Source organism: Erythrolamprus reginae, chromosome 1 (genome assembly GCF_031021105.1).
Source record: "Erythrolamprus reginae isolate rEryReg1 chromosome 1, rEryReg1.hap1, whole genome shotgun sequence".
In the NCBI taxonomy this organism is placed as follows: Eukaryota; Metazoa; Chordata; class Lepidosauria; order Squamata; family Dipsadidae; genus Erythrolamprus; species Erythrolamprus reginae.
The window spans coordinates 141,408,290-141,552,037 of NC_091950.1; the positions used below are offsets into that span (position 1 = coordinate 141,408,290).

General features: G+C 42.6%; 5 protein-coding genes across 9 annotated transcripts in view; 3 read left to right on the plus strand and 2 right to left on the minus strand.

Annotated features, from left to right (window-relative positions):
• Window positions 1-1,673, minus strand: part of NDUFV1 (NADH:ubiquinone oxidoreductase core subunit V1) — a 9,229-nt gene extending 7,556 nt beyond the window's left edge. The window contains exons 1-2 of the mRNA XM_070726562.1: window positions 1,438-1,673; window positions 689-771 (exon numbers count right to left, since the gene is read on the minus strand). Of these exons, the coding sequence (XP_070582663.1) occupies window positions 689-771; window positions 1,438-1,518 (164 nt within the window). The 5' untranslated portion in view covers window positions 1,519-1,673. The remainder of the gene's footprint in view (window positions 1-688; window positions 772-1,437) is intronic.
• A 3,826-nt stretch (window positions 1,674-5,499) lies between these two features.
• On the minus strand, window positions 5,500-20,073 carry GSTP1 (glutathione S-transferase pi 1). The gene is made up of 7 exons (XM_070726574.1): window positions 19,994-20,073; window positions 19,785-19,823; window positions 12,892-12,998; window positions 12,511-12,598; window positions 11,018-11,121; window positions 8,467-8,574; window positions 5,500-5,759 (listed from the first exon to the last, which is right to left on the minus strand). Coding segments are annotated over exons 1-7 (636 nt in total). The 5' UTR covers window positions 19,995-20,073; the 3' UTR covers window positions 5,500-5,570.
• A 10,037-nt stretch (window positions 20,074-30,110) lies between these two features.
• Window positions 30,111-65,833, plus strand: LOC139158748 (calcium-binding protein 2-like). Its single transcript, XM_070736079.1, has 6 exons — window positions 30,111-30,491; window positions 46,719-46,749; window positions 50,571-50,705; window positions 56,083-56,192; window positions 58,933-59,080; window positions 65,808-65,833. Exons 1-6 carry the CDS (start codon window positions 30,111-30,113, stop codon window positions 65,831-65,833), a joined length of 831 nt encoding a protein of 276 aa, XP_070592180.1.
• A 5,530-nt stretch (window positions 65,834-71,363) lies between these two features.
• Window positions 71,364-79,706, plus strand: CDK2AP2 (cyclin dependent kinase 2 associated protein 2). Of its 3 annotated transcripts, none has more exons than XM_070726587.1 (4): window positions 71,364-72,000; window positions 76,902-77,002; window positions 77,095-77,227; window positions 79,062-79,706. In XM_070726587.1, exons 1-4 carry the CDS (start codon window positions 71,898-71,900, stop codon window positions 79,127-79,129), a joined length of 405 nt encoding a protein of 134 aa, XP_070582688.1. In that variant the 5' UTR covers window positions 71,364-71,897; the 3' UTR covers window positions 79,130-79,706. The 3 variants fall into 3 exon arrangements, with proteins under 3 accessions (XP_070582688.1, XP_070582698.1, XP_070582707.1); XM_070726597.1 differs by having other exon boundaries at window positions 71,396-71,578; XM_070726606.1 differs by having other exon boundaries at window positions 71,426-71,479.
• Window positions 79,707-91,101: 11,395 nt separating this feature from the next.
• PITPNM1 (phosphatidylinositol transfer protein membrane associated 1) lies at window positions 91,102-138,459 on the plus strand. Of its 3 annotated transcripts, XR_011556756.1 has the most exons (25): window positions 91,330-91,403; window positions 95,232-95,324; window positions 95,493-95,707; window positions 95,801-95,922; window positions 96,719-96,940; window positions 104,619-104,930; window positions 105,643-105,738; window positions 109,396-109,506; window positions 109,625-109,686; window positions 110,385-110,626; window positions 111,271-111,460; window positions 112,138-112,245; window positions 113,586-113,767; window positions 116,668-116,867; window positions 116,958-117,128; window positions 120,749-120,901; window positions 122,661-122,809; window positions 127,546-127,656; window positions 128,587-128,703; window positions 130,000-130,148; window positions 130,703-130,852; window positions 133,993-134,176; window positions 135,077-135,205; window positions 137,275-137,985; window positions 138,104-138,459. XR_011556756.1 is itself a non-coding variant. In XM_070726628.1 (24 exons), the coding sequence occupies exons 2-24, from the start codon at window positions 95,247-95,249 to the stop codon at window positions 137,527-137,529; spliced, it is 3,708 nt and encodes a 1,235-aa protein (XP_070582729.1). In that variant the 5' UTR covers window positions 91,102-91,132; window positions 95,232-95,246; the 3' UTR covers window positions 137,530-138,459. The 3 variants fall into 3 exon arrangements, 2 of the variants coding, with proteins under 2 accessions (XP_070582729.1, XP_070582720.1); XM_070726628.1 differs by lacking the exon at window positions 91,330-91,403 and adding an exon at window positions 91,102-91,132 and having other exon boundaries at window positions 137,275-138,459; XM_070726619.1 differs by having other exon boundaries at window positions 137,275-138,459.
• The last annotated feature ends 5,289 nt before the right edge of the window (window positions 138,460-143,748 follow it).

Genomic DNA, 143,748 nt, shown 5'->3' on the forward strand with positions numbered 1-143,748 from the left:
TTCTTTTTAGCACTGGGGAGGCAAGTCAGCTCCTGCCCAGTTTTAAAAAGAAAAGTTGACAGCCAGCGATTGTTCCGCTGCCGCCAGCATGGCCTGGCTGGCAGCGGAAGATGTAACGGAGCCCACGGGGGATTCGCCTTCCTCCCACCCACAACCGAGACTGATCGTGGGCTCCTTCGCAACCTCGGAGAGCTTCCAGGGCATGAAAGCTCACGAAAACCAGGAAGCTCTCCGAGGTTGCGAAGGAGCCCACGATCAGTCGGCTGCGGGCGGGAGGAAAGCGAATGCCACGGGGCTGGGCTCGGCTCCCCCCTCGGCTCCCCCCCTTACCAGCCCCGCCGCGGAAGGCTCCATTCTGTTCCCTGCCGGCCCGATTGAGCGGCCGGCGGTCTCCATTCAGGGAACAGACGTCCACCCCCTCCTCGGAGTCCCCGGCACCCAGCGTCCCCATGCCGCCTCCACCTCCCGGTAATGCGCCCGACCTCTGCCTCTCTCTTTCTCTCTCATATACCACGCCGGCAACAGGGAGAGAAAGAGAGAGAGAACTAGCGTGGACTTATTTTTTATTTTTTAATATTTTATTTTTTTAATTAATATTTTTTGAAAAACCGCGTTGCAGCGTTTCGCGCTAATCGAGAACGCGCAAATCGAGGGATCACTGTATATATTCTACATATTTGTTGCTCACCTCCAATCATGACGTCCATAAAGATTAGTAAAAATGCGATCCTCATCTTTGAGAGGGCCAAACTGTGTTTTTTTGGGGGGTGCCTGTCAAACAAAAAGAAATAGCTTTAACTATAGTCCACAGAGAGGGGCAGCATACAAATCCAATAAATAAAAATAAATAAATAAATAAACTTTGAAAAAAACATACTACAAAAATAGGACAAAAGCAAAAAAAAACTAAAAGCAAAAGGAGCAGATAAATCTCTTTCCAAAAGCTAAACACAGAAACTGAGCCATCTGCATAACAAGCAATGAAAAAGCACTCTTCCCCCAAGACTATACAGTATATTCTAAAACTCGTGTTCGTGGTAAAAATAGAAATAACTAAAAAGCACATTGGAGGAACCAAGATCCAAAAAGCAGGATTTTGGAGATCTGCATCATCCATTCTCCCTACCCTTATTCCTCTAGTACAATCTTTTTTTTTAATCTGCAGCACAATTTTGAACATAACGTTAGTTCTGTGGCACACCGGGAAATTATGAAATGCATATATTATTTTAAAACGTGTAAGACAGGTTTCAAGAAGTTAAAACTATTTTAATAATATCTGTACTGTATTGCAATACGGATTACACAGAATATGCACAGCACAAAAAGAAAAAAAATGACGTAGCTGAGAACCACTGCTGCAGTTGTATAGGTCCCCATCCCTCCTCCCCTTTTCCTTATTGAAAAAGAAACAAAAGAAAGGCAAGCAGAAGTCACCGATTCCGGAGCAGCGGCGGCGGAAAAAAAGCGAGCCTGGGTGCAAATCGGACGGAGGCGCAAGGTCTGAGCCCCCAACATAGCGGAGAGCGAAGGGGGGGGGGGGATCCTCCTCCCCTGCTGCAGCTCCTAACCTCGTCACCTTCACCTGTCGGGCGCAATAATAATACGTCACGATGTTTCTCTCTTCGCTCTTCCCGAATGACCAGAGACGGGGGCAAACTTCCTTTGGCGTCTGGGATCATGGGAATTGTAGTTTTAGTTCCACCAAGGAAGCGCACGCGATCTCCAACCAGTGTTTAGTGCTGAAGAAATGACAGACTGCGGCGAAGGTTCGGGTTTTTTTAGAGCAAGAGGTTATGGATGTGGAATAAAGAAGTATATGTGCGTCGCATAGTGGTTGATAACATATATTTATAAGAGTACAGTATAAGTTTCCTGTCGGATTTGTTTGCAACATGTATGACAATAGTATTTAGGATCCTTTTTAAACAAAATAAATTATAGGAAATGCAAGGGACTACTCTAAAATCTATTTTTAATACAAGGAAATGAAATTTCACATCTGTTAACTATTAGTACCCTATGTATTTAAGGCAGAAGTTTGTAATTAAAAGTTTACAATAAATTAATATGTTTGTAGCAAAATCAACCATCTTTTACTAGGTACCGAATATCTTTTCGATCTAATTTTCGTTGTTGCAATCAACTGCACAACCATCTGCAGCCTTTTGGCTTTTCAAATGCAACTCATAGTGAAACTTGGATCATACCATTAACTCGCTTCTCTTGTCAGTTTAGGTCAAGGATTTTACACCTTTTAGTATTCCATTTGTGAAGATTGCTGTACACCTTTTGATAGCCTGTTTGTGAAATTGTTACACGGTTCTATAAAATAAATCATTGCAGTCATAAAACCCTGCAGAATATTTATTATCTACTGGATTTGTCACATATGAAGTTAGCTGGCCAGTAGTCAACCAGGTACTTTAGGAAAGTTCATAAGATGGGGAATTTACTATTTTATCCAATTTAAAAATAAATTTTTCTGTCATTTTAATAATGATGGGTTGTTTACTGCTTCAAATTATGTTTTTTTATTATATGTATTTTATGTAACTACTCATTGGGCTATGCAGTGGCTATAAATCCCACATGTATGTTGTTGGAGGTCTCCAGTTGTAATCAATATTTTTATAATTTATGGACTTACATTCCAGGTATTCCTATCTTCTAAAATTATATAATATTGCTTTTTTCACAAAAATATCCTCTACTGGCTTGCTTTATTTACTTCTTTTATTTATTTATTTATTTGTTTATTCATTCATTCATTCATTCAAATTTTTATGCCGCCCTTCTCCTTAGACTCAGGGCGGCTTACAACATGTTAGCAATAGCACTTTTTAACAAAGCCAGCATATTGCCCCCACAACCCGGGTCCTCATTTTACCCACCTCAGAAGGATGGAAGGCTGAGTCAACCTTGAGCCGGTGATGAGATTTGAACCGCTGACCTACAGATCTATAGTCAGCTTCAGTGGCCTGCAGTACAGAACTCTACCTGCTGTGCCACCCTGGCTCATCATTTTAGTTAGTTGGCAAGGATTTATCCTGCTCTTCAGCCAAGCATATTCTCAGAACGTAAGTATAATCATTTTTTTTAATGCTCATAGCTTTGCAGTCTGCAGGATCGTGACATGGCATGAAGAGAAAAACAATTTCATTTTAAAGCTAAATAATATATAATTCTAGAATCTGTTTTCTGTAATAGTTTCTCCTTAAATATGAAGCATTCTGATTATGCTTCTGTTTGTATCTGGTACATAAAGAACCACAGCTTCTGGATCCCTCCATTTCCATTAGCTCCGCTGGGGCTTCCATTTGCCAGTTTACCTCATTTTCAGAAAGCTGCTAATCTGTTCTGCCAGGAAGAGGATTACATCACTGATCTCTCTGATCCTGTTGATTCTTGGCCCAAGAAGGATGATCCCATTATATTGGAGTGTACTTTAGAATAGCAGTTGCATGGAAGTGCTCCAAAATCATCAATCATACATAGATTTTGGAACATAACTTTCCAATCCTCATTTATAGAAAGACCAATCCAGCCATTAGACAGTGAGGTACCTACCTCAGACAAAAGATGCAGGGAGGCGTTACAGCAGTATCTCCATTTTCCAACTCCACTTGACTCTCCTAACCCTAGCTTCTCTGTTCTATGAGCATTCGCCTCTTTCAGAGCTAGTACTGCTGCTTGCACATTGCTAACCTGGGTAGCAAGAAGCTAGAGGCTTGCGTTAACAATTTCTCAGGCAGTATGGCTGAACAAAAGACCAACCAAACACCTAATAAGCAAAAAGGACAATTATGATCAATGATTGTGGGGCATGACCATGAATTCTGGGAGTTGATGTCCACAAGTTGTAAAGTTGCATAGTTGCCTCATGTTAGAATGAATAGGGAAGCCTATCCCAATGGGGTGAGATGATTCTTCAGATATTCTGGTTTATTAAGAGAACTCTGGCTACAAGTCTGCCATGAGAAACGCTTTTTTTTTTCTCCTCAAAGATACCGTACATTTACAGAATATTTTAACCTATAAGGTACTGTATGTATCATAAACTTATATAATGAAAATACCTAAGAATCTCAAGCAGAATAGCAGTATGGCATATTTTAAATGTATAATAAATAGAAATAACTTGATCCAACACAGAACAAAGAAGTGACTGGGCACTGCACCAGTTGAAAATATGGAACACATGACAAGAATGTTTGGTGAAGCTAGGGTGGGTGGAAGAAAATAATTTGTATACTTATTTAATAGACAACTCTCTGAAAATAAATAACCTTAGAAATGGTTGCTGAAATTATCAAACTGACCCAAGAGGATATTTTCTTCATTTTGTAATAGAATTCAATATCAGATCCAGAGAAAAACAAAAATCCTGAAATGCAGTGTAGACCATAATCTTGGAAATGTAGTCATGCAGATTACTGCTAAGGAAAATATACACTGCTACCGTAGTAAGAGAGACCAGAATATATTTAAAAGGGCGGGGTGACATTTATAAGAACTGTTGACTTAGAAAAATTGCAACTGTTGGGAGTTTGATTCTATTGGGAAAAGAGCATGAGTGAATGGTACATTCTTATTCCTGTCAAGGCCACAACACAAATCAGTCTTTGCAGAGCTGCGTTTTATTCTTTTTTCAAAGTGCTTTTAGCCTTATTGCCTGCTACCCTAATAAACCAGAAACCTATTGCAAAAGCTTCTATCCTGGGTTGTAAAAGGCTTCCATGTCCATAGTTCATGGCATCAGACAAGAATATCTCCGGGACTGCCTTCTGCCGCATGAATCCCAGCGACCGATTAGGTCCCATAGCGTTGGCCTTCTCTGGGTTCCGTCGACGAAACAATGTCATTTGGCGGGGCCCAGGGGAAGAGCCTTCTCTGTGGCGGCCTCGACCCTCTGGAACCAACTCCCTCCGGAGATCAGAACTGCCCCCACCCTCCTTGCCTTTCACAAACTCCTAAAACCCCACCTCTGCCATCAGGCATGGGGAAATTGATTCTCCCGGGCTGTTTCATTTTATGTATGGTTTGTTTGGGATGCATGAGGACCCAGATTGTGGGGGCAATAGGCTGGCTCTGTTAAAAAGTTCTATTGCTAACATGTTGTAAGCCGCCCTGAGTCTAAGGGTCTAAGGAGAAGGGCGGCATAAAAATTGAATGAATGAATGAATAAATAAATAAATAAATAAATGACTGTTTTTTATAATAAGGGTTTTAAACTGTTTTTTTTTAACCATTAGATTTGTATTATGTATTGTTATTGTAAGCCGCTCCGAGTCTCCGGAGAGGGGCGGCATACAAATCTGATAGATAGATAGATAATTAGATAGATAATTAGATAGATAGATAGATAGATAGATAGATAGATAGATAGATAGATAGATAGATAGATAGATAGATAGATAGATAGAGAGGAGAGATGAGATGAGATGAGATGAGATAGATAATTTTCGTGATTTCCCTTCCCCAGCAGTGATACAGGCCTTTTAAACCATGGTAGCTTTATTAGACCTCAAAGATACAAAACTACAGACTTGCATCCTAGAAAAGTGTCTTCACTGCTTGCCATTCCCATTGATGGGACGTTTCTTACGGGCATCTGATTCCAGGAAAGTCTTGAGAAGTGGCCGGTCATTAAGGCGTTGAACGTAGCCAGCCAGCAAAGGCAAGGAAGACAGACAATTGGATGCCAGGACCAAATGAGCGTGTAGAATGTCAAGCAGATTGTAGTCTGCAAAGCCGATCTGGAGAAGATGGAGAGGAGTGGCACACAGCAATAGAAGAAATGAAAAACTTTGCGAAACATGTTCAATTTTGCATTTTTGTACACAGATATCCCACCCCACCCCCTAAATACATATCAAATCTTTCAAGGACTAAACTGTATCATATTTACTAAATATCTATCGTGCCTGAGCTGGCATTTTCTTCCACTTCCAGTTGATAGTATTTCTCAAAACTCAAGAAAGTAGTTTGTTGTTATTGATTTTAATTGAGGTTTCTCACATATCTGGATTTTGGTAGCGTGTTTTGTGCTTTCCTGCAACCTACAGAATTATGGAATACTGAGATGAAATCACATAAAGGGGTTTGGATCTCTAACTATCACAAGAACAAAAACTAAACAGAATGGAACTAAATCTCTGTGTTTAAAAATGAGCTGGATTTGGCTGGGGTCAAGGGAGAAAAAAAAATCTCCAATTGTAGGGAAGGGGACAGTCTGGCAGTCATTTGCACTGTGCTGATGATTCCAAGTGCAGCATATTTATGCATTTAATTTATTTGTATTTCACCCATACTCGGAGTTTGCTTCTTAAGGCAACTCAAAAAAAGAGCTGTTGTGTAGCATTCAGTGAACACAATGCGGGCAGCAAAATACAGTATGATCTTTTCGCTGCCTATATATCCCCATACTGTAAACTTGAATGTAAGGTCTTTTATACCCACTCTCAGGCTTAAGATGGGTTTTCCTTTGCTGCTTCATCTCCAGTAGTGTTTTGGTCTACCAAGGAAGGAATGGCCATTCCAGAGCAATCTGATCAAGTGCCATAACCCCGTTATTTAACCAGGAAGCCAAGGTTTCGATCAGATGATCCACTCTGCCCATGGGAAACTCCAAAATTGTCCTTTGAAAATCATCTGGACTCGCTAGGTTTTCCCAGAGGAAATAAAATGTGAAGGGGGTGGGGATATACAGTGAAACTTCATAGCAACCAGAGGATTATATGTCCATGACAAGGGGTGGAATCAATGCCCCATACTTCATATCACATATCTACCCCAGCATTGAGGACCTGTATACTGCATGACTCAAAAAGAGGGCTGTGAAAATATTTACAAACACCTCACATTCTGGACACAAACTGCTTCAACTCCTACTCTCAAAACGATGCTATAAAGCACTGCACACCAGAACAACTAGATACAAGAACAGGTTTTCCCCCGAACGCCATCACTCTGTTAAACAAATCATTCCATCAACACTGTCAAACTATTTACTTAGTCTGCACTACTATTAATCTTTTCACCATTCCCCTCACCCATCTCCTGCCACTAATGACTGTATGACTGTAACTTTGTTGTTTGTATCCTTACAATTTATATTGACTGGTTCCTAATATGATTTGATTACTTCTATGTACCGAGACTATCATTAAGTGTTATACCTTATGATTCTTGATGAAGTTAGATAAAATACAGGAAACGGTATAAGGGCAGACTAGATGGGCCATGAGGTCTTTTTCTGCCATCAATCTCCTATGTTTCCATGTTTCTAAGTTATCTTTTCTTTTATGTACACTGAGAGAATGTGCACCAAGACAAATTCTTTGTATGTCTAATCACACTTAGCCAATAAAATTCTATTCTAGTCTATTCATATTCACCTTTCATGCACGTTGCCCCCTCAGTAAATTGGCAAGATCCATGGTAGCCATGAACTTTTGGTCTGCTTGGACCACTCAATAAGGGAAGCCATGTCAGAAAATGACCCCAGCACCACAAGTCTAGGAAACACCTCCACCCTCCCAGGAATAAAAGGCTTTTATTAAATGCAACATCCCTGACAGGGATGTTGTTATATAAACAGGAGTGAATGATTCACCAGCAGCAAATATCTTCCCCAGGCCTATATAATTTATGTATGGTGTGTTATGTGCATGTTTTTTAAACTATGGGTTTTTAACTTCGTATTATTAGATTTGTATTGTACATTGTTTCTATCACTGCTGTGAGCCGCCCCGAGTCTACGGAGAGGGGCGGCATACAAATTAAATAAATAAATACCGGTAAATAAAATAAATCAGCCTGCTCAGGGTTGTTCAGTTTTCACTCACATGTACACAAATAAGCCCAGAAAACATGAGGGAAGGTAGAAACATATACATTGATGGATCAATGTTGCTTTATGGCACGGAAGAAAACACCAAACTTGATATGGCCTTTGCTGGTAAAGGCCTTGAAAAATAAACACCTGGGGGGGGGCTTTTTGACCTTATTTTTGTAACAATTATGTGGGACTGCTGGAAAGCACAGAACACGGCACAAAACTCCAATTGTCAGAAAAATCTTGATTCTTCTTTTTAAAAAGCCGCTTTCTTGAGTTTTATGAAATACTATCAACTGGAAGTAGAGCTGGGATTCTAAATGAATTACTCCATTGGTACAATATGGATGGGTTGAGTCTTTATCTAAAATCAAGATTAATACACACAAGACAAAGCAGAAACCTGCTGTTAGCACATTAGCAATACTTGATTGCTTTAGCTTTGATTTCATGGCTGGCATGAACCAGGCGGTTGTGGCTGCAATATAGTAAATTGCAGTGGTTTCATTAACTATGAACACACATTAACAATAATTTCACCCAAGAGTAATTGCCTCCATCACCGGAAGACCATTAATGGCCAGCCCAGATGTCTCTTCCACAGGAAGCTGTGATGGTTTGATTACCTGTTTGCCTACAATGAAGTCTTTCCCTCCATTATTCTGAGCCAAGAGTTTCTCAAAGGGGGCCAGCTCAGCTGGCAGGGCCTCAATGTAAGCAGCTTTGCCAGATTCCTGTGAAAGAAAAACAGTCAGCTCTTTCCTCGCCCAGGTCTGCCTTTCCCTCCTGGGGAGAAGAATTAGGGTGAAAGGAATGCACCAAGGCATTTCTACCAATAATGCAAAATGAAGGATTCAATTATCCTGAGCAGTTTGCTTGAGCCCTTGTTATTGGGGGAGAGTGGGGGCAATCCAAGCCCTTCAGTTTTAAAAAAATGGGTTTGATTGTTAGAGATTGCATGATCTCTTTACAACTATGAGCCCATTTATTATTTATTTATTTATTTATTATTTAGATTTGTATGCCGCCCCTCTCCGAAGACTCGATGATAGAAGGAGAAACAGATCTCAGCTGTTTCTCACATGACTTACTGGGTCTTTGTGTTCAACTAACTGTGATAATTTTATCCCTCTGTCCAAGACCATAGGTTGGAGGCTTTTTCTAATCTTCATTTCTTAATAAACCTAGTTTTTACTTCCAATATAATTGTAGCTGGCATTCTCTAAGTCCCTGGGTTGAGTCTGTACTCTTCCTAAAATGCAAATTTATTTTCCCTTTAAATGGACTACTCCACCATTTGGCACTCTTTCAACACCATTAATAATAATAATAATAATAATAATAATTTAAAAAAATAACAACAACAACAAAACAACAACGAATTGGAAGAGACCTTGGAGGTCTTCTAGTCCCAATAATAATAATAATAATAATAATAATAACAACAACAACAACAACAACAACAACAACAACGAGTTGGACGAGACCTTGGAGGTCTTCTAGTCCAGTGTTTTTCAACCAGTGTGCCGTGGCCAGGTGTGCCGCGAAGCTCAGAGAGAAAGAAAGCAAGAGAGAGAGAAAGCAAGAGAGAAAGAGAAAGAAAGCAAGAGAGAGAAAGAGAGAGAGAGAACAAGACAGAAAGAAAGCAAGAGAGAGAGAAAGCAAGAGAGAGAAAGCAAGAGAGAAAGAGAAAGAAAGCAAGAGAGAGAAAGAGAGAGAGAGAGAACAAGAGAGAAAGAAAGCAAGAGAGAGAGAGAAAGAAAGCAAGAGAGAGAAAACAAGAGAAAGAAAGAGAGAAAGAGAGAAAGAAAGCAAGAGAGAGAGAAAGAGGGAGGGAAAGAGAGAGAGAGACATGGAGGGAGGGAGGGAGAGAGACAGCAAAAAAGAGGAAGGAAGGAAGAGAAAGAAAGAGGGATGGAGAAGGAGAGAAAGAGGGAGGGAGAGAGAAAGAAATAGAGTGAAGGGGAGGAAGAGAGAGAGAGAGAATTTTTTTGTCCAAACTTTTTTTAGCCCCCCCCCCCCCCCCGCTCAATGTGCCCCAGGGTTTCATAAATGTAAAAAATGTGCCGTGGCTCAAAAAAGGTTGAAAATCACTGTTCTAGTCCAACCCCCTGCTTGGCCAGGAGTCACTACACTACTTCAGACAGATGGTTATCCAACATCTTTTTAAAAACTTCCAGTGTGGGAGCATTGTTATTTTAGATTCTAATTATTAGATTTGTCATTATGTATTGTTTTTATCACTGTTGTGAGCCGCCCCGAGTCTACAGAGAGGGGCGGCATGCAAATCTAATAAATAATAATAATAATAATTATTATTATTATTATTATTATTATTATTATTATTATTATTTATTAGATTTGCATTATTATTATTATTATTATTATTATTATTATTATTATTATTCACAACTTCTATATTCAAAGATCATCTGATAGGGGTTTAATCCAAAACTCTCTTGCTAATCCCTGGTTCTCATGTGCCACTTGCCCTCTTCCTGCCTTTTCTAGATGATGTGCTGCCCACTGTTATACCTGGTAAGCAACCTATTGCCACCATGGGTGCACTGCCCCAAGGTCTTTCCAAAAACTATGACAGGGGATAACCTGACTGCATCTCCAGCCCAGTTCCCATTCTCAGCAACGGTATTATCACACCTCATTATCACCATAACCACCCCAGCCACACCCTCCCTAAGACCACTCCTCCCACCCCCAGAGGACAACCACAATACTGATCTGTCCCTCAATAAAATTGAGTTGGACACCCCTAACCTAAAAGAGAATGCACTGCAGTCAAGCAAAGAACCTGTATGCTAGTGATGCTTTTTAATAGGAAACATCCCAGCCATTTCCTTCTGGCTAATGAGAACCGTGGAGCCAAAGTCGCTGACATTTTTACTGGAACCCTTTTGGTTAAAGCTTTACCATCTGCAGTGGGGTAAAAAGTTCAGCTGAACTAAATTAATCAGGCACACTGTTACATTTTTTTTAAAAGATTGAAACCTAAATGAGCTTTTCCCAGTAAAATCTACCTCTTCTTAGATACTGTTAAAAAAACCCATGATTTGATCAGCCTGTTCGTTCTCAGAGAAAGCAAGACATCATTAAATAGGGGACTGAGCTCTCCATTCAGCAACTAAAAATAAGACCCAGTTCTCCTTTAATCCATCTTACGTAGTTCTGATAGATTAAGCGGGCATATTTGTTTCGCAGATCCTCCACACCATCATTCACCATATCCAGCAGTGCTGCTTCCTTTGCATCTTCACCATAGAGTCCTAAGGGGAAAGAAAGAAAGTGGCCGGGTCTAAAGTTAGAGATGATCCTCATAACAACACTGATAACAACAACTGCATTTTTCTACCATCCCCAATATAACAAGTTTAGACCATTCTGCTGAATAAGCTACAGTGGGTTGATCTATAATGGATGGAGTTAAAAATAGTCAAAAACAAATTATACATTTGAGTAGCATTGTATGGGAATGTAGTCAGAGATTTCATACATCTAACATCTGGAAGACAATCTACCACTGCCAAACCTACATTTGATTGAAGTATTTGGCCCAAATCAGTTTTTAATTTATTATCGGTGTTTATGCACATCATAACCTGCATTGGTTGCCGATCAGTTTCTGGTCACAATTCAAAGTGTTGGTTATGACCTATAAAGCCCTTCATGGCATCGGACCAGAATATCTCCGGGACCGCCTTCTGCCGCACGAATCCCAGCGACCAGTTAGGTCCCACAGAGTTGGCCTTCTCCGGATCCTGTCCATTAAACAATGTCGTCTGGCGGATCCCAGGGGAAGAGCCTCCTCTGTGGCGGCCCCAGCCCTCTGGAACCAACTCCCCCCAGAGATTAGAATTGCCCCCACCCTCCTCGCCTTTCGTAAGCTCCTTAAAATCCACCTCTGTCGTCAGGCATGGGGGAACTGAGATATCCTTTCCCCCTAGGCCTATACAATTTATACATGGTATGTTTGTGTGTGTGCTTGTTTGGTTTTTAATAAGGGTTTTTTAGTTATTTTAAATATTAGATTTGTTATATGCTGTTTTTATTATTGTTGTTAGCTGCCCCGAGTCTATGGAGAGGGGCAGCATACAAATCTAATAAATAAATAAAATAATAAATAAATAACCATTATTCTTTGATTTTTTTTTTAATATATACATTTTAGCCACATCTGGTAGTTGCTTTTTTATTATATTTTTAAAAATCACTTATGGGCAATAAATAATCTCTTTTTTGGTTTGTTTATTTATGCTTTGAGTCAGTGTTCACTCTTAACAAGTGCCTGGACAAGTTTCTTTTTGCGCGTGTGTGTGCAAGATTTAAGAAATGTTTTGCCATTGCCTGCTTCCTTGGGCTGAGGAGGAAAGACTGGCCCAAGGACACCCAGCTGGCTTTTATCTAAGGCAGGATAAGCGCTCGTGGTCTCCAGGTTTCCATCTCAGTGCCTTAATAACTACACCAAACTGGCTCTATCTCTGTTAGCTATTAATTGAATTCCATTTTTTTTCTTGGTCTTTTTGTTAAGATCAAGCATGTAGAAATCCATTGTGATCATCTCAAAGAGGCATGTTACATACACATAACCATATACGTAGACACAAATGCTCTAGCCCAAAAGGCAACATGCCCACAGATTTGCCCATATATCCCACCGTGATTCCTAGCCAAGTGGCGCAGAATAGCATTTGATTGATGCAGTATAAAACTCCCATCCTGGAATCTCGGCACTTGGCCAAAGGCCTGGAAAAGAAAAGACAAGAGAGAGAAATGGTCAGTGGTGGAGCATTCCATTGTATTTCCCAGAAAGTAAAAACACTGCTGAATAATGCCCCCTCCCAAGACCCAGTTAGTATTGCAAATAGCGAAGATAATGAAATTTGTAAACTAACTGGAGAGCCACAGGCTGTGCATCCTAGGACAGAAATCTGGTTAATGAAATTGTAACACTGAGTTGCATGTAAGAGCTCATTTCGCAGAAGGATTTCGCTTCTGAACCCATAAAATGCATCTCAAAGGCAGATCAAGTTACTCACACATAATTTCTTCAGATCTCCCTTCTTCCAAATCTCCCCATTCACCACATCCTCAGTCCACTCCTGCCCCTGGTCAGCCAGCAGCATGCGTATAGCTTCTCCACGGCCTGAGACAAAAAAAATTCAAGCGTGGATAAACCAAGTGGCAACCTTTACCGAGCACACTGAACCATAATTGTTAAGTATGGGTCACTGACTATAATTATTTGGATTCACAAGATGCTAAGCTACCCACTCAACCCCCACATTTTGGTTTGGCGTGTTCTGTGATGAGAAACAGTATTTTCAAGAAAACCTAATTGCCGCTGCAATGGAGCAGAAGGAAAGCTGACATTTGCCAAAGAAATGGTAAGGAAGAAGTCTAAAATTAACCCAATTGATGCAGATAATGATCAGAGAGATTTGTCAGAAAATGAGGCAGTTGCTTGCTTGAGTCAAATATTGGAATTGGGAGGACGTTGTCTGTGAAGGCTAGCTTTCTGTGGCCTCTTGAATTCAACCTCAGTAGATTCAGAGGAAGGGCATACAGCAATGTTTTTACGCCACCAACAAGCTAACAGTAAACAGCAGTCCAATCAAGGAACCACCCTGGCCACTCCTACCAACACTAACAGGTCAATCCACTAGTATATAGAATAAACCCCCATACACTACTAGCATTGATGATATCACATAGTTTGGTAATGAAATGTCTGCAAGAAAACAACCAAACCAAGAGAGTACCAAGGACCCCACAGTTCAATTCTGAGGAACAAATAATTTCTTCTATTGGTAATGTTTATGTTACCATGTTTATGTTATGTTAGGTAAAATGTTGTGTTTTACACTTTTCCCGCTGAGTATTTCAAGTGGTGTATTATCCATTAACCAGGGTGCTTCTTCATCTAAAGAACTCCAGATATTTCTTTAAAATAATAGTGTTCCAACAGAAAAAAAAATGTAAGTAAAGTATGGATTGAGTGAAGTGCTCTCAAAAAATGTTGCTGTTGGGTTTTGAATAAGTACATTTTTATGTACTGTCATAAAATGAGACATTCCTTCTAAATCCAAGACTCCCTCCTGCTGGAGAAATGGTCAGAGTCAAGACATGACTACCCTCCAAGAGGAAAAGCAGGTGTAGATGGCTTGCAGCTCAGTCTTTTTACAGTTGCCCAAAGGAGCTTAATATGAGCTAAGCAAGCAAACAACCGCTGTGGCATAGAGGTTAGAATGCAGTACTGCAGACTACTTCCCCTGATTACAAGGTGCCAGCAGTTTGGCAGATCAAATCTCACAGGTTCAAGGTTGACTCAGCTTTCCATCCTTCCCAGATGGGTAGAATGAGGACCCAGATTGTTGGGGCAATGTGAGAGGGCTGTGAAGCATTGTAAAGCAGTATATAAGTCTAAGAGGTGTTGCTATTATTAAAAAACAACAGTAAGGGATTGATCTCACATTAACTACAAGGCTTTTACAGTGGTACCTCTACTTAAGAACTTTTCCAGATAAGAACCAGGTGTTCAAGATTTTATTGCCTCTTCTTAAGAACCATTTTCTACTTAAGAACCCAAGCCAGAAAAAATTTCCCAGGAAATTTAAGAGTGGCACAAAGGCCCGGCCAGTTTCCTGCCATTCCATCTTTAATCCCAACCACCTTGGGCTTTTCTGGGCTGCCAGAGGAACCTTTCGGTGACGCTTAAGGAGGTTTTGGCAGTCCAGAGCGAATGGAGTGTTTTCCTTTCTCTGGGTGCTTGGAGAGGGAATAAACCACTTCACAGTGGTGGCTCCCTCCTGCTGCCTCCCATACACCAGGCACGAGATTGCCTCGCAGAGCGTCTGGGCATGGAAAGGCAAAAGGGGGTGCTTAGCCCTGGCTGGATCAACTTGGCTTCAGCCAAACCAAGGAGTCACGACAATGAAAGAAATGCGCTAGTTACAAAGCAAGTGAGAGGAGAGGGGAGCCCCTTCAGCATGGGAAGGAAGAGGAAGCAGGTAGCAGCAGCAGCAGCCACCTTTTGGTCAAAGGTTACCCCTTCTCGCCCGCATGGGTTTCTCTCTCTGGTGCAGTGTATGGGAGGCAGCCTCACACCGGGTGTATGGGAGGCGCGTGCTCCTCCTCGCCACCTCAGAGTCCCTCTTTTTTTTTAAGCCTTAAAGTTTTGGATTTTTTTGATTCCCCTCACCTCACCTTCTTCCTTCATCAGTGACTGTCCTCCTCGTCTTCCTCCTCCTCCTCCTCCCACCCAAATTCCGAGCTTTTATTTCTTTCCAAATGGGTTTGAATGCATTATTTGCTTTTACATTGATTCCTATGGTTAAGTAGAGGTGCCACTGTAGTTCTGTAGTTCTGATGCCAGCCAACTCTCTGAGACTAAAACACACCATCTTCCAAACCATAGCTAAGGTGATCTCAGCAAAAGTGTGACACTTGGTTTATACTTAGATGGGAGCCCTCTGGGGAAAACCAGAGTTGGTATGGCAAAAATTATCTCTGAAGTGGCAGTGGCAAAGCACTTATCTATTGTTTTTTAAAAAAAAGAATATGTCCACGAAGTCACAGGAGCCAAGTTACTCATGGTGGTAGATAGATAGGAAGCCCTATCTACTGTGCAGTAAATAAATCTGTGAAAATTACTTGAATGAAATTTTGTGGTGTTGTATGCTCAAAACAATCTAGAGGCAGAAAATCTTTCAAATGATGGTGAACTATTCCTGATTCTTAGCCCAATAACTAATGAATAACAGTAGCCATTTCCCTTGGGCTTATTCTACCATCTTCTCCCCAATTGCTTTGCCTACACCAAACATAAATTATATCCCATGGGCCCTCTAGTGTGATTAGAAAGCTTACCTGTTTTTGTGTTGTTAATTTACTGTGTTTTTTAAAGCTAATTTTTGTTGATATATTTTGTATTGGCTTGCTCATGTACATTACACCCAGAGTTGACCAGACTGAGCAGGTGTACAAAAGCTCTTAATAAAAGTAAACAAGGAAGCAATAGGATATTTTATTTTAACAAATCAATGAATATCAAACTACTTATGTTTTCCTGACAAAAAGACACATCCACATAATAAGGCCAATCGGGCTTTTCAGCACATGCGCTGAAATACACCCTCCCCTCAAATAAGCCCCCCCCCAATTACTTTCCAGGGAAAGGGGGAAGACCCCCCATGCACCTCACACCCCCTTATCAGGGCACGTTGCTCTCTGCCCACACTTGCCCATTTGTTCCAAGCCCCCCATCCTTTCCTTGGGGGGAGAGAAGGCAACGGTCACAGCAGCAACTCACCTAGTGATTGAACTCACGCCCAGCAGCGTGGTGGGGCAAGGCGGTTGGAGGACCCCACTATAGAGCCTGCTGTGAGTCGACCACCAAGCCAGAGGTGCAGGGAGATGGATCCCGGGGGTTTGTGGCTGGAAAGGCCCTTCCATGTCTCGCTGGCGGATGGGGAGGGGCGGGGCTCTCCCCCCCCCCTCTGGAGCCTCAATCCTTGCCTCTCCTCCTCCTCCTCCTCTGCCCAAGGCAGAGCCCAGAGGAGGCAAGCCTGTGGGGTGTTTGCAACACCATGGCAGAGGGAGTTAGTAAAACTACCTGTGCGTGCCTACTTCTTGCTTGCGCTCTCTTTCTCTCCCGGTGGGAGCCGCTCTTTCTGCAGTGGGCGCTCTTTCGGCTGGACAGAGAGGGGGGGGGAAGAGGAGGAGAGAGAGAGAGAGCAGAAGCAACAAATTGCCCGGGTTTTTATTTTTTCCCCAGACTACTTTTGGAAATGCCACCACTGTGCCTGCTGCCATGGAAGCCACAGCTGTTGAGATGTCTGGTAGCCACAGAACATTCTTCCTGTATGGGTATGGAATGTTAATATAATAGATTATGTAGCAAATCCTATTTAGCTCAGCAGGGACCGGCGGCATACTCCTTAATAAAGAAATGCTTTGCAATTTTTTTTTAAAAAACACAAACATTTCTGCATTATTTTCTATTTATATTCAGTTTGATGAAAAAGACAGTTTTCCCCCCCATGGAAAAATGGTAAAAAATTTATGGGTGGGTGCTAATTTTTTTTCCCCCATTCTCCAGAATATTACAGAAAACTAAGGACAATCTAGAATTCTTGACAGACATTAAATAAAAAATGGATGAGGAAATAGAGAGAAAAGGTTTTTCATTGTTCCTTTATTATCTGAACAAGAAACAGTGCTGCTTAGAATGTATGCTTTAGACCAGTGTTTCCCAACCTTGGCAACTTGAAGATATTTGGACTTCAATTCCCAGAATTCCACAGCCAGCGAATGCTGGCTGGGGAATTCTGGGAGTTGAAGTCCAGATATCTTCAAGTTGCCAAGGTTGGGAAACACTGCTTTAGACTCAGAGTTTCATTTCCATCTCAGGACTTAATGAAGCTAAAAACTCCTTTTCCTAAACTAAAGATGTTCTTTGTTCTGAAGTGCATTATTGTTAATATTCGGGGTAGTACAAGAAAGATACAGTGTTTCATATAGTACTGCTATGGATAGATATTAGCAGGATTAAATAACTACATGTTACTGTTATATTTGAATAAGTAAATACTGTACAGTACATGAGTTTTGTCCAATTATAAAAGGGGCTCCAATATCTCCCTCATATACTTTTTTTTTTTTGCAGCAAATAGTTTTGACATTTTTTGTCCCATGTATTTATGGGGACTTCTCATGCTGCCATTAAAACTCAGTCTATTAGTGAAGGCATCAAACTATAAAGCCAGAGACTGTGAGTTCTAGTCTTACCTTCGTTTAGAAAACCTTTTTTTTAATATTTAAAAATATTTTATTTACTAAAAACCAAATTGAAATAAGGAACCCTCTCCCAATGGCAGAACGATTAGAAGATCAAGTACTAAACAGACAGGAAGAGATAGTGGATAAAAATTAAAAACTTGATGGAAAAGATGGCTATACAGACTTACCAAAAGATATTAGAAGCACAAGGGCAACTAGACCCAAATACAAATAGCCCAAACATAGCTTTACAAAGAAAGGTAAATTGGGGAACTGACCGTTTAGAAAACTTGTTGGGTGACTTAGGGCCAGTTATTCACTCTCAAGTCCACCCCCAAAGGACTGGAACAATCTGGAACTGAATACACTCAAAACCGTAGAAATAGTGGTAGACTTTAGGAGAAACCCGCCCATAATTCCACCTCTTACAATACTAGACAACACAGTATCAACAGTAGAGAAATTCAAATTTCTAAGTTCGACCTATTGCAAGACACCTAACATCAAAATCATCCTCAAAAAAGCACAACAAAGAATGTTCTTTCTACGCCAACTCTGGAAAATCAAACTGCCCAAGGAGCTGCTGACAAGACATACACAGACTTCAAAGGTTAATTAGAACCGCAGAAAAAACAATTACTGCCAACCTGCCTTCCATTGAGGACCTGTATACAAAAAGAGGCGGGGGAAATATTTCTGATCCCTCACATCCTGGACACAAACTGCTTCAACTCCTACCCTCAAAACGACACTATAGAGCACTGCACACCAGAACAACTAAACACAAGAACAGTTTTTCCCCGAATGCCATCACTCTGCTAAACAAATAATTCCCACACCACTGCCAAATTACTTACTAAGTGTGCATTACTATTAATCTTCTCATTGTTCCCATCACCCATCTCCTCCCAAATGACAGTATGACTGTAACTTCGTTGCTTGTATCCTTACAATTTATATTGACTGGTTCCTAATATGATCTGCACTTCTGCATGTCTGCACTTCTATTACTACTAGTTTTTCTCATTATTCCTATCACACATTTCCTCCTACTTATGACTGTATGACTGTAACTTGTTGTTTATATCCTTAAGATTTTTATTAATATTGTTTCCTCATTGGTTATTTGACTCCTATGATGATCATTAAGTGTTGTACCACATGTTTCCTGACAAATCTATCTTTTTCTTTTATGTACACTGAGAGCACATGCACCAAAGACAAATTCCTTGTGTGTCCAATCACACTTGGCCAATAAAGAATTCTATTGCTTATTTGTACTCAGACAATCATTAAGTGTTGCATCTCATGATTCTTGACAAATGTATCTTTTCTTTTATGTACACTGAGAGCATGTGTACCAAGATGAATTCCTTCTGTGTCCAATCACACTTGGCCAATAAAAATCTTATTCCATTCCATTCTATTCTATTGTTGTGGGGAAAATAAGAGGAGAAATGAGTATTAGTTCTGTTTTCTGCCTTAGTTACTTATACAAATAAGTAATAAAGGCAGAATGAATAAACTTCTCCCAGGGGATTCTGCCAGGTTAAGAACCATAGGCACCTCATAGGCCCCAAGCTGGTCAATTGGGATGCAACAAAACCAGTATAAACTTCAACACATGACCAAAGTGATCGGAAAGAAACAATACTGTAAAGCCCTTGTAAAAAAAAAGGCAGTCTGTTTTTGCAGGAGGAAACCAGCAAGGAGAACCTCCAACACTTCTCCCTTAGACTCTCCACCATTGACCTCTCCAGGTTCCTAAGAGGCCAGTAAGGGGCTTACATAAGTGCACTGGTGTGCCTTTCCTTTCTTTCACCTATCTTATTCTCTTCCTTTCATATATCCTCTCCTCTAAGTTCACCTTCACCCTCTTTTATATTATCACATGTCTATTTTCTTCCTATGTATTTATGTATTGGACAAATGAATAATTTCTGAAAATGTGGAAGCCAAGCTCAGCTGCAGGGATAGAGCAATTGCTGCAAATCAAACACTTTTCGTGAGCTTAGAAAGAGAAACTTGAAGCATATTTCAAGTTTCGTCTTGCTGGCGAAGATTTCCCCGCTTTCTTCCTTTGCAACTTTATTTTAAAAAGCTGCCCCACCTTCCCGCCCGAGACCGGTTTCTCAGTACAGTACTTACTCACCTCGCACGGGGAAATAGGTGAGGGTGTACTCGCCAGGCACTAGGAGAGAAAAAAGGAAGAAGGAGAGTTACCGCAGCACCCGCTAGAGCTAATAAACCGCGAGGAGGTGGACCCCCCCCCTCCACTCCCAAAATTCCATCTCGGGTGCCCATCACCCCAGGATGGGAAGGAGAACCAGGCCGGCGGAACAGAAACGTGGAGATACTCACTATCGGAAAAGCTGCGGGTCAAAGGCACACAACCCAAAGCAGAGAGCGAGTGATTCGAACAGATTCTCTGGTTGGAATCTGCACAAAGCAAAAGTTGCTGAGTCACGCTTCGCTAGCTGGCCTCTGGACCAGCCCTTCTTAAAGAGGCAGGAAGAGGCTGAGACTTCGTATTGTTCCTTATTACCCATGGTGTTAAGCTGGCCTCTGGTTAGCGGGAACCAAAGGCAATCTTTTGGGCCGTCTCGGGCAACTGGAATGTGCCTGGAAAAAGACGATCCCTAAATAAAACGGAGAGTCAGTTGTTTTTTGTTAACAGGGCGCTGGCTCTGCAGCGGAGTCGTTTATGAGCTGCAGTTTTTGCTCTTTTCGCGTCAAAGTTGGTCCACGAAGTCGAAAAGTAGAGTGTACTGTACTTTCCCCTTTTCCAGGAACGGCAATTGATGAAGAGAGGAACAACAGCTGGAGGAAATAGGAGTATCACAACCACATAGGATGGAATAGAGTAGAATGGAATGGAGTAGAATAGAATAGAATTATTTATTGGCCAAGTGTGATTGGTCCATATGCTGAGAGTGCACATAAAAGATAGCTGAGATTTTTTTTTAAAAAATGGAATCATATCTTGTTCTTGTTTTCTTCTTCTTTCTCCAAAAGAAGAATGGAATGGAATGGAATAGAATTCTTTATTGACCAAGTGTGATTGAACACATAAGGAATTTGTCTTTGGTGCATATGCTCTCAGTGTACATAAAAGATATCTGAAACTTTTTTTAAAAAATGGAACCTTATTGTTGTTCTTGTTTTCTTCTTTTTCCAAAAGAAGAATAGAATAGAATAGAACAGAATTCTTTATTGACCAAGTGTGATTGGACACATAAGGAATTTGTGTTTGGTGCATATGCTCTCAGTGTACATAAAAGTTATCTGATTTTTTTTTTAATGGAACCATATCACTGTTCTTGTTTTCTTCTTCTTTCTCCAAAAGAAGAATAGAATAGAATAGAATTCTTTATTGGCTAAGTGTGATTGGACACACAAGGAATTTGTATTTGGTGCATATGCTCTCCGTGTACATAAGAGGAAAGATACATTTGTCAAGAATCATGGGGTACAACACTTAATGACTGTCATAGGATACAAATAAGCAATCAGGAAACAGTATTAATATACATAGTAAGGATACAAGCAACAAGTCACAGTCATAAGTGGGAGGAGATGGATGAAGAAGCCGAAGAACATAACATACTAAGCCCCATTAATAACTGATGTGTGAATCTGAATGCTTCTTCCAATTATAAAGTATTACCGGTAGTTTGTGTAGCAATTGTATATGATAGAAGAAGCAGTGTTAACCTTGTGCAAAATAAGGCCAGAAGAGACTAGAGGATAAAACTCTTAAATGAAAACCACTCATAGCTGAGATTAAGAATGCAAAGGATGAGCCTTAAACTGGCTGTTCCCTGAGGCCTTATGCCCTGATGTTACATAACCCCATCTGATTGTGTGATATTGGTTACTGGGTTTGGTATGTTGCTTCTGCAGTTTGCTTTTATTCCTTTGTCAGCTGTCCAGGATCACTTGATGAGTATGTGATCTTAAAAATCAAATCTTTTTTTTTCTTTTTAAATGAAGGAATAAAAGAAACATTCATAGATGGTGACTTTTAAATACAATTGCCAATTGAGATCTTAATGCTACAGTGTGTTGAAACATATTTAACTGCTTGGGAATTACCGTACATCACATGGAGAGAAAATCCGCATGCATCATTCTCCCTCTGACACAAATCAGTGATTCAATTAGATTTATTTATTTATTTATTTATTTATTTATTTATTTATTTATTTATTTATTTATTTATTTATTTATTTATTTATTTATTTTTGGGATTTGTATGCCGCCCCTCTCCGCAGACTCGGGGCGGCTAACAACAGTAATAAAACATTATATGACAATAATCCAATACTAAAAACAGTTAATAACCCATTATATAAAAACCAATCATACATACAGACATACCATGCATAAAATTGTAAAGGCCTAGGGGGAAAGTGTATCTCAATTCCCCCATGCCTGGTGGCAGAGGTGGGTTTTAAGCAGCTTATTCTATGGCTGAAGAGTATGCTATAGAGCTGTGATGGTGAACCTATGGCACCCGTGCCCAAAGTGGTACACAAAGCCATGTTGCCCGGTAGGAACAGCCTTGCCTGTTTGCCTTCTGTGTTTCTGGCACGCATGTCAGGTGCACATGCATGACAGAACCTGGAGTAAGATCCCTGATCATTGGGCACACATGTGTTTTAGAACCCAGAGGTTTGGCTTTTCCAGAGCACATCCCCAACAAGCACATGCATGGGTGAGCACGTGACATTTCTGCACAATCTTTTCAGCACTTGGTGCTGTAAAACAGTGTTTTTCAACCAGTGTGCCGCGGCACACCAGTGTGCCATGAGACATGGTCAGGTGTGCCATGGGGAAATTAAACATGGGTCCCCAAACTCCAGCCCGCAGGCGGGATTAAGCCCACGGAGGCCATTTATCTGGCCCACCGCCAGCCGCCTCCATCCGAACATAAACATTCCCATCATAATCCCTCCAGCTATCAATGACAGGAAGAGTGGAGGCACAGGGAACGCTCACTGACCAATCACCTTCTAGGATTCATCCTGACCACTAGCGATGAACCAATAGCAGGCCTCCTCTCATCCACACCCAGGAAGGTCCCCGCTCGGGCTGCCGTGCACTTGTCATTGTGTGGCCGTGGCGAGTAGTTGAAGCTGCTACTCCTGCCCATGGTCCTGATTTCTAATCCTGGTCAGGACTGGAGGTAAACGTTGCCACTACTAGATATACTATGTTAGAGTATCATTTTGTGTCATTTTGATTGGTGGTGTGCCCCAGGATTTTGTAAATGTAAAAAACGTGCTGCGGCTGAAAAAAGGTTGAAAATCACAGCTGTTAAAGGCTTGCCATCACTGCTATAGAGCAGTGGTTACCAAAGTGGGCGGTACTGCTGCCTGAGAAGCAGTGGGATGATTTACGGGGCATTAAGAGGTGAGGGGAGTGGTGGGGGGGCATGTTAATTTATACATGGTATGCTTGTGTGTGTGTTTGTTATTACATGGGGTTTTTCTTAAATCGTTAAATATTTTAATTAATTGGATTGTTGTGACTGTTTTTACTTGTTGTGAGCCGCCCCGAGTCTTCGGAGAGGGGCGGCATACAAGTCCAACTAATAAATAAATAAATAAATAAATGCTAAGAAGTTATGTGGAAGCATGCCAGGGTGGTGGGGAAGGGAGGTAGCAGGCTACTCCTTAGCTACAACCCTGCCATGCTTGGAAGTCTTCCGGTGGCCCACCATGCCCCCTTGCCTTCCGAGGTTGGCATCCAGCCTGGCCCAGCCAGTGGTTGGGTGGATGGCTCTTGGTGGAAGTTCAGATGCTAAGAGAGGCAGCGGAAGGACAAACAGATGTCCTGCCGCTGCTCATATGTGCCCACCCTGTTTCTGCAAAGGGAGAGGGAAATGCTGCAGGAAAGGCCGACTTCCACCCATGCCGGCTCTATGGTGCCTTAGGAGAGGTTGCTTTCTACTGCAGGAGAAAATGAGAGAAGAAAGAAAGAGAGAGAGGGAAGGAAGGGAGGGAGGGAGGGAGGGAGGAAGGAAGGAAGGAAGGAAGGAAGGAAGGAAGGAAAAACCTATGACCACAATTGAGCCCAAAATTTTGGTTGCCAAGCAAGAGCATTGTTAAATGAGTTTCACCACATTTTACAAGCTGGCCACGCCAACCCGGTCACCTGACTACCAAGCCACGCCCACCCAAAGAGGGTAGGGGCGCTGAAGATGGGTTTGTAGCACCAAAAGAGTAGACTGAAAAAGTTTGGGAACCACTGATCTAGAATATAGACCAGTGGTGGTGAACCTTTTTTGATTCATGTGCCAAAAGGTTGTGTGTGGAGGAGCGCGCACGTGCATGGCCATACCCATAATTCCATGTGGGGCTCTCCATGCATGCATGTGTGACACACACAGCTTGCTCCTGGTATGCAATGCCACACCTGTTTTTCACTCTCCCCAGGCTCCAGAGCCTTTCTAGGTGACTGGGGAGGGCGAAAACAGCCTCCCCCCGCCCAGAGGCCCTCCGGAGGCCAGAAATGGTTGTTTCACATTTCAAATATGAACAAGAAAGATAAGCTTATAGAGGAAAATGAATAGTTGCAAGAGAAAACATAAGTGTAAGGACCAAAAGACCTTGTAAGATTCCCTGGAACGTTATGTCAAGGTCTATGAGGTTGTGACTCAGAACCTTATCCAACTCCAGGAGCTATAAGGACAGTTGCCACCATCACCTATACAATTAAACAAGAATACTTTACTAATGGAAATAAAAAAAGTGTAAAGTCAAAATTAGCCCCACCTTGCAACCCTCTATAGGCAATCCTTGACTTACAAGCATTTGTTTAGTGACCATTAGAAGTTAGAACAGCACCGAAAAAGTAACATAACTGGTACTTATACTTACAATCATTGCAGCATCCCCAGGGTCACCTGATTAAAATTTTACTATTGACAATACAAAGAGCAGTCAATGGGATGTACTGCAAAGAGAACCTCATGGGATGAAGGGGGATGAGTTACAACACACAAACACACAAAAACCATGTTAGATTTGCGCGTAATTGAAGAGGTGAGTCACAGGAACAGTTCAGCACCTTTACTGTCTATTAGTTAGAACTAATACTTAAGAGCCGAGGTGGCGCAGCAGGTAGAGTGCAGTACTGCAGGCTACTAAAGCTGACTGTAGATCTGCAGGTCAGCGGTTCAAGTCTCATCACCAGCTCAAGGTTGACTCAGCCTTCCATCCTTCCGAGGTTGGTAAAATGAGGACCCGTATTGTGGGGGCAATATGCTGGCTCTGTTAAAAAGTGCTATTGCTAACATGTTGTAAGCCGCCCTGAGTCTAAGGAGAATGAATGAATGAATGAATGAATGAATGAATGAATGAATGAATGAATAAAATAATACAGACTGCTGACAGGCTGCAGGGAAGCTGCTTTTAAGGGCTTCCCTGAAGCCTGCTAGCCACTGACAAGAGTTTATTTCTCCTGCCGCTAGATTAGCCAATCAGCAGCAGCTATGCAAATAATCACTACATCCGTAAATACGTAACACCCAGTGAGATCCATTTCTCCACATTTTGAAAGATGACTACATTTGAGTTTTCCTGATTTGTCTTTCCAAAGACCAGGTTTCAAAACTCTGCCCCTCCACTAAACGGAGCAATGCCCTATGCCATTATATTTAATGATGATGATGATGATGATGATGAAGAAGAAGAAGAAGAAGAAGAAGTTACTAGGGAATGCCAACAACTGTGGGAAATGGATTGTGCCAGTCTGTTGTGGCCAAGAAATGCCTAGTTGATCCTACCCCCTACGAGTTACCCAACTATGCTGTCAACAAAATAGTTAGCAAAGCAGACCCAATGTTATACACTGGTACTTTGAAACTGTTATTTTGAAAAGTTCAGGAATTCTGCAACTGGAAGGGCCCAAGTAAAAAGATGTACACTGAGAGGAGTAGGAATAGGAGTAGGAATAAAGAGAGAGGTAAGATAAATTTGAAGGGAAAAAAAGAAGGCTTTTTCATCTAACAGATTTGCACAAAGATAACATCTGTTCCAAGGTGCTTCTATTTCCTACAGAAATGAAAAAAAAGTTAAAAACTGACCTCGCTTCATTTCTTTGTCAGTGTTTACGTTTCTGGGGATTATTATCTCTCTACAATCTCCGGCAAATTGGAATTGCTTTATACTAGAGTTGCTTCTAAATAAAGAACAGGATCATCTTGGGATCTGCTTAAACTGAAAGACTTATATTTTCTATAACTTTATTAATTTATCTTAAATGCTGGCTTCGTTTTAGTGCTGTGAGTTCAGTACCATTGTATTTTTTCTTCTCTGCTACTGATTTTTTTTATATTTAAAAGATCTCTTTATGGTTTCTCTTTTCATTTTTTTTAAAAATAAGATATGATTCTATTTATCTGTGGAGATATTATTCTATCACCCACGAAGAAGTCCTGATTTCTCTAGTCACTTAGCTTAGTGTTTTAGGACTATGATGCGGCTACGGGTTTTATTTTATTATTATTCCATGGTAGTAAGATGCCCAGACCCTAACTTTCTTACATACCTTGAGAGTTGCTGGAAGAGGGGAGGATGCCAAGGATAGGTAGTCCCTGATTTATGATCAAAATTAGAATCAACCTACGGGACCATTTTCTGCCTCATGCATCCCCAATAACTGGTTAGATCCCACAGAGTCGGCCTTCTCCAGGTCCCGTTAGCCAGACAATGTCGTCTGACGGGGCCTAGAGAAAGACCCTTCTCTGTCTCAGCCCCGGCCATCTGAAACGAGCTCCCCCCGGAGATACGTACCGCTCCCTCCCTCCTGGTCTTTCGTAAAGCTCTGAAGACCTACCTCAGCCGGCTGGCATGGGGGTCATGAGTGACGAGACTCTCTCCGGCCGATGCTGTGAATGATTGCATTGAATGAATGGAAATGACTGTGTTTGGTTTATTTTAATGATTTTAGTAATAATTCTTTTTTAAACAATAATTAGATTTATTTTTATTTTATTTATTTATTAGATTTGTATGCCGCCCCTCTCCGTAGACTCGGGGCGGCTAACAACAGTAAAAAACAATATAAACAAATCTAATATTAAAAGTAGTTTAAAAACCCCAATTTAAGAAACCTATCATACATACAAACATACCATGCATAAATTTTGTAAGCCTAGGGGGAAGGGAATATCTCAATTCCCCCATGCCTGGCGGCAGAGGTGGGCTTTAAGGAGCTTACAAAAGGCAAGGAGGGTGGGGGCAACTCTAATATCTGGGGGGAGTTGGTTCCAGAGGGTCGGGGCCGCCACAGAGAAGGCTCTTCCCCTGTATTGTATTGTTTTCATTATGCTGTATGCCGCCTTGAGTTGCTTCAAGAAGGGCGGCATAGAAGTCAAGTAAGTAAGTAAGTAAGTAAGTAAGTAAGTAAGTAAGTAAGTAAGTAAGTAAATAAATAAATAAATAAATAAATAAATAAATAAATAAATAAGAATTTATGTTGCTAAGGAAGGTAGTTGTAAAATGAGTCACAGCCAATTCTATTGCCTTTTTCCCACGGGTGGTTAGCTGAGTTGCATGATCATTAAATGAATCTGGCTTCCTTCCCATTGACTTGGGAAGGTGTCAAATGGCGATCACATGTCCCTGGGACACCACAACCATGTGCCTATTGCCAAGCACCCAAAATTTAATCACATGACCCCATGGATTATGTGATTATCGTAAGGAGGATGACTCATTGTAAGTTACTTTTTTCATTGCGACCTGCTTTCCATTTCTTTTTCCATGATCTTCCTTGCAGAACCCCCAACACTTTACCCTTAGACTATCCACGGTTGACCTCACCAAGTTCCTACAAGGTTAGTAAGGGGCGTACAGAGTGCCTACCGTCCCCTGTCCTATAGTCTCTCCTATATCTCCTATATCTGCTCTTCTATCCCTATATCTTTTCTGCTATTCTCTCCTAGTTATATTTTATTCCTATATTTTCTGTTCTCTTCTTTCTTTAATACATTGTGTATCATTGTGTATTGGACAAAAGTAATAAACAAATGAACAAATGAACAAATAAACAAATAATAAATAAATACACACATACATACATACACACATACATACAAACATACATACATACATACATACATACATACATACATACATACATACATACATATACTGTATACATAAATGTCCGGAGTGGGGGAATGGGAACACAGAAAAAAAATCAGATTTAGGGTACAAAAAATCAGACAACCTCTACATGGCAATGAGATTGACGTTTTCTCTATTCCTCTGCTGCCATGATACTGATTTTCGCAGCCCAGATCACCTAGCCATGAATAACTGCATATGTATAAATATACACAGCTCAAATAAACAAAGGGAACACTCAAAGAACACATCCTAGATCTGAATGAATAAAATGTTATCATTGGATACTTTGTTCTGTACAAAGTTGAATGTAAGGACAACAAAATGAAACTGATCAATCAGTGTTGCTTCCTATGTAAATAAATATTTTGCTCTTGGGTTAAAATGGTTTATACAAGAAACACCCCCGATTGGTGGTGGGGTAGGAATGTTTGTCTGGTGGTGGGCACAATCACTGAGCACTTGTTATATGTTGTGTGTCTGTTTTTTATATTATAAAATCAATAAAAATATTTATTTAAAAAAATCAGTGTTGCTTCCTAAGTGGACAGTTTGATTTCACAGAAGTTTGATTTACTTGGAGTTATATTCTGTTGTTTAAGTGTTCTCTTAATTTTTTTTGAGCAGTATATACCTATGGATACACTTGTCAAGCATATAAAGATGAGTAAAATGCTTAATGGGTAGATATTGAGTACATGATGCTCGTTAACAAGATGATGAAGTGATGGAAAACTTTCCTCTGGTACCTAAAGCATTTAAAAGTACACAAATCCTATCTCTGTAAATATGAGAACAGTCCAGGTAAGAAAATAGGCCCTATAGGGACAGGAGAAATCTTCAATGTCTAAGCAACTGAGATTTGTTCTTTAGTTCTTTCTTTCTGCTCTTGATTTCTCTTAGATGAGCCACAGGACATTAAGACCTCATCCAGGACTCTTGGCATTGTCTGAAAGAGCTAGATTGAGGTCTGGTTACCCCTGAACTGGAATGTTGCCAACTTTCCACTAAATAAATCATGAACGGTCTGCTCAACAGTCCCTGTGGAGCATTGCCATTCACTCCCTTATGCCATTCAAAGAGCCAGGAGGATAGCCAATGCCACAGGTGGGGTCCAGGCAGCTTTGCTGAAATACAATCAGCTTTCTAAGCTGAGAAAGGGGATGGTGGATGTGTGAATGAATCATAGGGGAGGGTAAGACTTAAGGAAACAAATGCAAGTATAAGGATGGAAACCGAGAGTGTGAAACGGAGAGGAAAAAACCCTGAAAATTTCTAAACATTATGCTGGTCTCTTGCCATAGCAAAGATTTGCTTTGCTTTGATTCCTGAACAGATGTATCAAACAGCAAGCAAGGGCCCAGAGAGGGCAAAATAGTTTTAATCAAAGACTTTCTTACAAAAAAAAGACTACTAGCAGGTGACTTTATTTTATTTCCAGGGTATTGTTTCAGTCTTTTCTTCACTGCTTTGCTTTAGAAAATACATAGGTATTATTTCAATACCCAGGGATTCCATGGTGTTGTTCAAACCGTATCCTGCAGGCATTGAGACCTCTTGGGTTTCGTACTTCAGGGAGTTATTTTACCTTGCTTGCATCATTAGTGAAAAGCCAATCTGGACCGGGTCATATGTCTGACCCGATAAGCTCAGATTCCCTCTACATCCTCCGGCTTCAATCTCGCTCCTTCCAATAATAAGATGACTTGATTAGGTTTTGATAGAGAGCGGGGGGGTGAGCTGCGATAGAAGCTGGAGGTCTTTTCCTGTGCCCGGGAGCACTTGGGAAGATCCATTAGAAGCAGGGAAAGCAAAGAGAAAACATGCCCGAAAGAATGGGGGAACAAGGGAGATAAAGGAGGGGAAGAAAGGACAGGAAGCAGGAGAATGAGAGAAAGAAAAGAGAAAGAGGGTGTTTAGTGTGAGTAGGAAAAGTGGCCCCAGAATGAGGAAAACACTGCAGAGCAGGGGGGAAAAATCAATGGGAAAAGGAGCGGGACAGTGGAAGGATTGTGTAGCTGAAGGGTATTCTAAGACACTTGCATTACTTCAGATCTAGAAATATAACTCTATGGCATTCCAGCTGTGCACCTTTGGAGAGGACAAATGCAAGCAGAGCGATCCACAATAGAGTGACATGCAAGTACCATAAGGAACAGAACTGGAGCAGCTGGAAACAGGTGAGAAAGAATTAGGAATATAGGTCAATGTCACACAGGATGGGAGCCAGAAAGGAAGGCCACGGCAGTGGGGAAAGGGGCTGGTCTTTGTCCTAGATCATCTTCCCCAAAGAGCAAGAGCTCCAAAGGAGGACTGTAGCCCTTTGCTAGTCTTCCAACATGTTCTTTTTCCTTCGGGAGACCCGCCGACTGAACAGTGAGACATCACAATTGCAGGCGTCGTCTACTTCCCGACATGCTGCTCAGAGGCAGCCCAAGGGTGGACACTCCCGAAGGACAAGCGGTCGGTCCCACGAAGAAGAGCGGCAATCCATGCAGCGGCCCAAGATCAGGAGCACTTCTGACCCGGCCTCAACCTCTGCCTCTGGACCCGTCTCTCGCACCCACTCCCAGCTGGCTGAGGGAGCAACTTTGCCTGCAACCAAGCCAGAGGATGAACCATTGCAAGACGATGTTGGAAGGACTAGCTTGGCTCACGCGGAAGATAAATGCCTAAGTATCAGGGATATGGAGCTTAGCCTCACCTCTGTCTTTGGGCAGGTATTTATTTATTTTTATTCGATTTTATTCGATTTATAGGCCGCCCTTCAACTCGCGGAATCAGGGCGGCTCACAATGATAAAAATAACACAGTAGATAATAAATACGAGGGTCGCCCAGAACGTAACGCACCACATTTTTTTTCTCAGCCTACAGTAATGGTACGAATGCGAAACTATAGATATACATTATTTGAATTGTCAGGAGTGCATGTGTAAATTTTGTGTTTCTTCAGACAGATAGCGTAGCTGCAGCAGTGTTTCAAACTGGCTTCTGTAAGTGATGTACGTTACAAGCAGCGTGTCGTCATTGAATTTGTCAATGCGGAAAAAGAAACTGTTGGGAACATTGACAAATGTTTGTGTACAGTTTATGGAGAATCTGCAGTCGACAGAAATACGGTTAGTCGCTGGGCACAGAGGGTGAGGCCATTAGAGGTAATTCACAAGGTGCAGAAATGGCTTTATGACCAGAACAAGGAGTGGTACTGACAGGGCATACATGCCCTTGTGTCTCCATGGAGGAAGGCCATAGAACGGGACGGAGATTACATGGAAAAATAGGGAGTGCAGAAGAAACATCATTCTTTCTTGTGTGCAAGTTTCATTGTGTTCAATAAATAATTGTTGCAGAAAAAAAATATGGTGCATTTCTTTCTGGGCGACCCTCATACAATTAAAAAAATAAAATCCACTATTAAAACAATCAATCATACCTCTTTCATACAAATGACCAAAGTGAGGCTCATGATTCCCAGGCCTGCCGGCATAGGTGTGTTTTTAACACCTTTTGAAAGGCAAGGAAAGTGGAAGTGGTGCAAATCTCCAGGGGAAGTTGGTTCCAGAGGGTCGGGGCCGCAACAGACAAGACTCTCCCCCATGGACCTGCCAGTCGGCATTGTTTGGCTGACTGGGCTCAGAGGAAGCCAACTCTGTGTGACCTAATCACTCTCTGGGATATGTGAGGCAGAAGACAGTCCTGTAAATAATCTGGTCCAATGTAAGTAAAAAAAACTGGGAGCAGATGGGGCGAAGCTATGACAAGGAAGAAGAATGGACCATCCACAAGAAGGGGTGGGAGCCTTAAAATCAGGGAATTTGTATTTGAGGTCCAATGGAAGAAAACCTCAAATAAGAGAAATTCCCCAGTTATCAATATTCCACCTTCTATAATTGTAGGGTGTTTTATTTTATCTTTTTATATAAAAAGAACCATTCTAGGCTTTTTTCCTCTTTTTATTTTTTTCATAGCTAGAAATCCTACTTTCCTGCAGTGTCCCAAGTTAGCTCAGGGTTTTTCAGCATTATAAAGCCCTACACAGCGTAGGACCAGGTTACCTACTACAGCAGTGATTTTCAACCTTTTTTGAACTGCGGCACATTTTTTACATATATAAAATCATGGGGCACATTGAGCAGGGGAGGAGTGGGGGGGGGGTGTAAAAAAGTTTGGACAAAAAAATTCTCTCTCTCTCTCTTCCTCCCTTTCGCTCTATTTCTCTCCCTCTTTCTCTCTTTCCCTTCCTTCCTCTCTCTCTCCATCCCTCTTTCTTTCTCTCTTCCTTCCTTCCTCTCTTTTTTGCTCTCTTTCCTTCTATCCCTCCTTCCTGCCTTTATTTCTCTCTCTCTCTCTCTCTCTCTCTTGCTTTCTTTCTCTCTTTCTCTTTCGCTCTCTCTTTCTGTCTCTCTTGCTTTCTCTCTCTTGCTGAGCTTCGCGGCACACCTGACCATGTCTCGCGGCACACTAGTGTGCCACGGCACACTGGTTGAAAAACACTGACCTACAGGACCATCCTCTGCCTCATGTATCCCATCGACCAGTCAGATCCCACAGAGTTGGCCTTCTCCAGATCCTGTCAGCTTTGGCCCTTTGGAGTCAACTCCCTCCAGAGATTCGTGCCACCCACACCCTCCTGGCCTTTCTCAAGGCCCTAAAGACCTGGGGGGCCAATGTCATGAATGGTTAAATTAATAGAATGAATGTAAATGATAGATTTTTAGGAAATTGGGGGTGGGTGGGTTTAGGATATTTTAATATTAGATTTCCTACATGCTTTTTGTACTTTGTATTTATCCTTGTTGTAAGCCGCCCTGAGTCTGTTGAGAAGGGAGGCATGAATGCATGAATGCATGAATGCATGAATGGATGGATGGATGGATGAACCCCACTGCTTCATTCCCTCCATATGGTTGTAGTTTTGTTGAGGACTACATATTGAATATAGTTGGTCAGCCAATTACAAATCCATCTGGTGGTGATGCTGTCTATCCCACATTTTTCTAGCTTACCAAGAATATGTTGTCAAATGCCTTTGTCACTGATCTACTAATTTAGTCACTTTTTCAAAGATTTGTTTGGCATGATCTGTTTTTGATAAACCCATGTTGGCAAGTGATTATAACTTTACTTTTAGTAGATATTCACAGATTTGCTGCTTGATTATCTTTTCCAAGATCTTTTCAGGTATTGAGGTCAGGCTGATTGGTCTGTTTTTCTCGTGGGTCGGTGCACGCATGTGTTTTGGTCCTGATCTTACATGCCCACTGATATGGCTCCATGTGCCACTTGTGGCATAGGTTTGCCATCACGGGCCTAGGGAATGATCAGATAAAAGGGGGCATAGCCAGTGGCGCTACCAGAAAGGGTCAGGAGCGCAGAGCATGTGCGTGCTGGGTGCCCACACATGCCCGGCACAGGATTTGGCTTCTGTGTATGACACACGTGTGCACGATTTCTGGAGATTTTTTGCTTCCTTGCATGCGCAGAAGCAAAAAGGCCCAGAAACCGGTAAGTAACAGCCACTCATCCCTGCTTCCCCTGTCACTCATCCCTGCTTCCCCTGCCTTCGCCCTCGTTCCCCCCGCCACTTGCCCTGCCACGCCGCTCCCCCTTGCTCCCCCCACCGCTCGCCCTGCCACGCCGCTCACTCTTGTCCCCCCTGCTGCTTGCCCTGCCGCACACCCTCGCCCCTGCTTACCTTTCTCCGGTGTTCACCTCCTGCAGGGGCCATGGCACATGCAGCAGGCCGGGTGGCCCCAAATCTGGCTGCGCTGCCTGCTCTGTGTTCTCCCACACCACAGGCATCTCTCCTGTGGCCTGGGAGATCAAAGAGCAGGCCAAAGGGCCAGAGCTTGGGCAGCCCGCTTTCATTGTTGGTCCCAGCTGTCGCTCTAGGCGCACCAGCGAGATTTAGCTGCTGCACATGTGCAGCAAAAATTGCCGGTTTCTAACCCTAATTTTTACCAGAATCATGCCACTTGCCCTTGCTCCCCTGCTCTCGCCCTTGTTCCCCCTACTGCTTGCCCTGCCAAGGCCCTCACCCTTGTTCCCCCCGCTCCATTACTTTATTTGTTATAATACTTTGATTCATTGTATAAATCTGCAAATTGTCTCTGAACAGATGAATGTCAATGAATGTGATTGCTCTAGTGAAGTAGACCCAGAGACAGGGTTTTGAGCAATCGGTACTTTTATTCAGCTCAGAGAACAAGTGACAGCTCAGCAAGGTAAAGTGACAATTCAGCGAGTACCGACTGACTCTGCCTGGAGAAACCGCTCCTTTTATATTTTGCGGTTCCCGCCAAAGCTAGAGCCGGCCGCGTCTGAGCCAATCAGGAGCGACTTCCTGCTTGGGCTCAGACAGCGCTGAAAGAGGAACAAACTATTTACAGAGTTACAAGGTAGCCATTACAGGATACAACACCCCTCCCCTCATAGTTGGACACATCCATCAAGAAAGCCATGTGACAAAGTCGTCCAATCGGTGGGGCCTCTGAGGAGCTCGCGCTGACCTGCGCAGTTCAATTTCTCCTTCGCCACCGACTGTGGAGGATGGCTCGCCGCTGTTCTCCCGGTGTGGCGGACTTGGCCTGGCGGGCCCAACGAAGGCTTCGGAGGACGAGGATGGTTCGGCGTCGCTGGATGGTTCCCCCTGGCCCGATAAGTCTCTTTGCGTGTCTCTTATTTCGGGCAATGTACTAAAGTCTGTTGAAGGGGGAGAGTCCATGTCAGCGGTTTGTGGCAATTGATTTTCTGTTCGCTTCCGAATGTGGTCTATGTGTCGTTTCCACAAACGACCATCCTCTAGTTTAACAACATAGGTCTTAGGTGCATTTTGCTTAACAATAATTCCCTTCATCCAGTTTACATTTCCATCAAAACCTTTTACATATACATTTTGTCCCAAATACATTTCTCTTTCAGGTTTTGTACACATTTGGTTATTATTAACACAGAACCTTGGGTTTAACCTGTCTAGTGGTGACCTCAACTTTCTTCCCATCAATAGCTCTGCAGGGCTTACATGTGTGTGCGAGTTAGGGGTAATGTGTTGGGTGAGTAAGAATTGGTCCAAGTTCTGTTGCACATCCCCAGGGCCTGACCTGCGCAATGCCTCCTTTGCCACCCGTACGTAACGTTCTGCCAATCCGTTAGCCCAGGGCGAATAAGGCGAGATGAGGGCATGCCTGACCCCTAGGCCATCTAGGAACAATTCGAATTGCCTGGCTGTTAGCTGTGGCCCATTGTCAGACACTAAGAGATCTGGGCACCCATGGGATGCAAACAGTCTGCTCAATACCTTGATAGTGGCACTTGTGGTTATGTTGTTCATTGCTATTATTTCCAACCATTTGGAGAAGGCATCAACCACTATTAAAAAATACTGAGACCCCACTGGGCCAGCAAAATCAATGTGGATTCTAGACCAAGGACCAGCAGGCTGTTCCCACTCAGCCGGAGTTGTTTTGGGGGGACTGGGCCGTGACTCTTGGCACGAATCACACTCTGAAACCCAACTTTCAATATCAGCATCCAGCCCTGGCCACCATAAATGCCCCCTTGCCAGGCTCTTCGTCCTGACAATCCCAGGATGACCCACATGTAACATTTTGAGTACCTTTCCCCTTAGGCTTTTGGGGATGATCACTCTATCCCCCCACAGCAAACAACCTTTTACATACGATAACTCAAGTCTCTTGTTTTTAAAATCACACAATTCAGGTTTTACAACATCATTTTGCCATCCCTTTAGAACACAGTTCACCACTTGTTTAAGGATTTGATCTTGCTGCGTGTGTGCAGCTACCTCTTTTGCTGTGGTTAGTGGGTTTTCCTCGAGTTCTATCATTAACACATCTGTGGAAGGAACAGGGTCTTCCACTAAGTCTGTTATGGGGCATCTGCTGAGACCGTCTGCATGATTGATTTCCTTCCCCCCCTTGTGGGTGAGCTCATACTGATACCCTGAGAGGAAAAGAGCCCATCTGATTAGTCTTGGAGACATAAAAGGTGGAGTGGGCTTGTTGGGGGCTAGCAGGCCTAGTAGGGGTTTGTGGTCAGTGACTAGCTCAAAGCTTCTTCCAAATATGTAATTGTGAAACTTCTTTACCCCTGCCACTAATGCTAGAGCCTCCTTGTCTAACTGGCTATAATTCCTTTCTGTGCTGGTCATGGTTCTTGAAAAAAATGCTATTGGGGCCTCTGTCTTATTAGGTAGAACGTGAGCTAGGACTCCTCCTATGCCGTACGGCGAAGCGTCGCATGTGAGCCTAATGGGTAGTGAAGCACTATATTGGACTACTACACTTTTAGAAGTTAATAAATTTTTTATTTGAGAAAAAGCTTCACGTTCAGTTTTCCCCCATGTCCAGCGGGCTTCCTTCTGGAGTAAACGATGGAGAGGCTCTGCTACTGTTGCCTTCTGCTTTAAAAAAACGGAATAAAAATTAAGGAGGCCCAAAAATGCCTGCAACTCATTCTTATCTCGTGGCTCTGGGGCTTCTCTAATTGCTCTCAGCTTCTCTGTTGTGGGGTGGATGCCTTCCTTATCTATTTTATATCCTAGGAATTCTATACTGTTGGTTCCCCAGACACATTTATCAGGCTTGATTCTTAAACCTTTGTCCTGTAACCTCTTAAGTACTTCCCTTATTCTTTTGTTTACTTGTTCTTGGTTTTCCCCTGCAATTAAGATGTCATCAAAGTATGGAATGGCCCCATTTACCCCTGACAATAGGCGTTCCATAATGCTCTGGAATATTCCTGGGGCTATGCTTACCCCAAACTGTAACCTCGTGCATTTGAAAGCCCCCCTGTGCGTTACAATTGTTTGAGCGTTTGCTGTTTGTTCATCGACCGGAAGTTGCTGGTAAGCTTGCGCCAGGTCGATCTTTGCGAACCTTTTCCCCTCCCCCAGGGAGTGTAGCAGTTGTTGCACAACCGGGATGGGGTAGGGGTGGTGTTGGAGTGCCTTGTTTAGGGTCGATTTGTAATCAGCGCAAACTCTTAAAGAGCCATCTGGCTTCAGAGGGGTAACTATGGGAGTTTCCCATGGCCCCTGCTCCACAGGGACCAAAATACCTTGGCTAATGAGTTTGTCCAGCTGTATGTCTAGTTTGGGGAGGAGCGGCAGGGGGACCCTGCGAGGTTTTTGTCTGATCGGTGGGACCTTGGGGTCAATAGAAAAAGATATAGGGGGCCCCTTATACAATCCCAGTGTGGGGCTGAACACTTCAGGGAACTCTTTCACAAAGTTAGGCATATCATAACAGTTTACATTACACACACCCGAAATCTCGATCCCCAGTAGTTCCATCCATGCTAAACCCAGAAGAGAGTGCTTGGCCCCTGTTACAATAAGCATGGGAAGGGTACATTTAACATTCTTGAATGCGATAGGTACATTTGTTGTTCCCAAGACCGAGATTACTCCCCCCTGAAAGTCTCTAATCACCAAAGAGGTTTGATTTAGGTCAGCCTTAGATACATTAGGCATATACAGTTTAAATTTTTCCCAGGGCATGATGGTATATCTAGAGCCCGTATCCAGCTCCATTGAGCAAGGTTGGTTATTGAGTAACAGTGATATAACAATTTTAGCCCCTTTTTTGGTTGCCGTGTTATTCACGGAAAATTGAGAGTTACCTCTATAGTAGTCGCGGTTAGCGGTTGAGTAGTTCCTTTGACCCGCGTTGCGGAATGGTCTCTTTTCTCGCGCTTGGGGGGTCTGGTTTTGAGGTCGCTGGTATTGCGGTGTGGCAAATGTTTCCTCTGGCGCTGTTGCTCTGCATGCGATGGCGATGTGGCCTCTCCGGTTGCAACGGCAGCATGTAGCGTCTCGGAAGGGGCATCGATGGCGCTGGTGATTTCCCCGGCAGCCCGCGCAGGGGGCTGGGTGAGTAGCTCTCAGGTGTCTCGGCTGGTCTTGCACCAGGAGGCAGTTGTCTCCGCTGGGAATTTGTTGGCTGTTGTCTGTTTCCACGGCGCTGGGAGACGCGGAGTCGATTTTTGCAATGAGTTCTCGCCTCCCGTGCTCTTTCAATTCTCTCGCCGCTGCGTCGGCTGCTTCTGCGGTTTGCGCCAGTTTAATCACGGTTTGTAGGCTCGGCTCTTCTTCGATGAGGAGTTTATTTCTCACCGTGCTGCTTTTCATGCCGAAAACCAAGGCGTCGGTGAGGCGAGCTTCCGGGTCTTTAAACTTGCATTGAGCAAGTACCGTTCGAAGCCGCGTTGTAAACTGGCTGATCGACTCGGTTTCCCTCTGAGCCATCATGTGGAATTGATGCCGAAAAACCATGGCTGGTTTGGTCGGCTTGAAATGGCTCGCCAGTTTTTGTTGTAGGACGTCCCACGCTGTGGCTCTTGCTTGTTCCGGTTCGGTGAGAGTTTGGGCAAGTCTACGGATTTCTACGCCGCAGTAGTTAAGGAAAATAGCCCGTCTGCGATCGGCTTCGGCATCCTGCATTCCCGCCGCCTCGAGGAAGATCTCGAAGGTGGCCATGTACTCGTCCCATGTCGATTTCTCGGGATCGAAGAGTTCCGGAGCCTGGCCGATCTGGATTTTGTCCATGTTGCACGCGAAGTTTCTTTCGTCCGTTCGTCGCCAGTGAAGTAGACCCAGAGACAGGGTTTTGAGCAATCGGTACTTTTATTCAGCTCAGAGAACAAGTGACAGCTCAGCAAGGTAAAGTGACAATTCAGCGAGTACCGACTGACTCTGCCTGGAGAAACCGCTCCTTTTATATTTTGCGGTTCCCGCCAAAGCTAGAGCCGGCCGCGTCTGAGCCAATCAGGAGCGACTTCCTGCTTGGGCTCAGACAGCGCTGAAAGAGGAACAAACTATTTACAGAGTTACAAGGTAGCCATTACAGGATACAACATCTAGCATAACACTTCCACTATTTTTCCCGTTTTAAACCTGGGCCTTTTCCCTGTGCAGAGATGGTTTTCAGCAGATTCCGACCAGTTCTGGAGAACCGGTAGTGGAAATTTTGAGTAATTTGGAGAACTGGTAAATACCACCTCTGACTGCCCCTGCCTCCATCTATTCTCTGCCTCCCGAGTCTCAGCTGATCAGGAGGAAACGGAGATTTTACAGCATCCTTCCCTTGCCACACCTACCAAGCCATGCCCACTAAACCACATCATGCCCACCAAGCCACATCCACAAAACTGGTAGTTTAAAAAAATCAAATCCCACCACTGCCCCTGTGTTGTATTTGAATTTTCAATAAGAGGGGGAAGACTACTTTGTGTTAGAAAGGCCTTAAATACTTAAAACAAACAAGCCTGAATTTCTTTGCATGCTTTTATCACTCACGATTGATCGGATTCTCCGCCCCAAATATGCTTTTAAAATAAGCCCTGGATTTGTACCAATTTTCATAAATGCTACAATTGTAGTTTTATTTCTCACTGGGGAATTGCTTAGACAAGATATTATTTTTCCATTTGCAAAATGTCTCTCCCAATTTCTGTCCTGAATTAGTGTTGTGTGTAACAGATGTTGAGCCCCGGTGAGAATGGCCTCGAGTGTCCAAATACAGTGGATTTTACTAACCCATTCCGATCTTGTGCCAGTTGATACATTTGACTGACACTCTTGGTGTTCCATGTGCTACCTCGTACACCCAATGCTGCCAGTAGGGCTACAGCATCTATAATCAGTGGAAGCAGTCCACCCTTGTTGCAAAGGCTTCAAAATGCTATGCTGCAACGTCCTACCAGTCAATGATTACTTCAGCTTCAACCGCAACAACACAAGAGCACGCAACAGATTCAAACTTAATACGAACCGCTCCAAACTTGACTGTAAAAAATATGATTTCAACAATCGAGGTGTCGAAGCGTGGAACTCATTGCCGGACTAAATTGTGTCAACCCCCAACCCCCAACACTTCTCCCTTAGACTCTCCACGATTGACCTCTCCAGGTTCCTAAGAGGCCAGTAAGGGGCGTACATAAGTGCACTGGTGTGCCTTTCGTCCCCTATCCAATTGTCTTTCCTTTCTTTCACCTATCATATATATTTTCTTTCTTTCATATATCCTCTCCCCTAAGTTCATTTTACCCTTATATATATTACTACATGTCTATTTTTCTTCCTATGTATTTGTGTATTGGACAAATGAATAAAATAAACATAAATAGATAGATGATTGTCACAGAGGAGATTATGGCCACATATACTCTGACAGAGAGGGAGGTCAGTTTATGAGCCAGGGACTCTCTGCTTGCATGCCTCTGAGATGGGTTTTTGGAAGGAGGCAAGAGGAACAAACCAGGGATAGTGTTTTCCTTCCTGGGATGCTGCCTGCTTGCCCTCCAGGCTCTGTTTCAGCACCATCTATTATTGAGTTTTGCATAATCCTGAGGATTATGCTACTACTCTACGCCTTTCCCCCTCCACTTACTTTCCCTTAATATTCCAGATATATTCAACAATAAAAACCCTGAAAATCCTCAAAGAGACTAAACCTCCTAAAACAGAATCACTTGTTACTATAAAAAACCCACTGCCACCAGCACCAGCTGCCTGCAGCCCAATGCTCTGCTCTGTGGGATGGGGGGAATTTAGAAGCCATGGGCAACTGCACCAAAACCCTTGGCAAGCGGCTCTCCAAGGTAGGGAGAAAAAGATAAGAGGGGTGGGGGGCCCTCCTCCTCATCCTGTTGCATTCCCATTTTTTTCTGTCTGTCTCCTTGCATGTGGCTGTTGCACCATGTTTGTCTACTTTTCTTGTTTTGCTGTGTCTGTCCATCAATGTCTGGATTTCAGGCCTGAATTCTCTTAGAAAATATAGCAAAGTGTCCCCATTTGGTGAGTGTTTGTGGAAAAACTCTTTTGTTTTGCCTTGTCTCAGACTAACGGGCTTTGAGGTGTCTTTCCAAGATCCTTTAGCACTAAGTTAAAAAAATCTCCCAATTGTTGAACTGTTTTACAGAAGAATAATTCAGGAGGCTCCAAATTTTCTTTCTCCCTGTTTTAATCCTTAGTTTAGTCTATTTCTTGCAACTAGTGAGTGGAGGGAGTGAACAAGTTATAGCCCACGATCATATTGGTTCATGAGATTGGGTCCCATTGTTGCCTTAAGGTCAGTCATCTCCATTCTGGATGACAAAGGTGAGAAGAACCAGCCTGAAACCCAGTATTTGCATGCCATTTTTGTACATTGCTTAGACTATCAAATAAAGGAAAGGGTGAAGTTGAAAACAGAATGGAGGGGGAGATAGTGTTGTGAATTGTTCAGTGAAGGAAACAAAACATGTTTGTTGAATTTTTGTTTAGGTCTAATAGTAGAGAAACTATGTAGCTCAGGGCTGAATTTTTGGATTCTTGAGTTTCTCTTGGTTGTTTTCCTACAGATGTTTCATTACCATGTTAGGTAACATCATCCTTAGGCTTATGTTTCCGCCTGTTGTCAAGAGTCATGTTTATGTAATCATCAAAGGACTCTAATTGTAACTTGGAAATCTTTGATAAGGAGAAAACAGTCAACCAAAGCTAAACAACGACAACAATCAAAAAGAGAAACTGCTGAACATTTTTTTAAAATTTGAAAGCATGAGGGAGATGGTCTCTGTAACCAAATTCTCATGAAAAGGTCAGCCCAGTTTTTATCAGTATAGAATTGCGTAAATAAGCACTCTATATGATTTCCTAACCCCCCCCCCTTTTGGTCAAATTAAAATTGATGATGTGGTGGGCATTTTGGGAGGAGTTTGAAAAATGGAAAGTTGTGGGCTTATGAGGCAAAAAAATAACTACTCAGAATTAGAGCATTCTTTCACACCACCCCACTTTTGAGGAATATTTTACCACATAGTTTTAAAATCAGTTTTACTTCTATTTAACTTGTATATCCACTGCTGGATAGAAAGTATAGACGTTTTAATGCAACAAACGTGAAGGACCATCAGCTTCCATGGTACGATGGAATAAGGTGAAAGATTATATGTTGAGTAGAATTTGTGACGAAAATGTGAAAAATAAACTCCAACCACTCTTTGAATAGTAAACAAATGCAAATTAGAGCTAAGGAAATAAAAGAACATAAACTAGTAAATATTTGAACCCCCCGCAATTGGTGCTGGTGGTGGTGGGTATTGTCAGTTGGGTTATGGGCACATGCACTGTGCACTGTTTTATGTTTGTTTTATGTTATTTTCAAATGTGCAAAACCAATAAAAAATATTTTTTTTAAAACAAACAAATGTGAAGGACATCTGGTTAGGAAAGAAACCTAGTTTGCCGAGAACCCTGTTAAAGATTTGTTGTCCTCCTTGTCAAAGCACAATTCCTTGAGATTCAGTCTAAATTTGTAGGTACAACATGTAGGACAAAAAGCAGAGAGATTATTAGAAAAAATGAGCACACCTACTCTAAAGGTGTTTGCTTTGTTTGGAAAATTATGGAGGACATGTTGTAACCTTCATCTGTTTATTTAAGAGGCTAGAATGAACCCCAGAGTAACAAAATGTAACAACAAGTATCACAACATAGGAAAAGCAAAGCGGCACGGCTAGTGGTCCTTTTAAAAAGTTTTTCCTTGGAGACGTGGCTTTGACAACCGCTTGAATTTCCCAGCTGCGTCTTAACCAATCCGCATCTGGTATGCAGATAGGGTTAATTTACATACATAACAGTGTTATTGTTAATTTCTGTGCTTAAGGCATTAGTGTATGAATCTCTGTAGTGTGACATTTTGGAAAGAGTGGAATAAAATCATGTATATGCACTGAGTAGGTGCCATGAGTATCATCTATGGCCAGGGTGTCAAATTTGTGGCCTGCAGGTCAGATGTGTCACATGCTGACCACACCGATGCCTGGTTTAGCAAAGAGGGGGAGTTGCGATACGTCACATGACAATGCCTTGACAATGTAAGTTTGACACCCCAAATCTATGGTACTGTATTAGGAAAACACGCCTGCTTGTAATCCAGCATGGACCCTGCTGTGCTGGTGTTACAAACAATACTTTTGACTCCCACTTAGGATTCACTGAAAGGTTGTGCAGGTTGAAATATACTGTACCATCAGCTGGCTGACATCAATTGAGGAATGTGAAGTATTTCTCAGCTGGTAAAATTGGTATTCTTTGTATTCTTTGTTGCTGGGTCCTACGAGAAGTGGAATAGGTCTAGAGTCATTGAGTTTGTTGTTGACGAAGTTGTAGAAGGCTCGGTTAGATCTGGTATGAAGGAGGTTTTCCTCTTGTTTGCTGTGATAGTTGAGACATTCTGCTTTTATTTGATGGCATATGCTTTTGTAGCGGCTTTTGAAGTTGGTTACTTGGCCTTTTTTGCTTTTATGCCAGAGAGATCTTCTTTTGGTTTGTAGTTTCTTTATCGAGACAGGTAAGTTATTTTTTCTTTTACCTCTGTATGAAGTGAGTGGTACATGTAGTCTGATAAGTCTTTTAATTTAGAGTAAGAACGTGTTGTAGAGATCATCAATGGTGTTGCAGTTAGAGAACAAAGATTGCCAGTTAAGAATTGAGAGATTGGCATCAATGAGTTCATAGTTGGCTTTCCTAAAATTGTACTTGGGTGTCACGTTATTCAGGTGAGTGTTTCTCTGTTGTTCCTTGTTTTCCTTTTGTATTCTTGCTCCCCCCTCAACTGTTATTTCCTTTCCATTACATTCTTTCCTTTCCTAGAGTTCCCCAAGAGTCGGGAATCTTAAGCCCTTGGGTGTGATAGGATAGGGCCTTTAATCAAAGATACCTAATTGCAGGCTATTGTGAAGGAGAATAAGCAACCTTCTGAAGCTCTTGACTCCCCAACCTCTTCTAACAGCAAGCTGGATGAAATGGCTGAGGGCACACAGTATCCAACTTTGCAGAATTACTCAATGCTGCATGGCTTGGTGGGGCCGGCCTGCATCTTCTTGCGCCAGAGCATCGCCATCTCATTGATCGTACGTACTCCGCTTCTCCTGTAGCTGCCACCATATCTCCACTTTCCGCAATGACTCTCTCAGTCCTGTCGGCATGATTCTCCTCACTTACCCTCTGTATAGTTCCCCCACCACTCCATTATGAATTAGTTAATATTATTTTATATTATTTTATTATTATATTATTATTATTTTACTGAAAGAGTAGTAGATGCTTGGAACAAACTTCCAGCAGACGTGGTTGGTAAATCCACAGTAACTGAATTTAAACCTGCCTGGGATAAACATATATCCATCGTAAGATAAAATACAGGAAATAGTATAAGGGCAGACTAGATGGACCATGAGGCCTTTTTCTGCCATCAGTCTTCTATGTTTCTATGTTTCTAGTTCAACCTTCAGAGTCGGAAATCCCACTTTGCAGCTTTTTCTGCATACGAATGATAAAGCCATGGATGTATAGAAGGGTCCTTCAGTGATTTCATGGCCCCAAACCTCAGAAACTGGAAATATTAATTAATAATTAATAAGGATAATTTAATAATAATAATAATTTATTAGATTTGTATGCCGACCTTCTCCAAAGACTCGGGGTGGCTCACAACACAATACAAAATGTACAAAACCAATATTAAAAACCAGATTAAAACCCTTATCATAAAAAATTAATCACACAACCCAAGCAAACCATACATAAATCATAGTAGCTAAGGGGCCTATCAACTTCCCCAAGCCTGGCGAAATAGGTGGGTTTTTAGGAGCTTGCGCAAGGCAAGAAGGGTAGGGGCAGTTCTAATCTTCGGGGGGAATTGATTCCAGAGGGCCAGGGCTGCCACAGAAAAGGCTCTTCCCCTTCGTCCCGCCAGACAGCATTGCTTAGTCGATGGGACCCGGAGAAGGTAAACTCTGTGGGACCTAACCGGTCCCACATATGTGGCCGTTTCGTGCATATTATGTTACTTGCATGCCCGATAAATCAATAATATTTACACCATGCAATAAAAGAGGGAAATGAGGTTTCTGGGGTTCGATGCTAAAGACTGTGATGGAAAGCAAAGCTCTTAAGGCTACTTGATAATTTATGAAAAAGACAGTTTCCTATTTTGAGACTCCACAACGAGCAGATCAATCTTTTAATAGCCGCTTTTGAACGATTCTCCAACTAGGGGAACCCTTTTAGCATATTTTAACATAAATTAAGTTAAAATATTGCCATACTTTACTTGCTCAATCTCAGGGTCCACAAAACACCCATTTTAAAAAGGAACTACAATCCACACCCACCCATGGGTTACCCTTCTTTCCACATATGATATAGGCTGGCAGTCTTTCTCCTCATCTCAAGGTTCCCAGAAGAACCCTGGGAAAATGTTTTCCTTCACCTTGGCTGATTCACAAATTACCTGCCACTTTGCTGGAGGAATGAGAAAAAAAGCTGTCCTGAACTGTGATGAAAATTACACCTGTGCTCCTCTTCTCGGTGTGTCCCCAAGGGCCCCTCACTCTATGTTGACCAATAGTGGCCCCCACCAACTCTTCTTCACCAGCAGGCATCTGAATCGCTCCTCATTCTTCCCTCACCACCCACTAAGAAATTTTATATTTCAGCCTTGTTTCCAAAGCATCCAATCCAGGGGTGGGTTCCACTTTCCTTCGCCACCAGTTCGCATTGCGATATTACACACACACAAATCCCCTCATGTGAATTCACTTCTGCGCATGCTCAGAAGAGGCTTTCAGCCCAAAACACAGCTGAGGAGCTGTTCAGCTGTGCTTCGGACAAAGAAATGAAAGTGGGTATTAATCCAGGGGTGGGTGGGAGGGCTTATTTATTTTTTTTATTTTTTTAATTCATTTATTTATTTATTTATTTATTTATTTAGTTAGTTAGTTAGTTAGTTAGTTAGTCCAATACACAATGAGAGTTTTAGTGTGTGTGTGTGTGTGTGTGTGTGTGTGTGTGTGTGTATATATATATATATATATATATATATATATATATATATATATCCATATTTACAGCAGCACGAAGCTTATAACTTCAGCCTGATGATGGTGAATGTGATTTCACTGAAACGTCGCATAGACACTCAAAATATTACACGGGGCAAAACCCGAACTCAGAACAATCTACATACATATACCCGTGAAAATGTACGAAAACACACACACACACACACACATATATATATATATATACACACATAGTAAAATGCATGATGAAGGTTATAGAGGATATACTCATAGTAGAATATATCTATGAAAGAAGAGAAGAGAAGATATAGGAATAGAACATATCAATGAAAGAATAGAAGAAGAGGTATAGGAATAGAAGAAAGGAATAGGAGATATAGGAGAGCAATAGGACAGGGGACGGAAGGCACTCTAGTGCACTTGTACTCGCCCCTTACTGACCTATTAGGAATCTGGATAGGTCAACCAAACCAGAGGACTAAGAGAACCCATCCAAATACCCCCCCAAATTTTTTTTCCACTAAAAATTCTAAAAAAAATATGGTGGCACGCACGGACTGGTAGACAGAACCAGATCCGTGACGCCATCTTCACATCACTAGCAGATCCCTAACTGTTCAGGCGATCTGGTTTGAATCGGGAGGAACTCACTCCTGATCCAATCACCAAACTCCTCTCAGGCTTTGCCTCCAATTGGATGCAAAGGGTATGTCCCTCTCATTTTTCCTTGCACCATGCATCCTATGGCTTTCAGGAATGTGTAGTTGGGAATAATCATGACTGCAGCAGTGGCCATAACTTTGCGAATATAACTAGTGAAAGATTTTTGAAATTTCAATTGCGTCAGAATAATGGATCCTGGATTCTAGCTGCATTCTTTAAATGAGCCCATTTGAGATACCTTAATTCAAAACTTCTAGGAAAAGGTCGTCCTTCTGATGGACTGTTTTGTCCATTTGAAGGTTACAAACTGATGTGAGAATCAGACCTAAAAGGCATTCAAATAAGCATCAGTTGCAAACTGTTTCTTCTTTTTTGTCTTTTCACTGGCTTCTACTCTTGTTCTCTCCTTAGGACCGAAAGCTGAGAGCAGAAGAAATTGAAGGTAAAGTGAAAAATACTTTCTCGTTATTCTTTTTTTAGGTCTTTCCAAGATCAGCTGATCTGTACTCTGATCTGAAGTCTAGAGTAGTGGTCTCCAACCTTGCAAGCTGCCTGAGGAACTCTGGGAGTTGAAGTCCACAAGTCTTAAAGTTGCCAAGGTTGGAAACTACTGGTGTAGAGCCCTGCAGGCAGCTGAGAAGGTTCTTCAAAGACATGTCCAAAAACAGAGAACAAGCTGGCAGTTGAGGGCAGCATAGGACTTCACGCTGGTCACTATATTATTTTGATATGCTCTCCTTCCCTGAAAGAAAACAGTTCTTAATCCTAGGACCTAGACTGAATTCATTCCATAGTGTCATTTAAGGTATTTACTTATGGAACTGCCTTCTGCCACATGAGCGCCAGCAACCGGTCAGGTCCCACAGAGTGGGCCTTCTCCAGGTCCCATCAACTAGAGCAGTGTTTCCCAACCTTGGCAACTTGAAGATATTTGGACTTCAACTCCCAGAATTCCCCAGCCAGCATTCGCTGACTGGGGGATTCTGGGAGTTGAAGTCCAAATATCTCCAAGTTGCCAAGGTTGGGAAACACTGAACTAGAGAATGTCGCTTGGCGGGACACTAATCATCAACCCCTGCCTATGGTTGAATGTATGTGGAATGGGAAGTATGTTGGTGGATTGGAATGACTATTTTTAAATTAAATTGTGGTTTTAGATTGGTTGTTTTAGTTGTTATTGGATTTTCGAATTATATTGTTTTTACATGTTGTAAACCACCCCAAGTCCTCAGAGAGGGGCGGGATACAAATCCAAACAAACAAACAAACAAGTATTTTCATCTTTTATTGGTTTGGTTGATTTATTGATTTATTGATTCGACTTATATTCAGCTCTTCTCCAGTGACTCAGGGCGGCTTTCCCTCCTCCAAAGGAGTCTCAGAAAAGCCCAGAACTGTTTATTTATTTATTAAATTTGTATGCCGCCCCTCTCCGTAGACTCAGGGCGGCTCACAGCAGTGATAAAAACAATGTACAATACAAATCTAATAATACGGAGTTAAAAACCCATAATTTAAAAAACATGCACACAACACACCATACATAAATTATATATAAATTATATAAATTATATTATCCTGCAGAACTCATGCTGAAGGCGTGGGAGAAGGTTACCAGATAGTGCCAGGCCTCCTTTGTCTTTCTACGGTCACTGTTCTGTTGTTAGAAGGATGTGGTACCATTATATTATTATTTATTCATTCATTCATTCATTCATTCATTCATTCATTCATTCATTTATTTATTTATTTCATTTGTATGCCGCCCCTCTGCGGAGACTCGGAGCGGCTCACAACAACAAAACAGTACAAATCCAATGGTTAAAACAATTTAAAACCCTTAATATAAAAAACAATCATACATCTCATACAAACCATATGTAAAGCAGTAAGGAGCCAGGGGAATCAATTTCCCCATGCCTGGCAACAGAGGTGGGTTTTAAGGAGTTTGCGAAAGGCAAGGAGGGTGGGGGCAATCCTAATCTCCGGGGGAAGTTGATTCCAGAGGGTCGGGGCTGCCACAGAGAAGGCTCTTCCCCTGGGTCCCACCAGACAACTTTATAGGCATCTCCATCCCGCGTGATAGTGCATTTTTGCCATTTTTGCTGTAAAAAGTTCTGATTTTGTATGATTTTATCATTTTGCCTGGGTTCATGAGCTTTTTTTTTAAAAAAAGTGAGATTACTTTTACCAGAGAGATTTTATGTGGTGAGAGAGAAATAGGATCGTCGTTGACTATTTGCTTTATTAAGAAAAAAAGAAGAAGAAAATATCCAAAAAAGGTATAAATTCCTTTGCTCTACCTCCTTGAGCCCTGCCACTAAGGTCATTGATGCCACCCCTTTGTGAGATTCATCAATCTCGCAAGGCTTGTCTAGAATAAAAAAAATTATTAAAACGGGAAAGAGAAAATGCAAAACTCAGTTTGCAGTTTTAAGCTACCACTACAAAAATATTCAGTGGCTGTTAGCTCTTCAAAATGGTGCACGTATGAAACTAAAACCATAAGTACTGAGGTGCTGCAAAGTCCCTGAGGAGGACAATGTCTTCAGAGGGACTTAGAGCAACCCAGCCAAGGGGGGTCACTCATGAACGCCAATCCTAGAAAGAAGAAGACTGGGACACATTTTCTCTCTGGGTGATGTGACACAGTATTGAGCTGTGCACTCCTTTTTATTTGGGACCATATGCAGATGGGGATAATTACACATACATGTCAAGTGATATACAAACATCCAATAACATAACTTCAAACATGACATATCTTTGAGTCCTTCCTTTCCCCAGATATCACAAACCAATTTCCTTGAATAATTTCCTTTGAGCAAATGTTTCTCACACCTAATTTCTCTGAAGCCTCCTGCCTTATCACAACCAATCTCCTGTTTACTGTGGTCAAAGTCTCATCCTGTTTTGCTTCAGGCAATGTAAATTTCCCCCTTTGATCGTATAACGTCCTGTTTGGAGTGATGTATACTTGTTTATCAGTGAGATGTTTATTGAACCCTTTTGTGGTCAGTTGTCTTCCTGTTGCAAATTCACCAGAAATACAGACTAAGCAAGTTAATTTCATCCTATCCTGGCTATAATAGAATCAGGGTAAGCAGAGCATTTTATGCTAGAGGTCCAGATATATAATATAACACAATCCTATTCTAACATGCATGCTACACTGCAACAAAGTACCAATGCTATCTTTATTGTAAGATTACTATAGCAAAACCTTGCAAGTCAGAAGGCACTTGGCCCCTCCTGGACCTTCAGTTTCCAAAGAACTAGGGGAGGACCCCCTCTGAGATGCTTTCTCCACCCCTGTCTTTCCTTTAGGTTTAGTCCTCTCTTATCAGATTGTTGTCAAGGCTCCCATTTTTCCTCCTGTCTTCGAGGTTTCTGACAGCCCATTACATTGAAAAGAAGATATAAAAATACAGAGCTGCTGAAAATACACATTTCAATTTAAAAGGATCTCTCACTGAAAGAACCATACAATTATATAAGGGGAAGGGCTCCTTCTTGTCACCTGGTATAAGGGATGGCTGGCAGGCAGGCTGGCAACTCTGGACCAGGAGGTGGGGATAGGGGTTCACCCGCCTATTAACTTTAGTTTGTTATAACTGGTGCCTTTGAAAAGTGTTTTGAAACTTCAGATCGTGCAGAATGCAGCTGCGAGAGCAATCATGGGCTTCCCTAAATATGCCCATGTCACACCAATACTCCGCAGTCTGCATTGGTTGCCGATCAGTTTCCGGTCACAATTCAAAGTGTTGGTTATGACCTATAAAGCCCTTCATGGCACCGGGCCAGTTTATCTCAAGGACTGCCTTCTGCCGCACGAATCCCAGTGACCGGTTAGGTCCCACAGAGTTGGCCTTCTCCAGGTCCCGTCAAATAAACAATGTTGGTTGGCGGGGCCCAGGGGAAGAGCCTTCTCTGTGGCGGCCCCGACCCTCTGGAACCAACTCCCCCCAGAGATTAGAATAGCCCCCACCCTCCTTGCCTTTCGTAAGCTCCTCAAAACCCACCTCTGCCGTCAGGCATGGGGGAATTAACACAATCTTTCCCCCTAGGCTTCTACAATTTATGCATGGTATGTTTGTATGTATGATTGGTTTTATAACAAGGGTTTTTAACTGTTGTAATATTGGATTTTTACATTCTGTTTTTTTGTCACTGTTGTTAGCCGCCCGGAGTCTGTGGAGAGGAGCGGCATACAAATCCAATAAATAAAATAAAATAAATAATAAACAACTTTTTTCCTTTCAGAGCTCAAGGAGGCTTTTCGGGAGTTTGACAAAGACCGTGATGGCTACATCAGTTATAAGGACTTGGGAGAATGTATGCGAACGATGGGCTACATGCCAACTGAAATGGAACTCATAGAATTATCTCAACAAATTAGTACGTACTTTCTTCTATAAGTCAACCCAATGCCTAAGGAATGCTACGCAGTAAGGACTGTCACATTGAGCAATGTCTCCCAGTAACATTTAATACGGATTCTGAGCTTTTTCCTCCCCTGCCTCTTTATCTTTTCAGTGCTGGAATTATACACAGCAATACCTTTTGACTGCCTCTCATGCTTGAGTTGCTTTTGCAGCCCAGATGTTAAAACTGACATTCATCTCTTGATCCCTCCCAATCTTTCGCCCACCTTGTTATGAAGGGAGCATCCTGGAAATTATCTGCTACCTTGACTAGGAATATCTTAGGCTGACATGTATTAATGGAGGTTATTAATGGAGAGAAAACAAGAGCAGCACAAACCTGACAGCCAGTGTGGTCTAGCAATTAAGATGCTGGGCTGGCACAGAAAAGACCCATCCTTAGTCAAGGAACTCAGATTGATGTTGAGCCAATCGCTGCGTCTCAGCCCAGTCTACCTCAAAGGATTTTCAGGGTGAATAAAAATGACAGATGGGCACAATATGTATGTGAGCAGCTAGATGAAAGATAGATATGAATTAAACAAGAAAATAGGACCCCAAATCTTAAATCTTTGGTAGTATTGTACTGTACTGTACTGTAACTATAAACCCATGGTAAGAAATGCAGGACCTCCAAAATATGTCATGTTGTTCTGTCGGACTCTCTGGTACACTCCTCCCAAAAATTCACAGGTACAAATTTCAGACACACACACGTTTGAAAATTCAAAACAATGTTCTTTATAATGAAAATTCACTTAAACCAAGCCCTCTTTTGGTATAGCAAAGAGCACTCGTCTCCAAACAAACCGGTAATTTGTACAAGTCCCTTATCAGTTCTGTGATATTTAGCTTGCAGCTGTGAGGCAATTCACAGTCCTTCTTCCTTCACAAAGTGAAACACACTTTGCTCTGGTGTAGTTTCAAAGCAGGGAAAAATCAGCACACAAAAAGTCAAAGTCAGTAAAGCAGTCACGAAACACAATGATCAGATAATCCTCCACAATGGCCAAACCCACAGGCTGCTATTTATAGCAGCCTCACTAATTACCACAGCCCCACCCGACCACAGGTGGCCTCATTTTCTTTGATAATAATCTCTCAGTTGTTGTTGCCTATGCATCACTCTCTGCATGTGTGGCTGTATCATTAACTCTTGTTCTGAATCCAAGGAGGAGCTAGATAATTGATCTCCTTCTGAGCTGTCTGCCACACTCTCCTCCTCCCTGTCACTCATGTCTTCTTGGTCAGAGGAGCCTTCATCAGCAGATTCCATGGGGGGGGGCAAAACAGGCCTGCAGCATGTGGATGTCTCCCCCACATCCACAGTCCTTGGGGCAGGAGCTGGGCCAGAGCTAACCACAACACAGGTTATCATATCAGTGACCACCAGTTACCAAGTAATCTACCTGCACATTGAACTAACTGCAGCTTTCAGGTGGTCTTTAATGGTAGCTCCATATAAACCACATTGCAGGTCCAGTTCAGTGGAATAAGGGTATGGGTCATTGTAGAAAATCCACGCAAACTTTTTGGGTTTCTTTTTCTCACCTCCACAGAGCATTACTATTTTGTTTGGTTTTCTGAGTGCTGAGACAAAGTGTACTTTTAAACTACTACTATTTTCTTTCCACAATACTTCAAAAACTCTTTGAAGTCAATCCTGAATAATTTCCCCTTCTGCCATCTTTGAAATGCTGAGAATGCAAAGAATCCATGAAGCGATCAGTGTTTCCTCAGGATTAGGGTGGGCTGCTCGGCGTTCACAGAGGTCTGGGAGAACCTCTAGCTAAGATTCTGTGCAGTTCGGAGAACCTCCAAATCCCACTCTGGCTGGCCCTGCCCACCCCCAGTTTCAGCCTGTGAAACTTCTGTCTCAGAGACTTTTTTCAGCCTGTGAAGCCTCTATCTCAGAGGCTTTTTTCAGCCTTTGAAACCTCAATTTTAGAAGATTTTCTTCAGCCTGTGAAACCTCTGTCTCAGAGGCTTTTTTCAGCCTTTGAAACCTCAATTTTAGAAGATTTTTTCAGCCTGTGAAACCTCTGTCTCAGAGGCTTTTTTCAGCCTTTGAAACCTCCATTTTAGAAGATTTTTCCAGCCTGTGGAACCTCCGTTTCAGAGGGGTTTCTCCAGCCTGTGAAACCTCTGTCTCAGAGGTTTATTTCAGCCCGTGAAACCTCCATTTCAGAGGCATTTTTCCAACCTGTAAAACTTCAGTTTCAGAGGCTGGGCGAGGCTACTTTTGGTGTATAAGACACACCCAAATTTTCACCCTGTTTTGGGGGTGGAGGGAATGGTGCATCTTATATTCTGAAAAATATGGTAAGTGCAGGGTACATGCAGAAGCTCAGGGAGGATGAAAAATGGGCCTAACAGAAGTTTAGGAAGGAGCCCTCGGAACCTGGGGAGGCTTTTTTCACTCTCCCGGAGGCTCAAAAGAAGCTTCCGGAACCTAGGTAGGGCAAAAATACCCTCCCCCCACACACTGTAGTGCTGTGGAGACTGACTAAGCCACACCCACCCAGCAATAGGGCAGAAAACCCGTTGCAAAAATTTTTGAAGCCCACCCCTGAGCAGAATGACCAGTGAGGAAAAGGCAAACAAATAAACAAGTAAAATTCAAACTGCTGCAGTTCCTGGAGTGAAATCTTTCACACACACATCCTACTCAAATGAGAAATAGCCAGCACCCCCATTTCCCCATCCATGTTTTCAGTTTGAATTATAAGGATATTCGGAATGTTCTTGTTTAAACAATCTGAACAGTTGTTAGAAAAGGAGCCACTCTTATCAGGGGTGTCAACCAGAGGTAGGTTCCTACCGATAGGCCCCGGTGTGGTAGTGCAGTAGTGGCCCACCGATTGCGCAATTTGTACGCGACAGCTCAGGTGCTGTCTTTGTTGGTCTGTGCGTGAGGTCATCCCCCCCCCCAATTTTAGGGTGTTTTTTTTCCCTTCTGAACATGCATGGAAGTAAAATCGCATGAGGGGACGCTCACCTGCATGTGATTTTCTGTGATATTTTTGCTTCTGCACATGGGTAGAAGCAAAATCGTATGAGTGGATGTGCACATAAGCATGTGCAAAACATCACAATGCATAGACAGTGCACCTTTATCACAATTAGAGGAACCCCCTGCTTGTGTCAACGGATATTTATTTATTTATTAGATTTGTATGCCGCCCCTCTCCGAAGACTCGGGGCGGCTAACAACAAAAAAAACCCAATGTAACAAATCTAATATTAAAAAGCAATCTAAAAAACCCCAATTTAAGAGACCAATTATACAAACAAGCATACCATGTATAAATTCTATAAGCCTAGGGGGAAGGGAAAAAAATTCAATTTCTCCATGCCTGACGACAGAGGTGGGTTTTAAGGAGCTTGCAAAAGGCAAGGAGGGTGGGGGCAACTCTGATATCTGGGGGGAGCTGGTTCCAGAGGGTCGGGGCCGCCACAGAGAAGGCTCTTCTCCTGGGTCCCGCCAAATGACATTGTTTAGTCGACGGGACCCGGAGAAGGCCAACTTTGGATATATGTGGGTGCCTTTGTGTGTCTCAAAAAAGTCTAGGTGGCAGCCACTGCTATGTAATCAAAATCTCACCCTGTGAAGATCCTGAATTTTGCTGAAAAGATTGTGAACGTTGATGCTGCCAGGGTAGCATGTTGACCATTTTGCAGGAAACCAAGGCACTTTTCCCACTGGCTCTAATCATGGGGATTGGTTGCTGTGCTAAAAAGAGTGAACTCGTGCCAAGATCGATCTATGTTGTTTTGACTTTTTCAAGACCCATTGCAAGTGTTCCCAGGAGCCCCGTAACCCAGGCAAAGCAAGTGGATGTGAAATGAAGAATAATGCTTTTTCGCTTCTTTTCTGCAGGGACAAGCAGACTGCAAAGCTCTAGGGGGCTGTTTAGATTTTTTTTCTTCCTCCCCACCAACCAGTGATTGCCTTGCAACAAAAGTTCCTTAGAGGATACGTGTTAAACAGAGGTGGGAGGTTTGCCTTGAATTCAAGAGAAGGGGTGAGGCAAGAATTTCCATCATTGAAGAATAGAACCACACACAAATTGCTTCAAAGCCCTGGAAACAGTGACCCTACCCTTGCTGCAGTTGAAGATGAGCTGAAAATAGTGGCTCAGCTTATTGAAAATAGACAATGGAATAGGTTGGCAGGGGCCACAACTGTTTTCAAATGAGGATAGAGGGAGGGGTGAGCTGCTGCCCAGAGGGGGGAGGATCACAGTAGGGTAGCAAAAATGGAGCTCCACCACAAAGCCCCCAATTTGCACTGAAAGATGTTGAAAGAAAATACATCCTGCATAAGCCACACCCACAGTGTGGTAGTAAAAATTTTGGTAACCTTTCACTGGATACAGGCCTCACATTAAAAATATCCTGAATGCGCCAATGGTTGTGCTAAGGAAAAATTACTGACTGTGTAGACTTTCTAACAGCGTTCAAATTCTGATTATTTATAAAGCACCTGAAGGTAGGACAAGAAGCAGTGGAGGAAAACGAATAAAAAAGAGAAGCAAACTAGAACTAAGAAGAAAATCCCTGACTGTTAGAACAACTTCCTTTCAGAAACTGCAAATGCTCCAATGATGGAAGTTTTTAAATAGCAATTGGACCACCATTTGTCTGAAATGGTATAGGGCAGTGATGGCGAACTTATGGCACAGGTGCCACAGATGGTACACAGAGCCATATCTACTGGCACATGAGCCATTGCCCTAACTCAGCTCCAACATGCATGCGTGTGTGAGCCAGCTGATTTTTGGCTCACACAGAGGCTCTGGTAGTGGGTTTTTGGCTTCCAGAGAGCCTCTGGGGTGATGGGAAAAGGTGTTTTTACCTTCCCCCGGCTTCAAGGAAGACTTTGGAGCCTGGGGAGGGTGAAACATGAGCCTACTGGTCCCACCAGAAGTTGGGAAACAGGGCGTTTCCAACCTCCAGAGGGTCTCTGGGGGACGGGGGAAGCTGTTTTCGCCCTCCGCAGGCATTGAACTATGGTGTGGGCACTTACACATGTGCAATAGTGCGCGCCCATGCTCTTTTGGCACCCAAGGAAAAAAAGGTTCGCCATCACTAGCATGGGGTTGGACTAGAAAACCTCCAGGGTTTCTTCAAATTCTGTTGTGTTGTTCTATTCTAGTCCAGACAGTCATTTTACTTCTATATATTTTAAATAAATATAAAGAATCCATCTAAAAGGGAATTCTGTTGGGGGACAATTAGAAAGATGAAATTCAGTTTCTCCCAGTATGAGATGGGCCTTGGCTGATGAATAAAATATTTAACTTTGTGTTGCCCTGCTTCTTCTGAAAAATGCCTTTATATGTCTACAGCTGGAGGAAAAGTGGATTTTGATGACTTTGTGGAACTGATGGGCCCTAAGCTGTTGGCAGAGACAGCAGACATGATTGGGGTTAAAGAGCTGCGGGATGCTTTCCGAGAGGTGAGCTGCAGTCATAGTTACAGTTATAAGGATCAGAGGTAGACGTATTATATGCAGACTGGCTATCTTCCCTTAATTCACAATTAATAATGATTTACTGAATAAGCCACATCTTCCTAGTTTCAGTCATAGACTATGGCTTACAAAACAATTCTGAATGAGTTGAATCAACACACTAAGCCATAAATAAGCAAATCACACTGAATCATAGAGTAGGAAAACCATATGTGACAAATTGCATGATCACATATGGTGAGCAAAGAGTGGCTGGATAACTATATATTGTGGATGTTTAATTTTGATTAAATTACACTCAACATACACTCCTTTCAAATTCTCAGTTTCCAAGTTATCTTTTTGTGAACAAGGTCAGTTCCCACAGCTGTCGGCAAGTTTTTTTCCTTTTTTTCTTTCCACGAACTGTTGCAATGCTTTCTTTCAACCAGTAGATGGCATTGCCGGATTCTCGATATAGCAAACCAGTTATTTAACAAAACTCTCCAAAATACTTTAAATCCACAAATGGGATATCATCTTCGAATCATTATTTTTTTCCAAATTTCTTTAATTTTCACCCAGTCCAATTGCCAAAAAAAAAAAAAAAAAAAATCCCAACAAACTTCTTGGGCTTTAATCTCCATTTATCCAACTCTCTCTATGGTATTCCCAGTTGCTAGATAGCCACTAATTTCCACTCTGGGATATCTTTTACTGCCTCCTTTTAAATCTTCTTTTATCTTTAAATTGGTCAGTCACCCACCTGGCTTCATCACTTTAATTGCACATTGCTCCTACACAAACACTTAGATCTTTTTACCCAGGCAATCCACAAACTCTTTTTTCAATTGTTTCATTTGTGGCCGTCTTAGCTAATGGTGACAAGTCACCTCTTTTCAACTGCTTGTCAAGGGGTTGGTGCCAGCTTCCTGGAAGAGTTGCAGATCCCCCCCCCCCCCGACCATCAACCCATGTCTCTCCACTTCACCACCCCTCTAGAGTGGTTGACTTGGTTCTGATGGTTCCAGGTGCCCAAACAACTGAAAATTCGGCATTTCCCTTGGGAGTGCCAAAGGAAACGTCTGTAGCCACACCCTTCCCTATGGTACCATTTTGAGCTGAGAAAGCTGAGAAACTGAGAAAGCAAAATTACAAGTGGTTATTTTCAGTCCATTAGGAATTGTCCTCTTGCAACCTACAGAAACGTAAAAATTGTTTATCTCACATATATTGTAGCTGTTAATCTTTTGCCTGAATACATCTAGCAAGCAGAAATTCACCATCTCACAGAATGATTGGAGTGTCAACGTGCTCTTCTTGTTAACAAACTGAGTAGGGTTTCCCTTCCTGTGATTTAAATGCATTCTTCCATGTCTATGACTCTGGGATGAGAAGAAAAACAGCTTTTGTGCACATTAGCGTATTTTAGGAATTTAAATTGTGTTGCTATTGTTTGTTCTCAAGAGCAACATTCACAGTTCTTTCAATCTCTTTTTATAGATTTAGTTTCTAATCCCTAATCATCCTCATGGCCCTGTTCTGAGCCTGTTCCAAATTCTCTGAATCCTTCTTAAGTAATACTTCTTAACTGCAGCAGCTACCATAGATGTAATGAATGCTTTTTCAGGCATGATTTTGGTTTTGAATTTCCAAAATTCACATGACTATACATTGTAATGTTATCATGTGCAGCTGCTTGAAATGTCTGCTGTATGCAAGCCTGTTTGGATGGGCAGGATGTATATGTAAGGATGTCTTGCATTGTATTGCATTGCATTGGGCTGTATTTACTATTTTTTAATGACTTACTTATTTATATCCTGCCATTATTATTTTTACAAACAACTCAAGGTGGCTGACATATCCAAAACATCTTCCTCCTCCTATTTTCCCCACAACAACAACAACAACAATAATAATCAATTTAATAATTTATTAGATTTGTATGCCACCACTCTCCGAAGACTCGGGGCGGCTTACAACATAGCAATAGTACAATACATTACAAATCTAATATTAAAATTTAAAAAGTCAATTAAAAACATTAATATAACAGAATTATATTAATAACCCTGTGAAGTGGATTGGGTTGAGAGTGACTGGTCCAAAGTCAGTCAGCTGGCTTTGATGACTAAGGTGGACTTGGACTCATGATTTCTCGCTGTCTGGTCTGGTGCCCTAACCACTAGACCAGTGATGGCAAACCTTTTTTCCCTCGGGTGCCGAAAAAGCATGCACACGCGGTATTACGCCTGTGTGAGTGCCCACAGCTATAATTCAATGCCTAGGGAGGGCGAAAACAGTTTCCCCCACTTCCCTAGAGGACCTTTGTAGGACAGAAACGGCCTGTTTCCCAACTTCTGGTGGGCCCAGTAGGCTCGTGTTTCACCCTCCCCAGGCTCCAATGGCTTTCCTAGAGCCAGGGGAGGGTAAAAACACCCTCCCACTTCCCCCTGGAGGCTCTCTGGAAGCCAAAAACACTCTCCCAGAGCCTCTGTGCTAGCCAAAAATCAGCTGCCTGGCACACACATGTACGTTGGAGCTGAACTAGGGCAACAGCTCGCATGCCACCTGTAGCACCCGTGCCATAGGTTCGCCATCACTGCACTAGACCAATTGCCATTGTTTATTAGTCAGATAAGAACAGAAAACAATACTGGATTCAAATAAGACTGGAGAAGTATGAGAGAGAACTAAATGAACGGTGAAATAAGATGTTTTTTTCTGTATTTTCTCCCTCCAGTTTGATACAAATGGTGATGGGCAGATCAGCATAGCTGAACTACGGGAAGCAATGCATAAGCTCCTAGGGCAACAGTTGAACTACCTAGAGATGGATGAGATTCTCCAGGATGTTGATTTGAATGGGGATGGCCTTGTGGACTTCGAAGGTATGATAGGAAAAATCCTTTGGGGTAAAATTTGTACAAATTGTAAAATTTGTATTTTACAAATAAAGGAGGATGTCTGAACTGAAACCGAGAGACTGTTTGGAATTGGTTTTTGGGAAGGAATATATTGAACAGGCTGGCAGAAAATCTATCTGTTGGGATTTACCAATTTCTTTTTAATAGAGAAAACAGTAAAAAGGGACAGTTTGAAAGCTAAAATTTTTGTTTTATTTCAAAGCAGCAAATGCTAAGCAGAATACCTACTGTATATATTATAAGCCTAGCAGGGCATACTTTTAAATGCAACCACTGTAGAGCATTTTATCTTTTCCTATTGGCAGGCGTATTTTAACTGGGGAAGATAAATATGTGAACTCAATGATTACGGCAGCTTTAAATCTTTACTCAGTGAAGACTTTTACTTGGTGAAAAATGGCAAAATCATGTTTTGCTCCTATAAAGCTCTGTTGCCTTTTGCAATATATTTTTCTTTCATTCTTTTTTTAAAGAGAGGGTGTGCCTTAATACATATACATCTGTTTCTTGGTCGAGCTAGTGTGTGATGAAATACTGTAATATTTAAAATATGAAATGAATTTTCACAAAATGAGCATCTATAGTCCATTCCTACTTCTCAGCAATGTTTTTAAAAATGATACATTCTTCTTCTCCAATGCACTTGCAAGGAGAGTCCAGGATGGGTAATTCTCAATCTGATTGGTCGGGACTGAGTTTAATTTAAATATTAGGGAGTCACCGCCCCCTTAGCCCCTCAGTCTAAAAACTCAGTCGCAGTAAAAGGGACTTTGAGTTTGTTCTCCGTTCTTTTTTTTTTTGTTTTTGTTTTACAATAAGTTTTATTAATAAAATTTACTAATATATTTTTTTCTCTCTTCTGCTTTTGTCTTTCAGGTGCAGCAGGGGGATTGGATTTCCTCGGGCAGTCAGGGTTTAAACCTCCAGAGGGTTTGCTCTGCCAGCTGCTGCTCCTCTGTGATTCTCCCCACATTGAAAAGGGCCTGTGGGAGACAGAGAGAGCCCCCGGGCTGTCTGCTTCCGTGGCAGCGCCCGGTAGCCGAGGGGGTGACTGACGCCTCGGGGGGGTCCGCCCCTCCCGGCGCGAATAGGTCACAGGCCGCCTGTCGCTTCGGACAGGGGCCTCCTGAAGGGCTTCACAAGCGCCCCCCCCCCCCCACCGCTCCGCGCTATCTTGGTTAGCGCTACGAACCCGACTGCCAGCTGAGAGGAGCGATCGGCAGCGGCGAGGCTCAGTGGGGGAGCCGACGAAAGACAAGCCGGAGGGCGGGAGAGCTTTGCTTCCCGCCCATTTCCATGGCAACGGCCCGGCGGCCATCTTGGGAGGCCGCAATGAGCCGAACGGCCCCTGACGCGCCCATTTGTATCCAGGGTTGCCAAGGCAACGGCCCGGTGGCCATTTTGGAGGCACATCGGCCGAGAGAGCTGCTTCGCGCCCAAATGTATCAAGGGTTGCCATAGCAGCAGGCCGTTACTGCTCTAGCCAGGCTGCCCCCTCCCCAGTGCCGGTGAGGGGCTTTTCCCATTGGCTCAGCTTCTGAAGGCCATATTTCGGTTACAAAGACACGCAGGCGCTTTTCTGCCCTGTCCTCGTGTCTCTTGCCGGTGGTGTGTGAGCAGAGTCGTTTTCTTCACCTCGCAGATTGCTAATTGTGAGTTGTTTTGAATCCATGGCTGATCAAACGGTCCAGGCCGGGGAGGAGGCCGGTGCCAACAGGCCCAGTACCCCCAAGGAGAGGGCTTCCAAGTCCAAATCTAAATCTTCCCAGGGGGCTTCGCTTAGAGAAGCGGAGAAGCGCATCAAAGCGCTTGAAAAACAGCTTGAGGCCTCCCAGAGATCTTCTGCATCGGCTGCTCAGCCTTTAGGTGCCATTCCCCCGCCAGCCTCCCCCATTTTCACCTCAGGGGTTGTAGGCTCGGCCTCTGAAAGGGATTGGTCACCAGAGAGGCCTTTCCAATCCTCCATTTCTCCCAGGCCAGAGGCCCTCGCGTTTGGAAAGCAAGCCACGTGGCCCTGCACATTTGCTGCCCCACAGCCTATCCATCCACAAGGTGGGCAGTCACAAGCAGCCACATTCACCCCCACGGCAGCTGGATTACGCACTGCGCAGGATGCCTGGCAGAGTATGCCCCAGGCCCTGCAGGACTTAATTGTTAGTGCATATACTCAGGGGCAGGCTAGTGTGGCTCAGCAACAGCAGCTACCAGCAGATCCTGCTCCACCTAGATTCAGGGACCCCTGGACAGCTCCAGCCACTCAATCCATGCTGGAGTCCAAAGATGATGATGAATTTTCCAGGGATGAGTTCAGCGAGGCGGAGGAGGACTTATCCGGAGATGAACAACCACCTGAACTGCCTGCATTGCCCGGTTTGTTCAAATCCTCCCTCTTCAGGACTTTGCTGAACAAGGCAAAAATGACCATTGACCAGGCGGGAGAGGGAGGTCAGGGAGCTCCTTCCGCTCTGGGTCAGCCTGCAGGGGGCCTGTTTGTGTTTCCACAGCAGGAGACTGTCAATGTCCCATCATCCCACTTGTTCCTAGAGACAGTACAGCGCCCATGGGAGAACCCTGCGACACCCCAGGGCCCGTCTAACCTGGACAAGCGCTTCTACACCTTCGACCAGGCCATGGAGGATCTCCTAGAGCTACCCATAGTGGACAAACCAGTAACCGGCCTGGTCTCGAATGCCCTTGTTCCTTCGGAGTCTCAAGAAGGATTAAAGGCTGAGGACAAGAGGGCGGACAATGTCATTCGCAGGACTCATCAGATGTCAGCGTGGGCTGTAAGGGCTGCTTCTGCGGCCTCCTTCTTTAATCGAGCTACGCTCCTCTGGATAAAAGACATCCAGTCCAGAGTTGATCCCCAGGATGCGAGGCTGCGCCAGGACCTGAACAAACTGCTGGCAGCCACAGAGTTTTCCGCAGACGCAACAGTTAATGCCGCTAAGTTCGCGTCCAGAGCAATGGCCTCGTCGGTCGCCTCCCGCAGACTCATCTGGCTGAGGAATTGGCAGGCCGATGTCAAATCAAAATGGGCCCTTGCTTCTTCATTGTTCAAGGGCAAGAAGCTCTTTGGAGAGATCTTGGACGACGTATTGGTGGAGGACAGGGACAAGAAAAAGGTCATGCCCAACTCCAGCAAAAAGCAGGGAAGGCGCTTTACCCCATACCAACGGAGGCAGCCCTTTCGGAATGACCTCTCCTCGGCCAATAACCAAAGGTCGAGGTCCTACGTTCCAGGATCCTTTGGCCAGGGTTCCTTTCGTTCGGACAGGAGCCAGCAATTCGATCGCGGATCCTTCCAGGGCCGCCGCCCGTTTAGAGGTTCCGGCAGGGGGTTCAGGAAAACCAAATGACTCTCCTATGGACATTCCTTTGGACGGCCGGCTAATCCATTTCTCAGACGTCTGGACAAACACCTCATCGGACCCATGGGCGACTGCCACGGTCTCACAAGGCCTGCAGATCGAGTTTCTTCACCCTCCACCTTGCCGCTTTCTACCTTGTCGTGCCCCCTTGGATATTTCCAAGAGGAGACTCCTCTACCAAGAGGTGTCCCACCTGTTGGAGATAGGAGCAATCGAGGAGGTCCCCCTACTTCAACAGGGTATGGGTTTCTACTCGGCGATCTTCGTGGTCCCGAAGTCTTCAGGAGGGGCACGTCTCATACTGAACCTTCGGCGGCTAAACCGCTATGTAAAGTACAGGAGGTTCAGAATGCATTCTCTGCGTTCCATTCTGGCCGCCATCCGCCAAGGGGACTACATGACGTCCATAGACCTAAAGGAGGCCTACCTCCATGTCCCCATTTTTCGGCCTCACCGTCAATATCTGCGTTTCAACCTAGATGGGGCCCACTTTCAATTCAGGGCCATGCCTTTCGGGCTTTCATCGGCCCCAAGATCCTTCACGAAGCTGCTGGATGTCCTGTCGGCAGGTCTCAGGCAGCAATCGGTGCGCCTGATGGCTTATCTAGACGACATCGTGATTCTGTCCAGGACAAGAGACCTTGCTTTTCAGGACTTATATCTAACCATACAGACGCTCCAGGATCATGGCTTTTCGGTCAACTTCGACAAGAGCCACTTGACTCCCACGACTCGTCTAGATCACCTGGGGACCAGCATAGACTCCAGGAGGGGCCTTGTCTTCCTGTCCCAGGAGAGGCAGTCCACCATCAGGGAGCTCGTGCGGAGCCTGGCATCACAGCGATACCCCAGACTCTCCTTCCTGTCCAAACTTCTCGGTACACTGGTTTCATGTATCGATGTCATCCCATGGGCCAGGTATCACCTACGGACTCTACAATGGTTCCTTTTGCCATTCCAGAGGAAGAAGATCAGCCATTCCCACCTACAAGTCCATCTCGACTCAGAGGTTCGACGGTCCTTACGGTGGTGGGTATCCCCAGCTCTATCAAGAGGTTCCCTTTTTCTGGAACGATACCTTCTCACGGTGACAACAGACGCCAGCTTGACGGGGTGGGGAGCCCATCTTTCCTCGAATCTGGCCCAGGGCCTTTGGAATCCATCGGACCTGAGGGAGGTGAACATCAACTTCCTGGAGTTGAAGGCGGTGTCCCTGGCTCTCCTCAGTTTCGCAGACCTGGTCAGGGGTCAGCATGTCCTAGTTCGGACCGACAACGTCTCCACCCGGTCTCACATCAACAGACAGGGGGGGACACGGTCTCGACGACTGATGAGGGAGTCGGAGTCCCTACTCAGGTGGGCGGAGGCCAACCTTGCTTCCCTGTCAGCGGAGCACATCTCAGGGGTGGAGAATGTGTGCGCGGACTGGCTGAGCCGGGAGACCCTGGATCCAGGGGAGTGGCAGCTGGATCCCGCTGTTTTTCAGGACATTGTTCAAAGGTTCGGGAGGCCACTCTTGGACCTGTTTGCCACTCAGAGCAACTCTCAGCTCCCGCGCTTCTTCTCCCGCTTCCCGACCCCGGGTGCGGAGGGGGTCGACGCCCTTCGAATTCAGTGGCCACCGGGTCTTCTGTACGCATTTCCACCGATCTCCATCATCCCCAGAGTAATGCGGAAGATTCTGGAGCAACGAGCGGAGGTGCTGTTGCTGGCTCCTTACTGGCCTCGCCGCATTTGGTTTGCGGACTTGATGCAACTGTCCGTGTCACCCCCCTGGAGGATCCCGGATCACCGGATCTCCCTCTCGCAGGGCTCAATCTCCCACCCAGAGCCTCAGTGGTGGCAGCTGACCGCGTGGAGATTGAGCGGCAACATCTAAAGCGTCAGAATTTGCCAGATACAGTTATCAACACGATTCAGGCTGCTCGCAGGCCTTCGACAAGACGAATCTACCAGGCAACCTGGGCTTCCTTTTCCAGGTTCTGTGAGGAGCGGGAGGTGGATCCACAAGAAGCTTCCCCTCCCTTGGTCTTAAGCTTTCTTCAGTCAGGCCTAGAAAAAGGACTCGCGCCTAACACCTTGCGCCGTCATGTGGCCGCCTTATCCACAATCATAGGTGGAGACAGTTACCGTTCCCTCGCCAGACACCCTTGGATCAGGGACTTCCTGAAAGGGGCCACCAACATCAGGCCACCACCAATACATCGGTTTCCTTCCTGGGATTTGTCGTTGGTACTCCATGCCTTAACGGGTCCCCCATTCGAACCGTTTCGCCATATATCGCTCAGAATGCTAACACTCAAGACTGCCTTCTTGGTGGCAATTACTTCTGCCAGGAGGGTCTCTGAGATTGCAGCTTTCTCTACCAGAGAGGACCTCTGCAGGTTTCACCCCGATAGAGTTGTATTGAGACTGGACCCAGCCTTTCTTCCTAAGATCAATTCCACCTTTCACAGGGCACAGGAGGTAGTGCTTCCGGACTTCTGTAGCCATGGGACTCACCCTTCGGAGCTGCGGTGGCATAAGCTCGATGTGAGACGAGCTTTGAAGATTTATATCCGCAGGACTCAGGACTTCAGGACTTCGGAGGCTTTATTCGTCTCCTTTGCAACTAGAACCTTGGGCACCAGAGTCTCTTCTAGGACAATAAGCCGCTGGTTGTGTGATTGCATCAGAGAGGCTTACCGATCTAAGGGATCACCTGTTCCACAGGGACTTACTGGACATTCCACACGCAGCACGGCTACTACAGCGGCCTGGAGAACCCAGGCTTCACTGGAAGACATTTGTAGGGCAGCCACTTGGGCAGCTCCGTCCTCATTTGTCAGACACTATCGAATTGACTCCTTTGCCTCTGCGGAGGCAGCTTTCGGGAGGAGGGTATTACAGCGGGTGTGTTCCTTTTCTGAGCCCCCGGTCCGATCTTCTCCCTCCCTTAGTTAATGTCTTGGGTATATCCCATCCTGGACTCTCCTTGCAAGTGCATTGGAGAAGAACCGTTGAAACTTACCTGAACGGTCTTCTCGATGCACTGCAAGGAGAGTCCAGACCCGCCCGAATTCGGGACCGGGGTTACGGTTAGAAGGTTATCTTACATGGTTTAATAAAGTTTGTTAGTTTTACTGCTCCTTCGTTTTCTTTAGACTGAGGGGCTAAGGGGGCGGTGACTCCCTAATATTTAAATTAAACTCAGTCCCGACCAATCAGATTGAGAATTACCCATCCTGGACTCTCCTTGCAGTGCATCGAGAAGACCGTTCAGGTAAGTTTCAACGGTTCTTCTCTCTAATGTGCTGACATCCTGGCTCTTCTCCATATAGAGTTTGTACGGATGATGTCTCGCTGAGAAAAACAAGCAGCAATGTAAGAATGAAGTGCCTTGAGAAGGACAACTGCCATATATTCCAGCTTCAATCAATCCAGTCATTGGGAGAGAAGGCAGCAAAGAATTTCCCACATATCCTGTGTTTTCTGCCTGGAACCAAGCAGCTATTCCTAAAATCCAGAGAGTTAGACAGCTTCAATAACTTTAAGATGTTGTTGACATTAACCAGAGGAATACCAGATTTCTGTGTTAAACGTGGCCATGAACATTAACTCCAACTTCTCATAGATATCAGATGCCATATCTTGTTAAATATTTGCTGTAACACTGAACTTCCACTTTGTTCATTTCAAGCAGGCTTAACCAACAAATCTCCCTAATTTTTCTGTGTGTATTTGTGAAAATATTCCAAATATCTCTGTTCTACTATAAGAAGGCCTGTTTCTTTTTATTTGTTCTTCCCCAACAGCTGTTTTCTGTTTCAAAATATATTTTGCTTTCCACTGTGGCATAAATATTATTTCCTCATTTCTGATATACCATATAAAGTCATAAACACTTAGAAATGAAGGCAAATATATGTGTCCCAGGATAACAATGAGAAATTGAATTTGGGTCGCTCACCAGAACCAGAGATTTACTGGAGTAAAGAGTAAACTTCTGGGCCTATTGACCAATCCAAATTCGACTTTGCATCATAAACTCTTTTTCCTGAGCAGGATAGAAATGCAAAGGGGTTGACTTATGGCCCCAAATAGAATTACTAGGACCTAGATAGGCACTTGGTTACTCTTAAATCAGTTTTAATGTCTGAATAAAGCTGATGATACAAAAAATGTTGAGTCCATAGGAAATAGCATCTGTGATCCAGAAGGGCAGGGGTGTGCTGCTGCCAGGATGGGGGGAGGGAACGCAGTGGAGTAGCAGAAATGGAGCTCCACCCCAGAGCACCCAATTTGCACTGAAAGATGTTGAAAGAAAATGCAGGACGTCCTGCATAAGCCATGGCCACAGTGTGGTAGTAAAATTTTTGATAGCCCTTCATTGCAGAGGGTTATCTATTTTGAGGGAGCTGGAATGCTAAAGGATATAACTACAGTACTGTTTCTTTCGTCTGATTCCATGATATACGTCTTCCAAGCACTCCATGAAAACACATGCTTCTTTAGATTGCCCTCTACCATGCCAGAGTACATGACAATGGATAAGTCACAGGAGAACCAATTCTGATTGAATGTTAGAAAAAATATGCTAACCGTAAGAACAGATTTGTAGTGGAACCAATAACTCAGAGGAAGGTAGACTCCTTTTCACTGGTTATGCTCCAGCAAAGACATTGATTTGTATGAGATGCTTTAACTTGGTTTCCTGCATGGAGGAAACTCAATGACTAAATGTGCCCTTCTGGACCTATGATAAAAATATATGAATCTATTGTATTAGTAATTTTGTATTGTATTGCTAATTTTTAATCTTCTGGAGAACCCTAGAAATTCTTGGGACCTTGCTAGAACTCTCACACACACACACACAAACACAAACACACACACACACACACACACACACACAAAGTTGAACTAGCTTTCCTATTGTGTCTTTGAAAATGTACAGCCTACGGGGAATGTAGAATGAGCTTTATGATGCACTCAGACACCCAAACCCAGCATGATGTCCTAAATATGTGTGCATCTAAATGTTTCACAATTTCAGAATGATTTCATAGCAGACTAATAAAAGTCTGTGAAGTTAGGGATTCTAGAAAAATCCAAATTAAAGCGCTCCCAAAACATATGTAGTCCCTTCCTGAATACATTGAGCAATGAAAAGTAACTGCATTGTCAAACTCATCTTCCTGCTCCCATTTTTATAACTATCAGAATCTCCCTCCTGTAATTTAAGTTCATTTTCAATAACAACAGAAACAGGTCTTGATTTTTTGATTACAAATTGAATATGAACTAGCAATATCATATTTGAGGAGTCATATCCTGCTCACCTTTTATTCTGAAGGACAAGCAACCTTGTTCTTTCCATTCCTATTCTTCAGATGTCATTTCTAGCCTTGTAGTCTATCCTGGTTTTCTTTGAACATGTTTCAGTTTATCTGAAACTTTCAGTGGGAATGCAGATGATGGAAGAATTTCTTCCTATTACCCATAATAATTTGGTTATGCATTTGCCTTTTTATAGCCAGATGAACTGCTGATTCATGTTCAGCTTCTAATCAACTACTGTTCCAAAAACTGCTGCATAAGTATTATAAACAAGTCAATACTTTTCTTTCCTATAATTACATATTTTGTTTTTGCAGTGAAGAATTTTGGCATTTGTCTCTGTTGAATTTTATTAATTCTTAGCCTGAATTAATCTGAAAGTTTGTTCTGACTTTTATTTTCTTTGTAATTATCCTTCCCTGTCCTGTATCATCTGCTAATTTAATAAGCCTACATGTGCATGTTACTAATAAAACATTATTTATTTTACAAGTTTTATTAATGCAAGTTAATAAAAATACAGCCCCTCCTAGTTTGAGGAAGAACCTTTGATAAACACTTTCTGAATACAATTTTCAGGTACATATGAATCTATTTATTATGCTATTACTCCACATTTCTCTAGCTTGCTAATTAGAATGTTGTTCAGTGCTTTTATTGAATGCCTTGCTGAAATAATACTATGTCTTCAGTATTTCCATGATAATATAAAGAAGTTAATTGATCAGAGTTAAAGTTAGTCTGAAAAATTTCTTTTGGTAAATCCAAAGAGAGTAATTTCTCTGCAGATAAAGCTTTTTATGATCTGCTCTAGAATCAATATAACTCTGATTGGTCTATGATTCCTGGGTTTCTCCTTTTTCTTTTGGAAGGTTATAGACTTCTCTAGTGATCTGATATTTGAGTCACTCCCAAGACTATAGGAAGTATACAAAGTACACTCAAAGTTAGTATAGGTAATCCTTAATAAATCTCATTTAGTGATTGTTCGAAGTTACAACAGCACTGACAAAAGTGACGTGACAGTTTTTCCTACCTATGATCATTGCAGCATCCTCATGGTCATGTATTCAAAATTTAGACCCTTGGCAACTAACTCATATTTATTATGGTTTTAGGGTCCTGTGATCATATGTATTTCAGATACGTTTCTATCTAGTTTCTTCTTAAAACCCCCCAGTGATGGAGCACCCACAATTTCTGAAATCTAGCTATTCCTTTTTCCTAAAACCACTGATACTGAGAGCTTTCTTATATTGCATTTATAGAAGTGATTTATTAAAATTCTGAAGAATATTATTATTATATTTATGGGATACATTTGAAGAACTAAAGATCAAGATTATTAAAAGTAAAGAGATAGAATACAAAGTTGTTTTATTTGATCAAGGTTAAAATAGATATGTTGTTATCTCTAGTAATCTTTAGTGGACTCATACAGAACAGGAGCGAATGCAAAGTTTTAAGGTTTTGTTTAGAAACCTTAGTTGAGATATGAGAAGAAGTGATCATTTGTTGTATTTTTAAGAGAAGATGGTAAGTTACATTTCTTTTCTAGAATCTTTTTTTTCTTTTCTCACACCAGACCTGCAATGAGGATGAAGATGGCAATAATAATTTAAGTGCAAATACACATTAGCATGACAGGTACACACACTGATTAAAGCAATAAAATGATGAGTGAATGCCTTGCTTTAATTTTAAAATTTCTCATTAGGCATGATTCCCATTGTTACAGAAATTAACAATGGACCAAATTTTGACATAGCACTTTGTTCTCTTTCCAAATGCACCCCTCCTGCTGTCTCTGGGATCAGAATTCTTCATAGAGCATCATCCTAATTTTATTTTAGATTTTACATTAATTTTTTTATATAAACTGGTTTTTAATTTTTGTTGCATTTCCATCATCCATGGTTTACCTAAATACAGCAGTTTCCTCTATTACTGTATACCTAACTAATAGATTCTTGAAGATGAATCCCAAGGGATTATGACTAGTAAAGAGAACATTCATATTTTATAGCTTAAATTTGCACTCCGTTTGCACTCCGTTTTTTTAAACAGAATGGAACCATTTATCAAATTTTAAAAAAATTAAAGCAATGGATATTCTAGTGTACACAGTATTCCTATCTGTACTGCATGTTGGAAGATCTGTTTTTTAACAGATGAACCTGCCATATATTCATACAGCTGAGCTCATAAATTTACATATCCTTGTAGAACTTATGATTTCCTGGCCATTTGTCAGAGAATATGAAGGATAACACAAAACCCTTTTTGTCACTCATGGTTAATGTTTGGCTGAAGCCATTTATTGTCAATCAACTATGTTTACTCTTTTTCAATCATGACAACAGAAACTACTCAAATGAATCTAATCAAAAGTTTACATACCCTGATAACATACACACAGGTTGACACAAAGAGGTGTGAATCAGGGATGGGCTCCAATTTACCTCGCTGCTGGTTCACTCCCTCTTGCACGGACATGCGCAATAATAAAAAATCTAAACATAATAATAAAAAACAAAGCTGGAAAAAAGATGGTGACTACATGCAGTGCCGAAACTCGGCTTCTGTGCATGCTCGGAAGGAAAAAACAATTTACAAAAAAATTCAAAAAGAAAGTGGCACCCACAGACCTCATCTCACCGGTTCAGTGTAAAATGTATCAAAGAAAAAAAAGGGAGTTCAATTGCCATTGAGGTTTGGAAGGTTTACAATGAAAATATCTGCGCACACTCACGTTTATTTATCTATTTTATTTATTTGTCAAATATATAGTAGTTTGTATAAATATACGTAAAAAGTAACAATAAAAGAGGACAGTGGGCACAGTGGTGCACCTATGCATGCCCCTTATAGATCTTGGAAAGCGGGAAAGGTCAACTATTGACAGTCTTAAGGTTTTACAGTTTTTGAGGGTTTGGGGAAGAAACCAGAGTCAAGCAGTGCATTCCAGGCATTGATCACTCTATTGCTGAAGTTGTATTTTCTGCAGTCGAGTTTTGAGTGAGTGGTTTACATTTAGTTTGAATCTGTTCCGTGATCGTGTACTGCTGCGGTTGAAGGTGAAGGACCTTTTGGTATATGATTTTATGAACTACATTTAGATGGGAGAAAATTGTTGCAAAAATATCCAGCTAGTGAACCATACAGTATCCAAAGAAAAAACTTGATCTGTGATCCCTGACTCTCACCCTTCTTTGAATAAAAATTCCAGTTGCAGGCATAGGAAATATAGAAACAAAAAATAAAAATGCAAAAATAGGTCATGCGAAAAATCTAGGATTTTAACGTTTGGAGTAACAGATCCCCTCCCCCCACGAAAAAAAATGCCCCAAACTTTTAAAAGGCTGAAAACGGTTCAAGAGGGCACTGAAGTACATGTAGAACTCCGACAAGAAGGCGCGGGGTTAAAAGAGGCAACCGAGGCCATAGCAACTTCCTTCGGAGCCCGAAGGCCTGAGGAAGGGACATCAAGTAAGCCACTGTTCGTGCCCTCTCGTCGCTATGGAAACGGACGGGACGGGTGTGATAGTACGCAGTGAGGTCACAGGGGGAGGGAGCGAGACACGTAGGCGCGAGATGAAGGCGTAATCCGCGGTGGCCACTCGCGGGACTCGAGCGCTCCGAGGGGGGGAAGAGGAGCGAAAGGGGCCAGAAGGTGCGCGTGCTCGCTCTCCCAGGGTCCAGAAGGCCGCTTTGAGAACCGCGGGCGCGAAAAAGAGGGAACAGAAGGCCGCTCGCTTGAGGGAATTGAAAGGTGAAGCGCGCGAGCGCGCGCGCCTCCTCGGGGTGCGAGAGGAAAGAGAGCCCCCCCCCCTCGCCGGGGAAACCAAGCCGGGACAGGCAGCGGAGCCGGGGGAAAGAGACCCACGCAAGCCGATTGGGTAGACGACCTTTTAAGGGACGCCCTCCCACCAATCAGGACCGTCAAAGAGGGGGAAAAAAGAGAGTTTGCCAGCCCGCGGGCGTGTCCTTTTTGTAACCTCCCCTCCAATCGGAGCAGCGACAGTCGCGGCTGAAGCCGGAGCAGCGCGCCAATCGCGGGCCAGCCAGTACTCGAGAGCGCGGAGTCGGGGATGTCCTACAAGCCTATCGCGCCTGCCCCCACCAGCTCAGGAGCCGCCGGCACCAGCAGCAGCAGCAGTAGTGCCAGTCCCGCCCCCGGAGCCCCGCCGGTCGGTAAGAGCCCCCGCCTGCCCGCCCGCCCGCTGCTCTCTTCCCGCGCCCGAGTAGGGCTGGCCGGCTGGAAGCCGAACGGGGCGGAAGGCTACGCGGCGGAGTCGCCTGGGGTCAGTAGCCGGCCTCAGAGGGTTGCTTCACCTCCCTCCCCTCCGCCCTTTTCCTGGCAGGTTTTGCCTGGGCCTTCCAGAGCAGCTGGATAAGACTGGCTGGGTGGAGGAGGGGGGGCGTTCAGAAAAGGGAAGGGAAAAGAAAAAAGCCGGGTTGTATTAGAATAGGAAAGGAAACAAAATGAACATATACTTTAAACAAAAGGGGAGGGGAACCTAAGGCGATTAATATATAATAGTATCTTATCACACAGATCCAAAGGGCTGCTGGTTAAAAAGTAAAGCGAACCGGCCCAGAAAAGTGAAAAAGTTTTAACTTCTGGGTGGTAAAAGGTGGAGGATGGGGGAACAAACAGTAGGGAAGCCCAGTTCACAGAGATTTATTTATTTAATACATTTATAATTCCGGACAGCTCCTTCTGGACTCTGGACAGTGTACAACAATTAAAAACAAGACAAATTTATTTTTGTATCTCTTGATTATATTCGGTTGGTGGCACATAATTTGCAGTTTGTCCTAAGAGTAGTAGTGATGCCCATTAAACTCGGTTGGATTTCTGTTTGAGCAATATCAAGGTTGCGTAATATCAGGTGAATCACGTTTTGCTAGGTTAGCAGTACACTAGAGTTTAATTGAAAAATAAGAACAAAGGAGGATAAAGTTACGATTTTAACTTATAACTCTGGCTAACTAATTTGGACATATCGTAGATGACTGGCAGTGGCCAGGAAAGAAGCAATTTCATATCCATGAGGAATGGAACTGGAGCCTGGGGTTTGCATTTCTTGTCAGTTTTTCTGTAAAGAGTATTCTGAATGGATGCTCCCTAGGATCTGGTTACCATGTTTAGGAGCAGAAATTATTTTTTTTCCTAGTACACAGACTACTAACTCTGCTCTTTGTATATATCTTGACTTGGGTGCAAAAAGTTCCTGGTGGTATTAGTTGTGCTGATACCCTCCATCATATACTTATACTTCTTTTGGCATACTTGAGTCTAGTTTTCAAGATAAATATTGGAATGAATGAATGTATATGCTTGAAAAAGATTATTGACTTCCTGATTGTGTAATTACAGGATGTTAATTATTCATAAATGGGTGTGTAAACTAGAACACAACAGGAACAGTTTTAGCTCAGTAATGAAGTATGTTCTTTGCATAAAGGACATTCAGGTTTCAGGCCATGATATCCAGTTTGATTTCATAATACTTTTATTAAACTCCACAATTAAAAATATAAAAACTAATATAAAAAGGAAAAATTAGTGAAGGAAAAAAGAAACAAGAATGTAACAAAGAAAAGATATAGATATATGTAATCTATATCAATACTTGCAATACTTGGTTTCTTTCCATATTAGGTTAAATTTAGCTCTTTAATTGCAATCTTTAGTCCCTTATAGTTCTCTCTAGTGCAGGGGTAGGCAAAGTTGAAGTCCACAAGTCTTTTATGACTTGTGGACTTCAACTCCCAGAATTCGGGCTTCAGTTTGTCCTCTTTAGTTAGTTTTTAGATACCAAATTGAATTATCAGCCACACCATGGACAAATCATGGGCAGCCAGAATAATACTGTTGGATTGGATCAATATATCATTTAAACTTCGTGTATTCTATTAATCCATCGGTTATTAACTGAATACAGTACATGCATGCATCACATATCTGCATAACAAAAGTTTTCCAAGAAAAGAATCAGCAGACTTTCACTTCATAAAATCTTCCTTTTCTAGTTTTCATATTTTTTTGAGTTCAGGGAGGTTAATTGTATGTCTAATTACTGTGCTGATATGGTTGGATTAAAAGCTTGTAAGTGATTTAAAATGGTAGGCACTTGGTGGAAAACACATTGCCTTTATGCTAATCAGAAGTATATGGATGCCATCATTAATAGATATGTTAAAGAAAATTGTATATATTTATAACAATTTTGAAAGACATTTCTTGTGGAAGCAATCTGTACAAAACTATCATCTACAAGGCGAAGCATTAAATGATCTGAACAGAAACCATTCAAAAGCAACTACCATAAGTGAAGTGGTTCAGAAAAGATATTCAAATTGTATGCAATCTTAGTAGGGGCCAACCTCAAGTAGTTATTCTTCTGGATTCCTCTGATCAAAGTACTTGAGTTGCTTTCATACTCCCTTACTTTCTACCACACATTAATTCCAAATGATTCATAGTCTAAAAATACAGTATACTATAAATAGCATAATAATACCCATTTTTCTCAGTTACGGACTTTATATTTCAAGTTTTCTATTTTTAGAAACTTGTCCTGAATAGGTTTAGCAGACCATAATGTGATATAAGAATGATGAGTACTATACCATTTATGTGTACATTTCTACTTTTTACTCGTGTGTGTATCATTTTATAATGGAATTTGCAGGATTCATAAAATAGTGAAATTCTTGTCTACTTTAGAGTGTCAGGCTCACATGGTTAAAATTAGAAAAGCAAGATGAAGTTGACAGACAAGAATAATGTCTGAATTCAGATCAGTTTAGGGTAGCAAGTTCTCAGTAGAAACCCATAAATTTCTGTTTTATATTGGGCTGCCGGAAGTTGAGTTAAAACTCACAAGCTATTGCGGTCAAGACAAAAATGCCAGGGGAAGTTCACATTATTATTTTTTAACTTCTGCTTCCATTTCTTAAAGAAAGCTTGCTGATACTTCCAAGAGATTCTATTCGTTTATTTATTAAGCTTGTACCTTGTCTCAGTCTAGCAAGACAAAATCAGTAGCTCATATACTGTATTAACAAAATATAAACCATCCAAGATACAGTTAAACAATAACACCATAAAACACCAGGAAAAAAAAGTACACAAATAACAAGTGGGGGGAAAGGGAAGCAAAATGAATGGCAGTAGTATAAAGTGAATTGCAGTAGTCAGCCAGATGGTAATGAAGATATGTATTAGCTGAGTCCTTCTGCACCAGGTAAAGGGGACAGTTAGTTTGTCATTCTAGAGAAGATTGCAGTGTCAATATAATATTAGAATCTAGAATAAGAGAGATGACAGGCTGATGCCTAAAATTGAATTTCTTTTCTTTCAATCCTAACAAAGGAATCAAATATTTTAAACATACCAGTAATAAACATGCAAGAACAAGTATTCTATTCAAAGACTGGCAAATAAGTAAAATAAACTAATATCTGCATTCACATACAAGCAGCTGTTTAAAAATGTATGTGTGAATATATTTGCATTTTTAAATAAACTTTCTAGGTTTAGAAAGTATGTAAGCAACATTACACTTGTGTAATGTACATAAATATTGGCCTCGGCTTAGCAAGATGTGTACTAGTCCAGGGAAATTCTATTTTGTTAATGGTGAAAACATTAAATAGTTTACACTTTCAAGAATAAAATTCAGGCTTATATAAATTTGACTACATTCTCCAAATTTAAATTTAGAAACAATTTAATTATAAAATACTTAACATTAAAATAATGGTACTTATTTTAGTATCGTACAGATCCTCTATACAAAATTAATATATTTTAACCAGATGCTGCTTATAAAAATCCTTTCTGGGATCTAGGTTTGGTTTAGTCTTTTCAGCTTTTCATTATTTAAATTATTATTAATTTAAATAAATTAATAAAAAATTAATTATTTAATTTCAGCTTGAATATATTACTCTAATTCATGCATTGGTATACAGTATATTAAAAACCCCTTTCCAAATAAATGTCCCAAAGTTGTAAAGTAACATATTCAGATATATTGTGTAATCATGTGCTATGTCTTTATGATAGAAAGGAGAAATCATGCAATTAACATTGTTCTTTAACTCATGACAAATTGTTCTTTAACTCATGATGAATTGGTTAATCAAATCCTTGAGTTGAAATGAATATTTTAAACACCAAAAACCAACCCTTTATCTAATTGATTGAGGTCTGTTGACCAATTTCCAAGATTAGTATTGTTTTTTATCTATACAAAAGTAGTCACACCCAATTCCCTTTCCCCTATTTTAGATTATGGACAAGTTGCAATAAAACTCTTCCAGATGTGTGATTTATATCATCTGCCCTACAGAATTGTTCAAATAGAAGTTTTGTCATTTGAGAATCAAATTCCCAGGAGCAGTTCAGAAGGCCTATGCTATAAATCTGATTCTATTTTTTTTTTTTCAAAACAACCTCTTAATTTATTCAAAACGAATCCTTCCATTACAGTGATACCACGTCATACGAACTTTTCGAGATACGAACCCTGGGTTTAAGATTTTTTTTGCCTCTTCCGAACTATTTTCACCTTACGAACCCAAGCCGCCGCCGCTGGGATACCCCACCTCCGGACTTCCATTGCCAGCCAAAGGCTCCCCTCGCTGGGAAACCCCACCTCCAGACTGAGGCTCCCCTCCATGGGAAACCCCACCTCCGTACTTCCGTGTTTTTGCGATGCTGCAGGGGAATCCCAGCAGCGCAAAAACGGGCACTTTGCTGGCAACGGAAGTCCGGAGGTGGGGTTTCCCAGTGAGGGGAGCCTCAGGGGAATCCCAGCAGTGCAAAATTGGGCTCTTCAGCTGGCAAAAGGGGTGAGTTTTGGTCTTGTACGCATTAATCACTTTTCCATTGATTCCTATGGGAAACATTGTTTCATCTTACGAACTTTTCACCTTACGAACCTCGTCCCAGAACCAATTAAGTTCATAAGACAAGGTATCACTGTAGTTGTTTCTACAAAGATGAGAGTATTACCCCCTTACAAGAAATTCATGAGCCCCAATAAGCAGCGAACTTAATGCCATCACTTATTTTTCAGCTACCAGTGTTCCATCACCATCTGGTTCTGTCCCTGGAACATCTGCCCCCTTTCGACCTCTCTTCAACGATTTTGGGCCCCCATCTATGGGCTACGTGCAGGTGAGCACATAAAGGAGTGAGGAGGATCTTGCCCATTGATGGAAATAATGGAAGAAGGATCCTGTTTTTGATTTCTGCTGTTGATCTTGCAGGCTATGAAGCCACCAGGTGCACAAGGCTCCCAGAGCACATATACAGATTTGCTTTCTGTAATTGAAGAGATGGGCAAAGAAATACGACCTACATACGCAGGTAGCAAGAGTGCTATGGAACGACTGAAGCGAGGTAGGAAGCATCTTTATCACAGTATATGTGTACCATTACTCACTTATGTGCAGCTATTCAAATTTGTCCTATCAGAGGCTGGCACTAGTTGAAATTTTCAGGCTCCTTGTAAGTTCATATATATGTGGCTGACTTTTCCAGAAGTTCTGCGAACTTACGTCTTTTGAAATATAATGTTGCACAGTGATTAATAGATGACTAATGTGGCAATTTCCAATTAACTCTTCCAAGTCATGACTCTTGAGTTTGTAATTGAAAGTTGGTTTAAAGTTCTAGTCTTGCTCAGGAAAAATGAAGATAACTCCCTAACCCTAAGGCCAATACTCTCAGTATTTCCAGCTGAATCAGTTCTCACTAGTGCAAATAGCTATGCCACAGTAGGAACAGGTAGAACCTGCTAGATTAGAATCTATACCCAGCAGGTATAAACCTAGCTTGTAGGGAACCGTTGATTTGTTTCTGCAAGGAAACTACCTTATGTTGTATACTGCCTTGTACTTTCTGATTTAGTCAAACCCACGTATCTGCATTTTGCCTTCTATCTATGGCGGAAGGTCTTAAGCATAAAACGTATCAGGAAAGACTTAATGAAATCAATCTGTATAGTCTGGAGTACAGAAGGGAAAGGGGGGACATGATCGAAACATTTAAATATGTTAAAGGGTTAAATAAGGTCCAGGAGGGAAGTGTTTTTAATAGTAAAGTGAACACAAGAACAAGGGGGCACAATCTGTGGTTAGTTGGGGGAAAGATCAGAAGCAACATGAGAAAATAATTATTTTACTGAAAGAGTAGTAGATCCTTGGAACAAACTTCCAGCAGACGTGGTTGGTAAATCCACAGTAGCTGAATTTAAACATGCCTGGGATAAACATATATCCATCCTAAGATATATTGATTGATTGATTGATTTTATTTATTAACCAAATTTGTATGCCGCCCCTCTCTGCAGACTCGGGGCGGCTAACAACAGTAACAAAACAATATAAACAAATCTAATATTTAAGTTAATTTAAAAAGAAACCCCAATTTAAGAAACCAATCATACATACAGACATACCATGCATACATTTTTTTAATAAGCCTAGGGGGAAGGGAATATCTCAATTCCCCCATGCCTGACGATACAGGAAATAGTATAAGGGCAGACTAGATGGACCCTGAGGTCTTTTTCTGCCATCAATCTTCTATGTTTCTATCTTCTGATTGATCTTGAATTTTTAATTAATAAGGTATATATAAATGTTTTACTGTACAGTAGAACCCCGACTTACGAGACTAATTGGTTCCGGAAGGAGGCTCGTAAGTCGGAACGCTCGTATGACGAAACATTGTTTCCCATAGGAAACAATGTAAAGTCAATTAATCCGTGCAACAACAAAAAAAAACCGCTGCCACCGAACGCGGAAGTTAGCGTTCGGCTTCAAGAGACAGCTGCGAAGCGGCGCGCGTGTTTTAAAACGTGGCAGCCGGCCTGGGAGGCTCGGGGGAAGCCCCCGAGCCCCCCAGGCTGGCTGCAACCTTTTAAAACACGCGGGATACGAGCGCCAAGGAGCTGTCTCCTGAAGCCGAACGCGGAAGTTAGCGTTCGGCTTCAGGAGACAGCTCCTTGGCGCTCGTATCCCGAATGTGAGCTCGGGAGGCGAACAAAAATGTCGCTCCCCTCCCAGCTCTTATCTCGAGTAGCTCGTAAGTAGAGCTGCTCGTATGTCGAGGTTCCACTCTATATGGAAGATGCTACAGTTGCAAATTCTGTCACATATTTTGTGGTTTGTGTTACTACTTTAAAATCCCTTATTCAGCATATCTTACTCTTGTGACTTTCTTTCTGCAGGTATTATTCATGCCCGGGCACTAGTGAGAGAGTGTCTGGCAGAGACAGAGCGCAATGCCCGCACGTAACACTCGCTTCCTCCTGGCACGACCCTTGGAGGATCCTAGCACTTTCCAGCTAAACAACATTTTAGAATCTGGAGTTTTCCCCTTCCTCTCAAATCTTTCTACCAATCAGTGTCTCAAGTCTTAGAACTGTGATCGCCTCCAAAGACCTTTATAACAATTGGCATCTAAGAATCTGAAGTGTCTCCACTTGCATCACAGAACTTCCCGTCAATTGGCATTTTGGGAATATATATATACAGAACGCGTTCATTGTGCATATCCTTGGTTTACTAGTTGAAATAATTGCTGGTGACAAGTTCTATATCTTTATAAAATACATGGGGTTTTTTGAATAAATAAAAATCTTTAGAATTTGGATTATCTCTTCTTCTTCACTGTGCTTTTCTATTATTTTTTTTAATGTGGTGAGGGAAATATTCTCTTCCTCACTAAAATATTCCTGAAGGGCATATATTGCAAGATACATGCTTCCTTAGTAAAGCAGTATGAAGCCCTCTCTTCCTCTTGCAACAAGAGTCGCAACCGGCGATCACTGAGCCTGTATTGGAAAACTTGTAATAAAATGTTTCTACTCCTATACGACTTGTTTTTGCTGTTATTGTGTCAATGTTAGGAGTACAGTACACCGAGGTTAACATTTCATTTCTAAAGCTGTTTTGTTCAATAAATTAGGTTTCTACTGCTTCCCATTGTCATTGAAGCAAGAGGCTTTTCTGAAGTAGTTTCATTTATTTGAAGTTGGATTTTTATTTCTAAATAAAGTATTGTTACGCCCCTTCAGCCATTCAGATCTAAGCGGCTTTACAAGGAGAACACAAATTACTAATGCAATAGTCAGTAGAAAATACCCTGTGTTGATTATTATATATATTATAACCATCATGAAACAGCATAATCCATCTCAAGCATATTTTCAACTCGCTACCTGGCTCTCAAATATGCTTTGAAAATGGCAAGTTTTGCAAAGCTTTCTAAATATTAGGAATGACGATGCAGCTCTTTATTTCTGGTGATACCATACTCCACAGCAAAGGAGCTCCAGTGAAACCACTTACTCCAATTCCTCTCTTACCTCATCTTACTGGGGTCCAGGACATTCTGTACACATTCTGCCAGCCTGACTTGGATTATATAGATTTTGCTTGAATATATGATGTTGCAGGCCCCAAGCTTATATGGGGAGAGAATTCCAGTACTGTAATCCAAACAGGAAATGATGTCCTGAGCATGTATTGGCCTGGCCATGTCACCTGTTGCAATCGAAGCTAGGCAAAGGATATCTACGGCATAGTTTTTACTTGTGCCAATGGGCATTGAGAGTCCAGGAGAATCCCCAGACTAAACCAGCTCTTCCTGGAGCAACTACTCTAAACATACTTGGCTTATGAACTGGGAACCCCGCAGCTTTTACTCAGAATAATTTATTGGTGCCCTGGGAGAAGGTATTCGTTGTAAGGAAGCCTAGATGTTACTAGTGAAGCATGGAGCTGTAAATATCAGTTGTGCCTCCTTTTTCCTGTGTTTCCTTTTTTTAGAAAAAAGATAGTTCATAGATGGTTGAAAAAAATATGTCAAGAAGAGTAGTTCCAGGATGAGGAACTGTAGAAAAGTGTGATTGAGTGGGATGTATTAAATAATCCCCTACATGCTGATTCTTAGCAGAGGAACTTCTTTTTAACTATTGTTGAGATAAAAAGTATATGTCTTCAGATATAAAATGCACTTCAGCCAAGAGTGAAATCCAGCAGGTTCTGAGATACAAAGTCAGAAAAACCATTGGATTTGTTCTAAAGAACAGTTGCTTTATACAGATGTATGAAGGTTGATGAACTATTGCAAAGTATAAAGAAAGGACATAAAACTTTCCAGCAATCTTGCAACTTTTGGAAATTAGGTTGAGCTTGACAATTGTTGAGTATTTTTAAATAGCAATGATGGCATGGAATTGACCTCCCTAGGTTGTGATTTTTTTTTTAAAGAAATGCTTTGTTAAAATATGATTATTAAGATGTAGTTAATAATGGAATAAATTTGATTTCCAAATAATACCAAGCTGTGGAATTAGGAAGGTGTGGAATTAAGAATCGAAGTTTACAGATATGTCATGTACTGTATTTAGGCAAAGAAAGTGTATTATGTTGTTTGTGTTTTTAAAAAAATTCTCCCCTCTGATGCTGCATACCAAGAGGATATAAAAATTATTGAAATACAGTACATTTTAAAATCTTGGCAAAATCATCAGTAAGTGTGTTTATATTTCCCTAAAGGAAGAAAAGTGGCCCCTGCTCTTTCTGCATTCTGGCATCATTCATCATTAGCTTCAACCCCATAGGTGGTTGGAAGCAGTATAGATTTGGGGGGGGGGGATATTTCTCACTCATTGCAGCTGCTTTCATTCTTAATTACGGCGACTCCAAAATTTAATTGCTATGCCGCTTTATGATCTCTAGAACAAAATTCTATATACTCTTGCTGGTCTTGATGGATGGAAAATGTAATGGACCTAACTATCTTCTATATACTGTACTACTAAAACTCTTGTGTCTATAATCTTTAGCTAAACAAAACAGTGCATCACAGGGCCACCATTTTTGAATGAAGGTACCTCCGGTGGGCTAACTTATAGGATGCAGTCATATTCCAGGACTTACGTCTCCCATGAAATTGAAATTTGGCCAAATTTGTAGGTGCTTCAATGCTTCAATCCAGATGTTTAGTAAACTGGTCTTATTTTACCTAGTCCTCTGGAGGCCAAATAAACCAGTCTCATCATTGGCTATTGGAGGTTAAACTAGCCGGAAATCAGATGTTGTTCCTGCTCTAGTGGCTATTTTAACCATGGTCATTCTGCTTCTCTGTTTAGGAAAGGAAATACCCCTGAAATGATGATCCAACGGCTCACGGGTTATCTAGCAGTTTCTAATATTTTTGATCAATAGACTTAACTGCAGAGGTGAGTTCACCAATATGCTACCTAAAATGTATTAAGTAGATTGTGCTTTAGCATGTTATATGAATACTACAAATTAAATGTGCATATGAAAAATGTGCTACAAATCAGATGGGTCTATTTCCATATAAGCTATACAGTAGCAAAATATGGAACTGAGCTAGAGGCAGCAGAACTGGATACAAATAAAATTGCTGAGGTTTGTATTTAAAATATGAACATTTGTTTATTTATGTCTTTTATATTCTGTATATTCATTACACTCTGCAAGTATTCATGGTGATGTACAATTAAAATCTCAAAGGGTAAAGACAATAGAACAAAACAAATCAGCATGATATGCCAAGAGCAAAACAAATAAAATCATAGGTACATCAACATTGTTACAATTAATATAAATAGGCATTTCATGATAAGATGTTGATCTCTAAACACTACTCAAAATATTCTATTTTCACAGCTTTTCTAAAACTCAGGAGCAAAGGCAGGCAGGAAACTGTTCCAAAGATGGCACTACCACTTAAAACCTGCACATATCCCCATAATGTGCACCTAAGTTGATTTTTCTTGAAACAGATGGTCCTGCAAGTACTCAGGTTCTAACCAGGTATAGCTTTTTAGGCTAAACCCAGTACTTTGAATTGGACTTGGAACTCTGATGTAGACAATGCAGTGGTCTCAACACATACAGTATATGTCTGCATGTGAGTTGCTGTGTTTTTAAAAATGTTATTTGCTTTATAGGCAGGGGTGGGATACTGCCCGGATGGGGGCGGAACGCAGTGGGGTGGCAAAAATGGAGCTGCACCACAGAGCACCCAATTTGCACTGAAAGATGTTGAAATAAAATGCAGGGCATCCTGCATAAGCCATGCCCACAGAGTGGTAGAAGAGGCTTGTCATTACCTCCTTCCTAGGGCTGAGAGAAAGTGAGTGGCCCAAGGCCTGGTTATGTGCCAAAGGTAAGATTAGAACCCACTCTCTGGATTGATGCCTTTGCCATTACCTCTAATTGGCTCTCACCGTAAGACCCAGTGAAATAAAAGTCTTTTAAGATTTTAAGATCTTTTAACTACAGCTTGAAAATAATATGCTGCTCCATATAGATCGTGCTGCAATCATCAAAAAGATAGGTGACAATGATGAAGTCACAACCCACAACAGAAGAATGATTGTTGATACTGATGGAATTTGTAGAAATGGCTAAATTAACTTACCATAGTTGATTTAGTTGATAATTCTACATTTATGGTTGACTGGAATCCTTTTATGGATTTTTTTGTTGTTGCATGAAATGGAAAAAATGCACATGATTAGAAATGATTAGTAGCTTTGATGATTAGAGAAAAAAACCCCTGAATGATAGAAAAAAGTGAGTTTTGCAATTATAGAGTAAGAAATAATTGTGTAATTGTATTCATGTTTGATGCAAAAATCAGAGGGTTTTTCTTTGTTTTGTCTATTCTCTTTCTGCACTTTTTTATTTTTTCTTTGCTCTTTTACTTTTCATTAGTGTGTTTTACTCTTTATTATGTTATTTGTAAAAACTCTTTAATAAAAATATATTAAAAACAAAGATAAGTCACAGAAACCAGAGCCTCCTTGTTTTAGGAGGACTGTGTTTGGACTGGTCTCTGGGCGTCATGTGACTTTCGTTGTATGTGTACACTGTGTATACACATACAATGACAATAAAGTAAATTAAAAAAAGAAAGGACATAGCTGGTGCTGCAGCTGAAACGGGTCCATCTGTCTCCCCCCACACCTGATCAACAATAGCAAAGCATCTAGGAGAATGTCTTTTGGGGAATATTCCCTGTTCAAAGACACTACCGAATCAGCTAGAATACCATAAGACTGCTGGACAGAGAGTAACCTAACCTTGTACTTTATTCTTTTACAGCTTCCAGACAAAAGGGCACCATATCATTGTTTCAGTTCTGGATGGTGGTGTGTATCATCTATATATGAATAACACCTGACTCTAAATCAATGGATGACATCACTTTATTTGCATGGTGTATCCGGGGAATAAAAAGAAAAATGTTATGGCATCTATATTGGAGAGGGCAATAGACAAATGTTCCTTCCTCCCCCTTTACTTTGGAATCAAGTGTTGGTGTTGGGAAAGATTATTAAAGAAAAATACTTCGATCCATTGTTATAAAATGTTGCTGAGAAATGTAAAAGGATGCTGTGAAGACCAGCTCATGATCAGCATAGCACAATCCAGCTAAAGTTCAGCTCTTTATTTGCCATATAAACCGAATCTCGCCAGATTGAACCAAAATTACCCTATTACCTATAACTAATGGATATACAATATAGTATTCTAGGACAGGGATATCAAACTTTATTTCATTGAGGACCACATGAGGATCGTGTTTGACATTGGGGGGCAAGAGAGGTGGCCAAGGTGGGCATGGCCAGCTCAACATCACTCATGCTGAGGGTGCCTGTGGTGGCCCAAGCACTCTGCCAGTGAAAATGGAGCTCGGGAGGGCTGCTTGCAGGTCGGTCTTTTGCTGTTCCCAGAATGGCCCCATAGGCCAGATCTAAGTACCCTGCAGGCTGGATCCAGTCCCCGGACCTTGAGTTTGACACCCCTGTTGTAGGAGATTCTAAGGAATGGCTATCCAAAATCTCTTCATCTATGCCTGTGTTCAAACCTAGGCTTCTTGTTGAAATAATACAGCACAAACGGCGTCCCAAAAACCTTTTATTTTAATGGCTGCGAATTGTGTTCATTCCCAGCCCTAACAGGTCCCAAACAATAATAACTAGTCCGACAGAAGTCTTTAGGAAGAAGGCTGATATCACCAACCATTATCTCTCTTGACTCGCTGCCAAAGACCTAATTCTTTGCAAGTTTTGCAAGGCCAAACAGAAACACAGAATCAGAAATGCTGAGACGCAAACTGAACAAAGTTGCTTCCTGCAACGAGCACATCAATTTGCTCTACTTTTATAGCCTATGGGAGGGGCCAATTATCTCCAAGGCTTACTTCCTAGTAGTCCTTATCTTCTGTAATTGTTCTTGCCTTCTGGCAGCTCTGCACATACACATTGATTGGGAACAGGCTCCCCCTGTTTATTTATTTATTTATTATTTATTACTTAGATTTGTATGCCGCCCCTCTCCGAAGACTTGGGGCGGCTCACAACACGTGGAAACAAATCATAAATAATCTGACAAATTTAAAATATTTAAAGATTTAAAACAGACCCCACATACTAACAGACATACACACAAGCATACCATATATAAATTAAACATGCCCAGGGGGAGATGTTTCAGTTCCCCCATGCCTGACGGCAAAGGTGGGTTTTAAGGAGTTTACGGAAGGCAGGAAGAGTAGGGGCAGTTCTAATCTCCGGGGGGAGTTGGTTCCAGAGGGCCGGTGCCGCCACAGAGAAGGCTCTTCCCCTGGGGCCCGCCAACCGACATTGTTTAGTTGACGGGACCCAGAGAAGGCCCACTCTGTGGGACCTAATCGGTCGCTGGGATTCGTGCGGCAGGAGGCGGTCTCGGAGATATTCTGGTCCAGTGCCATGAAGGACTTTAAAGGTTATAACCAACACTGTTCCTCTGCCTCACTCATGTCAGGCTCTGGAGTCAGCACAGACCTCTTGGATGGCCAGGGCTGGATCTCTGTCTCTGGCACCGAGCCTTCTCCAGACTCGAGGCCTGGCCCATGTTCCTCCCCAGCCTTCTCACTGTCCAACTCTGCTGCCAGCTCCGCAGGCTGTCAGGGAGCCACAGCATCCTGATCAAGCTTTGGGTTGTCTGTCTCTTGTCTCACCTCCCTCCTCGGAATGTGCTCCCTCCCAGTGAGGGGCCACTCTTCTTACCTGCTACCAGAGCTCCCTTGGAGGCCGTCGCAAGTACGTGCATGCCCATCAGTCGCGTACATGCCTGTCAGCACGAAATTTGTCTTCTGCGCATGCACAGCAAAACGTGTGCGAGAATAAGATTTCAGCTATTTTCACCTATATTTTTGCTTCCCTGCATGCGAAGCAAAAAATTGGTAAAATAGCTGAAATCTCGCTCCCGCATGTGTCCTTGTGCGAGATTTGGCTTGCTGTGGATGCGCAGAAACCAAATCTCATGCGAGGGCACAGGATTTTTCTACTGGAGCCGCACACCTGGAAGCACCGGCTGCTGCCTGTCAGTGCTCCCTCCTCCATGGGAAACTGTAGCTTCACCATAGTTTATCACACCACCTCCCCCATCACGGACACAATTCATCACAGATGGGCAGGGATACATCTCCAAATACCAACACAATGTAAACAAATGCCATTTCAACCCACTGCATAAACTGGAAATATTCCCTTCCCCCCAGCCTCTCCATAAATTCCACCTGAGATTCAAACCTGGATAAGAGTAATATGGTCAGATCCAAGTAATGTCTTTTCAGGATAGCACATACTATTATCTTATTCAAGGTAGACTTTGTCTCTTTTCTTAATGAAATTCTCACATACAGACGCACATCCCTAAAATCCAGCTGATCACTCACCCACTTGCTTCCTAAAGAGCCTGGTCAGCTAGTCCAGTTTCCATGTAATAAGACTCATACTTTACACGGCACATATCCTCAAATTTATGAAATAGTATCACTCACTGAAACACTCTATCTCTGTTATCAATATAGATTTGAAACGTTCAGAATTAAGATCTGAGTGGATTTAACTAATTTCACAAAATGTTGTCTGAAAATCTTGCACACTCCTGTTTGTAGATTTTGCTTTAATGAGATGTTCACATAAGACCACAATATTTATCATTGTATGATCCTGACTAGTGATGGCAAAAAAAGAGGGAGGGAGGAAGGCCAGTACACTTCTTCCCTGCAGCCATGTTGTAAAGGGGAAAAAAACAGAACAGTTTTATTTAAATTTCACCCAGTATAATAATACGTTTTTGTTCTTAGAATTTGTTTGCCCATTTGGTGTGTTAACAAATATCTGAAGAAGAGTTGTAAATGTCTTTTCAAAGGATTTTCAGAAAAGACAAGGAAGAAAATGTATTTTTAATTTTGATTTATTTATTTACTTTGTATGGCTGCCCATTTTACAATAGTGATTCTAGAGGCTGGCATGTTAAATGCAGATACAATAAACAGTAATATAATGGCAACTGAGGACAGCATAAATCATTAGCAAGTGACTCGTTAATCTCACAAAGCCAATTAAACTCCCAATCCCTATGCCCAGGAAAACAGCCATGTTTTTAAGCTTTCTGAAATGCCAGCAGTTTGAAGGATAAATCAACTAAATCTGTGGGGGGTGGGGGTGTTGTGATGTTCTGGAGGGCAGGCACTCTGACAGAAAAGACCACTAGGTCCTGCGAGATGAAATTCCTTCATACACAGGACCTGACGCATGCCTTCTATCACATTTAATGGGACAGGTAAAATCAATTGGAGTAAAGTGGTCCCTCAAATAACCTGGCCCCATGCCACATGCAGCTTTATAGTTGTTTGCAGAGCAGAGGTGGGCACAGGAGATGGGCACATTCTGGATGGTCTACGTAAAGCATGTTTCAGAAATCCATTTGAGAGCTGATTAAGTATGAATAACGTTGAGTAGTGGCTCCTGATCCAGAAAAGGGTACAATTGGAAAATCTGTTGTGTAAAAGCTCTTCAACTACAATGGCACTTGTTCCTCAAACGAGCTGAGAGTCAAGAATAACTTCCAAACTGCACCTTTTATTTTATTTAAATGAACATATCCACGGGCCTCACACAATAATCCTAGACAGCTCACAGCAATCAATAAAAACAACAATGTGCTGTACAGTGATCCCTCGATTTGCGCGTTCTCGATTAGCGCGAAACGCTGCAACGCGGTTTTTCAAAAAATATTAATTAAAAAATAAGTCCGCGTTTTTTTTCCTACACCACGGTTTTTCCCGCCCGATGACGGGAAGGAAGGAAGGAGGGAGGGAGAGAAGGGAAGGAGGGAGGGAAGGAGAGAAGGGAAGGAGGGAAGGAGGGAGGGTTGCCATTGCCATTGCCGCCAGCGCTGCCCTGTGGGTAGCGGCGAGGAGCCCGGAAAAATCACCATTGCATTGCCAGCCTCCGAACTTGCGTCGCTCCACCTTCTGCGCATGTGAGGCCATGGAACAAAGGACGCGCATGCGCAGATGGTGTTTTTACTTCCGCATCCAGTATAACGCGGAAATCGGTTAGCGCGGGAGGTCTTGGAACGTAACCCCTGCGCTAACCGAGGGATCACTGTACTTCTAGTTTCTCTTCAAATTATACACATCTCTTGTCTTAAAAACCATAATACTCTTCCTGCCAAGGTGCCAGAATTAACCATTTTGTCAACTACCTAAAACTTTTCCGTGCTAGTTAAAGAGGCCCCCCCAAAAGCCAGGTCTTCTGGAAGGCTAAAAGAATAGCTAGAGGCCCTCTCAATTTCAGGTTGGAGGCTATTTCAAAAGCCCAGATGGCTACAGAAAACCTGCCCTTCTGAGGTTCCACTACAAGACAAAATTTTAGAGGTGTGTCTTCCCTTTCTAACCTAGTGAGATGGGCAAATGTCCCCAAAAATAGGCAGTCCAGCAGATAACTGACCATGTACTGTACCATGCATGGCTTTAAAGGTGATCATCAACACCTTGAATTGGATCTAGAAAGCAACTGATAGCTAATGCAGCTTGCACAGCAATGATACAACATAGGCAAATTGCAGAGTATCCAGAGTATCCACTATATTTTAGAGAAATCGCAGCTTCTAGGTAAGTTGTATTTGTAGTCATGCTTGCAGGATTCTGTCACAATAGATTGCGCCTGTTTCCCGATTTCAAAGGTCTGACATCAGTCTTGCAAGCCTGAATGCATTTTCCCTTATACTGTATCCCAGTGAGTCAAGGAGTCAGTCTGTGTCTTTTCTGAATATATTCTGTGTTTCTCAGGTTCAACTGAGGTTTTTGAACATGTTCTAACAAGCTCCACATGGTTTCTCCAAAGTCATCTCTATGGCTGTATATAATATCTGAATAGCACTAATCTGATATTTTATATATTTATTTTGCTAATGTATAACAGATAGTCTCATCATGTCAGGCAATCATGCTTAGCCAACTATTGGTATGGCTGCATCAGAAAAAACTCAAGAGCCAGACCAGTTCATACTCTGATAGGAGACTATCTGGAAATCAGGCTAGACGAGGAACTGGAAAACTCTCCTCAAAAAAAGCAATGCAGACAATTTCCCTACTGTTGCCATGAAAATAATACAGAGTTGACCAGATGCCAAGCTCAACCTGAGGAAGCATTTATCCTGACAAAAGCCCCAATTCCACCCAAGACAAACGGAATTCAGACAGACTGGCTCACACATCTGCAAATACAATCAAGATATGAAAAAGATAAAAAAACTAGATAGATTTATGACGGGAACTTCAGAATTAGATATTGACAGGGAGTGATGAAAAAATGAATAAGAAATTATATAATTATTTGTTACAAGTTGAATCAGAGGAAGAGGTGTTGAAAGAAACAATGATAATTTGGATGAGGAATTTTGGATATACAATAGAACAGAATAAATGGCAACAAACGTGGGAAATAAATTACAAACTAACAATGGCAGCAACATATAAAGAAAACATGTACAAAATGTTTTATAGATCGCATATGTCACCAGAAAAATTATCAAAAATGTTTAAAGATAAATCAGTAGATTTGTATGCCGCCCCTTTCCGTAGACTCAGGGCCGAATGAGGAATGAGATGTGAAAATGTCTGTATGGAAATAAAAATAAAAAACCTTTTTTTAAAAGAGAGCCCGTTCCACCCAAAGGCTAACATAATGAAAGTTGATGTTTCTTGATTTTATTTCATCCCACTATGTTGCAGTCTGGAGACGCTGGGTGTTTTTACAGTGATCCATTCTTTGAGAAATTAAGCAGACAGTAAAAGTTAACTCAAAAAAAAAAGGTGAAGGGGTTCCTTGAACGTGGTCTAATTGCAAATATATTTCTGCTTCAGTTGCTGTTTAGTCATACAGGCTTTTAAAATTATTTGACACCACACACACACACACACACCCGCTTTTATCACAATTCAAATCGACAAGCATGCAATACTGCTTCCTCCTGTTTTTCACAAGCGGGTCGGGACCGAGAGAGCACGACTGGCCCACAATCTCCCAGTAAGCTTTCATGCTTAAAGTGGGAATAGACTTCCAATTTCCCCTATTGTCTAAAGCTCAGCCACTCCAAACACAAAAACAACGAAGCTTTAATTTCAACGGTTTCGAAGGGGAGGGGAAAGCTCGCCATTCCTCGAGTCCTTGACGTCACTGGGACCTGACGTCACTGGCGTTTCCGTGGCAACGAGCAATGAAGTCACAGCGGGAATGGGCGGGGAAAGATTGAGCTCGCGCGCTCAGAGGTGCCGAGACTTTGCAAGTTCTGGGTCGCAGTTTCTATGGAAACCTACGCCCCGTGCTAAAAAAAAAAAAAGGCGGGTGGGGGGACACACTAGGTAGCGGGAGGCCCCGCACTCTGTGAATGAAGCGGGCTGGGGGTGGGAGGGTGGAAGAGAGTTCCGAGCGTTGACCTGGAGGCAGCTTCCCCAGCCCAGCTCCCCACACTTGCCAAATGCCGGCACAGCTGCCTTCCTTCGCCCTAAACTGCGGTCCCCTCCCGCTTAAGTTGCTCCGGCGCGAGGGCTCCGCTTTCCTTCCTCCGCTTCTCTCAAAGGGGGTGAAAAATGCAATGGGGACCTCTTAAGCATCAGGGGAGGGCCTCACTGAATATACACAGGAGACCCGGCCGTGTCAAGTATCCTGCAAACCCCACGAGGTTCACCTCCGCCCGCAGGTTTCGCCGCTGCCTCCGGCTTGTCCGTCTCTCCGACGCTCCTTCACAACACGAGGAGCAGCTCTGCCCGCTCCCCTCCCAACCGCACTCCCGCCTCCTCCTCCTCCTTCCCACCCCCGCAAGGACTGCGGCGGCTGAACGCGCTTTCTCCGCCGCGGTGACGCGAGAGGCAGCGGGCCGGTTCCGTCTCCAGTCGATCCGTCCGTCTCCAGTCAGTGGGGCTCCCCCTTCCTTCTCCCGCGGCCGCGCTGCTTCTCAAGACCATGCTCCCGCCGGCGCAGCAACCGAGCCCTGACAGCGCCCGGGCAGCCTCGGGCAGAGAAAAAAGGGCGGGCTCGGGGAAGGAGGCTCAGTGAGGCCGGCGGGTCTCTTTCCCTTCTGAACCCTCTCTCTCCCTTCCCTCCCCGCCCTCCCCCGACGTCTTTCCCCCCGACGTAGCATACCATTGCTTCCATCGCCGGCATCCCTACATCGAGCCACAGGTCTGGGCCCGGGAGGTGGTGGCGCGTGTGTGTTTGTGCAAGCGGTATCGGTGTGTGTGCACGCGTAGCCGTGGGGCTGGGAGGCTGGGGAAAGGCACGCGTTGCGCTGAATGGAAGGGGCGGGCGGGCGGGACGGGGACAGGAGCCCCGTGCCAGACGGGAGCTGTTTTGGGCTGTAAGGAAGGTGGTGGTGGTGGCAGAATAACGCTGCATGCATGGGCTTTGGACGGGGAAGGGATGCCTCTCCGGAGACGACGGGGCTGCCCTCTTTGGGCCCCGGAAAGAAGCCAAGCCGCCCGGCACGTTTCCCCTTCCTCGCCGTCTTTTCATGAAGCGGGACCCCCGTGTCAGCCCGCCTTCCCCAAAAGCAAACAGTCCTTTCACCTGAGCAGAAGCACCGAGAGCGATGCCAGCGCCTCGTGTCCCTTCTGCTCCGATTATTATTCCAACCAGTGTGCTGTGGGGTTGAATTCAGTTAGCGTGAACCGTAGTTTTAAAATTAGTAATTTACCGCTGTATTGAATGGGCTGGCTGGGATATCTGAACCAACCAGCCATCAGGTTGCCGTGTTTTATTTGTACAAGGGCGCCTGTGCCCGTTAATGGCTGCAAGGCAAGCATACCTTTAGTCACTTGAGTAGTGTCCAAAATATGGATGTCGAGTGCATAAACTGCACCTGCTGCCTTAATTTTGTTCTTGTGAGAAAGACGAAGTGATGATTTCGTCTCATCTTGCCTACTTATTGAAAACAGCTTTGTGGATGAATTAGGCAAAGTTAAATTTGGGGGAGAGGGTGGGTTTGAGGCCAGCATGTTTTGCGGGAGAGAGCTGCTTCCTTTATTATTTTAAAAAAAGTTAAGTATCAAGAAACAAAAATACATAGCCTAAGGCTTCCATGAAATTGCTAAAGATCATATAAACAATTGTGTGTCTCTGTGTAAATGTGCTTACTCAGTGTGCCCATTTCCTTTTCTTAAGTATGCTTAGCTTTGTATGGAAATCCTCCATGTATGCCCTGAATAGGTTTTTAGGGTGGAAGCTTACATGTACAGTATTTCCCTCTAAGGAGCTTTGCTTAATTGGTTATGGCAATTAGCAAGCTTCCCATCAACCATGTGCTTGTAAGAATTTGAGTAACTTATTTGAAAAAAATATTATTTACTAGACATAACACAATGCATGTTGAATGTATATAGCAGTCTGAGTGAATTGTGGCCAGAACGTGGGAATGTTTTAGACACTATTTTAGAAACTATTCCTGTAGAACATGACTTTATAAGGAGTTAGATTCTGAAATAGTTTTTCTAATAGGAAATATTTGAATTTCATCTACTTGTGCTGAAGTTCACATCTTACAAATGTACTGTAGACAATATTGCTTAATTTAACATATTTTTCCTACATATTTGTCTATATACATGGAATGGAAAAACAGCATGCTAATCTATATTGTTTATTCTGTAAAGTCTCAACAGGTTTTGGCTTTTTTCACGTTCAGAATTTTGGAAGGTTTAATGTATTTGTACTTGGAAATATGTTTTTTCATAAACATTGATACTGAAATGTAGAGCATATGGTACACTGACATTTCCCAGTTAGTGAGCAGAACATACAACTTGATTGTTTACATTATTTAGAAGTATTTTCATAAAAACTCTGTAAGCCCCTCTGCTGTATTGCTTTCCATTATGGCTTTGTCTAGTATAGTACACAAGAATTTATTATATAACTTTCAATGTGTAAATTGTAAATTTAGTGGCTTTCTTGCCTTCTTATTCCCTTATGAGGCTGTTTGACTTTTCAGGATATGGCAGGATATAATAATGTATGTGAAGTTATATGATTGCTTGAGGAATGTTACAAGAACAGAGCAATTTGATAGGTTCATAAGGCAAAAGATATTCATGAAAACAGCTCTCTAGGAGGGCTGCAGACACTTTTTTCTTCTTGAAAGTACTCCAGTGCTTTGAAAAGATGCATGATGGGCAGAGATTTAGTAGCTTCTCCCTGCACAACACTGCTGAGCAAAGTTATGCATGATTTAAATTCTGCATGGCATGCTGGTATAAGAGGAGAGAGGAGGCAGTAGTGATGCCCCTTAAATCCCCAGAAACCTTGATTGCAAAGTGTTGCATAAACAGAATCATGGAAATACAGAATTAAGAGCATCAGCATTGACACCACTACTATTTGCATATTTATCTAGAAACCTTGATTCTATTTAGCTGACACTAAAGCTTTATTTTAACAAGTTACTTACATAGCTCTGTAGCAGCTCCATGTTCTAATCTAGCAGGATTGACACAAGTCTGTAAATCATAAAACAAATTCATGCATCTTATTTAGCCAAGGTTTACTTAGCTATTGTTTGCCGCACAAGCCATTATTAGCTGGTTTCACACAACATAAGCTATATAACTGGCTGTTGAAACTATGCTAAGCCGAAACCAAAGAAACTACATACTTCAGCATTTCTCTAAATGAACTCTTAAATTAAAGGAGGTTTTGAGATAGGAGGATCACCACAGAGTGCTTGCAAAATTATTCTGAATGCAAAGTAACCCTGCTGTTCCAAAACCGTGTATGAAGTCTGGATGTTTGCTTTCAATATACAGTATTGCATTTGCCTTTTAGAGGAGGGGTTAATCATGCCTAGAAGGCATGAAGCTTCTGTGCAAAATTGACCATCTGATCAAATACTCACTCTGCATAGGAAATTATCACTTCTGAGGGGAAGGGCTGTAAGACTGCAGTTAGAAGGAAATTGCAACAGTAAGGGGAAGGCTTTACAAGCAGCAGGCTTGGGGGGGGGGATGTGTGAGACTATCGCCTCAGAGTGACTGTGTTAATTCAAAGAGCACCGAAAGCATATTATAGTCTGACCATGTTCTTGCAAGCTATGGCATTTTAAAAACAGTTTAAGAGAAGTCGATTTTGGCTAAGGTGGCATTCTCCTCCCCCCTCCCCAATTTCATAAAGGAGAGTGGTTTTCAAAATGGAATTCCAATTTCAAATGTTAGGCCAAAAAAAGCAATTCATTCTTCATGTTAAAAAGAGTTGTAAATTGCATCTTTGTTTTTCCCCAAAGTGACTGTTTTAAAAAGCTAAGTTCTGCCACTGTTTTATTTGCTATATAGGTTAAAATGTAATTGCTATGTACTGTACTGTATTGTTATAGGTTTAGGTTTGTTTGTTTCTTGCCTCACCAAGTCCCAGTGAAAACATTTATTTTACAAATGGGAGATGGCACAATTTCTTTTTTCTCAGGTCATACATAATATGGCAAAGTTGTGGAATCATTGACATGGTCCAGGAAGATGAAAAATAACATTAGATGCTATTATTTTACTCCTTTCCACATTTCCCTTTTGCTATGTTGAAACTCCCCAGCCTCTCATTTGCTTAAGAGTTGCTATGGAAACTTATCCAGTGGGTTGGATTTTGAAATAAGGTCAGATGGGGATTTCTTTCCAGCTTCTCATCTAAGGAAGTAAGAATGTGGTCTAAGCTACTACTTTTGACCACCAACTCCTTTCCATACTTATATAATACTTCATTTTGACATATGATGGTTTTCTGATGATGACAAAAATAAATACACATCAATCTGGTTGATACAAAAAAATATCTTTATGACAGAGGTGAGCATTTGGGGGATACTTTTAATTGGATAAGCTGTGTTGTCCAATACACAATTTCCTTCGGCTGTTTTAATGTTTTCTGTGATCCCATTTTTCATATTATGTTTTTAAGTGTCTCACAGCCACAGATAGGCATCTGTGTTGGCTGCACGCTTTTATCTGTCCTCTACTGTGTCTCAACTCACAGGATCTGACAGTCAAGATGCTGATCAAAGAATACCATATACTGCTGCCCATGAGCCTGAATGAATACCAGGTGGCCCAACTTTACATGATCCAGGTAACATCGGTTTGGATAAAGAGAGCATGCTGATGCATATTTATTTAACCAGATAGAGTTTTGGGGTTAACAGGACCAAAACCAAGCAAGTTGAGGGATGCAAAGAACAAAAGGTATAGATTGCAAGCTGAAGATCTCTCTCTCTCTCTCCCTCTCCCCACCCTTTAGAAAAAAAGCCGCGAGGAATCCAGTGGTGAAGGCAGTGGGGTTGAAATCCTGTCCAACCGACCATATGATGATGGTCCAGGAGGAAGTGGTCAATATACACATAAGATCTACCATGTGGGCTCCCATATTCCTAGCTGGTTCCGTGCTCTCCTACCTAAGGCTGCTCTGCAGGTGGAGGAAGAATCTTGGAATGCCTACCCCTACACACGGACCAGGTGAGAGGAAGGCAGTAGGGGGCTGGAAGCTGTGGTTGGAGTTTACCAAGATGGTAAAAAGTAGAACTGTGAGTCTCATACTGTTCTTCATAGATACACATGCCCTTTTGTGGAGAAATTTTCAATTGAGATTGAAACTTACTACCGACCAGATGCTGGCAAGCAAACGAACATCTTCAATCTAAATACCACAGAGCGCAGGCAAAGAATTGTGGGTGAGTTCTCAAACACTAGCCCATTCCTCTCTCGCTTTTAAGTTATCAGGATGTAATATCCTGTGAATGCTTCTATGCTGAGCAACTAATTGTGCAGGAGTGGCTGAACGATGATGGTTATATGATGATATTTAGGGTCGGTAATTGACTGATGGGCATTTGTTTCAGTCGCAGCACAAAAAGTGCTGTGCTGCGAGGAAGCCTTCACCAACCTTTTGAATGCCTCACACCATGTAGATGTTAGGAACTTTCACATTTTGAATTCCCAACCATCATTCCATTGTTGAAATCCAGTGCAGCTGGAGGACAATAGATCAGGGGATGCTCTTGTTAAGAGTGGAAGAACAACCAGCAGGCTCCTGGCAAAATATGTACATCCATGCAAGAGCAGTAGGAGTGTAGCTGAGCATCTAAAGCAGTTTGGAGATAAGAAGGAACAGCAACCTGAGAAACCCAAGTACATTAACTTCCTTCCTTCCTTCCTTCCTTCCTTCCTTCCTTCCTTCCTTCCTTCATTCCTTCCTTCCTTCATTCATTCATTCAATTTTTATGCCGCCCTTCTCCTTAGACTCGGAGTGGCTTACATGTTAGCAATAGCACTTTTTAACAGAGCCAGCCTATTGCCCCCAGAATCCGGGTCCTCATTTTACCCACCTCGGAAGGATGGAAGGCTGAGTCAACCTTGAGCCGTTGATGAGATTTGAACTGCTGACCTACAGATCTACAGTCAGCTTCAGTGGCCTGCAATTTCCTGCAATTAATCACTTTTTACAAACCCTTCTCTACTTACCCACAGATACTATTGATATTGTACGGGATCCCATCTCACCCGGTGAATACAAGATAGAGGAAGATCCACGACTATACCATTCGATGAAGACAGGACGTGGGCCTCTAGGAGATGATTGGCTAGACAATGGAAATACTGGGCCTTTTATGTGTGCTTACAAGCTTTGTAAGGTGGAGTTTCGCTATTGGGGCATGCAGTCCAAGATTGAACAATTCATCCATGATGTAGGTAAGCATGATATCTTTTTTTTATTGCCATTCTTTTTCATCTTCCTTCAGCAAAGAAAGATCCGGGGCAGTAGTGGGTAGTTTGGTTTTTCCTCATGTTGAACCGTAGTTCACAGCAGCTCCATCCAACATTGCCAATGGTAATAATTTAGTGTAATGGTTCCCAGAGTGGGGCCCAAAGCCCATGGGGGAGCAATTTGATTTTTAATAGGGGGCAATTGAAACCTTGTTTAAAGTTAATGGCCTTTTAGGTTTCCTCCTTGGGAGTAGGAGTTCACTTTTTGAATAGTAGAATTGTATGTCATAGGAGGGGTGGCATCAGGATTTTAGAGATGCTTAGGTGGAGCATGGCCAAAAAAAAGGTTGGGAACCACTGGTCTAGTAACATCTGGGGGGCCAAAGGTCCCCTAACTCTGGCCTACTGAAGTAGTTGATTTACACTATATGCCTTGACAAAAGAATAGAATGATTGATTCTGTATTTGTACTGGCAAAGGCATGTTTTCCATTTCCTGTCCATAGTAGTACTTATGCAGTACTGTTTCTATTGCGCTGCCCTTCTCATGAATTTCATTAAAGCTACTCTAATGCAATATTGGCCCAAAGATACAGTTCTAAGCCTCCCTTTATGGTGTTTCCTGAAAATAAGACCCTGTTGTATATTTTTTGACCCCCGAAATATGGCCTTGCCTTATTGGGGGGGGGGGGTAATCTTTTTGGGGTGCAGGAGGTGGGGCAGGCCACAGGACTTGCGTCTTTTTGGAGTCTGGCAGCTCTGTGGCTTCTTTTGGCTGGTTTGTTTAGTTCCAGTTCCAGCTCCACTATAGAGCGGGAATGCGCTTGCAGAGTGGCCACTGCCCTGGTTGGGGTTTGGAAGCTGCAGAGCCGGAGTTTGGGGGAGAGAACTCGTCTTCTCACGAGTTTGAGAAGTTTGATTGAACTCGCAAGAAGTTTTCTTTTACAATGGGCTTCCTTCCCTGGAGAAATGTGACAAAGCTACAAGTGTCAGGTAGGATACGTGTCTCAGGGTGGGATACAATTTGGATGTGTCAGGTGGCACTTTCTGGGGAAAGGGGGGGGAGATATGCCAGGAGCCACTGTTTTTGCAGGGGGGGGGGGCTCTCTTTTGGACAGCAGAGAGACAGAGAACAAGCAAGAGGCAGGTGCGCACACACATCACGGGACTGGCTCAACTCCCCTGGGCTCTGCCTCCAATAGCATTTTGAAACACGCTCCTGTCTGAAAGGAGGCGGCAAGGCAGGGATCGAGGTGGGCTGGAGTGCGAGAGGTGCATCCTACCTGGGACTTGTACCTCCATTGTGTTCCTCGGGGGGAGAGAGAGAGAGCAAGCAAGAGGAAAGTGAATGCACACCCTGCAGGACTGGCTTGGCTCCTTTAGGTTCTGCCTCCGGTGGCATTTTGAAACACATTCCTGCTTGCAAGGAAGAGGAAACAAGCCTTGATCCCTGCCTCACTGCCTCCTTGCAGAGAACGTGTTTCAAAATATGGCTAGAGGCAGAGTCCAGAGGAGCTGAGCTAGTCCTGCGGGGTGTGCAAGCACCCGCCTCTCGCTTGTTCTCTGTCTCTCTCCCGGTCAAAAGAATGCCCCTGCAAAAAGAGTGGCTCCTGGCATTTCCCCCCCTTTCCCCAGAAGAGAAGTTATGGGGAGCCTTATTGGTGGGGACTTATTTCAGCGATGGGCCTTATTACGGGGACATGTATTATTTTCGGGGTAACATGGTATTAAAGCGAGAGTCAAAAGCAGGGGTGTCAAACTTGATTTCATTGAGGGCTGCATCAGGGTTGTGTTTGACCTCGGGGGGGGGGGCTGGTGGTGGCCGGGGTAGGCATGGCTGGAGTGGGCGTGGCCAACTTGACATCGCTCACTGTAGCTCTGTTTTCTGTAATAGGGGCCTTTTGCATTTTACATTTCCAACATTGTGCTGAAAGTTTTTTATTCCTTTTTGCCAGCTTTGTTGGTAGAATGTGCTACCTGTAGAACATTTTATATACCGTATATACTCGAGTATAAGTCGCTCCGACTATAAGTCGAGGTGCCTACTTTTGCCACAAAAACTGGGAAAATTTATAAACCCCTGTATAAGTCGAGGGTGGAAATTGCAGCGGCTACTGGTAACTTATAAAAATGGAAACCAATAAAATTACATCAATTGAGGCATCAGTAGATTAAATATTTTAGAATATTTATTTCAAAGAAAGCCAGTAAACTAGCTCTGTAAGTTTAAAAGAGGGTAAACAGGTATATATCCCCCAAGGCAGGTATAGGCAAAAAAATTGCAAGTACCTAGGTACTTACCTTAATCCCCTGCTCCTGCTGGTTTGGGTTAGGGTTAGGATACTTGACCTCTCCTTGCCTCAAAGAGATACAATTTCCCTCTATATTTACAATTACTGAACATCCAAAATATACTTAATTCTATGCATATATGCCATATGTGTAAATAAATATTACACACAGGCACACAAAAATATACTGTACATTATCTACTATATAAACTATGTGTATATACAGAGAGAGAAAGAGAGAGAGCTCTTGTAAAATTATATATGGTACATTCAACCTCACTGTAATAGGAAAACAAACCCAGAGTCCACTTTCTGCCACACAGTTAACCATAACTAGAACATTACACATGTCTTCAGATGTACCGGTACTTCCCTAGCTTGCACATCACTGTTAGAGCTAGGAAATGTCATGGATTGAGTAAAATGTGGTGATTTTCACTTAACAATGCTTTTGCTTAACAACAAATTTTGAGCTCAATTGTGGTCATAGGTCTCTATCTGTCTGTCTGTCTGTCTGTCTTCCTTTCCTGTCTGTCTGCGCCCCCCTCCTGTCCCCTCCCCGGGTAAATTACAGAGTCAATACTGTATTGTTTTTTTATTTAAGGTTACAAAGCAAATGAAGAATCATTTTGAGTATTCTTTAAAATTTCTTCAGTGAGATCCATAGCTAATCTGGCAAAAAAAAAATTCACCTGGCAAAAAATTTTATTGTTGACATTAGGCACAGCCAGAGAGATGTTTTAAAAGGCAAACAAACTGTCAAAAAAGTATGTTTTTTAAAAATATAATATTTTGGTTGTTGAATTTAATTCTGCCTTGGCACGGAGCAGCCCCCGCAGATGGGTGGCTGGCAAGGACCACGCATTCCCATCTTTGTGTCCGCTGGGGTTAAAGGAAAGTTTAGGGACCCCCGCCCCTTGGAGAAATGCCTCGTTGGTGACATTCTGAGCGTTTTTGCCTCCCCACTCCGAAAACCCCACTTCTCGGCAGCTTGCCGAGGCTGAGAGGAGAGTGATTTTAAAAGGCACTCTCAGCTTGGGGTTTTCTCCCCGCTGAAATGTTGCTCGGCCGCCGCCCTCAACACCCGCTTTGTCCTCGACCCGGCAGAAGAAAACCGCGTCCTTTCCTGTTGCTCTCTTCCCGAGAGGTGGGGTGAGGGGGTGTTGAGAAGACAAGCAAGAATCCACCCCCCCCCCCCACACACACACCTCATCGGCTTTTCCCCCCTCTAGCGCGGCATTGGAGTGTTTGGCTGGCTCCTTTTCTTGCGGGGAGAGGGGGGAAAAGCTGGGGGGGTGGATTCTTGCTTCTATCTTCTCGCCACCCCCCCCCTACACCTCACCGGCTTAGGAATGTCGTTGCCTCCCACAGCCACTTCCCCACGCGCTTCGGATGTGCCTGCCTTTCCTACAGCGAAGACAGGCGGCACCTTCCCGAAGGGCTCAGCTAAGCGGGTGGGGGAAGGGCTGGCCATTTGCCGCCTCTCTCCGCTGTAGGAGGGGCAGGCGCAAGCAAAGCGATGTCCCAAAGCGGTCTCCGGGAAGGGACCGAGGGAAAGGCAATCGTCTGCCTTTCCTTCAGCTCAAAAGAGAAGGCAAATGCCCTGCCTTCCCCCAGCCAGTTAACCGAGCGCTTCAAGTTAACCGGCTGGGGGAAGGCGGGGCATTTGCCTCCTCTTTCGGGCTGAAGGAAAGGCAGACGATTGCCTTTCCCTCGGTCGCTTCCCGCAGACCGCTTTGGGACATCGCTTTGGGAGAGGTTTAAGAAGCAAGAATCCCCCCCCCCCCAGCGAAACGGCTTTTTTCTTGTTTAGCGTGGCGTTCGAGTGGTTGGCAGGTTCCTTTGCTTGCACGCAAGAGCCAACCACTCGAACGCCGCGCTAAACAAGAAAAAAGCCGTTTCGCTGGGGGGGGGGGGGATTCTTGCTTCTTAAACCTCTCCCAAAGCGATGTCCCAAAGCGGTCTGCGGGAAGCGACCGAGGGAAAGGCAATCGTCTGCCTTTCCTTCAGCCCGAAAGAGGAGGCAAATGCCCCGCCTTCCCCCAGCCGGTTAACTTGAAGCGCTCGGTTAACTGGCTGGGGGAAGGCAGGGCATTTGCCTTCTCTTTTGAGCTGAAGGAAAGGCAGACGATTGCCTTTCCCTCGGTCGCTTCCCGGAGACCGCTTTGGGACATCGCTTTGGGAGAGGGGGCAACTGCTCCCGGTTTAAGAAGCAAGAATCCCCCCCCCCCCCAGCAAAACGGCTTTTTTCTTGTTTAGCGTGGCGTTCGAGTGGTTGGCAGGTTCCTTTGCTTGCACGCAAGAGCCAACCACTCGAACGCCGCGCTAAACAAGAAAAAAGCCGTTTGGCTGGGGGGGGGGGAAATTCTTGCTTCTTAACCGGGCAGTTGCCCCCTCTCCCAGAGCGATATCTTTAGCGGTCTCCAGGAAGCGGCTTAGGGAAAGACAGCCGTCTGCCTTTGCTTCAGCTCCAAAGAAGTTCTGGGAGAGGGGGCAACTGCCCGGTTAAGAAGCAAGAATCTACCCCCTAGCCAAACGGCTTTTTTCTTGTTTAGCGTGGCGTTCGAGTGGTTGGCTCTTGCGTGCAAGCAAAGGAACCTGCCAACCACTTGAACGCCGCGCTAAACAAGAAAAAAGCCGTTTGGCTAGGTGGATTCTTGCTTCTTGACCGGGCAGTTGCCGCTTCTTTCTAGCTGAAGCAAAGGCAGACGGCTGTCTTTCCCTCAGCCGCTTGCGCCCTCTTGTGGTGACATGTCAGTCACCCGATTATAAGTCGAGGTCGGGTTTTTCAGCCCATTTTTGGGCTAAAAAAACCCGACTTATACTCGAGTATATACGGTAGGTTTTTCTTTATAGGTTGTAGCCAAAGTCAATTTTCTGTCCTATACAATAATTCTTACCATTTATCCAAATTAATGTTTTACCTGAAATTTTGTACCCAAATGACCATAGTTTCTTTAACTTGTTCTTCTACCATTTTGTATTCTGATAAATATTGATAAATTTTCAGTATTGTCTTATCCTCGGGCCCTAGCAAGATTTTATCTATTACAATTAGTTCTTTCCTCTATACCCCATTCTTATCTTTTAGATATTGTGACTTAATCTGAAGGTATGCCCACCATTCCAAATCAATCCAATGCTCTAGAAGTTCTTTCCTAGTGTTTATGGACCTATCTTGATTTAAGATTTCTCTATAGGTAATTACTTCCCTAGATTCAGGAACTTTGGGTGTACAAATGTCTCTAATGTTGAGAACCAGACCGGTATTCCCCTATATATTTGTTGTTTTATTTTCATCCATACTGCTAAAATAGATCGTCTAACGTGCTATGCTTTATATTTATCGTCCCATAAAAAAGCCCAATTTTTACTGGCAGAGGCCCTACCGGCTGGTCCTTTGCTCTTTCCAGAATGACCCTGCAGGCCAGATCTAAGTACCCCGCTGGCCGGCCTTGAATTTGACAGTCTAGTGCCTAAGTTGCACAATATTCAGAACCATTCTTTCTGAGCTGAAAATAATTGATTGGGTTCTCTGCCATTTTGAAAACCAATACTGTTCAAATTTCTCTGCTAATTACAAGGCATTTGTTCAGGCTCTACAATCTTCCAGCATATGCCAACTCTAAATGTTCTCTCTGAAATTGGTGAGACATTGAATTTTCTTCCTCTGTATTACTGCTCTACTCCAATTCTATCCTTTGGGATAAAAATGCCCCCAAAAGGTTTTGATGGATTTATTGGTTGCTTGGGAGATACTCTTCCTACTGTGACCTCAGAAGTGTTAGTGGTGGTAACCATGTAAGAGAAGGGATTCAGACAGTCACAAGGGCTGAAACCAGTAAATTAGAGAAAGAGAGAAGCCACTGTGTTGTCAGCTCAGTTGAAGGAGCAGCCAGATTTCAAAAGACTTCAGAAACATGGATGATATAAAATAATGGTTGCCTATTAAGCCTAATATTAGATTAGGGAGATTTGTTTAGAATTAGGAAATACTACAGGTAGAGGCTTAATGACATTTATGGCTATCCATGTAAATCAGCTCCTGACATGAACGGAATTGTCATCCAACTTTGTGCAGATTATGAGGATGACAAGATCCCAATATAAATTGGATACATTAATTTTTGCTTGGATGTGAGCATGATTTCTGGATTTCTAAAAGAGTCTAGATTTTTTTAAAATGTGAGATCTCTTCAGTTTTAAACATATGTGACAGAAATGGTCATATCATGTTAAAGATAAAGCTTTGTGATACAAAATTAGACAAACAGGCTAAGCCACAACTGTCTAATGACATGCTGGTTGTAGTGAAGTGGTTGTAATGGGATGGTACAGCATGTTTTGATTTCAGATGTGTCCGTAGAAAAAATTAGATTCCTTACTTCATTTTTCCACAATATCATTATGTGAATAATATAGGTTGATTTAAAAACCCTGGTTTCAATTTAACTCAAGGGATTATCTCCATTCCTGACTGCTAGTTTGATATTGTCTTGTGATTTTAGCAGAGTAATTACACTGCCCAAAAAAATAAATGGAACACTCAAAGAACATGAATGAAATATTCTCATTGAATACTTTGTTTTGTACAAAGTTGAATGTGTTGACAACATGTGAATTTGATTGTCAATCAGTGTTGCTTCCTAAGTGGACAGTTTGATTTCACAAAAGTTTGATTTACTTGGAGTTATATGCTGTTATTCCCTTTATTTTGTTGAGCAGTATACATCTAGCAGAGCCCCACATCCCAATAAGATTAGCCCTACCCCTCTCAACATTTCAAAAACCCTTCAAGATGTGGTTATGTCATCAGTCCTGGGAGGAACCAGAGAAGTTTTGCAATGACTCCCTTGCTATGGTTTAATATCAACCCCTCTGTTTTGTTTTTCTTTTTAATAGTTTTAAGTGTGACTGTCTTTATGTCTTTATTATTTTGTTAAGTGCTATTTGCTTCCCAAAGCCACTTTCATGTGAAATGGGACACACACACACACGTAAATGATAGATAGATAGATGGATGGATGGATGGATGGATGGATGGATGGATGGATGGATAAATAAATAAATAAATAAATAAATAAATAAAATGCTGATGTATTGGTTACAGGTAAATAAAATGCCAAAATGAATCTTGCATCTTCATATGAAAAAGAATTGCAATCCTATTAGTTCCTCTTTTTCTCTAAATTAAATTTCTCTTTTAAAGCTGAACTGGATTGTAATGCTTTTAGTTACTAAAAAGCATTGGAAGAAGCATTCTCTAAGAAAATAACATTTAATCTCTTTTATAATGTATTGAGGAACTAACCAAATGTGTTGTGTCTGGGAAGAGCTAGGCCAACATAATTCCTGAATGCCTTCCTACTCTAGGGCTACGGAAAGTGATGCTGCGAGCTCATCGCCAGGCCTGGTGTTGGCAGGACGAATGGATAGATCTCACAATGGATGACATTCGAAGGTTGGAGGAGGAAACAGCTCGTATGCTGGCTCAGAAGATGGCTACATGCACGGAACCTGAACTGGATCCTGGTGTGCCCAGCCCTGAGTGCCCAGTTGAGTTAGGAGGCCATGAGACACAGGACAGAGTTGATAGCCTGAGGGCTCCCGATTCCTCTCCAGATGACCCCTTTGCAAAGCAGTGGTCAACTTCTTCTCGATCTTCATACTCTTCTCAACATGCTGGTGAGTGACTCTGCAACAAATAGAAAGGAACTTGTAGAAGAATAGAACATAATGATACTGATGAAAACACACACTTGCGCTGCAGAAGAGCAACAGTTGTGAGGAAGATGAAATTCACTAACATTTCATTCTAGCTATTCCTATATTGATGGTAATGTTGGCTTAGTTTTTTCCACAAAGGATTTCTGTTGCTTCTCTTACTAGTTTTTGACTCATTTGAAATACTGTACTTTTTTTTGGATTGTGCAGAAGCATGGCATTATAAATATTGATACACATGTGAAAGATTACTCAGTGTGTGTATTACAGTATCCATAATAGCAAGCATTGTTTTTCTTTTCTTTGCAATTTTCTTCTTCTGCTTGGAACTTAAAGAAGGAAAAGAACTCATGAAAAGGTGGAAATAGATACTGATAATACAAGGGAGAAAGGGCTGTTGCAGAATAGTTTTGGTGAAATTGATCCTATTAATAATTGTAATCTGACCTATTTCCTTTTCCTATTCTTTTCTTGTCTGTAAAAAATTAAGGACTTCCTGCAATTTTCTGCAAATTCAGAAAATTAAGACCATAAAGCAAACTTCATAGTAAGATACTATTGATTCCAGTGATCATAGCTCCTGTAATGAAGAAGTGTTCCTGTTGATGCTAAGAATGACTGTCTTTACCCAGCTCTCTTGGTCATCATGATTTCATTTGATATGTCTCGGCAGTTGCAGTGTCGCCACACAGTTTATCAGAATGGCGGATGCAAAATATTGCACGGGACTCTGAGAACAGTTCCGAAGAGGAATTCTTTGATGCTCATGGTTTGTAATGCTGAATAGAGTAGCATGATTTTAGACTGTATATTTATTTATTTACTTATTTACTTATTTACTTATTTACTTATTTATTTACTTACTTACTTACTTACTTACTTACTTACTTACTTACTTACTTACTTACTTACTTACTTACTTACTTACTTACTTACTTACTTACTTACTTACTTACTGTTTGGACTTATATGCCACCTCACTTCCAAAGGACTCTGGGCTTTGTTTCTGAGATTTGAGTTTAAGTCAAGAGTTTTAGAATTTAAACTCTAAGCTTGGCTGTCTGCTTGCAGATACTTCATTACCTACCTAGGCAACATTAACAAAGTATGTTTGTGGTTTGCTCTTTGTTAACATAAGGTAGCTTGCCCTGCCAATTTGGTTGTGTATGGTTTTTTCCTTGATAGTTCCTTGAATAAGGTATTGTTTTCTGCCTGTTTGCCTGGAGTTAATCCTTATCTGGGTTTTGGTTGCTGGAAGGGAAGTATTCTAGTCTTTTTGTTTCCTTCTTAAGCTTTGATATTGTCTCTTTTGAATGTAAATGTGGTGTATCACAATGTGTCTATTGGTGGCTGGGTTATCTGAATATCAAGCTTCCAGGCATTTGCTAGCATTTTTGGTCTAATATGCTGAGTTGTCCAGGTGAAACTAGTTGATACTGTTTATGCATTGGAAAATTAAGGAATTTTCATTATGTTTCTGCAGGGCACTTACATCTGAATAATATTCTTATATAATTCCTCTTTTGAGAGGTTGAGTTGTTACTTTGGTAATAGAGGACTTGGGTTACTGTGGATTGTTGTACAAATACTGTAATAGCTGTCATGTAGGACAAACAGGCAGAAGATTAGCAGAGGGCATCTGTGAACACCAACTAGGAGTCTAATAGTAATAATAATAACAATAATGATGATGATTTGACTCCTAGTTGGTGTTCACAGATGCACTCTGCTAATCGTCTGCTTGTTTGTCCTATATAATAGCTGTTACAGTATTTCTGTGCCTGACCACTCAGTCCATTACAGCACAACCAGCAGCAGCTACAAAAATGGGGAGCTTTAGCATACATCGTGCAGAACGCAGCCGCGAGAGCCATCGTGGGGCTTCCAAGATTCGCCCACGTTTCTTCAACACTCCGTGGCTTGCATTGGCTGCTGATGAGTTTCCGGTCACAATTCAAAGTGTTGGTCATGACCTTTAAAGCCCTACATGGCATTGGACCAGAGTACCTCCTGAACTGCCTGCTACCGCACGAATCCCAGCGACCGATAAGGTCCCACAGAGTTGGCCTTCTCCGGGTCCCGTCGACTAAACAATATCGTTTGGTGGGCCCCAGGGGAAGAGCCTTCTCTGTGGCGGCCCCGGCCCTCTGGAATCAACTCCCCCCCCCCGGAGATTAGAACTGCCCCCACCCTTCCTGTCTTTCGTAAACTACTTAAGACTCACTTATACCGCCAGGCATGGGGGAGTTGAGACACCTTTCCCCCAGGCTTTTTTATACTTTGTTTATGTTTGGTATGAATGTTGCTGTTTGGTTTTGTAAATAATGGTAGTGTTTTATATGTTTTTAATATTAGATTTGATCCACTGTTACATTGTTTTTATTGCTGTTGTGAGCCGCCCCGAGTCTTCGGAGAGAGACGGCATACAAATCTAATTAAATCAATCAATCAATCTCAGAAATAGCCACATGACAACTTTCTGTAGCACATGGCCAAACTACAGGTAGCCCTTAGGTTGTGACAGTAATTTTTACTGGGATTTCCATCACTAAACGATATGGTCATTAAGTCCAATATAAAGCGAGTGCACCACTAAGCAGCAGCAGCAATCTCTGTAGTCCGCACTGCCGTTGTTAAGTGAGGATAGTAGGTTGTTAAGCAGGCACCACCTTGCAACTTCCTACCAGCTTCCAAGCAAACTCGGTGAGGAACCCAGCAGAAAGTTGTCAAAGTTGTAAGCAGCCCAGCCAGTAGGTAAGTGGCTGCTGCCAAGTGAGGAAGGGAGCAAGGGGATGTATGGATAGCCGAGGAGGCATGAGTACAGTGGTGTTTGGGGTGGCTGCAGTTGCTGCCAGGAAGGAAGTTGCCAGGGTGGTTTGTCATGACGCAGCGAAGCTTGGGAGCGTACCCAAGTAGCAGGGAGGCACAGTGCAAATGCTGTGGGTTTGGGGTGGCTGCTGAAGGGTAGCTGGGGAGGTGCCACATGAGTGCAAGAAGGCTTGGGGAGGGCACATGAATGGCCAAGGAGATGCACCACAAGCTTAAGGAGGGTGCGTGGGTAGCTGACGTGAACACAGAAAGCTGAGGCAGGGTGTGCAGGTTTATCCAAGCAACTTGCAATATTTGTTGCCATCTTCCCCATTGATTTTGTTTGTGGCCATCCAGCAGGGAAGGTTGAAAATTGTAATCATGTGGAACATTTCCAACTGTCATAAAATGAGCCGGTTTCCAAGTAACCATATTGCAGTCACGTGACTGTGGCTTAGATGGCCAGAACTTTGAGTACTGGTTGTTACGTAGAAACATAGAAGATTGATGCCAGAAAAAGACCTCATGGTCCATCTAGTCTGCCCTTATACTATTTCTTGTATTTTATTTTAGGATGGATATATGTTTATCCCAGGCATGTTTAAATTCAGTTACTGTGGGTTTACCAACTACGTCTGCTGGAAGTTTGTTCCAAGGATCTACTACTCTTTCAGTCAAATAATATTTTCTCACGTTGCTTCTGATTTTTCTCCCAACTAACCTCAGATTGTGCCCCCTTGTTTTTGTGTTCACTTTCCTATTAAAAACACTTCCCTCCTGAACCTTATTTAACCCTTTAACATATTTAAATGTTTCAATCATGTCCCCCCGTTCCCTTCTGTCCTCCAGACTATACAGATTGAGTTCATTAAGTCTTTCCTGATAAGTTTCGTGCTTAAGACTTTCCACCATTTTTGTAGCCCGTCTTTGGACCCGTTCAATTTTATCAATATGTTTTTGTAGGTGCGGTCTCCAGCACTGAATACAGTATTCCAAAATACCATTATCACCAGTGCCATTATAACACTCATTGTTAAACATTGTTAAACAGTTCTTTACTGAGGGTTGAGTTTGAGCCCTCCAAAACATCTTAAGCAAACCAAAAGACCCAATAGCCCAAGAATTAAAAAGAAGCCATCTATAAGATTCAGTGCAAATACTATAATGTACTCTACTTACATGCAAGACCTACATGTACTCTGACTGATGATATTACCTAGTTGGGTAATGGAATGCTTGCAAGCAAACAGTCAATCTCAGAGAGCACCAAGGACTCCATAGATGATAGACTAAAAATCTAGAAAAGAATTCGTCCTATGAATCTGGAGGACAGCTAGAGACATTCCTCTAATGCAGTGTTTCCCAACCTTGGCAACTTTAAGACATTTGGACTTCAACTCCCAGAATTCCCCAGCCAGCAAATGCTGGCTGGGGAATTCTGGGAGTTGAAGTCCAGATATCTCCAAGTTGCCAAGGTTGGGAAACACTGCTCTAACGTGCCTTTCTTCCTTTAAAAATTATCCCTTCTCTCTTAACTCTGATTGTTAACCATGGTGGACATTTCAGTATATCTGCAGTGACTAGATTGCATGTAACCTTTTTTTTTTTTTCATTTTAGAGGATTTGTCTGACAGTGATGATGTGTTTGCAAAGGAAATCACTAAGTGGAATTCGAATGACTTCCTTGATACTCTGGAGCGACCCAATGAACGGGACGAGGTTCTACTAGGTAAGATAAATCCATTTCCATATTCTATGACTTCTGCCCTTTCTGACCTCTAGAGTCTGTTATTGGCCTTTCGCCTTTTGTCACCCTGCACTGAGTGCAATATAAATTTCCTTTGCAGTTGATGCGACGGGAGCAACCAAGTCAGATAGCGATGGTGTCCCTGTACCTGGCCCACCAGAGGTGAGGAAACCCATGCCTGAAACACAGCATTCCTATTCCACTGCCTTCAGTTATTGTGGCCCCAAGCCATTGGAGAGGGTTTGTGATGATTACAGGATTACTGTTGTCATATCCTTAGCCAATTTTCCATATCCTTGGCTGCAGTACATGGCCACATTTAACAACCTTACGGGACCGCCTTCTGCCGTACAAATCCCAGCGGCCGATAAGGTCCCACAGAGTTGGCCTTCTCCAGTTCCCGTCGACCAGACAAGGTTGTCTGGCGGGACCTAGGGGGAAGAGCCTTTTCTGTGGTGGCCCCAGCCCTCTGGAACCAGCTCCCTCCGGAGATTCGCGCTGCCCCCACCCTCCTCGCCTTTTGCAAGAGCCTCAAGACCCATTTATGTCGCCAGGCATGGGGCAGTTAGATCATGCCCCCCCTTTTCTGATCATTAAATGTTATGTGTGGATGTGATTGAGTTATTGATTGCTTTTTAATGTAATGGGATTTTAGCTTATAGTTTTTAATTATTAGATTTGTACACATATTGTTTTTGTATTGTGTTCTGTGAGCCACCCCGAGTCTTTGGAGAGGGGCGGCATACAAGTCTAATTAATAATAATAATAATAATAATAATAATAATAATAATAATAATAACCCCTTCTCCCTTGGATGATACTCGCCATTCCTCACAGTGCTTTGTGTATCTCTCCATAGGTTGGCTCAGAAGGTCTCTCTGGGACCTGCCGTATTCATGCCCTTTTCCTGATCCTCCACAGTGGCAACATTCTAGACCAGGGTGTAGGAGAACCAGGCTCCAAACAGGCTGATGTGCATACACTCACTGCTACCTTGGATTCAGTCACCCGGCTGCACTTTCCCGAAGCATTGGGGCACATAGCATTACGCCTAGTGCCCTGTCCACCGATCTGCGCTGCTGCCTATGTCCTGGTTTCCAAGTAGGAAGCATGGGTTTTTTTGAGCTGCTAACAACTTGATGCAAGTAGTGCTATTTGGCTGCCCGCCTGAGAAAACAAGAATTGCAGGCACCAAGAGTGTGAAGGGGCTTAATAAGGGCAGTGGTACCTGCTTCATCAATACTAATTTATTTATTTATTTTGGTTCTGGGATGTAGGGGAAAAAATGTGAGACCTGTTCTTTGGGTATAGTAGAGCCAAGTAAAGCACTTGAACTATGTGATGTACCACTCAGATTGAATACCCATGAACTGTGCTTTGGGCCAACCCTAGAGACTGCTGGGCAGAACTTCCCAAATAAATTCCATTTCATCTTTTTGGAATTAGCCTCTCTTTCTTCAGCTGCTCATAGCTCTGGATAGTGGGCTAAACTCTTACTACAGGTCTTAATTTCAAATGATTGCTGTCCCATGTCCATTTTAAATTAATTAAATTAAATTTCTTAAGCTGTGTGCTTTCTTTTGTCATTGACATGGTAGATGATTGGTCTTTTAACCTCCAGACCTATTATTTATATTAAAAAAAGTGATTGGGTGATTATACATGGGTGGTAATTTCCTAGCTTCTACAAAGAGGCCTGTATTTTAGATTGTGTCTTGACATTCCTTTCAACCCGTCTTTCCTAGACTCAGCCCCTACAGCCACGATGGCGACAGTCTTTCCAGTAGCCAAGATCACATCCCACTGGCTGCTTTACCTCTGCTTGCAACCTCCTCGGGCAGCTATCAGAGTGCCGTGGCAACAGTCATTTCCCGCACCAACCAGGCTTATGCCAGTTTCATTCATTCCCCTGATGGCATTGGCTTCTGTGGCCAGGTTAGATTGCTGTCAATGTTTAGAGTTTGTATAGGAAGTTGGAGGCAGAAATCTAGAACAGAGGAAGAAAGATCTTTAATTCCTATGTGCCCAAGTGACACAGTGGAACGGACATTTAGATAGGCATCCTGTTCAGTTTTTTTCCTTTGGAAATAGAGCTGTGACGTTTATTGGAAAATTAAACACTTGGATAATACATTACAAAGATCCACTCTTTTTGTAACATTAACATTTGCAAGATGGTTGAGACCACCGTAACAATCAGAGCAATTGAAGTCTTTATGATTTCAAGGTTATGTATTTCCCTATAACCATAAGGACTAGGAGCCTATTCCCATCTGACTAAATGGTTGTGCACTATGCAGAATTAGAAAATTTATTTTCTAATTTTAGAAATTAGAAAATTTTTTAATTTAGTAATTAGTAAATTAGTAATTTTCTAATGCCACAGCTGGCTAGGGAGGGACTTTGTGGGGTTGAAGTTTACACATTTTAAAGTTGACAATTTTGGGAAATGCTTCTCTAATATGCACTATATTTTCCTGCTGCACCAGTCATAAGCATTGTAGAAAAGAGATAGAATATATCTTTCTAGCTTTCTTGAAAATTTAGCAAGGAAAAAATGCTGATGCCTTGAGTTTCTTCTATTAGCAATTCATGTTGATCTCTCTCAACAGGTGCTACTGATTGGAGACTGTGTTGGGGGTATCCTGGCCTTTGATGCTCTTTGCCACAGTCGTGCTGGTGGGTCAGGAAGTCATGGGAGCAGCCGTCGTGGCAGCATGGTCAGTTCCCAACCCCTGGGATAATATCTCTCCTTACTTCTGATGATGTTCTCCTTCCGAATTCTAAAATGGGCAGATAGATAAATTATAAAATGACAGACAGATTGCTTATTTGAACCCTATGACAATCATTAAGTGTTGTTCCACATGATTCTTAACAAATGTATCTTTTCTTTTTATGTACCCTGAGAGGATATGCACTAGTGACAAGTTCCTTGTGTGCCCAATCACACTTGGCCAATAAAAAATTCTATTCTACTCTATTCTATTCACTAATTACATGCTAATAAGATGAACTGAAAATAGATGAAGAGGAGAAATATTTTCTTCCAACTTCATTGTAGACATGAACTGCCCAAGTATGTGCTCTAAAATATAATGTAGATCAGTCAAGTGTCCTGCTTCTTTTTTGCTGAGATCAACTGTAGGGGAGGGTTTTGGGGTGGGTGGGGGTTGTAGCCAGGAGGCACAGCTTTTTCAATCCAGAGGGTTGAGAGTAATAACTTCACAGGAGAGGCAATATTTTGTCATGACTACTGTTTGGTTTGCTAAAAGAGGCATATTGTGGCCGTTGGAGTTCTACGCTGCTTGTTTTAGTGGCTTCTTTGTGGGGCTTCCCAGATTCGCCCAAGTGTCTACAACACTCCGTGGCCTGCATTGGCTGCCGATCAATTTCCAGTCACAATTCAAAGTGTTGGTTATGACTTTTAAAGCCCTACATGGCATTGGACCAGAGTACCTCCGGAACCGCCTGCTACCGCATGAATCCCAGCGACCAATAAGGTCCCACAGAGTTGGCCTTCTCCGGGTCCCGTCGACTAAACAATGTCGTCTGGCAGGCCCCAGGGGAAGAGCCTTCTCTGTGGCAGCCCCGGCCCTCTGGAATCAACTCCCCCCGGAGATTAGAACTGCTCCCACCCTCCTTGTCTTTTGTAAACTACTCAAGACCCACCTATACCGCCAGGCATGGGGGATTTGAGACATCTTTCCCCCAGGCTCCTTATAATTTATGTTTGGTATGTATGTGTTGTTTGGTTTTAATATGATAGGGTTTTAGTTATTTCTTTTAATATTAGATTTGTGCTACTATAATATTGTTTTTATCATTGTTGTGAGCTGCCCCGAGTCTTCGGAGAGGGGCGGCATACAAATCTAATAAATTATTATTATTATTCACCACCCATCATGGAAGACTGTTCAGCAGCTTGTTATTAAATTCTGGAAAAATAATCTGGGTAACTTTCCTGCAGTCATGACCTAACCTTCTTTGCCTAAAAGAAAAGGCATTCTAATTTCCTGAGCAGAAGAGAAACTTCTCAGCCTTCCATGTTTCTTTCCAGAATGCTGACCTCCTGTCTCCAGAGACTACTATGGTACGAGATCCACTTCTCAAGAAGCCGGAAACATTGGTTGGGTTTGGCCGTGCCAGTCCTGAGCCAGGAGGACTTCCTCCTACTCCGAAATATTGTGACAGCATAGCTCCAGAAGGTGACTCTTTACAACAGCAGCAAATCTTGTCCAGGTGAGAAAGTAAGGAATACGAGTTTATAAAGCTAGGATGACTTTTGAGGTATTGGTTTCCAGTAATCTGATCTGCTTGTTTGCCAGTTGGGAACAGGAGGTCAGCCAAATTGCTCTCAGTCTTTTAAAGAATTTCTGTAACCCTAAGTAGCCTACTCTAAGGAGTCTGTTAAACGTTTCACCCTTTTATAATCCTGAAGAAGTTGCTGAATCTCAGCTCACAGAAGCTAATATTAGAATTGCTAACAATGAGGGATAATGTTGTACTCTAGTGCTGACAAAGGTGGAAATAAAGAGAAGAAGAGGATGGCCAGGAGCGAGATGGGTGGATTCAAGTTCAGCAGCAATGGCTGCACCATTGGAAGACCTGAAGGTTTTGGGTTAGGGGAGGATCCTTCCTTGAGAAAAATCTGTTTATTTGGTCATTAGGAGTTGATACTGATGGCATATAATTAACAAAAACCAAACACCTGAAGTGATAGTTCAGCAACATATGAAGACTTATATGTTGTCCTATCTTTCACCCTGGAAGAGAGCTATGGCTATTTCATGGTTGTGTAAGAAGTTGCTATCTATCTATCTATCTATCTATCTATCTATCTATCTATCTATCTATCTATCTATCTATCTATCTATCTATTCAATTTTTATGCCGCCCTTCTCCTTAGACTCAGGGCGGCTTACAACATGTTAGCAATAGCACTTTTTAACAGAGCCAGCCTATTGCCCCCACAATCTGGGTCCTCATTTTACCCACCTCGGTAGGATGGAAGGCTGAGTCAACCTTGAGCCGGTGATGAGATTTGAACCGCTGACCTTCAGATCTACAGTCAGCTTCAGTGGCCTGCAGTACAGCACTCTACCTGCTGCGCCACCCCGGCTCTTGATAATCATGCTGTAAAGATCAGTTGTGCAGTATGCAGATTTAAACACGGCAGAGGTGCTTTGGATCTAACACAGATGCTCCTGTTGTACAGGGTGGCCGTTCCTTAAAGGTATGCATTTCTTAGGGTTTACACAACTCCTTCACACAACGCTACAGTAAATGTGACCCTCCTGGATTTCCTAGTATTCTTTCTCACTTAAAGAGCCAAATGCTATATGTCTATAGTTAACAAGAAGGATGCTGAAAATTGTAGTTTAGCAACTCTGAATCAACCGGGCTAGAGAAGAAGCTTCTTCAGAATGAAACATTTCTGTCATTCATTTTAATTTCCCACTCAGTAAGTGTTGTACACTTATTACATTGTAATTGATTTTCTGTTTACCATCATGCATCCTTGATTTCCTTAGAAATTAAAGTAAATGGACAAATGTAATTTGTGGATTACTGTATTTTTCGGAGTACAAGACATACCTTGGTTTTGGAGGAGGACAATAGGGGGGCAAAAAGCTGCCTACCAGGTATTCATCTGGCTAGTCTTTAGTCTGGTCAGCCTTAGCACATCATTTTATCCCCTGGTTAAGGCTTTAAAAAAACATTCTTCTCAGAGAGTAACAATGAAAGAGCCTGCAAGCCAGTAAGAGCTGGGAACATCATTAGCACCTTGTTAGGGCTGGAAAGAAATACTTGGAACAATTAGAGCAATGAAAAAAAGCCTGTAAAGACTTAAGACTGGAAAAACATTCTTCTCAGAGAGTAACAATGAAAGAGCTTGCAAGCCAGTAAGAGCTGGGAACATCATTAGCACCTTGTTAGGGCTGGAAAGAAATACTTGGAACAATTAGAGCAATGAAAAAAAGCCTGTAAAGACTTAAGACTGGAAAAACATTCTTCTCAGAGAGTAACAATGAAAGAGCTTGCAAGCCAGTAAGAGCTGGGAACATCATTAGCACCTTGTTAGGGCTGGAAAGAAATACTTGGAACAATTAGAGCAATGAAAAAAAGCCTGTAAAGACTTAAGACTGGAAAAACATTCTTCTCAGAGAGTAACAATGAAAGAGCTTGCAAGCCAGTAAGAGCTGGGAACATCATTAGCACCTTGTTAGGGCTGGAAAGAAATACTTGGAACAATTAGAGCAATGAAAAAAAGCCTGTAAAGACTTAAGACTGGAAAAACATTCTTCTCAGAGAGTAACAATGAAAGAGCCTGCAAGCCAGTAAGAGCTGGGAACATCATTAGCACCTTGTTAGGGCTGGAAAGAAATACTTGGAACAATTAGAGCAATGAAAAAAAGCCTATAAAGACTTAAGACTGGAAAAACATTCTTCTCAGAGAGTAACAATGAAAGAGCTTGCAAGCCAATAAGAGCTGGGAACATCATTAGCACCTTGTTAAGGCTGGAAAGAAATACTTGGAACAATTAGAGCAATGAAAAAAAGCCTGTAAAGACTTAAGACTGGAAAAATATTCTTCTCAGAGAGTAACAATGAAAGAGCTTGCAAGTTGGTAAGAGCTGGGAACATCATTAGCACCTTGTTAAGGCTGGAAAGAAATACTTGGAACAATTAGAGTAATGAAAAAAAAGTCTGTAAAGACTTAAGACTGGAAAAACATTCTTCTCAGAGAGTAACAATGAAAGAGCTTGCAAGCCAGTAAGAGCTGGGAACATCATTAGCACCTTGTTAAGGCTGGAAAGAAATACTTGGAACAATTAGAGTAATGAAAAAAAAGTCTGTAAAGACAAGACTGGAAAAACATTCTTCTCAGAAAGTAACAATGAAAGAGCTTGCAAGTTGGTAAGAGCTGGGAAGATCATTAGCACCTAGTTACTGAAAAAAAAGCTTCGAAAAAAACTACATTTAGAGTATAAGAAGCACCCAAATTTCCAGCCTCTTAGGGAGGAAAAAGGTGCATCTTATACGCTGAAAAATACGGTATTTTGGGCTTGGTTGGAGCCTATTTGTATTTTATGGCAAGGACATGATTTCCTACCCTCACCCCTGTCTCTTGTCTTTAGCCTGCAGTCTAGTGTGCCTGGCTCAGAAACAGAAGGAGACCCTCGACGCAGCAGTAACTCTTCATCTTCGTTGGTGGAAACCTTTGAAGGCCCCAGCATGGTTGGGAAGCTGGAATTCAAAGTGTCCGGTTTTTTCTTATTTGGCTCCCCTCTGGGATTGGTACTTGCACTGCGTAAGACAGTAATGCCCGCCCTGGATGGTACGGAGATTTTTTTTTTCTTCCATCTTTCTGCTTTTTTCATCCATTTCGTAGACAACAGCAATCTACACAATCGTTTGTGTCTTTCAGTGGCTCAGATGCGGCCGTCCTGCGAACAGATCTATAACTTGTTTCATGCTGCTGACCCCTGTGCCTCCCGCCTGGAACCTTTGCTTGCTCAGCAGTTTCATGCTGTACCTCCTTTTGGGGTCCCCCGGTATCAGAAGTATCCCCTGGGAGATGGCTCGTCCACTTTATTAGGTGAGGAGAAACTGAAGGCCAGGCACTAAATAATGGACCGGAAGGAGCTTTGGCCGGACCTGATAGGGCTCTGTTGCTTCTTTTCTTTTGGAAATAGGAAAGTGGGAGGCTGGGGCTACAGTGTAAGCGATGGAGGATGTTTGAGATGTGGTTTTGCAACCTTAGGGAACTGCAGAACACAGGATTTGGTTCTCTGTATTATAGTATTACTGAGTACAGTGGTGCATTTGTTTTAAATCTATGACACAGAATGAAGTAAAATGCTTTTTTAAGGATACATTGTTTTGTTCGATAATAATGGCTTTTATGTTGTTCTCAACAATATGTTTATTTTATTTATTTTATTTATATTTTATTTTAAATTTTTTTATTTTATTTATATGCCGCCCCTCTCCAAGGACTCGGGGTGGCTTACAACATATAATAGGCTAAATCCAATTAATTAAAATTAAGGAAAGTAATCTAAAATCCCCAATTATATTAAAAATCAATCATACCCATTCAAACAACAACCATACAGTAGTCCCTCGCTATACCGCACTTCACCTACTGCGGCTTCACTTCATTGTGGGTTTTCAAGAAATATTAATGAAAAAAATCATTCGCGGATCTTCGCTGGTTCGCAGGTTTCTGAGGAAGTCGATCGGCAGATTTAAACAGCCCACGGAACTTGATCGGCAGGTTTTTCAAAAAATATATATCTAAAATTGTAAATACTGTATTTAAATACTGTATCTAAAATAAATACTGTGTGGGAAGGGTTTATAAACACTTAAAACAATGAAAACTTACCAAACAATTACAATATAAATACTTAAATAAGGACTATCAGTCAATAAATTCCCCATCGCGGATTTCACCTATCGCGGCCGGGTCTGGAACGTAACACCAGCAATAGGTGAGGTCTTACTGGGTATATAAATTTCATAGGCCAGGGGGCTAGAGTCTAATGGCCCCAAGCATGGCGGCATAAATGAGGGGGGGGGAGTTGATTCCAGAGGACTGGGCCCCTCACAAAGAAGGCTCTTCCCCTAGGCCCCGCCAAGTGATATTGTCTAATTGACGGAACCTGGAGAAAGCGGACTCTGGGATCTAACCAGTCACTGGGACTCATACAGCAGAATGCGGTCCCACAAGTAATCTGGCACCAGTATGCTGTAACGGAGCTGAGGGGGAATAATATATAACAGAGGCGTCAAACTGGTGAGCTCGCCTTCACTGGAGGTCTTCGAACAGAGACTGGACAGTCATCTTTCTGGGATGGTTTAGTGAATCCTGCATTGAGGGGGGGGGGGGGTTGGACCCGATGACCCTGCAGGTCCCTTCCAACACTATGATTCTATGAAATTTGCAGGGTCACCGTGGTGTCACGTGAGGTATCGGGACTTTTTCTCCCTTCACTACATCTGGAGAGAGCGTGACCAGTGCGTCGCGTATCTGGCCTGTGGGCCACGAATTTGAGAGCCCTGATTTATGAGGTGGAATTCTCTGGAGTCAGTCCCTTAATTCAATAGAGGTGTTTGGCAGAGCAGCCATGTCCATTTAGCCCTTTGCTAGGAGGATGTCGCATGTTTATATTATTTATTTGTAGTCGCTGTATCTATTTCTAAGTGGAAAGGCTCCCAGGATGGTTTATTTAAACTGACGCGGAAGAAGGGAACAGAGAGGGATAAAGGGGAAACCAAGCAAAAGTCCAACCGCATTCGAAATTGCAACCTGAAAGTGCTTTGACTGTTTGGAAGGGAAACAGCTGAGGAAGAGAAGGAGCCTGACGGAGTTGGCCTCTCATCACTTAGTCGTTAATTAGCCTTGCTTCCTATTTATTATCTTGCAGTAGTGGTATAATAATAAAATACTTTGTCCTTGCCTTGAAAATCAGCACGGAACAAGTGGTAATGGTATGAAATCGACATCTGTGAATAATTGATTTCTATTTGTAGGACATTTACACAGAGGGACATAAAAGTTCTCGTCTCCCTGGTCTGAAGTGATAACCGCCACTAATTCTGCTGCATCTGCTGATTGCTATGCAGGACCTTTCTGCACTTGAGGCTAACCAAGGCAGAAGCAGATTGTGACAGAATCTGTATTGCTTTTTGTGTTCTCATGACATTGCCTGCTTCGGACCCCCAGCCCACGAGTGGGGCAGTGTTAAGCCCATGTTGAAGTAGAGTTTTTCCTTTTATGCCAGACCTGTTCAGAGGGAGCTTCTTTTACAATTCTCCCATCTATTAATGATCAACCACCAGCTTTTGAAAGGTTTTATCTGTCAGGCCCAAGGAGGAACTTTACTTCCTTTCTCAGAATGTATAGTGAGTCATTTATAATGATAAGGAGGGGAATTTCCTTTCTGTTTCTTTTTTTAGCCGACAGCCGTATTCATTTGAAACCTCTCAGTAGAAATGTGTAATTTTATTTTAATTTGTTTCCACTTTTTTTCTTTTTGGAACTAAGGTTTTAATTACTTTCCTCTGTAATTGATAGAGATGGATGGATGGACAGATGGAGCATGTACAGGAAAGGAAATGTACATGTGTGAGAGGGAACTTTTAGAATGCAGCATAAATTAAAAGGAAATGCAGATGTGCTTTTGACTGGTTGACCCCAGTGCTGCTGAGGAATGCTCTACATTCATCTGCCATGCTAAGGAGCCTTTCATGTTTGCCTATTGTGCACTCGGATGCCATGCTCTACTGCACTGAGATATCTGCAGGGCGGAAGTTCAGCAAGGGATATTTATTGAGGAATTGGAGCAGAGAGAGAGAGGGAGGGAGGGAGGGAAGGAGGGAGAGAGAGGGAGAAAGAGAGAGAGAGAGAGGGAGGGAAGGAGGGAGAGAGGAAGAGAGAGAGGGAGAAAGGGAGAGGGAGGGAGAGAGGGAGAGAGAGAGGGAGAAAGCGAAAGGGAGAGGGAGAGGGAGGGAGAGAGGGAGGGAGGGAAGGAGGGAGGGAGAGAGGGAGAAAGAGAGAGAGAGGGAGAGGGAGGGAGGGAAGGAGGGAGAGAGTGAGAGAGAGAGAGGGAGGGAAGGAGTGAGTGAGAGAGAGAGAGAGATGTTATTGTAGGAGAAAGTCCATAGAAACATTAGAGCCAAGAATTGACTACAAACACCAAATCACAAATGTTTATTATATTTACATATTGCATAATATTATTCATATACAGTATTAACATGTCACTCAGCAGCTCAAGACAGCATATTTGGCTCTCCCTTCTCTTGTTTCTCCTCAAATAATCAATTGAATTGGTTGGGCTGAGTGATGAGTGACTGACTGGTCCAAAGTCACCCAATGAGTTTGGAAGTGGGATCGAACTGAGTTTCTCTGATCCTAATCCAATTTCCCACCACCACTACATTGCAGGATCCATGCCATGATTTATATTGTGTGTTTAGGAGGGGTGTGTGTGTGTTTGTGTGTGTACGTGTAACATTTCCTTTTAACGAAAGGCAACTTTATGCTATCTTGCTAAGTTAATTTCCCAAAAGAAAATTATGAGGATTATAGTTCTAAATACAGCTGGAAACAATGAATTTAGGAAAGGCTGATGCTGCAGCAAAGTAGTGGAGGGCTGGACGTATGCCCATCACTGTGTTCACCTCTGCTTATGTTTCTCCTTGAACCAGCCGACACCTTGCAGAGTCATTCTTCCCTCTTTGTGAGTGAGCTGGACCTTGTGACACCACCCACTCCAACAGGTGCATTTGGGGGCTTCTGGAAAGGAAACGAGGGAGCTGCAAGTGAAGGCACTGCAACAAGCACCAATGAAGTTGTCAAGAGTGAGTTACTTGCTGCCTTTTTATACTAATTTCCTCAAAACCAGATTTGACTATGCATCTGTTGTTCGCTTAGCGGGCCATTTGATATTATGAATCCACTTGCTGAAAGGAAAGGGTACCACGAGTTTTCTACGTTTTAAAAGCATTATTTTCTTTTAAACATTCTTGTTTATAGCAGCCTGAGTCCTGTTTTCATTGCTTTAAGCGTTACAATGAATAAATATTAGAAAATGTGTCATCTAGTTATTTAGTTGAAGTGCTAGAAACCTGTATGCCTTTTCTGTGTCTCTCTTGGTATCCCCTGTATAAAGCTGTTCTTTCACATCAGCCATTCAGAATGAACTGTCTACTCCTTGAATAGACTCATTAACAATTCAGCCAGAAATCTGAACAAAGGCTCTTGTTTCTGTGAAGCAAATGAGTACATTTTGCAAAGGTTGCAGTTTATTCGGGTGCCAAGAAAATACTTGTTCATTGAATGGAAAACCCAAATTCCACAGTGTTGCCATAGCCTGGCCACACTGGGCCACTTTGTGTCGCTTCTGAAGTGCTCAGAAACATCGAAGAGCCATTATGGTGATTACGAATGTAGTTCTGAATAGAGCTGGGCCACTTCAATTTCTGGCAACTGGAACAGAGTATTATAAAATAGCTGTAAAAGTTTCTGCAGAAGTTTTGGCAACTAGATATGATCTTATTTGCATTAAGCGTGTGAGGTTTGTGTGTTTTTTTTAAACCCCAGTCATTAGTTGGTAGGGACTGATGTGTATCAGAATTTAATCATTAAAAACGCTACAGCTTCCATTGAAGTGGAGGAAAAGAATATTGAATTCCTTTGCCCTATCTGTACTAATGCTTAGAAATTAATGCTAATTGCATTTTTAGGCAGCTGCAGCTTAAAATTAAAGATGCATTTAATGGCAAGTGCCCTTTGATCCTTGAGTCTTTTGTGATTTTAGGGGGGGGACAGATAAATTGAAAAAGTATTCATTAGAGTATTAGTGAAACTGTTCACCAGCTGCTGTTGAGATGAGATTTCACTTGGAGTCATCTCCTTTGGCTATTACTTCCTTCTGATTTTATTAAGCACATAGGCAGCATTAACTTGCTGGAAAGAAATAGATGTTACAGTATTTGCGTTACCTTGGAAATGAGCTTCCTCCCTATAGTTCTGTTCTGGCATATGTCACAACATGGATATGGTTTTCTGCTAGTAAGTATTGTCCATAACCCTCTGGAGGAGTCAACAATCTCCCACGTTGTAACTTTATTCATGTATCTTGATAATAGCTGTTGAAAAGACATATTTTGCCTCCTTTTTCTAAAAAAAATATATGCATTGTTCATTTCTGTTTTGTCAAACATTATGAGGTCTTGGTCAGTGTAACATAGTGCTTCTATCTTGAGTATGCCAATATCTGCAAAGGACTAAATGCTTTGATGTATCCACTACATCTTTATTAATATTTTTATATAGCTTTATAAGATGAAAGATACAAGGCATTAATGCACACACGGGGGTGGGGGTGGGGGAGTTCTTTCGCCATTTTTTAAAGGGTTTGTTTTCCCTTGCATTTTGTATCTTTATATGGTTTTTGAAGGGTGAAATATAGACAAATGTTAGAAAAGGATGACCAGTAAAAGCAGTCCAGCATGCCAAGGGCCTTGTTATCCATTTTAGAGGAGAAAGAGGGGGAAAAAAGATAGGGGCACCTTCAGGGGATTCTGCTAATATGATTTCTCCTCCCCTTTGGCCTAGTTCTGGATCGTTGGTGGGGTTCAAAACGCATCGACTATTCTCTCTACTGCCCTGAGGCACTCACGGCCTTTCCCACCATCACCCTGCCTCACCTTTTCCATGCCAGCTATTGGGAAAGTGCCGATGTGGCTGCCTTCATCTTACGCCAGGTGGGTTATTGCAAGCAAAGGTGTGTAGGTCCTGTGGAACTGGTTCCTTTAACCTTTTGATTTGACCAGAGGCAACTGAGGGAACTTCCCTCAAAAGCAGTTTAAAGATGATCTGGGTATGTATGTATGTATGTATGTATGTATGTATGTATGTATGTATGCATGCATGCATGCATGCATGCATTCATTCATTCATTCATTCATTCATTCATTCATTCATTCATTTATTTATTTTGTCCATTACACAATGAGGATTTTAGTGGGTATATATAGTAAAATACATGATGAAGGTTATAGAGGAGATACTCATAGTAAAATATATCTAAGAAAGAATAGAAGAGAAGATATAGGAATAGAACATATCAATGAAAGAATAGAAGAAGAGATATAGGAATAGAAGAAAGGAATAGGAGATATAGGAGAGTAATAGGACAGGGGACGGAAGGCACTCTAGTGCACTTGTACTCGCCCCTTACTGACCTCTTAGGAATCTGGATAGGTCAACCGTAGATAATCTAAGGGTAAAGTGTTGGGGTTGTCTTTCAGGCTGCCCAGCAAAGTATCGCTGCCCCACTGCCAAATTGCTTTAGGTCTTGCCAGAAAAGAACTCCCATTGCCCTGCTCTCTGGGCAAAAAGGAGAATGAAATAGATTGCTTGTGTGCATATGCAGCTAGATCTATCTATCTATCTATCTATCTATCTATCTATCTATCTATCTATCTATCTATCTATCTATCTATCTATCTATCTATTAGATTTGTATGCCGCCCCTCTCCGCAGACTCGGGGCGGCTCACAACAATAATAAAAAACAATGTATCACAAATCTAGTATTAAAAAGTCTCTAAAAAAACCCTTATTTAAAAAGCAAGACACATACACAAACATACCATGCATAAATTATATAGGCCAGGGGGACATGTCTCAAATCCCCCATGCCTGACAGCAGAGGTGGGTTTTAAGAAGTTTACGAAAGGCAAGGAGGGTGGGGGCAATCCTAATCTCTGCGGGGAGCTGGTTCCAGAGGGTCGGGGCCACCACAGAGAAGGCTCTTCCACTGGGTCCCGCCAGACAACATTGTTTAGTTGACAAGACCCAGAGAAGGCCAACTCTGTGGGACCTAACTGGTCACTGGGATTCGTGCAGCAGAAGGCGTTCCCGGAGATATTCTGGTCCGATGCCATGAAGGGCTTTATAAGTCACAACCAACACTTTGAATTGTGACCGGAAACTGATCGGCAACCAATGCAGACTGCGGAGTGTTGGTGTGACATGGGCATACTTAGGGAAGCCCATGATTGCTCTCGCAGCTGCATTCTGCACGATCTGAAGTTTCCGAACACTTTTCAAAGGTAGCCCCATGTAGAGAGCGTTACAGTAGTCGAGCCTCGAGGTGATGAGGGCATGAGTGACTGTGAGCACTGACTCCCGGTCCAGATAGGGCCGCAACTGGTGCACCAGGCGAACCTGGGCAAACACCCCCCCTGTATGACATCCTCATACTCCGTATGCCTTGTAAAATGCAAAAAGGGAAAGGATGTTTCTCATGAAAAAATGAAGGAAGGAAGGGATTTTCTTTCAGTTTTTAAATGCCCCATTATTGAGTTGGAAATATATGGGCTCATCTTTTGACCATCCTGGGATCACAGAGACCTGAAACTGCCTTTGAAATGATGCAGGATCCTCCCTGAAAGGTAGAAGGCACAGAAATCAAGGGTGCTTTGGTGGCTAAATTTTGCCTTAGCAGGTTGGATCTAGATGAGTTCTGAGACTCAGAGTTTAGCTGCTAAATGATGTGCTTAGATTTCCAAATGGCCTACACTTAATTCTCAGCATCTCCATCCAAAAGAGAAAGGCCTTTTGTCTGAGTTTTTGGAGAACTGAAAAAGCACAGCCGTACAGATAATCCACAGCTTAAAGCAGTTCATTTAGTGGCTGTTCAAAACAGTCAACGGCACTGAAAAAAAGGGACTAATGACCATTTTTTTACCCTTAACAACTCTTGAAGCATCGCTGTGGTCATGTGATCAACATTTCGGACACTTGACTGCTGGCATGTATTTATAACTGTTGCAGTGTTTTGGGGGGGGGGGGGGGCGGAGCATGTGATCAATAATCTTTTGTGACTTTCCGAAAAGCAATTCAGTGGGGAAGCCAGAGGAACTTAACTATGTTACTAATGGCAGTGATTCACTTAACTGTAGCATTAAAAGTTCTAAAATGGGGCAAAATTCACTTAGCAAATATTTTGCTTAGCAACACAAATTTGGGGCTCAATTGTGGTCATTAGTCACTGGTTATCTGTAGAGAACAACCATGGCCCAACTGCCCTAGATTTTATTCCAGTGCCCACTCGTAAGACATACAATACACTTCCCACTCCATTCTGCTACCGGAATTTCTTTTTCTCCTTCCTGTTTTCTAATTTAATAAAATTATAATTATCAGCGGAAATCTTTTTGAATCATAATACCTTTAGCATTTTCCCTATCTTTTCTTGAATCTGAAACAGGAAAAAATGTTTTGCAAGCAGGAAAACGCTTGTTGGGGGAAGAAGGCTTGTGTTGCTGTTTTTCTGCATACACCCACATAGTTGTGTAGGTTTCAATATGCATGCAATTTTATGTTTAAAGTTAGATTCAGCTGTGTATAATTGCAGGTGTGTTATATGCAGTAATTGCACAGGCCGTTACAGGGCACAAGAGCAGTTGCACAATTTTCCACTGCTCAGAGAATTATAGCATTTTAATTGGCTTTATTTTGAAGCCAACATTTGTTTATAACTCTACAGCAGAGGTGGGTTACTCCTGGTTCGAACCAGGTCTGTAGAACCGGTAGTAACTTGGCAACCTGGGTCATTAGAACTGGCAGCAACCCAGGCCTGCCTTGCCCCTGAACTGACTCTCTCGCCTATGGCCCTGCCATCTTGCTTTTTCTTCTGTGCATGCACAGAAGCTGTGTTTTTAACATTGCACATGTGCATGGTGTGCAATGCGCATGCGCCCATGTGGCACATCCTTGAGTGAATTAGCAGCAAAGAGAATTGGAACCCAGTCCTGCTCTACAGTTGTACAGCTATGTTCTGCCCCAACTATGCACCCCAATGAACGCACAGTCTGTACAAACTGTAGTTTACTAATTAAGGACTACTAATGAGCTTTCTCACTAGTCGTCACACACAAATACAGTTTAAAGCAGGCTTTTCTGAACACTGGCTGTTAATTCAACATCATTAACAGCCTGCAGGAGTCCACAAAATAATAATGCTGAGTAAATAGTCTTACAGATATTAGCAAGCTTAAGGTTGGCAAAATGCCCAGAAGCAATTTGCAGGGAAAATGCCAAGAAAGAGAACGAGAGCCAATCAAATGTTTCTGGAGTCAAGACATGAAAGAATATGGGCGTAGTTGTTTTCTGCAAATTGGTTCCTTTGTCGTCACCCCTTAAATAGGCTAGGGGAGTTGTCAATTAGCCCCAAGCCTTACTCCCGAAGAGACCTCCTCCAGAGGAACCATTCCTGCCTTTTGGCTGCTCTGCGTGCCTGGGCATCGAGAATAGGCTCCTCCTTTCATATCTCTGATGGGAGCTTCTGGAGGTTCTGAAGGCCCTGGCTGAATCTCTGCCTCTGGAACCGAGTCCTCTCCAGCCTCCTCACTATCAGACTCAAATTCCAGCTGCATAGGCTGCTGGCGCATCACCGCATCAGCCTCTGCACGATTGGAATCAGGTACCAGGTGCGTGAGCTGCTGGCGGGCAACAACAAACTATAAAAAAACAGCAGCTTTTGTGAATACGCCTCTACTTACTGCATTATGCTGTGCCTTTTGGCATCATTGGGTATAATAAAACATCAGTGACCTTTAAACCTTGGCTGCTTTTCCCAAAATTTCAATTCTGTACATTGCTATGTGGCCCTTAATTTTGTATTACCCATTTTAAGATTAAATGCCCTATTCATTAACGTGCCAACTCAGCAAAACTTGCATTTGTAAAAATGCCAGGAAGCAATGCCTCAGAGATAATAGGGATCCCAGCACTATTCTGCCAAGGTTAGGAGAAGCATGGCGAAGGTGCTTGACTTGTCCGCTTTTGAAGCAATCTAGGTGCCAAAAATTGAGGAATTGTTTATTTATTTATTGATTGATTGATTTTGTCCAATACACAATGAGGGTTTTAGTGAGTATACACATAGTAAAATACATGATGAAGGTTATAGAGGATATACTCATAGTAAAATATATCTAAGAAAGAAGAGAAGAGAAGTTATAGGGAAGAGAAGGAATAGAACATATCAATGAAAGAATAGAAGAAGAGATATAGGAATAGAAGAAAGGTATAGGAGATATAGGAGAGCAATAGGATAGGGGACGGAAGGCACTCCAGTGCACTTGTACTTGCCCCTTACTGACCTCTTAGGAATCTGGATAGGTCAAGCGTGGATAATCTAAGGGTAAAGTGTTGGGGGTTTGGGGATGACACTACAGAGTCCGGCAATGAGTTCCACGCTTCGACAACTCGGTTACTGAAGTCATATTTTTTACAGTCAAGTTTGGAGCGGTTAATATTAAGTTTAAATCTGTTGAGTGCTCCTGTGTTGTTGTGGTTGAAGCTGAAGTAGTCACCGACAGGCTACATTTTACTTTTTACGTTTTACTTTTAAATACTGGCTACATATTAACATAGGGCAATACTGACCATATTTTTTGAGGCCTAGAATTTACAGTCTCTGATTACAGGTGATTGAGACGGAGCAGCATCAAGTGACTGAGAATGAGGAGAGTTCGATCTACAGCCCAGCATTTCCCCGTGAAAAGTGGCAGCGCAAACGCACACAAGTGAAGATCCGGGTACGAAACTGCTGTGGCTGCTCTCAGCTTTTTTTGGGGTCCCTTTTGTGTGCGTAGTTTTCAGGGCATATGTTGGGGTGGCTGGCTGAGGTTGTTCCACTGGCTTTGTAGGAAAGTAACACAATCTAATCCTATTTATTCTCTCTCCACAATGTTCCTGAATTCATTACCAGTATTGATCTCACATGATTTGCCTTTAACTCCTCTAAACATTAGAACAATCATTTTGATTCTGAAGGATCGACATACTATTGTTGCCATTCAAAATGTGATTTCATTTAGATGATATTATTTGTGTAATGCATTAGGTTTTTGTTTATTAAATGGGAGAGTTACTTCACTTTCATAACATCTTGGATTTTTCTAGGTTCAGGTTTGGCCCCTGAAATGAATTAGTAGCAAGCTGTTATGGGATGGGATGGTTTTGAGCATTGACACCCAAAAGACAAGCTATTGAATATAGGGTCATAGTGCTAAATGTGGGATGAAAATGCATTTACTCATAGTATATAAAATGTGATAAGTTGTCTTCTCTAGTGGAATATGTTGTTGTTTTATTAGTAGGAAAAACTCAATACGAGATATCCTTTTAATTCTTACGGCAGCTGATTTTATTATTAAAGATAGCCTTATATAGTTAATCATATTAGCACACAATCAAGAAACAAAAAGACCCATTCAGTCCCACAAATAATCTTCTAATGCAGCTGCAGGAACAGACAGCTATTATGTAGTAAGATTCTCCTGCCTGCTCTAAATAACTCTTTGTTGTTGCATGAGTTCCGTTTGTGAGTTGGGATTCAAGGTGTTTAAATTCTCCAACTAGCTCTGTTGCAATCTCACTGTGGTCATCCATTTCTTGAGAAATTTTCGTTTGTCCAGTTTTGCAATTATGAGGCTTATAGTAATGTCTGGCTTTTTGTTTCTCAGAATGTTACAGCAAACCATCGTGCCAGTGATGCAATTGTGTGTGAGGGACGACCCCAAGTCCTTAGTGGGCGCTTCATGTATGGTCCACTTGATGTGGTAACTCTCACTGGAGAGAAGGTAACCAAGGTTTTAATTCAGGACAATAGAGCAGCGATAGGTTGTAATGCTGGCATGAGCCTGAGCAAGCAGCATTACGTGCTATAATCTTTCTCTTTCCTGGTGGGCAATGTAAACATTATGCAGGATGTTTTCACTTGCAAATGGCTGTTTAATCCTCCAAATACACCAGACTTGTAAACCAATGCCATGTGGGCTAGTACTACTTTTATTGTAACAGCTGTAGCAACAGAAACTTGGAAGTCTGGATATTTCATGTGAACGAGAGAGATTTTTTTTTTCTGAGATGTTTTCTCAAATTACTTTCTAGGCCTTTTTTTTCTTTCTTTTTTAAAGAAATTTTTTATTAAGTATATTAGAAACACAGAACAAGACATTGTATGTTTCAGCTTGTAGTTACATTTGTAGCATGTCTGTCTTAGGCCAGGCTTTTTAAAATCTGTTTCTTGTTGGCAACTCTTCCTCCTGTCCTTCAAGGCCATTCCTCCTGCTTTCTGCAATGGTGGAAGAAGGAAGAACTGACACTAGTTCAAAGGCTAGGCTTTCCTGGGACTACGGAGGGGAACAGAAATAAGTAGGGTTGCAAGTTTGCAACTACAAATTTAAAGTTGAGCCAAGACCGTGGGATAGAATGTGGCTTCCAGAGGGATTCTTACGTTTGTTGGGAAAACTTCTCTAGTTCCTCTGACCCAGACAGCTGCCTTGTTGTCAGGAGACCTACCGTAGAACCAGTTTTCAGATCACCTTAGTACAAAATTCTCATTTCTCCAGGGTTAGAGTTGCATTAATGATATGAGCCTGGAGCTCATCCATAATATGAGCTAGCGGTCCCTGTCCCTAAAATGAAAGGAGCTGGGGAGGGGAAATTAAAGGAAGCCATTCACATTGAAACTGTGATTGACAGCAAGTGTTGTATCCTAAGAGCAGGAAATAATTTGAAAGCAAAATGGAGTTGATGTAGTTTGGAGTTGTAATATAAAAATGCCATAGACCTTTGAAAAGAATAGACATTTTCCAGAAGGACAGAAGTGTTGTAAGAAAAAGGTAGTAGAAATTAAGTAAGTTTTAAAAATATAGGAATTTTGCCTATCCCCTTCAGAGGAATGGATATGAAAAGGTTATAAGAAAACAGATTTTTAAAAACCAATTTAAGATGGGAGGGAAGGAAGGATTTGAGCACTTTCTTTCTCTGTAACAACAGCTGTGGTTTAGCAATTTCAATGTGTTATTTGTGGCTAGGAATGCAGTAAACAGTCCATGCAATGAGGTGAACACCACCCTGACCTTTCTTTACAGGTTGACATCTACATCATGGCACAGCCATTGTCAGGGAAATGGGTACTTTATGGCACAGAAGTGACAAGTGGTAGCGGGAGGCTTTCTTTCACCCTTCCTGAAGAGAAGATGCTGGGCATTGGCATGTACCCTATCCGTATGGTGGTGAGGTGAATGCATGGTAGATCCTTTCCTGTGCTTTGATCTTTTGGGCAGCCTCTTCTGTGGCAGACATTCTCTTCTAATACCCAGGAAGGCTAGTAACACAATATACGCACATGTCCATAATGCAGTACAAAAATATTTGCATTACATTGGTTGCAGCACTCGATTGTGGGGTTTGATCCTCTGGACCAGAATGGTTCAAATTTGGCCTCGACAGCTCAGGTTCAATTGTTACAATCCAGTTGCCTGCCAGTGAAAGTAAGCAACTGGTGGCTCTTTAGATGTTGCTGAATTGCAATTCCCAGCAGCCCCGATCAGCATGGCCGATGTGGGGGATGCTTGGAGCTGCACTTCACCAGAAATACACTATAGGTTTATAGTTAATAGTTGAACTGCTTGGCTTTTTTCTTCTTTGGTTTTCTACACTATGGGGGGGGGGGGAAACACCCTCACCTGCTTCTATCTTCATGGCTCGTTTGAATGCAGAAGTTGAGCATTTCTGATTCTGATTGTGCAGGAATATTTGCTTTCGGGCTGACACTTTTCTATCTCTCCACAGAGGAGATCACACCTATGCCGAATGCTTTCTGACAGTGGTAGCTAAGGGCACACCTTGTGTTGTCTTTAGTATTGATGGCTCCTTCACAGCTAGTGTCTCCATTATGGGCAGTGACCCCAAGGTGCGAGCAGGTGCTGTTGATGTGGTAAGGTAGGTGAATTTCATTTCATTTCATTTTCATTTTATTGGATTTGTATGCCGCCCCTCTCCGTAGACTCGGGGCGGCTAACAACAGTAATCAAAACAACGTGCGGCAATCCAATACTAAATAAGCTAAAACCCCTTATTTTAAAACCAATCATACATACAAATGTACCGTACATAAATTGTGGGAAGCGTAGGGGAAAGGAATATCTTAATTCCCCCATGCCTGACGACAAAGGTGGGTTTTAAGAAGCTTGCGAAAGGCAAGAAGGGTGGGGGCTATTCTAATCTCGGGGGGGGGGAGTTGGTTCCAGAGGGCTGGGGCCGCCACAGAGAAGGCTCTTCCCCTGGGTCCCGCCAAACGACATTGTTTAATTGACGGGACCCGGAGAAGGCCAACTCTGTGGGACCTAATTGGTCGCTGGGATGCGTGCGGCAGAAGGCAGTCCCGGAGATAACCTGGCCCGATGCCATGAAGGGCTTTATAGGTCATAACCAACACTTTGAATTGTGACCGGAAACTGATCGGCAACCAATGCCCCTCCTTGCATTTTTTTGAACCAACTGATCGACTCTTTCTCTTTCTTAAGGCCTCCAAAATATGTGCCAGGACTATAGAGAAATTCTTACATACCTTAACATTCCTCAGCTGAGTTACTCTCTAGTATATTTCCACCTTCTGTAAATATTTTTATCCCAATACTTAGCCTAATTAATTTTTTTCCATTGTGCAAATATTTCTAAAAAGATGTTTAATAAGTAGCACAGTAACAGGAAAGCTATTTAAAGCAGCAATTGGAAATAGTTCTGCTGTTTTCCTTCACATTTGCCAGCTTCCATATTTGTCCTTGCCAACATGCTGTCAAAATGGATTTCTTGGAAGACGCTTTTGTGAAAGCAACTGGATGTTTGTTCTTCTTTAAAAGTAGCATTCTAACCATCCCTATTCTTTTTATGAAAAATGAAGAGAAAAGCATGCCTGCTCACTTTCTCAGCTTTAATAAACAGTCTGCTAGTTGAATGCTGATCGTGTTTTCTATGAATCAGACTGGATCCATACCAACAATATATGCATTTGTTACAGAATGCAGGTTTTTTTTTGGTATTGTTTTCAATATCACTGTAGTTAACCAAATGAAAGGCTGTCTTTATATAAATCCCAAATTAAAAAATGAAATGTATTGCAGCGAGTGAGAATTCCTCCAAATGTTGGACCACAAATTGTAGATTTCTTAGCCAACATAGCAAATCAATGGTATCAGGTTGCTCAAGGGTGGACAACTGTAGCTCCTTCCCTACCTGTGGATTTTAACTTCCGGAATTCTTGAGTCAACGTGGTGGCACAGGAATTGTGGGAGTTGAAATCCACAGGTCAGCGTGGTGGCTCAGGAATTGTGGGAGTTGAAATCCACAGGTCAGCGTGGTGGCTCAGGAATTGTGGGAGTTGAAATCTGCAGGTCAACGTGGTGGCTCAGGAATTGTGGGAGTTGAAATCCACAGGTCAACGTGGTGGCTCAGGAATTGTGGGAGTTGAAATCCACAGGTCAGCGTGGTGGCTCAGGAATTGTGGGAGTTGAAATCTACAGGTCAACGTGGTGGCTCAGGAATTGTGGGAGTTGAAATCCACAGGTCAACGTGGTGGCTCAGGAATTGTGGGAGTTGAAATCCACAGGTCAGCGTGGTGGCTCAGGAATTGTGGGAGTTGAAATCCACAGGTGGTCCTTGATTTACAACCGTTCATTTAGTAACTGTTCAAAGTAAAAACGGCACTGAAAAAAGTGACTTACAACTATTTTGCACACTTAAGAGCTGTTGTAGCGTCCCCAAGATCACATAATCAAAATTTGGGTGTTTGGCAAGTGACTCATTTAGGATGGTTGCAGTGTCCCTGAGTCACATTCTGACAGTCAATGGGAAAGCAAGATTCGCTTAACCGCAGTGGCAAGAAAAGTAATAAAATGGGCCAAAACTCACAACAACTGTCTTGTTTAGCGACAGAAATTTGGGGCTCAATTGTGGTTGTAAATTGAGGACGGTACCTGTAGTTGCCCAGGCCTGCTGTAAGATATGGGTAATAGCCATGGAGGGGACGTCTGCACACTCATTGTGGGAGGAAGATGAGCCACTCTGTAGCTCTTCACCTCACAGTAACTTCTATTGTTTAGTCTTCAGTTTAGCAAGAAGAAAGATACTAGTGGTAATTATTCCCTCCTTGACTTCTTGTGGGTTTCCAGAAGCAAGACATATTTGTCATCTGTCTCACCAGTATTCTTTGAACATGCATTGGTGGATCCTTGGTCTGATGACTCTCAACAGGGCATTCGTTAAGGCAGTGATTTTCAACCTTTTTTGAGCCGTGGCACATTTTTTTACATTTACAAAATCCTGGGGCACACCACCAACCAAAATGACACAAAATGATACCCTAAGACACTCTTCTCTCTTTTTCCATCCCTGTCTCCCCCCCCCCTCTGTCTGTGTGTGTGTGTACATACTCTTGAACCATTTCCAAAAACAGGTGAGGGCTGGGGGGTTTCTCTCTCTTATTCTTTGGGTGCTTTTTATCATGTGCTTTAAATCAAGAGTCACTTCTCTCTTTTGTTTCTCTCTCTTTCCTCTCATTCTCTGCCTCAATTATTTTCTCATTTCTCTTTTTTTCTCCCCTTTTTTCTCTTATTTCTCTCTCTCCCTTCCTCTCCTTTTCTCTCTCTCTCTTTCTTTCTTTCTCTCTCACTCTTGCTTTCTCTCTCTTGCTTTTCTTTCTCTCTCTTGCTTTCTCTCTCTCTCTCTCTCAGCAAAAAGTTGCGAGACCGGAACCTGAGCTTCCTTCTTCACGGCACAGCTGACCATGTCTCACGGCACACTGGTTGAAAAACACTGCGTTAAGGAACTAAGATGCAAAAATGCTATAAACACAGCATGCCCTTTTGTTACAGCTTTCTCATAATTAGGCCTCACAATCACTCCTAGTTACAGTTCTATCTTCACTTTAGACGTTATGAACTACCGTTCCCATAACCCTTTCCTAGAGTTATGGGTGTGGCTAGGGTTGAAGGTGCTAAGTAAAAGTAATGTGAAATTTGTGGAGAACACCAGGATTTTAGTTTGTTTTCCAGAAATAATTATCTTTCCCTCTGCTTTTGAAGGCATTGGCAAGATTCTGGTTTCATGATCATCTACGTGACGGGGCGTCCAGACATGCAGAAGCACAGAGTGGTGGCTTGGCTTACCCAGCATAATTTCCCACATGGCATTGTCTCTTTCTGTGATGGCCTCACGCATGACCCTCTTCGCCAGAAAGCCGCGTTTTTACAGGGCCTTCAGCAAGAGGTATGTACCCGCCTGTGTTCTTTCTTGCACAACCAGGAGAGGTATACAATGGTGTAACTGAGGGGGATTGTGGAAAAAGCTGGAGGTGTACCACAGGAGAAAGGGAAGTGAGGGAACAATGGCAATGAACAATAGCACTTAGTCATCGTCAAACAATGGCAATGAACAATACACCGCTTCACAGTGCTTGACATCCCTCTCTAAGCAGATTACAGAGTCAACATATTGCCCCCAACAATCTGGGTCCTCATTTTACCCACCTTGGAAGAGTGGAAGGTTGAGTCAATCAGGAGCCTGGTGAGATTTGATGTGCCAAATTGCAGGCAAACGGCAGTCAGCAGACATAGCCTGCAGTACTGCACTCTAACCACTGTGCTACCACAGCTGAGGTGGCTTAGAACTCAACTTTAGAGGAACAGCTTTCCCTGCGGGAGAAGCCTCATTGCTTTGCGTATGTGGGTGGCATATGGGAGGGAGACTTTTCTCACATTGCTGCCAAGTCAAGCTGTGTAACTCTGGAGGTGGTCCATAACAGGTCTGAAGCGTAACATGCGTGTGTGTAACAGTTCCATTAATTTCACCAGGTTTTGAGTGGTTAATTAGTGTTGATATTCATTTTAATTTATGGATTTGGTACTTTCTATATTTTAATTATTATTTCACTTGTATATTTGTTTCTACCCAAGCAGCAGGTCTTCCATCTCCACGTCTCTGAAATATTCCAATGGAATATTTATCCTAGTTATCCTCCATACTAACCTACCCAGCTTCATGCTCTGGGGAATCCAGAGCACGATACCATGGTCTTTCGAGACTGAAGGATGCCAATGCAATGCAATATTTGCTTTAATAGGAAGGACCTAAAATTAATTCTAAAGCGTCTTTGTTCATTTCTTATAGGCAGAGGTCACTATTGTAGCTGCATATGGTTCCACCAAGGACATCTCAGTTTACACCTCTTTAGGGCTCCCTTCATCCCAGATCTACATTGTGGGTCGGGCTGTGAAAAAACTACAAAGCCAATGCCAGGTATGGAGTGGGCTCAGCTACTGCCCTGCCCAAGTAACTGAGGGACTGAAATGCAGGGCCACCATCAGGAAATTTGGGGCCCCATACAGCCTAAGTGTCTGGCGCCCCCCCCCCCCACCATTTTAAAACTATTTTAAGTCGCCAAGCCACTCCATCCCCCGGGGATCATTTCCCACTTCACGCCAAGCGAGGCGGTCCCATAGGCCAGTGTTTCCCAACCTTGGCAACTTGAAGATATCTGGACTTTAACTCCCAGAATTCCCCAGCCAGCGAATGCTGGCTGGGGAATTCTGGGAGTTGAAGTCCAGATATCTTCAAGTTGTCAAGGTTGGGAAGCACTGCCATAGGCTATTTCAGGAACTGGGTTAAGCCGATTGTGTGGACTCGTCCAGGAAAAAGAAAGAAGCGGGAGTGACAAGGGAAAGAAAGATCCTGGCATCGGTCAGGCGGAGCGAGGCTTATTTACGGCTCCTTGGCACTTCTCCCTTCTTGTTGACAAAACCATGTGCTTTCTAGCGAGGGGAGAGGGGAGGGGGATCCCACACCCGGCAGCCACCGGAGAGGAGCTGGAAAGGACGAGGGGAGAGAAAAAGCAGGGTACCAGCAGTCAGGCGGGTGTCTTGAGGGGGCACTCCCATCTGGAAGGAAGGGAAGAAAGGCGAGGGTGAGCTAGGAAGGAAGGAAGGAAGGAAGGAAGGAAGGAAGGAATGGTAAAAGGGACGATCAAGAGAGGAATGGGTGAATGAATGGACGGAGGGTGGGAAGGAAGGAAGGAAAGAGGGAAGGGACAGGAACAGAGGAAGGGTGCAAAGGAAGCAAGGAAAGGTGTGAAAGGGGAGAGGAAGAGAGGAAGGAGTGAAAGAAGGGAGTGAGGGAGGAAAGAAGGGAGGAAGGAGAAGGAAAGCAAGAAATGGAGGGAGGGAAGGAAGGAAAGAAAGAAAGAAAGGGGAAGTGACAGGAACAGAGGAAGGAAGCAAGGAAACTTATGAAAGGGGAGAGTAAGAGAGGAAGGACTGAAGGAAGGGAGGGAGGGAAGAAGGTAGGAAGGAGAAAGAAAAGAAGAAATAGAGGAAGGGAAGGTAAAAGAGAGAAAGAAAAAGAGCAAGAAGAGAAAGAAAGAAAGAAAGAGAATGAAAGAGAAATAAAAAGAGAGAGGGGGAATGAAAGAAATGGAAGGAGGGAAGGAAGGAGAGAAAGCAAGAGAAAGAAAGAAAGCAAGAGAAAGAAAAAGGAATGAAAGAGCAAGAGAGAAAGAGAGAAAGAAAGAAAGAAAAAGAAACAAAGCGCCCACAGGTCAGACCCCCGCCCAGCCCCTACTTTCCGCTCTCTCTTGCCTGCTCAGGTTGCTGCACCGAGGCGCCCCCGCCCCAGCCCCCTCCTCAGTTAGCTTGCCTTCTCCGCGGTCTTCCGCGGCGGCTTTTCGGGCGGAGGGGGCCTGGCTCCGTGGCCGGTCCGAGCCCCCCTCCGGCCTCCCCCGCCCGGGGCATTTCCTCTCGGCGTCAAGGAGGCGCAGCGGCGGGTGGAGAGAGGGAAGGGGGGGGCAGCGGCGTCCCTCCTGGCCTTGGCGGGCCGCCCGATCCTCCCCACCTCCTGCAAACGCGGCGGGCGGCGGGGGGAGAGCGAGGAGCCGGCTCCGGCGGGCGCGGGGCTTGGCTGGCTGGCTGGCGGGGGGAGCGCCGCTGGTGGTGCGGAGGGAGACCCTCCTCCGTGAGGGAGGGGGCCAGGCAGCAGCTAGCCAGCCAGCCGGCGGGATGGCGCTTCCGAGTTCGCAGCCAAACTTTGCACAGGCGGCGGCCGGCCGAAAGGAACGCTAGAGCGGGCGCGCCTCCAGCCGCAGCAGCTGGGCTCAGCAGGAGAAGCGCCGGGGGCCCCCCCCATTATTCAATTTCCCGGGGCCCGGTACGCCCCTCCCAGTAATACCCGTCTATTGGCGGCCCTGCTGAAATGTGCAGGTGCCACATTGTGATAAGCTCTCCCCTCCACTCTGTCAAAAGGCAGTGGCTCATTCAGAAATGGGTGGGCCGGGTGAAAGCAGGCATCATTAGCTGCCTTAATCTTTTTCCTTGCAGTTCCTTTCAGATGGCTATGTTGCCCATCTAGCCCAGCTGGAAGCAGCATCCCTCGCCCACTCGCCAAAGGGAACCACAAGGCCCACCTTGGGCAAAGGCAGCTACGGCTGCCCTGCTCCCGTCGACTTCCTTCGCAAGCAGAGCCAGCTGTTGCGCTCCCGGGGACAGAGCCAGGTGGAACGAGAGGGAACCGGAAGTGCCCAGCCCCGAGCCAAAATCCGGAGTGTCAGTCTGAAGCTGGAGAGTGAGGAGTAAACCCAAGAGGGAAAGTCTCTGCATTTTCTTACTTGCAGCAGCTGATGCTCAGATTGGGCCTGTAGAGGCCACAGATGGGAGAGAAAGAAGCTAAAAACAACATGCAGGTAGAGAGAGAGGGAGAGAGAGGGCTCTGCCTTGTCGAGGCCAGAAGCTGGCAGACAGTGCCGCTAGGACAAGTAGGAGAGAGCTTCTGTACAATCCCAAAGAGTGTTCCATTCCCATTGGTCCCGGTTCTTGGCTCCTGTTTGTGGTCTTCATTGACCTACAGTGCAGCCAGTGTTCCTGAACTCATGCCCCCCTCGGGATGGGTGGAGGGGAAGGGCACAATGGGAATCCATTCATATTCTCCCCTTATTTAAACCGTGCTATGTTGTTTGTGAATTCCCTTTTTTTTTTCCAGAATGTGAGGCCTGTTAAGACTGGGTTATATCCATTCTCTCAGCCTGTTCATAGGTGAGGCAGTGGCCCCCATACTTTCTCAAGTCTTCCCACAATCCTCTCCAGTTTAAAGTAGGGTGGATGGTGCAGAAAAAAAATGCCTATATCTATATATCTATCTATCTCCATATAGGGATTCCAGCATGGCCATTTCACTTCCGAGGCTGAGCGCCTTGCTCCAGCCTCAACTTCAGTTCTCAGCCTTCATCTTGCCTATACCTTGTTGGTCATTGGATATCTGCATGATACTGCCTTTCTGTGCATGTATTGTGTCCGGAATGAGAGCACAGGAGTGTCAGGTTTAAGGATGAATCTGTACTTCCTTTCTGGACATTTGGGGGTGGGGGTGGGATTTACTTGACAGTGTCTGAATTGCTGGGAAAGTAGAGAGGCAGAAAGAGGAACCCTGCTTTTGGAGGACTTATGGAAGTTTTGCGTTCTTTCAATGTGTTCACAAAACAATAAAATTTAAGTATTAAACATTGTAAATGCTTGAATTGGTTGTGATTTCTAGTTCAATATTTTAGGTAGGGATGAACACTCCAAAATAAGAAACCAAATTCTGTCCCACTAGTGTGTGTATGTGTGTAAAAACACTAAAACAGAGGTCTTGGCAACTTTTGAGACTTGTGGACTTTAACTCCCAGAATAGGCGTGGTGGAAAAGTGCTTCTCTATGATCTGTTTTGAAGTTCCCCAACTGGAATATGGGGGAGGAGGGAATAGGATTGTTGTGATATTGCAAAAGCTGTATTGGGGAAAAATTGTTAAAATGTGTAAAACATAATCCCTTTTTTAATAAAAAAAATTGGAAGTTGAAATATAAATTCGTAGAAATTGAAGAAACTCAGCAAAATCTCAACCAATGAATTTATGTACCGCTAAGATGGAATGGATGCTAACTGAAGTAGATGCAGTTGCCAGTACACATTTTCATCACACAAAGTACTGCATCATGACACATATAAAATATGCATGGATCAATAATGCAACATTGACTGTCAGCACATTCAACAATTCAAAATGAATGTATATTCTTGACAAACCTATCTTGCCTTTTTATGACACTGAGAGCATATGCACCAAAGACAAATCCCAATTCCTTGTGTGTTCAATCACACTTGGCCAATAAAAAGAATTCTGTTCTATTCTAAAAATAACATTTCTTGATAGAATATGTCTGGCAACATATAGCCATTATTTTTAAGAGTTTGTTTTGCTTTCTCATATTCTAACTTCTTCACTGTTAGGAAACCATGCCATGAGGATTCATATTAAAAAAAAATCCCAATTTTAGTACAATTTGAAATAATTTCTCTGTTCATTATTATGAGATTAAACATATTCATTTAAATATTTCAGTTTCAAGCAAGGTTGATTGTTTTCCCCTTTTGAAACAGTCAACATTAGCTTGTGTTGCCTTTGACGTGGTACAGTGGTACCTCATGATACGAACCCTTCGTAAGGTGAAAAGTTCGTAAGACGAAACAATGTTTCCCATAGGAATCAATGTACTGTAAAAGCAAATAATGCCTGCAAATCCTTCAGGAAAATCCCAAACTTTAGAAGGGAGGCGAACAGAGGGCAGGGAGGAGCAGCGAAAGGGGGCGGGTGGAAGAAGCAAGGCTAGGCTAAAGGGTGAGTGGGAAGGAAGAAAGGCAAGGGGGGCACCCCTCCCTTTTCTTTCTTCAAAAGACACCCTTTCAGTGCCTGTGGCTATTCTCTGTAAAGTCTTTCCTCCTCCAAGCCGCCCCTCCCTTTTCTTTCTTCAAAAGACACTCTTTCAGTGCCTGCAAGCACGCTGTTCTCTGCAAAGTCTTTCCTCCTCCAAGCCGCCCCTCCATTTTCTTTCTTCAAAAGAAACCCTTTCAGTGCCTGCAAGCACGCTGTTCTACTTTTGTTAATGCAAAGTCTTTCCCCCTCCAAGCCGCCCCTCCCTTTTCTTTCTTCAAAAAAGGGGGAAAAAAGAAACCCCTACATCCCAGTAGCAGCAGCTTGGGTTCCTAAGGTGAAAATAGTTCGGAAGAAGAGGCAAAAAAATCTTAAACACCGGGTTCGTATCTTGAAAAGTTCGTTAGAAGAGGCGTTCGTAAGATGAGGTACCACTGTACTTGGATGCTCTATACCTCTACATACCTTCCCCTGGCATTCTATCTATCTATCTATTTATTTATTTATTTATTTATTTATTTATTTATTTATTTGTCATACAAATATAGTATTGTATTGTAGTATGTTTAACATAATATAAATATAAAGTAGAAATAGAAAAGATAAAAAGACATTAGGCCAGGAACGGTAGGCCCAAAAGTGCACTTACGCACGCCCCTTACAGACCTCTTAGAAAAGGGGAGAGGTCTATTGTAGATAATGTAAGGTTGAAGGTTTTGGGATTGGGGGAAGAAACAACAGAGTCCAGTAGTGAATTCCAGGCGTTGACCACTCTATTGCTGAAATCTTATTTTCTGCAGTCTAGTTTGGAGCGATTTACATTTAGATTGTATCTATTGCGTGCTCTTGTGTTGTTGTTGTTAAAGGTGAAGTAGTCACTAACGGAGTACATTGTGATGTATGATTTTATGAACAACAGTTAAATCAGTTTGGAGGCGGCGTAGCTATAAATTCTCTTACCAGTTTTCAGGTAAGTTACCAGGAAGAGAATGTGAAATAAAATGTAAAACATTTTTTGGGGAGGGAGATGGGGGGAAGGAAACATGACTCACCTTTCCTACTTCATTGTCTGCCTGCCAGTTCCCCATTGTGGTTTCTGAAATTCAACCATTTGGGCTGAGCCTCTGCAGCATTGCACGGTATGATCTTCCAGAGCTCAAATGGCTTTGCTGGCACAACTTTCAGAACATTAAAAAAGAAATGACCTCAGAAATTAAAGCCAAGAAACCAGGATTCAAGCTATAAGCCACGATTTGCAACTACACAAGCCCCTTATTGGGAGGTAAAATTAAGGATATGCGCTCATCACAACATTTGCTGCAATACCAGCCTGTTTCTAGATCTTGATCTCGTACTAGTTCTAGAATAAGCAAAAGTTCATTCCATCCTGACATTTTTGGAGATTGTGCGGCTATCCTCATTCCCTCACAGTAATTGTGTCTGGAATCAATCCTATGTTCTCTGTCTCTGGGAAAGGATGGCAGGTTCATCAATCTCGGAGCCATTTCCAATTTTTCCACATAAACTAAATTAGCTCAGGGGGCTAGAGGAAATTTTCTGGAAGCTGTTATTTCTGCTAAAGAAAGTAGTACAAAGAGCTGACTGAACGGAGGTGCCAGGCTTCTGCACCAACCACATTCACTATCTTATTTTAAATCTTTAAAACTGTTGCCCATTAAAAGTATTAAATTTGGTGTAAAGATACTTAATTGTACTAAGTGAATTTCTGTTAAGAGGTCACTGTAATGTGTGGTTTGATCAAGATAAAAGGCAGCCAGGATGATTGATTTGAGCCTCATAATTTACATAGATCCTGTATATTGATCCAAGATGCTGCCGACAAAGGCTGCCTCGGTGAAATGCTCTCAAACCAGCTCAGGAAGCTCAAACTGCCCAAGGAGCTGCTGATACAGTTCTATAGAGGAATCACTGAGTCTGTCATCTGCACCTCTATAACTGTCTGGTTTGGTGCTGCAACCCAACAGGACCGACACAGACTTCATAGGATAATCAGAACTGCAGAAAAAACAATTGCTGCCAACCTGCCTTCCATTGAGGACCTGTATACTGCACGAGTCAAAAAGAGGGCAGGGAAAATATTTACTGACCCCTCACATCCTGGACACAAACTGTTTCAACTCCTTCCCGCAAAACGTTGCTACAGAGCACTGCACACCAAGACAACTAGACACAAGAACAGTTTTTTTCCGAACGTCATCAGTCTACTAAACAAATAATTCCCTCAACACTGTCAGACTTTCTACTAAATCTGCACTTCTATTCTACTAGTTTTTCTCATCATTGCTATCACCCATTTCCTCCCATGTTGACTGTATGACTGTAACTTGTTGCTTATATCCTAAGATTTTTATTAATATTGCTTCTTCATTGCTTATTTGACCCCTATGACAATCACTAAGTGTTGTACCACATGATTCTTGACAAATGTATATTTTATTTTATGTACACTGATCATACGCACCAAGACAAATTCCTTGTGTGTCCAATCACACTTGGCCAATAAAATTCTATTCTATTCTATATGAATTTTGTTACCCTGAAGAGAAGAAAGCAGTTGAAACATTACTAAGCTTAACAGACAACTTGCAGTTCTGGTGCATGGAAAGAGAACATCTAATCTTTTACCAAACTTCTTTTCCACAACTAATCTCTGAAGTGGGGCCAGTTTATTAGCTGAGGGCAGGTGTATAAAATGGCGTAGAATATGTCCTATATGTCTAAGGAGAATTGCCATCATTCAGGTCATGGTTGTATAAAAGATGTGTTATTCCCAGAAAAAAAACAACCTGGAATTTTTTTCTTGTTCTTTCTTTGAAAACTTCACTTCTCATTGAAGAATCCTCTTCAGTTCTAAGGCGAAGAAGCTTCTTGGATGAGAAATTGAACTTTCCTCCTGCACACGCCCCCAAAAGCCCAGCTGTCTTTTGGGGAAAAAAGCACCTTTGGGACAATATGTCTTATAGTTTCAACGATGGACTATAGAATGCATTTGCTCTGAATTTCTCTAGAATTAGAGACTGTAAGCAACACTCATCTATTTTACTGAAAGAGTAGTGAATCCTTGGAACAAACTTCCAGCAGACGTGGATAAATCCACAGTAACTGAATTTAAACATGCCTGGGATAAACACATATCCATCCTAAGATAGAATACAGAAAATAGTATAAGGGCAGACTAGATGGACCATGAGGTCTTTTTCTGCCGTCAGACTTCTATGTTTCTATGTTTCTATTGGCAAATGAGTGTCTTTTCTAATTGTAATATATTCAATTTAATTATTAAACGTTGCGTATCAAAATTACTAGCTGTCATGAATGGAAAAGGGGGTAGAAATCTAAGTGGTTTGACCAATGACTTCTGTGTTCATATAATTGGCCAGTGTGGTTTTGTATGTTCTCAATTCCTTTTTGCCACCTGCTGTATTTTTTGTCATTTTTGTTCAGAATACAGCTTCTCTTCCTGTTTATATTACTTATGCAAAGGAGAAGTGAAAGCAAAAAGATGTAATGAGGATCAGGACACCAAGGGCTGTCTGAAACTATGTTTCCATTACACATGGGATTTAATATATAGCAGTCATTAATCTTCAGAGACAGTCCTCTGCCTCTTTTCTTTTTAAGGAAGAAATGGACTTGGTCCACTAGTTGAGCCAAGTGAGCTGTGCTATAGCGAGATTTGCTTATTTGGACTTTCAAGGTTTCACTGATCACCCAACATAACAACATCAGTGACAAATGAGATGAAATATTCTCCCCAATGCCAAGTTGTATCAAGTGCCTGCGTTGAATCACTTTAGTTTGTTTCCCCTACTGCCAGAGGTTTATAGCAGCTATTGGTCTAAAACTCGCCAAAGGGTGATCTGATCTGTCTCTGAGAAGATTTAGAGAGGCCTCATTCACGTTTGCTGGCTCCAACAGAGCAAAACATATCCAACATAGTTCCTGTTATAAGATACAAATTAAGGACAGGCCTATGAGCAATTAGACAAACAAGACCCTGAGACACTCGGGTTGAGTGCAATCTTCTAGTTTTTGGGGTACTTCAAGACAAAATGCCCATGGTCATTCATTGCCTCCATGGATCTTA

Excerpts from the sequence above, each read along its gene's own strand:
- GSTP1 (XM_070726574.1), bottom strand. Across the intron at positions 12,999-19,784 it reads CACCTATTTCCCCGTGCGAG|GCCGTGGAGAAGCTATACGC; the intron begins GTGAGTAAGTAC and ends TTTTTGTCTCAG. Across the intron at positions 5,760-8,466 it reads ACTTCATTGTAGGCAAACAG|ATCGGCTTTGCAGACTACAA; the intron begins GTAATCAAACCA and ends CATCTTCTCCAG.
- LOC139158748 (XM_070736079.1), top strand. The coding sequence starts at position 30,111 with ATGTTCTTTTTCCTTCGGGAGACCCGCCGACTGAACAGTGAGACATCA. Across the intron at positions 30,492-46,718 it reads TCACCTCTGTCTTTGGGCAG|GACCGAAAGCTGAGAGCAGA; the intron begins GTATTTATTTAT and ends TTCTCTCCTTAG. Across the intron at positions 46,750-50,570 it reads GAGAGCAGAAGAAATTGAAG|AGCTCAAGGAGGCTTTTCGG; the intron begins GTAAAGTGAAAA and ends TTTTCCTTTCAG.
- CDK2AP2 (XM_070726587.1), top strand. The coding sequence starts at position 71,898 with ATGTCCTACAAGCCTATCGCGCCTGCCCCCACCAGCTCAGGAGCCGCC. Across the intron at positions 72,001-76,901 it reads CCCCGGAGCCCCGCCGGTCG|CTACCAGTGTTCCATCACCA; the intron begins GTAAGAGCCCCC and ends CTTATTTTTCAG. Across the intron at positions 77,228-79,061 it reads TATGGAACGACTGAAGCGAG|GTATTATTCATGCCCGGGCA; the intron begins GTAGGAAGCATC and ends TTCTTTCTGCAG.
- PITPNM1 (XM_070726628.1), top strand. The coding sequence starts at position 95,247 with ATGCTGATCAAAGAATACCATATACTGCTGCCCATGAGCCTGAATGAA. Across the intron at positions 95,923-96,718 it reads GCGCAGGCAAAGAATTGTGG|ATACTATTGATATTGTACGG; the intron begins GTGAGTTCTCAA and ends ACTTACCCACAG. Across the intron at positions 112,246-113,585 it reads GCAGCCGTCGTGGCAGCATG|AATGCTGACCTCCTGTCTCC; the intron begins GTCAGTTCCCAA and ends GTTTCTTTCCAG.